Below are 139,217 nucleotides of genomic sequence, written 5' to 3' on the forward strand. Positions count from 1 at the left end.
TCCTGCGGGAAGGAACACCTGACACACTACGCAGGCCCTGGAAAGGAATGCATAAGGTTTTTGCTATGCTTGTGAGATTCTAGCAACGCAACAGCTTAGTAAGTCCAGGCCACGCCCATCAGCTCACATTGTCTGGCAATTACTTTTTTGCCAGTTGTTGCGCGCCATGCGATGAAAATGCTCGGCACTGCACTCTGTTGCTGTCTTTGCTTTGCTGGCGGACTTCACTCATGGCTGGTCATTCGAAATGAGATGAAATCCAGTGCATTTAATGTTACACTTTAACAATCTTTGCTTGGTTGAAATTTGAAAATACTCCAACTGTAGTGGGATGTTTACTGTTTACTGAAGCTTGATTAAAATCACGTGTTTTTAATATATATAATCAACACTTCAATGGGTCCAACATTTTAACGCGCCTAACTCCGCCCATCACCGTTGGCAAGAGAGAGAAAATATTCCTCCACTGGAATGGTTATGAATGATTGATGAGCAATGGAAGTGTGAGCGAAAAGGACTGAGTGTGGTTTCATATGTTTTGTTGCTGTTGTTGTTGTTGTGCCTGTAAGCACGACACAAGTTCAGATCAGCACTGCTATCCGGTTTATCCATTTCGATGCACAGGTTTATCTGTGTGCCGTGTAAGCGCACGAGGCGACGTTTTCCTGATACGTACTCCCACCCTCCCCCGTTCCGTCCAATCCGTTGGGTCGCGTTTCCAGGCACACAGGAAGAACGGCTATAGTGACGACTGTTGCGCGCTGTCACTGTCTTCGAATCGGATGCTGTTCAGTACTGAAGCAGATCTCGTTCTCGTAAGTGCGTTGTGTTGTTTTATCGCGGTGGGTACTTTTGTACTCGGTGCCTGGGGTTCGTTTGCCTTCGTGCTAAGATCTATCTTTTTGCCGTTCACTACGCCCATCCTCCTCACTTCCGGGTCGGTTACCACCCCTTGCGAGGGTACTGAAAGCTCTCGGTGGGCAAATCAAACACAGAAACTAAATCCCATCAGACCAGACCAGACCAGACCGAGATCTGACCGTCGAAACTGCACCTGTGTGTAGAAGCATCTTCGGGAGAGCTTCAAGAGTGAGCTGCTGCTGTTATTGTTATTGTTGTTAGGTCGGACCTAGCCGTCGGCGCGCCAGAGTCGCGTCGTACAGTTTTGATAAGTAATTTAACCCGACGATTTCACACACCGACCGCCGCCAGCTGAGCGGTAATGAATTAAATTTGTTACTTACTCATTTAATTAATATAGTCTAATTAATGAGCGTGAGAAGTGTTTGCTGCTTTTTTCCTACTGCTGCCATTCGTTCCCTTCGGCTTCCTTCGGCCATTTAAGTTTCTCGGTGAAGGTGAATGTGAATTCTTGCAACGGACGCGCACACACATTGATTTCTTTTTGTCGGAAGAAAAGGTGGAGTAGCGTGAAAGTGAATCTCGCCCACGGGTGGTGCCAATTGGAGTCTGTGATCTTGAGTCCGTCGTTTTTGGTCGAAAGTGATGCATAATTAAACAGAGCTTAGGGGAAATGGATATGCGTAATTAAGTGAAGGTGTGTGTGCACGCGCGTGTTTGTGTTGCAGTAGACAGTATTTCCGCTCCAGCAGTGTTCCTAATCCTACCGTGTTTGGTGATGAGTTGCATCCGTACACCACTGAGCCACTGATGACTGCTTTCTGTCGTAGAATGTTGAAAGTGAAACTCTGCCTGATCATGAAAAGCATCAAATTTATTGGATGATTGTTGTGCAACAGTGCGAGTACGGAAGTAGAATAAAAGGAAGAAGTTCCAGACAAGTTAAACTAACGAAATATTGTGCCAAAACGGTACTAAAACTTCAAGCTGTCGACGCTTTCCATAAGAAACTTCTCAGCAAACATGCTGAACAATCTGAGCGCTGCCGGCCTGGGAGGTGAGTGATTTGTTTCTCATAGACATGTTTTTCTTTGTAATGCATAGGGTAACGAAGCCACAATTCGCGTACTTTTTTTTTCGTAGTAAAACATATGAACCGGGCATTGGTTAGCTTCATTTGGGTTTAATTTAGAATCATAGCTGAAAAGAATTGGTGTCGGCTGACCCATATTTGAAAAACTTCATTTTATACCGAAAACTTCGCTGAAAATTTAACAAAAATAACTAAACGTTAGCAAAACAAATTAATGACCACCTTTCATGAAACTTAAAATTTCGATTGTTAAGCTAATTCTCGTCGCTATCGGTAAATAATCGACTTGTTCATTCTGAAAAAAGCTATTAATTCACCAGATTTCTAAACCAATATTTCCATCTGCGCTTAGACAATGAAATTGATTTCACATCAAAGCTTTGTATTTAAATAAGGTCGATGATGTTAATAGAAGGATTTTTTCCTGGAAATAGAGAAGAAATGACTTTATTAGAAATTGAAAAATTTTTGAAGAGTCTAATTTTTTTTTGTAGTTTTCAAAATTTGTCCTCAATCTGCTGCTTTACTCCTAAATCTCTGCGTTTGTTTCAACTTAACTTTCGTACGATTTAGAGAGATTTTTTTTCCTTTTTCGAAAAAGGAATGAGCACCATATACATTTACGCAGGTATAGCAGTGGTGCCGACCCGATCAGAAGAGCATAACTAAAAAAATACAAAATTCTATCAACGCGAGATACGAATAACATATTTCAATATAATTTTATATTTTTCCATACGATTATTATAACAAAATTGAATCTGAATGAGTAATAATAACAAAACCTGAAATGAAACTGATACGTTAGTAACAAATTTTGATATGTGTTTGATACTAGTAGGATCATTTCTGTTATAATTTTTGTTATTTCAACACCTAACGAGAATAAATTTAGAACACAGCCTGTTAGATTTTTCCCATAACAAATTAACAGTTTCTGTTACACTTTGGTTTTTTCTTTCCGATCGGGGAGATTTGGCAATTTATACCTCCAAAGTTTTCCCTGATCTCAGTTTATGGTTAACGATAAATCCGGCAAAAATATAGACGACACTCGTTAATTTAACTTTTTTGATGAGATCCCAGTGGAGTGTTTTGATGAAAGACGAATATTTCGCTGAAATATCGGTAAATTCGAAAATTACCAAGTAAAATCAGCATTTTTTTCGCATTGTGACCACCTTGAGCTTTTACTTCGAGTATGCACTTCGACATTTGTCCATAAAATCATAATTGCACTGTAGTGCATGTATCCCGAGAAATTATTCAATAGATAAAAACAAAAACACCAATAACAAAAATGAGTAACAACCCAAACTTTAGATTAAGACGCGAACTGGATTAAGCAAAAAGTTTAGTCTGGCATTCAAGATTGCGACCCAGGGGGCATTTGACACTTTGCCAGCACCACTGACACTGGTACCAGAAAAATAATCAATTTACCCTAACCTTATGTAAAGTAGGCATAACACGAAGCAAATTTTTGCGTGAAATGACGAATATATTCGCTTGCCGTGTAGCATTCAATCTTCTGCTTCAATAATTTGTCAAATATATTTGCTGTCTTAACCACGTCACATAAAAAACCAAGCCTGAAAAATATTTTGCCCAAAAAAATTCAAAATCGAATATAGCAAATATTTGCCTCGTTCAAAACCTGCCTAAAACTCAGCTTTTTTCCAATAAACTGAAAGTATTATAAACTGCAGTTTCTAATGAAATGTAGCGAGAGCTGGAATCGGTGATTTAGAAGTGTTCTAGAAATCAAACACCAGCGGTGATTCAGCGAATTTAAGCAAAAATTTAGAGAAGGGAATGACACTGTTTAGGTTTAACGGAAAATTGTCAGCGTATCTAAAGCGATTGTTCGATGACATGAAAACCCTGAAATCTTCTCTTCTGTAAATATTTGTGACAAAAATCGATCGTGAATTTCTCATGTGAACTTGAATAAGTTTTTTTCCATGCGAATTAATAATTAAACCTCTACCTTTTATTAATAAACAATATTTGAAATCTCATTTTAATAAGATTTTTTTTCTATTCCCGGTTCCCGAGATTTTTAATTCCCGTTTCCCAGGAAGTCAATTCCCGGGAATATTGCAAACCCTAATATTTACAATACAATTGTTTCAAAATTTGTGGTATTATCGAATAATTTTCTTTGAACAGGGTAAAGGAAGAAAAAATGTCAAGGACGTTCGGAAACCCACTACTTTTTCAATTTTTTGGCCGTTTTGAAGTAGAATACTTCTCTCAGGAAGTTCGGCTTCATAGGGATGCGAAATGAAAATCTAAAACCGAAAAAAGTGAAAAATATGTCCAATTTCAAATGCTAATAAATCGGTTAGTATTCGATGGATTTCCTTCGTTCTTGCAGCAATAGACTGGAAAATCTTCTAAAATTCTTCCCAAAAGAAGATAATTGTAATTTCATTATCCACACTATTGTACTATTGAAAATAGTCAAGCCTTGTCAAAACGAAAAATTCGACCTCTGATTGGTCGTTATATGATTGCTTCCCAAGCACGGTCGACAGAATCATATACCTTGCAATTTATAACATGCTATTTGGCCTAAATAAGAGCCTGTTCCAGCCGAAGCCACTCATAATAGTTCTAGACAGCGACAACAGCAGTCGTCCTTCCTTAGCAGCAGCACTAGCAGTGCAGTGGATACCAGCGATGGCGGAAAGCTATGGCGTAGCAATGGATAGCGCACTAGTTGCAGCGGATTCCAGCAACGATAGCAGCTGGGCCAGCTGATGCAGGGACAGTGGATACCAATGGCAGCGTATAGCGGCCACAACTGTGGCATGGCTATGGATAGCGCACTAGTTGCAGCGGACATAAGTATCGATAGCGGCTGATGCAGTGAGGCACTTTAGTGAAATGCAGTCTCTGTGCGATAGTGGGCACTAGTAAATGCATTTGATGAAAAGTTGACTAATTTTGACAACACGTGAGCCGTCTAGTTTGTAGTGTTATATCAGCATTTCATTGTTTACTTTATCACAAGAAATACTTTATTCGCCCTGGCAGTGATAACGCAAAGATGTGATCAGCATCTCATCCGATACTAAAATGAACAACGAATTGTTCTTTTCAGGATGAAATAAAAACTTGATTGAAAAGTTAATATTTTCTAATGATTTAATTCTCATTTTTAAATTTGTAAAAGTTATAAATTTTACTTCATCTCCGTATCTCAAAACGTACTGAATTATGTTTTCCTTCAGTCATGAGCACGACATCCGAAAAAATTTCATCTCAAAATTTAAAAATTGTCAAGCCCCAACCATGACAAGCAACTTACTATATTATTGAAAATGGTCAATCCTTGTTGAAGCGCAAAATTCGATTGATCTGATTAGTCAACGTTTATTTACTTGAAAAAATGACTGACACGCAAGCAGCCATAATGTTGTCGATTAGAGGACTCGACTTTCCCACAGATTCTCGGACAATTTGCACTTGAGCTTTGTTTTTTGAAAGGGCGTATGGATTTTAGGTTCAGGTGAAAACTTTGGAAAGTAGTTTCTCAACAACTCCGATCTCTCGCCTGCTTTAATAAACCTAAAATGTAGCTGTGAGACAAAAAAATAAACCAATTCGTAAAGTTATCTCAGTATTTAGGAGAGCTGCGTAGCCGCAAGGTTACAAAGTCTGCTTTGTAGAGCGGATGGTCGTGGGTTCGACTCTAAGTAGCACCAGGCTTACTTTTCCAATTACTTTTCCTTCACGATGAATTCTATAATACCTTCCTCTTAACAAAAAGTAAGTCCCTCTTATTAATGAAACTGGCTAGAAGGACGAACAGCGTAACATCTCTTGAAAATTATAACTGGCAATCTATTGCCCAAAGCTCGGTATAGTAGAGTAGGAAGGGTAAAATTATACACACAAACACGAATAAACAATAAGCATGTCACTCTTTAATAGCGGTATTACTAATAACATAAGTGTGGCATACAGCAGGCAAATATCACAAAATAGATCAACGATTCTGGTCGCAGTGAGGAAGTCCATACAGGAATGAAAAATTACAGCACTCATTGTTAGTTGCACTGCTTCAACGATAGCAGTCTTCTGAAAAACATTGATAATACCAGTGAGAATCCACAAAAAAAAAACGGGCAAACAATTTAATCGACCATTTATGATTTGGCTGAAACTTTACATAGACGTTTCTATAGACAAAAGATGCCATTTTGTTCTATTGGTTTAATTTTTTGGAGCACGACTCATTTTTGAGAAGCAATTGAAAAATGCATTAAAGAGTACAAATATTTTAAGGACCAAAACGGTACATTTGATCGGTGTGACGCCTTCGGCAACATTTTAGACAATAATTTTGTCTTTTAAAAAATAATATACACTCTGAAAAAAGGAATTTTTCACTGAAAAAAGTGAGAGATAAATTAAAAATTAATCAACTAAAAAAGTTTATTTTTAAAAATCAATTTTTTTAAATAAAAACTTCAGAAGATTACCTAAACATTGCAGCCCGAAAGAGGAGAATTCAAGAAACAAAACAATGATTTTTCGAGGGGCACTTTTTTTGTAAGGAAAAAATTGTTTTCTACAATTTTGCCGAAGACCTTATGCAAATCATTCAAACTGTTTTGGCTGTAGAAATATTTTTAATTTCCAATAAAGCTTACTATGGGGAATTAAAAATATGTTTACAGTCGAAACGGTTTGTTTGATTGGCACTGTCTCTTTGGCAAAGTTGAAGATAATATTTTTTTCCTTTCATAAGAAATGTACACTGTGAAAAAAAAATCTCAATTTTTTTCCATAAAATCATAACTTTCTTTTTCTGATTTTTCCATTATAGGACTGGTTACATTGTGTAGATAATCTTTTGTAGTTTTTATTAAAAAATATTAGAATTTTAAAAATGAGCTTTTTTAGTTAATCATTTTTTAATTATTTTTTGAACTTTTTTTTTCAGAAATCAAATATTTTTCTCGAAAGTGTATATTTTTCTTGGAAAGACAAAATTATTATCTACAAGTTTTGCCGAGGACGTCACACCGATCAAACGAACCGTTTTGGCCCCATAAATAATTGTAACCATAATACCATCCCAGGATAGCATTTTTCAATAGCTTCACAAAAATGAGTCGTATTCCAAAAAATTAAACCAATAGCACAAAATGGGATCTTTTGCCTATAGAAACGTCTATGCAGTGTTTCAGCCAAATCAAAAATTACAATTTAAAAAAAAATTACAACTGGGACTTTTTTTGTGGAACTGCTCATAACCTACACCAGTTAACACTATTATAAGTGTAAAGATTTGGAGCCGTCTACAGGGTGCTCAAAAAGTTTAAATACAATCTTTCGTCGTTGTGTGGGTGCACACCATGTTCATTCTATGTATTGGTATTGGTGTCAGCTTTACCCACATATATACTCAAGTAACACACAAAACATGTTAGAAAATAATTCTCAATGACAGTAGTCATATAAGCGCATTCGAAAACTTGTGTTGTTATTTTCTTGCTCTGGAGATATTATTCTGTGTATTTCATAGATTAATTCATAGTATTTCATAGATTCATAAATATAAACTGCCTTTGCTTGTCTTTAAGTTGTGTTCATGATGTTATCTAAACAGTACAGAAAACAACTTAAAATAAAACATTTGCGAGAAGTTTTTTTTCATCAGTAATTCAACCACACTTCGAAAACAAGCTCGTTTTTCTGGTTTTGGAGATGTTTTTCAATAACATGATTTCAGCAAACAAAAACTGACATAAACGGCACTTGTCTTCAAGATGCCTTCCAGATGTTTTCCCTATTATAACAACTGTGTAAAAATGTCCAGCCGAGGCGGCCGCGCCAGATCAATATTACACGCCCAATAATAATTTACGTACCTGTAAAGTGCTTTTCCTTCGGTTGGTCTTAGTATTCAGCAGCCAATAACTTGATCATATTGTTATTAAAATTATTTAAACGATTTTATTCAAACTATATGAGTTGGATCGAAATGCGCCATGAAAATGTAAACAAAACGCTTGCAGTGCAACCAATGTCACGCTAATTTTTGTTACTGTATATCTAACAACGTTTTCTAGTTTTGTTATTTTTTATGTCTAGATAACGTTAAAACTATACGAAAACAATTTTAATACTTAAGTGACAGAAACAATTCATTTTGAAAGGTTGAACATTGTTTTTATCAGCAATTTATAATTAATTAAAAGTGTGGCTGACGATCACAATTTTAGATCTAGCTGCACTGCGCGTAACAATACATTTGCGCATGCGCTGGGTCAATGTTGTCATAGCAACACATTTGCGCATGCGCGCTGGTGTGGCGAATTCTGACCCACGAATGCGCGAGTCAACCCATGAAAAAAGAAACGACATTGCGATTTACGGTGTTAGGCTAAATTTAGACTCTTCGCAATTAAATGAATCTATTTTCCATTGATTTACAAACAGAAAACCGTATCCAATGAATGGCGCATGATTTTTCCAGAAGTAAAATGCAATGTTTCACCATGAAATTCGACGCGCACGTAGAACTTTGTATTAAAAGCGTCTAATAGTTGATCTAATATTATTGTTTATATTAGGTGAATATTCGATACGCCATAATCACTATTTTTTTTCCTTTGTAGTTCCTAATATAAAGAAGCGTTTTTTTCTTCACATAACATTTATTTGACACGGCACAAATACAATTTAATGTTTAACGGCGCCAATTATATCTGTTGACTTAAAAACTAAAGCAAATTTTTTATCCTCGCTGCCGACTACGAGCTGAAATTAAGTCTAACTTAAAACTAGCATGGGATTTCCAATCAGTGTTTTGTTGTTCAATGGTCGTCTGATAATCGTCGAATGGCATGTATGGATTCGTTCTGCTGAGCCACGATGTCGTGAGTTGGGACAGAGGCTCGTAGTCCTTGGGTCCTGGTTCTGTTGTGCGGGGTCTGGTTGCTGGTTTTGTGCTTAAGGTTCAAACGTGTTCTTGTCGTTTTGTTGGGTGTAGACGGAGGGGAACGGGACTAGACTGGGGCGTGGATGGATTTCAGGAAAACGTATATAAGGGACATGTAGGATAGGTCACGGCTCGCCAAGACATCACGAACAGGAACAGCCGGCTGTCTACCCTCGGCCTGCAGGGAAGCTATTAATTTAGACCTGGCGTCACGGTGTACAGGGCATGACCAAACCACATGCTCTATGTCGTGATAACCTTCACCACAGGCACAGATACCACTTTCCCCGAGCCCAACACGACGGAGGAGCGCGTCAAATCTATAGTGATTGGACATAAGCCGGGACATCACGCAAATGAAATCCCGACCTACATCCAACCCCTTGAACCACGGGTTCGTCGATACTTTGGGGATTATGGAATGTAACCACCTTCCCAATTCCTCTCTGGTCCAAGCATTTTGCCAACTGATGATCGTATTCTGACGTACAAGTGCGAAAAATTCATTAAAGGCAATTGGTCTTTCATAAATATCACCGTTTGTTGCGCCCACCTTAGCCAAAGAGTCCGCTTTCTCATTACCCGGTATCGAGCAGTGAGAAGGGACCCACGCTAAGGTAATCTGAGTAGATTTTTCGGATAAAGCACTCAGATGTTCCCGTATTTTCCCCAGGAAATACGGAGAGTGCTTAACATCTTTCATCGATCGGAGAGCCTCAATGGAACTGAGACTGTCCGTAAAGATGAAATAATGGTCCGTGGGGTAAAGAAGCGTTGTTCTACAATATTTCTATTTTGAAGTTTTATGCTTGCGTCAACGATGTTTTTATTAGTTAGTAATTACAACATGAAAATAACTTGTTTTCCATGTTTTTTTTACCGCATTGGTACTCGAGATGTATTTTGCAGCTTCAGTCTAGCAAGTTGGCTTGCTTTCATGAAGTTATATACTACTTCATATAGCACCAGTACTTGTTCTAGTAGCCTTCGATTTTTGCGCTTTTCTGGTGATAGAGATGTCATGGAAAAGGTAATGTCAACTGAAATCTATAACCGAAGGTTGTGTTGGAGGAGTTATCTTAACTGTTCTATAACAGTGGGTAGGCTTACCGACGCGCACGGTATCGACTTGCTGATAATTGTTGTTTGATTACCATGCACGATGAAAAAGTATCGCGTAAGACGTTAGCAATACGCTAGAGTATTACAAGCATTATATTCAAAACAAGCATGTTTTTGTGCTTTTTTCTTGAAATTCCACTCATTCATGAAGTTTTAAAACTTCTCGTCCGATAGAGAATCTCTTTTTATATTTAGAAAAATAAAACAATTTTTGTATATCTTCAAATGTATTTTATATGACAATCATATGGTTTCATCGCAAAAACGATTTTCTATGTCAATTCAATCAGAAATGCTGATTTGAGATTTGTCCAAAAAACATTTCGTTCACTTTATTTGGTTGCTGGAAATTAAATTTTTCTTTTTTAATTTTCAAAATCCGGGTAGTTCAACACGAAAGATATGTGACGTAAGCATTTTTTTCCTTATTTACCTCAACAATGGGCAAAGTCATTGTTCGTTTCCATAAAAGAGAAAAAAATCGTGTCATATGCATTTGACTGCAGGAAAGCTTGGATATTTTCTCCTCCTTCTTGCAAAAGTGGCAAATCTCTTCCAATGCTATTGAAACTCAATTATTCATTTTTCCTCATAAACCTAGAGCTTTTCCTCTCAAGTCATACAATAATTACGTCACTTGGATGGGTGGGGTTGTTTGAAATTGTTTTGACAAGGTACTTGAGACTAATTTACATTAAAAACTTATTTTCAAAAAGCACATTGAGAGTATACAAGCAAAGTGTATTAAATATACAAGATGTTTATATAGTTTCACAAAAAATGTCCCAGTTCTAACATATTTTTGAATTGTCATTTTTGATTTGGCTAAAACTTTGCATGGACGTTTCTATGGGCAATAGATGCCAGTTTGTGCTTTTTGTTTATTTTTTTTTGAAACACGGCTCACTTTTGATAAGCTTTAATAGTTAAGCTATATTGGAAAGGTACTGAGGATTACAAATATTTTTTTAGAGCCAAAACGGTTTGTTCGATTGGTGTGACGTCTTAAGCAAAGTTATAGATATTAATTTTTTATTTTCGGAAAACATATACACTCTAAAAATATTTTTTATTTTTAAAGTTAAAAGAAGAAAAACAATTAACCCAATCAGTTTTTAACGGATTATCCTAATTCTGTGGACACACATTTCAAACTTGTCGCATGATGGAGCACATTTGTATTATGTTCTATTAAACAAAAACATTTTTTTGAAAATATTTTAAGTTCATTCAAGCAACAAATTTCGCGAACATTGCATTGCTTGAAAATGCTCCAGTTGTGACTGCTTTGATCGGGCATAACGGATCAAATGTTGAGTACAAAATTATGTAAGTGTTTATACAGCTCTAAAATTCAGTCTGTGAAATAACCAGTTTAGAGGTTTAAAATATATAAAATAGCAATTTAATACTTCAAATTCAGGCTATTCATTTTGAAACCTCTCAGTAATTTGAACGCTAATTCTGCAGTATATGAAATTATTTATTGTGCTAATACTCATTAACTTTCTATAGTATTTCTGACATTCCAAATATCGAGTTTCCAATAATTGTCCCTTTTCGTTCACCTGGGTCTGCGCCGATTATACCGATTCGAATTATTTTCTGCCCTTATTTGGGATGTGATGCCTGTTCTTGCGACGGGGTCGCCATTTTAAATATAGTTGGTGCAACATGAATATAATCATATTTTGCTCTGATCCAAAGTCAGACCCCATGCTTACTCACTCACTGTTATTGTATAGTATATTTAGTAATGTGTAATATTTTCGACAACTTGATTTTTCATAAACAATTTGAACAAAACAATTTTGTTTGCTCTACCACTTGTACTGTGATTTGATGCATATTAAGCTTTAGCTTGAGCTTGAACGACCGCACATTTCTTAGTTGCTACTCCATGATGGATCTGAGCTAGTGAAGTTGAACATAGAACCACCGTAAGATGTGCAATTTGGGATTAATTTACCATATTCAATGTATTCAAAATCTTCTACTTTATATAAGATCGATAACGGCGCCGGACGTCAGTTCAGGAAGGAAGATAGGAAGTGTTACAAGGTCTAATTCTACTGAAATTCAACCTCGTAACCATTCGTTTGTCAAGTCTACTAACTCCTGTAATTTGACGAATATTATGCGTAAAGTCGGATTTTTCTCCAATTTTATGTAAAATTTGTATACTATCTAAAAATCGAAAAATCAGAAATCTCTTTCCGTATTTTTTTTAGGATATTCTATAATGTTCATAAGAGGCATGGTTTACGGTTTTGATGTTTTTCATTATTATTGTGCTGATTTTTTCCTGAAGTAAACTTAATTGTTTTCATTTTTTTGTATTTCTTGGCTAAAAAGGGTACAAGTTATCACTTCTGAAAAATGAATTTTATTTTTTAATGCTCTCTTATGAAGAAGTATTTTGCTGTTTAGAAGAATTCACGAAAAGTAAATAGCTTGTAATAATTGATAATTTTTTTTTGTCAGAACCCCAATAACGTCCTAATTCTAACGGGTGACAACATAAATTTTAGAATTTTTGAAATTGGAATTTGAGGCTCTCTTACTCAACAACAAACACCCTCAGAGGAGTAAAAAGAAGCATACATATGTAAGCTCTCGCGCTCTCCGCTTTATGCAAGTATTTTTTGTTTATTGTTCAAAATTTTGTTTATTGTTCAAAATGGCGTTAAAACAAGAAGCCTTGTGCAAGCGCATTGTACAGCTTTATTGAACTACAAATAAATTTAACAGAACAGTTCACGGTAAACCATTTTAAAAGCGGAATTTTTCCGGTGTCGACTGTGTATAATTTTCTACAAACCTCAACAATAATTCGCCAGGAAAGTAGAGGAAGGCCGGCCAAAAAGGAATTCGTCTTTCTTGTCTAAATAATGGTACACGTCCTGGGGATGTGCACTAGAACGTATGTTTGAAGTAAATTGTAATTCCATTTTTTCACAAACACTATGCCGATGAAAAGTATGTGTTGTGGTCAGATTAAACATCTTCACATAACTGCAATAAACACAATCGTTTCCACTATTTGTATCCAATATACGCAACCCAACACACCTACCTCAGTGTCATCCAATCGAAGATTTCTTTGGAATTCCAAGTTCATTGGTGTACAAAATTAACTGGAGAGCAACGAGCTGCAAACAGTTAATTGATGGCACCAAGGGATGCATTCGAAAAGTCGACGTGAAGGCCGTGCAACGCTTTTGTTTCGGAATCATGAAAAAGCTTCGGCGGAAAGCCGGATACGGACCTTTCTCAAATGTTCATTTTTTTACGTTGAGAATAAATGTATCCTCAAGAAATAAATCGTGCAACTACCTTCTTCTCTACAGCATTAGAAAAAAAATCCAAAATTTTAGTTATCACTCGTTAGATGATTAGAGATACATGGTATTAAAAACGGAAATTCCTTACTGAATCTACAACTGATTTTTGTGAAGCTTCTGATTTCATTTTGCTAGTCCAATTAAGTTTGATCGGACAAAAATTAATTCTACATGTGAGACTGGTTTACTTTTTCAACATGTGATCATCATTCAGACACTCGATTGAACATCTCAACAAAGCAGTAAAACAGTTATTCCTTTTCTATCAAATACACTTTCCCTTTGGTCCAGCTAGATTCCACGCAGCTAATAAATTTCTTGCAGTTAATTATCAAATCAATTTTATTTTTTGAACAAAAATCCACGTATTTTGGATTTGCGCAGTCTGGCAGAATAAATCACCGTGTTATTCACTCTTTTGAAGCCCTATAACCGTATTATTTACATTATTTTTATGAAGAAAAGTCATACACTTGCACAAAGCAGTTGCTAATCAATAAAACTATCCTATAATTGGGTATCTGACTGCTGACTGCTGGAAGATATACTGCATCATTTTATAGGAATTTAAATTAATACAAAATAATAATTACAAATCTCAGTTCTTTGAATTAAAACCTAAATTAATCCACCTAGTGTTGCAGAAACCTTTGTTATACTAACTATTACTTTATACATATTTGGCCAGTCACTTAGAAATCGTAAACCATCTTAAGTCCAATTTCAATTATGAATGAAATAAATTTAAAAGATAGTTTTCAGAGAGTTAACCAAAGACGATCATTGAATTAAAGCTTGACGTGGTTTTTGCAAATAATATAAATGTTATCACTGGAGTACATGAGTCTTATTTTTTCGATCACAAACCAATTTTTAAATGCTGGCTAGAAGTAATTGAATTTTTTTAAGATAATCGAACGTAGGGAAACAGTAATAGATAACAATGATGCTGATTTCATACTAGAACAGCAAACATGTATGTTAGTTTAATGCGGTTCTACTCACTCGCTTTATTTTCCGAAATCGCAGGACCTAGATTTATGAATCAGCATCAAATTTTTTTTACGAATTGAAGCAAACTTCTACAAACCTGCTCTCGTAATATAGTTTAGAATTATACAGGAAAAAATATAGCTAATGATGATAGTTGTCAATTTAATTCTATCTCCAATGCGTTATTTGAAAATTAAGGTTCTCCACGATCTTTGAGAATTTTGAATTTTCAGAGTGTAGGCGAGAACATTATTGTTTTTGAAGGCCTAGGCTGTATGAAAAAATCCGAAACAAAGACTTTTTAAATCTTGCTGCGATAACGGGAAGTGGAATAACATGGAAACTCTGTTTGCACTTAGTCTTAAATTAGAAATCAATATTTATATCTTACATGAGCATATTGTATCATTCATAGAGATAAGTGACTTTTCATCTGCGCACATTTTTTTTTTCTTCATCTATAATCTGCGCACATTAGAAAACGTGTATATCCATGTAGAATTGCTTCAACACTTTTTCGTAATTATGCCGATTGCGTTCACCAACTACTTTAGATTCCTGGTCACAAATTTAATACATAAAATAAGTATTCAACTGAAAAATTTTCCAGCTGTTCAAATCGTAGTATTGCAAACAAAACAGCGATTCATTTGTGTTTTTCTCAACGGGTGGCACTAACACATTTGTACGTAAATAGGTCTATACATCTTTGGTAAAGCTATACATCTTTGGTAAAGCTTTTCAAAATGTAACATGTGCACACGGTGGGATCAGATTTTGTTACAATGCTTGGCTCCCGAAAGCTGTAAATGTTTCTTATTCTTCGTAAATCTTGGTTCAACGTACAATTTAGTATATATTTTATAAGAAGTGAGGACGGGAGCTTCGGAAGAAAAGGAGCTAAGTAAGCATTGCAGTTTCTTCTAAAATCTGGTCCAAATTTCCAAGAAAAAGCTTAAGGGGAATTTATATACACCAGTTAAGACGCACTACGAAGAGTGTAAAGATTATGAAAAGTTGTCCATGATTGTTGATTCCCTTTGAGAAATAAATAGCGATACGAAAAAAGAGGGATAGAGAAGAGGAAAGAGCAGTGAGAGAGAAAAATTATCCAGAAAGTAAAATATCCCATGTCTAAAATATACTTTGGTCAAAACTCTACAGTTCAAGCAACCAATAAAAGATCGCACTCAACATAATTTTCAAAGAGCTCTGGTGCTTCCATTTGAGCATGCGAACATCAAAATCGGAATAAGCGTTCTGTAAAGAGAGTTTTTTTTTGTTATTTTTCTTTTTTGGGTCGATTTTGATATACTACAAATATAAACAACATATTTACACATACATACGTACAGGCACACATACACAAACATACAAAATTGTTCAGTTCGTCGATATGAGTAAATTGGTATACAACACATGGCTCTCCGTGCCATTAATTTTGCCTTAAAAGTTAAATTTCTTATATAAAAAACACTCTTTGATCAATATTTTAAAATCTAAGCCACTAATCAAAAATCCACTCGGTAGCATTCTGGGGGAGCACAGTAGCTTCCGGTTGCGTATAAGATCATTAAAATCGGATATTGAGTTCTGTAAGAAAGGTGCGTTAGTATTTTGCGGCACATACATACAGACAACATACATACACACACACACACACACACACACACACACACACACACACACACACACATACATACACACAAACAGACATTGCTCAGTTCGTCGAGCCGAGTCGAATGGTAAATACGGTCCGGCCCTCCGGGCCTTGGATCTATTTTGCGTTTTTCGACCGATTTTATAACCTTTGTTTAGTATAACAAAGGTAAAAATCGCAAAATTCCTTTATTAGTAGGTTGTCACTCTCCAATATTGTTGAATATTTGTAATGTTTGAATTTCCAATAATTTTTAACGGTTTTGCTCATCCGACTGGTTCTTGCAGGCGGTTTCTGTAGTGAGACAACATTCACATATTTTTAAGCAAATGTTGATTCTGGTTAAAGACCGGTAGCTGAATCAACAAACGCACCCGGTCGGAATGTGGCCCGACGGCTAGCGTTTTCGCGTACGGCTGAACCATCAAATGGCCATTAACATCCGATTGAAACAGTACCGCCAGTCCAGCAGCCAATTGCGCAAGAATGCAAATGAAGACAAACTACGGCCGGCCGGCCGAAAGTGATCATTAGCGAAATCGTCGGTTTTTGGAACCGGTCGACGACACCGAAAAGCGGTGCGTTTTCACGCATTGCGCGAGCTTGTCCAGACGGCACTGATAGACGATCCGGTAGAGGTTCCATAAATCAAGCGCGATTAAGCCAATTTTAAGGGTGCCCTCCGTAGTTTCATGGTCTGTAAAGTTTAGTGTGCCCATGTATCGACAAAACTATTGGCAAATTATCATAAATTGCGAAAGTTTAACGAGTGTCCAGGCAATAACGCTTAACGTGTCATTGTTCTTCCTAATTTATCGATCGAAGCGGTGGCGGGGGTGTAAAGCTTGAACTGCATAGCGCGATGCTGGAATTGGGTATAAAATACATGTATTATTATGGTATAGTGCTAAATAGAGACCCATTCATATCTGCTGGACCTCAGCGAAAAAAAAGCTTTTAAAATCTCCCCCCATGCCCTTCACACACTGTCTCAACGAAACTGAAACGGCAGACGTAAATTTGCATTTATAAAATGATAATTAATGATCTTATAAATGAGCGATAACAATTGAAATTATGATAATTTAATTGAAGTGGTATAATTGAAAGTGATCCTCGACGCCGCTATAATCAGTGGAGGTAAACATTTGCCGGGATGCTAACTGCTGCGTCTGCTGCTGTACAGATTAGAAAACCGGTTCGCGGGAATTGGAACCCGATGATTGGCGGCGGTTCACGTGAATAATCTGCCTGGTTGTTTACGTAAGTTTAGAAATTGAGCTCTGAAAGAGTTGTGTTCTTCAGGAGCTAGTGTATGATGTGGCAGTTGAAAGTTTATCCTAGAAGTGTTAGAGTTTACTTACTAGTCTTAGGTAATATTTAAGTGAATAAGCGAATAATGTCATCATTATTTCATTATTACGGTGTTATATCAATTGTGCATTTTTATGTATCTTATTTCGCTTTATTCCGTTTATTTTATTTAAAATCGTTCACTTTTTTATTTTCATCAGACACTCTTCTATTTAGTATCCTTTTAAGTAATAATTTTGTACCATTCTATCCTAAGTTTATGTATGCTATTTGTTTAGGACAATACTCAAGAGAACATTTTGTGTATTATTAAATACACGTTAATTTACATTTAAATTACTTTAAATATATCTAAGGTAATTTATCGCTTTTTTCGAATATTTTAAATAATCAAAAGCAACAATGTTGCACCATTTTCGTCTTTTCACACTTTTCAACAAAGTATTATGTTTTAAAAACCTCTGCGGTTCAAAGGAAGCAGAAGTTAGGAAACCTGAAACGAACCTTGTGTTTTTTTTATAAGAGGGGATTTGTTAGTAGCTTAGGTATTTATGATAAATATTAGTATGTGTGTCCAATCACAAATGGTGACTTCTCAACACTGTTAGAGATTTGTAATTTTAATTGTTAGGATTTGTTTGCTTCCGCAATTAGGACTTATCATTCGTAGGGATTTAAACCTACTTGTCAGAAAAGGGGAAGTAACCTTACAACTAACTTAATTGCTAACTTATTGGCTATAAAGAGAGCTTATCGTAGCAATTGAGGATTGCAACGATTTTTGTCGAAAATTGGTAATAATTTTATTTGACATAGCATCTAATGATTCAACACCAGTAAGTCTATGTAATTCGAGTGTACCAAACCAAGGAGGACGCTTCAAAATCATTTTCAGAGTTTTATTCTGAATCCTTTGGAGCGTTTTCTTCCTTGTTGAACAGCAACTTGACCAGATCGGTACAGCATAAAGCATTGCTGGTTTAAAAATTTGTTTGTAAATCAAAAGTTTGTTCTTTAAACAAAGTTTAGAATTCCTGTTAATGAGAGGATATAAACATCTCGTATATTTGATGCACTTGGCTTGTATACTCTCAATGTGCTCTTTGAAAATAAGTTTTTTATCATAAATTAGTCCCAAGTACTTAACCTTGTCGGACCAACTTAAAATAACTCCATTCATCTTGATAACGTGATTATTGTTTGGCTTGAGGAAAGAAGCCCTAGGCTTATGCGGAAAAATTATCATTTTAGTTCTAGAAGCATTGGGAGAGCTTTTCCACTTTTGCAAGTAGGAAGAAAAAATATCTAAACTTTTCTGCAATCGACTGCATATGACACGAAGACTTTTTCCTTTCGCGGAAATGCTTGTGTCATCGCAGAACAATGACTTTGTGCATCCTGGAGGCAAATCAGGAAGATCTGAAGTGAATATGTTGTACAGGACTGGACCTAAGACTGAACCTTGAGTCACACCTTCTCTGACAGGAAATCTATCAGATTTTGAATTCTCTTCTGATAGTCAACCTGCAGAGTTCGATCAGTAAGATAATTTTTTAAAATTTTGATTAGGAAAATTGGAAAATTAAAAGTTTGTAATTTCGCAATCAAACCTTTATGCCAAACACTGTCGAATGCTTTTTCTATGTCTAAAAGAGCAGCTCCAGTGGAATAACCTTCAGATTTGTTAGCTCGTATCATATTGGTAACTCTGAGCAATTGATGAGCTGTGGAATGCCCATGGCGAAATCCAAACTGTTCATTTGCAAAAATTGAATTTTCGTTGATATGTGACATCATTCTGTTAAGAATAATTCTCTCAAACAGTTTACTTATTGAAGAAAGCAAACTGATTGGTCGATAACTTGAAACTTCAGTTGGGTTCTTATCCGGTTTTAAAATTGGAGTAATTTTTGCATTTTTCCATAATTTGGGAAAATATGCAATTTTGCAGCAGCAAATGAAAATTTTCACTAAAAATTCCATTGTGCTCTCAGGGAGATGTTTGATTAGTATATCAAAGATTCCATCGTCACCAGGTGCTTTCATATTTTTGAAATTTTTAATAATTGATCTAATCTCATTCAAGTTAGTTTCAATTATTTCTGCAGGTAAAAAATTCTAGGAAGAAATTAAATCAAATTGACGTGTGACTTTATTTTCAATTGGACTCACAAAATTCGAATTTGAGTTATGAACACTCTCAAACTGCTGAGCAAGTCTTTGAGCCTTTTGTTCATTGGATACAAGAAAACGTTCACCATCTTTTAAAACTGGAATAGGCTTTGAAGGTTTCTTAAGAATCTTCGACAGCTTCCAAAAAGGTTTTGAATATGGTTTCAATTTTTCAACTTTAGTCTCAAAATTTTGATTTCTGAGAAGAGTAAATCTATGTTTAATCTCTTTCTGTAAATCTTTATAAATAGTTTTAAAAACAGGGTCACGAGAACGTTGATATTGACGTCTGCGGACATTTTTCAAAAAAATTAGAAGTTGAAGATTTTCGTCAATTATTGGTGCATCAAATTTCATTTGAGCCTTTGGAACAGAATAATTCCTGGCATCAACAATTGCACATTTTAATGCTTCCAAAGCGGAATCAATATTCACTTCGTTTTGCAAATCAAGCTCATTATTGAAATTTCTCTCAATATGAGTTTTGTATCTTTCCCAATTAGCCTTGTTATAATTAAAAACAGAGCTCATAGGGTTTAAAACTGATTCATGTGATAAAGAAAAAGTTATTGGAAGATGGTCAGAATCAAAGTCAGCATGTGTGATCAAATCACTACATACATGACTTTGATCTGTAAGCACCAAATCAATTGTTGAAAGGTTTCTTACAGAAGAAAAGCATGTAGGACTATTCGGAGACAAAATAGAATAGTATCCTGAAGAACAATCATTGAATAAAATTTTGCCATTGGAATTACTTTGAGAATTATTCCATGAACGATGTTTAGCGTTTAAATCGCCAATTATAAAAAATCTCGAACGATTTCTGGTGAGTTTTTGTAAATCACCTTTAAAATAATTTTTGTGCTCGCGTGTGCATTGAAATGGTAAATATGCTGCGGCAATAAATAAAATCCCAAGTTCAGTTTGAACTTCAATTCCCAAAGTTTCAATAACTTTCGTCTCAAGATGGGGAAGAGCACGATGTTTGATTCGGCGATGAATAACAATTGCAACTCCACCGCCGGAACCCTGTATCCTATCATATCTATGAACCACGTAATTGGGATCATATTTTAATTTTATGTTAGGTTACAAAAATGTTTCAGTAACAATTGCAATATGCACATTATTTACTGTTAAAAAATTAAAAAGCTCATTCTCATTGGCCTTCAATGAGCGAGCATTCCAATTTAATATTTTAATTGTTTTATTTAAAATCATTGCTAAATTTTAAATTAGAAACAATTTTAATAGTAAAATTTGTGCCTATTTGAATGGCTTCAAACATTGATTTTGCCTGCAACATTGCGTTCATAAGATCGAACATTGCCTGTTGCAAAAAAGAAAGTTTACCTGCCGTAATAGGCCGCAGGCAGTTGACATTAGAAAAAATATTTTCGGCAGCAATGTTAGCTGGAGTAATAGGTGTACAATTATTTTCTAGCGTGTTTTGCTTACCCATATTAACGGTCATTTTCGAACTACCAACACTAGGCGGTATAATGTTCGAACTACCTGTAACATGTGCATAAGTTAAACGGGTATGCAAAGGAGTAGGTAAACTATGCGTCACTGGTACGCTTGGAGAGCTTTGTTTTGAAGTTTGTTTTGAATTTTGTTTACCTTGCCTTGCCTTAACAATTGCTAAACGGGCTGGGCATTGATAAAAATTCGACATATGGTAGCCGTTACAATTCGCACAGCGAAAATTTTTACTCTCTTTCACAGGACATGTGCCCTTTTTGTGAGAAGAGTCTCCACAAATTAGGCATTTTTGGTCCATGTTACAAAACTTTGAACCATGGCCAAAACGTTGGCAAACACGGCATTGGGTGATATGCTTTTCACCTCCGCCAAACTTTCGATATAATTCCCATTTTACACGCACGTTATATAAAGCATGTGGTTTTTCAAAAAATTTTAAGTTATTAACCTCACTGCGGGTAAAATGAATTAAATAATTCACAAGGGAAATTCCAGGTCGCTGACTGTTTTCGCCTCGTGATTTTTGTTTCATCAGAATTACTTGGGTAGGGGCTATACCAAGTAATTCTGTCAAAGTAATTTTGATCTCATCAACGGTTTGATCGTTGATGAGACCTTTCAATACGACCTTGAACGGCTGGGCGCTCTTCGTATCATATGTAAAAAATTTATACATCTTTTCAGTTAAATACTGAATAAGACGATTCCAATCTTTCAATGTTTGGGCCAGTAAACGGCATTCGCCTCTTCGGCCAATTTGATAAGTAACTTTGACGTCGGAGAGAAACGTAGAAAGTTCTCTTTTTAAAATATTAAATTCAGAGGCAATAGTTACCACAATAGGTGGAACTTTCCCCTTTTTAAAAAAAAAATCACTTTGAATAGTTTTACTTTCGAACATTTCAATTTCGCCGGCTTCTTGCTCAGGCAGAATATCATATAAATTTTCACTGCATAAGCTAGTTTCAGAAAGAGATGCCTCTTTTTTCTCCCCGTAGCGATGCGTGGCTTCTTTTTTCGTCCTGCCATTTCAGGTGATACGAAAAAAGTTCAAGAATAATATCAAATTGCAAGTATTGAGAAAGAAAGAAATAGGTAGTCTTGAGAAAGACTGATGTAAGTTAACTTTCAGGTAATCTTTAAAAGACACACTGACAAAACACAAACTTTGAAGCTATAGGCAGTCAAAGACCAGTCCACAAGCAACCGAAAATACGTCTGATCTGTCGGGCAGCTCAAGACGCACTCTGTGTTGAAGCAAGTTTTTTCACGCCCACAGCTTGAAACTGGATCCGGCTATCGGCATGGCGGTTGCATTATTAATCGCTAATAAATTCGAAATGACGGGGGACATTTTTACGCTCGGTTTTCTGCCGCTTAGTTGTTTTTTCCCTTTGCGGGTCATTGGCTACCTGCGGACGGATGGCGTGATAATACTACGCCTCGGTACGCAGGACTTCGCGTTTCATCGCCGCTCACGGCTCGTACGCTGCTGTGGAAAATTTCAGGGCTATGCTAAAGTTGGCGATTTTTTTATCTCTGTTTGCTTCTCTAACTCGCCGTGTCGGATAACGACCCAACGTGGAACGCTATTTTTCTCACTTTTCGGTTGTTTGCGTCGATGGATGTTGCGAAAAGCTTTAAACAGTCACCATCACTGAGAACACGGCGTTGAAGGGAAAGCGGGCAGAAAGAGACAGCAAGGGATCGAGAGATGAAAAGCAGTTTCCTCCTCATCCGGGAGTGCCTTTCGAAGCGATCGATATTGATAATTTATTCATTTTCGTTATGAAACTTTTGCCAGGAGTAGCAGCCTTTTTTGAGCAGCAGTATCATGTTCATTGACTTGTGAAATTTTCGAGCAAAGATTGATTAAAATTTTTAAGAGGAAAGTTGGATAAAAAATTTAAATCAGTCAATTTTTTCCTATCCAGATTCGTTCTGTTTTACAATTTAAACTAAATCTATACACACCTTCGTCTTTTGTTCCACAAACTAGGTTACAACCGGCAGCCCAAACGCATCGCTGCACTTGTCAGATTCCATCATCCCAAAAACCGCCTCACCCCTTCCTCACTCAATACCAGAAGCAGCAGCAGCCAGCAACCTCTAAAAGAAACTTGTCCTGCATCTGTCCGTCTGCGATGCGGTTAATTCATGAAAAAGATATGAAATCCGTTCATTATTTCCAACGTCTGCCTCGGCCAGTGGAGCAGAGCTGCGTACACTGTTTTTGTATGCATTCCAGGTGTTAATTTTAACACATGTATACGATTTTGGCTACCGTTTGTGGTGCACTTTTCTCTCCGAGACACCAAACAAATGACGTGCAATTAAAAAAAACGAACGAACGATGAATTCTGAAACCCATCGCCAGGTGAGGACAGGTTTGTGACAGCCAACGCGAACCGCTCCGGGACCCACGCAAGAAGCGGTCGTGGGGCCTTTCGCTTCGGGTCGCGGCTGAATCAACGCCGATGACTTACGATGACGGTCTGACAAGTGCTGGAATAAAATGATCATCATAATGAGGTTTTGTTCAGTTTGTTTTTTTTTTTTTTCGTTATTTTTTTTCTCCAGTTTCATGATAATCATTCATGCTTCACTGGGAAGCTGGCAGGCGGGTTAACCTGTGAGTAGGGAGTGGATTTGGTTTTTGTTTTCGAGGCATCGAAAACAGATATCCAGAACACAAGCGCGTCATCGAAACATCACTCAAAGACGATCGATAGCCATAAGTCATGCGTGTATAAACCACACAGCAAGTGAGATGGGTTTTGAGGTTTGTATTTCTCTGCACTCTTGCGTGATTTCGATGAGGTGGATTTATTGAGATTATTATATAGGATTCCAGTATCTCCATCATCATTACTGGAGCTAAATATCTATTTCTGTGGATACAATTTCAACGCTGAATAGGAGTTGAAGATCGTTTGCAGTGGATGTTCTATACTCTAAAAGCGAATCAGTGAGCAATACTTATAAGCGCGGTGGTGAAAATATTTTATCTTAATTGAAGTCTAAATAGTAAACATACCAGGATGAACTAAGATACATAAAAAAATGTCAAAAAATATTGTTATTTGATTTTTGTTCAATTTTTCATTTAATAAGGATGTTCTAGTGAATAGAACGTACAATACTCAAATGAAATTTCTTCTAGGTATTTAATTTGCTAGCCAAAATTAAGAAAAATTAGAACCAATAGCACACCAGCTAAAAGAATCAATAGTACACCAGTCATTAAATGTAACTTTTCTCTTGCTTTTTTTCAAATACATAACACCTCACGTTCCGTGAGTTATTATAAACCATTATCGATAGTAGACTGCAAATCTATTTCAATATATTGTTTTCATCGATCTTAATTCTTGGTTAACGTTGATTAAAGCAACGCAAACCAGATAACTCGTTTCAAAATTTAACGAGCCGCGAGAAATGGTTTTGCCGTGGTCTTTGTAAGTATTAATGATAAATATTAGTAAGTAGTGAGTATGTGTGTCCAATCACAAATGGTGACTTCTCAACACTGTTAAAAATTTGTAATTTTAATTGTTAGGATCTGTTTGTTTTCGCAATTAGGACTTATCGTTCGTAGGGATTTAAACCTACTTGTCAGAAAAGGGGAAGTAAACTTATAACTAACTTAATTGCTAACTTATTGACTATAAAGAGAGCATATCGTAGCAATTGAGGATTGCAACGATTTTTGTCGAAAATTGTTAATAATATTATTTGACATAGCTTCTAATGGTTCAACACCAGTGAGTCTATGTAATTCGAGTGTACCAAACCAAGGAGGACGCTTCAAAATCATTTCCAGCATTTTATTCTGAATCCTTTGGAGCGTTTTTTTTTGTTGAACAGCAACTTGACCAGATCGGTACAGATAACTCGTTGATTTAGATTTATTCTCTGCTGAGTCATTGATTCTTTTTCCATCCTTTTGCGTATAAAAATCAAATGGCTTCATATTTCTACCATTTAAGTATTTTTAAAATCAATTGATCTACTCTTGCGATGCATTTGGGAAGCTCTGGGTGAAAGATATTAATTTTATAATGTTTCTGAATTCTGAATTCTGAAGATCAAAACAGTGTCTTTCTGTTTCATTATAGTGGATAATCATCATTTCAGAATTCCTTCTCAAATCTATTATGATCTTACGCTGAATAAAATAAGGTACAACTTTATATGATTATTTGAGAGAAAAAATAATGTTGGAGACTTTCAAAATGTTTAAAAAAAATTCATAAATTTGTAGATCCTCTCAGGAAAGCCAAGTTCAAAGGTCGAAACGTCGGTCATAAAACATAGTAGCGTTTTGATCCACCGTTAAGACTGCAAGCCGTATTTTCTTATGAACTGTAACTTCAGTTGGTAGCAACCCAGCAAACCAGAAATTATTAACCCTCTAGTGCCCAAGTTAATTTTCAGATAGACTTCGAAAAAATCACTATGAAACTTTGTAAACATTTTTTAAGTATTGATTGAAGCTGTTTAGTGTTTAACTGAAGACCGTCGAAAGGCGGCACTTGGCACTAGAGGGTTATAGGATGTTGATTCTAAGTTATTTTCGTCCTCTGAATTACACAGGTCCACTTCAAAAGCTCAAACCAAAAAAAATGAAAGATTATAGCTATTCAACCATTCCTGTGAATTTTGGTGTCCTAGCCGAGTTTCCTCGTAACCATAACGTTAAAGCGACGAACCCGGCGAACAATTTCTATACGACACTTTCACGTTAGTTGGCGCGTTTTGGTGATGACTAGGGGCACCAAAAATCAAAGGAATGGTTTAACAGCTATAATAATCTTTCACCTTTTTTGGTTCGAGCTTTTGTAATGCACTTTTTTTCATTTTGTCCATCAGTGTAATTCAACCCGTGGAAATAGATCATCGCGAATATGAGTTCTTTGATGTCAAAGAACAAATTAATGTTATATCGATTGTGTATTTCATTTATTTCGATTTGAAATGACCAGGTTTTGTAACAAATGATTGGAATACAAATTTTAAATACAATTTTGAAATATGTCAAAATTTAGTTTTTTGTTTAAAACTTTACCTTTCCTAAAAAAACTGTGTTTCATTCCATTTTGGATTTATTGTCAAAAGCTGCGTTATAACTTCAAGTTTCTTAGAAAAATTTAAAAAATCCGCTTTTTTACATTAATGTTTATTTCAATTTGCACATATATTTCATACATGTTTCTGTATATTTCTTTTCACAAGGCATTATTAATTCCTTACAACTCATTCTCAGATAGCTTTTCTATACAATCAATGCTTTCTGAGCTACAATACTTACGCCAAAATGCATACACCCTTTTCGAAAATTACTCTCAATTCTGTGCGCAAACTCATTTGAACACCGTCCCGGTTCCGGAAAAGTTTATACTAAAGTGTATTTGGCCGTTTGAAACTGTTTTCTAGAAACAAAAAGTTGCCATTTTGAATTCAAAATAAAGTAAAAAGTCGTTCTTAATCTCTAAAATCCTTATATTGAATAATATTAGGCAACTTTAAGCTGTATTCCAAAACCTGGAAGGGACCATCTTGGTTTTCAAAATGTTGTAGGCTGAATTCTGGCCGGTTTGGAAGCTACCCATATTCTATGATATGGGTGCGTGCAAATAATTATTTAATGAACCTCTGTCGGACCATTTTCTTTCAAACAGTTTGATATTTTTCAATGATTTTATTCGAAAATGTCACCTTTTTTCTTGATGACCGTAGTTATTCGCTTGCGAAAATTGTTGCAAGCTCATATCACCATGTCGGTCGCGGTCTAATGAAATCTTCACCTCCGAGGTTTTGGACTATTCGTCTCTTGGCGTATTATTAGGTTGCTTTTCTCTCCCTTTACCGGGCCTTTTCTACTGAAAACCCTGTTGATTTCGACCAGTTTACAAGAAGAATATTATTTCACTAATGATTTTCTCTCCAATCTCGACATTTGAGAAACATATATTTATTTGTTAATTTTTAAAATTTTCCTGACAGCAGCTTGTTGTTGTTTCACCATAATTAAATGAAGCGGTTTGAAAATCAGCTTAGATACATCGCATCCTGTAGAGAGAGAGAGAGAGAGGAAATAAAAGAGAAAGTAAGAGAATGAGAGGTTACAAGTTAGAGGAAGTAAACGAAAGAGAGAGATAAAACAAAAGAGAAATAGGGAATGAGAGAAAACGACAGAGGGATAAGGAACTAGAGATAACAAGAGAAAGATAAGGAACGAGAGAGAAATAACGAGAGAGAAAAATAATGAGAGAAAGAGAAAAATAACGAGAGGGAGAAATAATGAAAAAGAGAAATAACCTGAGCTACCACTAGAGCTAGAGCTAGAGCTAGAGATAGAGATAGAGATAGAGATAGAGATAGAGATAGAGATAGAGATAGAGATAGAGATAGAGATAGAGATAGAGATAGAGATAGAGATAGAGATAGAGATAGAGATAGAGATAGAGATAGAGATAGAGATAGAGATAGAGATAGAGATAGAGATAGAGATAGAGATAGAGATAGAGATAGAGATAGAGATAGAGATAGAGATAGAGATAGAGATAGAGCTAGCGATAGAGATAGAGATAGAGATAGAGATAGAGATAGAGATACAGATAGAGATAGAGATACAGATAGAGATAGAGATAGAGATAGAGATAGAGATAGAGATAGAGATAGAGATAGAGATAGAGATAGAGATAGAGATAGAGATAGAGATAGAGATAGAGATAGAGATAGAGATAGAGATAGAGATAGAGATAGAGATAGAGATAGAGATAGAGATAGAGATAGAGATAGAGATAGAGATAGAGATAGAGATAGAGAGAGAGATAGAGATAGAGATGGAGATAGAGAGAAAAATAGAAAGAGGAATAGAGAGAGAAACAAAAGAAAGAAATCAAGAGAGATTGAGAGAAATAGAACGTATTAGAGAGAGATAGATCAAATATACAGAAAGATACACAGAAACTAAAAGAGAAAGAGGTAGAAAGAAAAATAGACTGAGAAAAAAAGAGATAACGAGAGATTTTTTAATGATTTGGACCACTGCGACCATTGTTTTGATTTTTTATGTTATAACGAGAGATAAAGCGAGCTTGTAAGGGCCATAGAAAAATAGAGAGAGAGAGAGAGAGAGAGAGAGAATTAGGAAAAGATAGATAGAGTGAGAAATAGAGAAATAAATAGAGAAATAGAGAAAGATTCACAAAATATTCACAAAATTGTCTTTTTTCATTACCAAACAATGGTTACTTCTTATCAATACCAATATTTACATTATTACACGCATAAAAAACGTAGAAGATTTTGCAGCCTTTGAGCAACATTTTATTTCTTTTTGTGTCTTATGACCGCACATTAGGCAAAATGTATTCACACAGAGTAGCAAAATAATAATGGCTACGTGTATCATTTTGCGAAGAAACATACAATCAAGAGTCACCAGACATGTGTTAGTAAGACTTCCTCTCCTTTATTTCCACGTATGCATAATCCCTTCCGTAGCGTTCCATTATTAAAGTGTAATTGGTAACACCGCTGCACTGTGGTACGAGAGTTCAAAATCTCAATTTTTTTTCATTTTCTTCTCTGAATATTAGTTTAATTGATATACTATCTTCGAAAGATACTTAGTATATGAAAAACCTCAAAGAATTGCAACAAGGTTTAGTTTGTATCTTCACCGTTTGCCGTTAGTGGCGCTGAAATATCTAACTTTTCAGTCTTACTCATTAGAGGAATAGTCTTAAGCAAAGTTGTAAATAATATTGTTACAAAAAACTTTCCTATAAGCTTTCTACTTATAATTTCTATTCTTTTGTTTAAATTTGGATCATTCGGCTCAATTCAAATGGTAATTAAATTCTTCAATATCTAAAAAAACTGTAGCATTTAGAAGGCAATAATGTTCAGCATATGTTTGTATATCATCGTAACACACCACTTTGTAGAAGACAGAAAAAAAGCTTCTACACAAACCGAGTTATTGCCTCAAATGTTCTCAAGAACGTGTTTATTTTTTCACTTGATTTCCAAATACTGGTTTTATTTACATAGGTGAATCGCTCCTATATTCATCTCAGTACCTATATTCTTCTCATCGCGCCTTTTTGATCAATTTATCGTCGAATTTTACCATATTTTCAACGAAAAACTTTCAACCACTCGACAAAATCGAGAAGCAAATAGATTTACTTCCAAAAATTTGTGGAAATTTGACGGTATATGGAAAAATGAGAGAAATAAGATGAATATAGGTGCATGGAGCGATTACCCTACTATCTTCAAGAGTTATTTAGTATATGAAAAGTCTCAAAGGATGACAACAACTTTTAGTTGTGAACTCTGCCGACGCTGTGAAATCTGACTTTTCAGACTTGCACTTGAGAGAAATGATGTCTTCAGTAAAGGTGTAGATAATATTATCTCAAAAAATTTTGTTCAGGACATTTTTCTTATAACTCTTCTTGTTTTGAAAATATAACGTTTTTTATAACAGAAGTCCCTCAAATACAATTTATTTTTAAATATCTAAAAAGCAGTAGTATTCAGTAGACAACAGTGTTCAGTGTATATTTGTATATCATCTAAACACACAATTTTTCAGAAGACACAAAGAAAATACCTTCTACACAGATCGAGTTATTGGCAGGAAATATAAAAATATATCCCATTTTGAACTGCATATCAGGCAATGAAGATACTGGAACGTCTGTCCCGTTTTAATAAATTTCGTAGAGTGATTATGATGGTTATTCATCCTATGCAGGTTCCGTTTGATAGTTTCTGCCTAGGTGCGATGTGGGGATGTAACAACAATTATATTTTGTCAACTTTTTTGACAATAACTTGGTGTATCTCCAAAACAAGAAGAGTTAGAAGAAAAATGCCTTCGACAAAGTTTTTTTAAGATAATAGCAGCAACAGCATTTCTGAAGACTCTACTTCTCTGAAGTGCAAGATTGAAAAGTTAGATTTTACAGCGTCGCTAGAGAAGAGTTCTGAACTAACACTTGTTATCATTCATTGAGATTTTTCATGTACTCTACCTTCCGTAGATAGTGTGTCAATTAATCCAGTATTTGGAGAGTAAATAAAAAAAGTTTACGATTTTGAGCTCTCGTACCACTATGGACTGTTTTGGTTCTAAACTTGATTCACTGTTTGCTTGGAAATAGTGTAATATTTCGTGACTAGAGTTGGCGGCGATTCGGAAATGGGTTTTATAGAATGGAACTGTGTGTGTTTTGAATATGACTTGCATCCGCTTGCAACAAAGCATTTTATTCTCTACACTGTATGAGTACGACAAAAAAAATACACGTACACCGGATGAAATGTAGATGGAAGAAACAAGTAATATGTGCAAAATATGCGATAGTATGTGTTGGAACTTAACTAAAGATGGAACTTATTACTTTTTGAGTAACAGATTTGTTACCAAAAGGAGAATTTTTTATTATTGCCTTTGAAAAAGCAAATGAAAATTTTGCGTGTGATTGTAACGGCACTTATTAGATAGCTTAGATTTTCTTATTGCTTTTAAAGTTACAGGGAAAAATTTTGCGCGTAGTCATAAAAGGAATTGAGATTTTATTTTTGCAATGAGTAAAATAAATATCTCAAATTTTGAAGATCTGCTTCAGAAATGCCAATGAAAATACGTAAAAAAATATATGTACTAAACGAACACTCACAAAACTTTCCAATTAGTAATTTTCATAGTTTAATAATACATAAACACTATTTTGGTGTAGTGATTGTTTGATGATATACTTATGCAATATGAACGTATAAATATCAAAACTAAAAAATTAACTGACCAAAAATATTGTATAGTTTGTTTAATTTTTTATATACTTTATACTATTAGCACATGAACACTCTTCCTTCTCACAGAACACTATAATAATGCACTCTTATAATTACTACATGAACTGAACCGAATAATAATTTACTCTTCTATTTACTAGATTAACAATTGAACGCAATAAGTCCTCACCAGTAAATCAAAATGTGTATGTATCTATTATGGTGGCGAAAAGTGATCGATTTTCCTGAACCAAGTTTTTTTGGTTACTTTTGGGGCCCCAAACAACCCTAAACTTACCTGAAGTCGATTGGTTTGTTCTCCGCTTGGCGCATTGCATCTCGAATTTGTATGAAAATTTATAGGGGAAAACACACTTTTTTGCATTTACCTATCTAGGGAGCTCAATAATGCTCTAATAATGCATTACATTGTGTTAAAGTATAGTATTTTAGATGCCTAACAACTTTGAAGAAGACTTTGAAGAGCTAGAATGTCCCTAAGAAGAGCTATAGCTGTTCAAAGTTGAGTATGTCGATTTAAATGCAGAAAATCGTGTTTTCTGCCAATATTACCAATGTACCGGCGTCAGTAGGATTCCCATCAGAAGTAACCTGTTGTAACGAGTTTATACACTCAGTTGGACTAAGCAAACAAATTTAGGTCAATATTCTATGCGTAGGTAGAATCTACAACGTGTTTCAAAGATTACTTTTGATGGAACGCCGGTACACTGGCAGTGTTGGCAGATTTGCAACCTAAATTTCGACATATTCAACTTTGAACAGCTCTAGTATTTTTTTGAAACACCCTAGCTCTTCAGTATCTTCGGCTAAGTTGTTAGGCATAAAAAACCTACCATTTGTGGTTATATTCATTTATAACTTCATTTCGATCAATGATTAAAATTAGTTATTTCTTGCTACTGCAGACATGGAAACGTCATATTTTTCCAATTTGACCCCGATTTTTTCGGAAAATGTTATCTTAACCCTTCATAAGACCATGGAAACTGCGCTAGGAACCGAGTTAAAAATACTTTTCGCATAGCAAAAAAACTTGTTCATTTTCATCTAATGAGTGCATGAATTTTCATTTCTGCACTGAATCAACAAACATAAAAACTTTTGAAATTCATAAAACATTTTATGAAGATGAATTATATTCAATCTGGAATCACTTTTGCTGTGAACGCAATAGTTTAAGTATATAGGATTACAACTGTCACTTGGAACTGATATCCACTTTCCACAAGACTCTGTAAATATTAACTACAGATAAAAATCAAGACAGGCAAAAACCATAACAGCACCCTCCTGTTATGATAACTGAATCATCAAAAAAATTACACCTTAAAAGAGAAAAACAAAAACACAACATCGGTCGTTCCTGGTGTTGACGTTTTCGAGGCAGGTGCGAAAAACTTTGCAGCCAAGCTAGCCCCCATCCTCCCTGACACACACACACACATCTCGTTCCATCCGGGTGCAGTAAAAACGACCGTTGAAAGCGGTGATAATGTTTAATTTAATTTTATTAAAACCTATTTCATGCTGCCTCGTTTTTATGCACGCAGATGAACGAATCCGTCGTTGTCGTTCGGTCGTTCTAGCTGCAGCCGTATGTGTGCGGATACGTGTTTGTATGTGTGTACGTGGCTTTGCTAGGAATGGAAATTTGTTCTGACGTACGAAATCCTACCGAGTCCGGAGTTAGACCAGCGCACTTTGTCGTAAAGTGGAGTTTTGTCGCAGACTAAATCCTTTCCGCTGCTGCACCAACACCTGCACGGAACGGAACGGACGTGTCGGTTTGTCAGAGGCACATGGAACAAGTGTCTGTCGGTGTCACGCTTTTGGCAAATTTCAACTGGGAAGAAGCTTGGGTTTACTTTGGGAAGAAATTCAGCGGAAATCGGGGGCACGAAATGCGTTTTCCGGTGCTTTTATCGGAGTATGTTGGAGCTGTTTGTTGATGCGGAACAGGTTTGACATTAAAGTAATGAGAAACGAATGCTCATTGCTTCGGTGTAAGTGTACAGCAGGACAAATCGATGGTTGGGCTTTGCTAGGATGGCTTTAACTAATTAGCGTTGTTGAGCTATTCATCACCGATGGACACTCGAACATAAAAATCAATAAGGTCAATTAGTGTAGTAACAGTCTGGTTTTCCACTTTTTGGTTTTCGTTTGCAGGACCGAAGGAGTGCGACCTATCGAAGGGAGGCCTCACCTCACTGCACGGTGCCAACAGCTTCGGTTCGCCACCAAACTCGGCCGGTTCGGATAGCAACGGTAATCGGTTGCACGTCAACAGCGGTGGATCGACCGGCGGAGGAGGCGGCGGAGGTCTTTGCGAGCCACACAACATCCACCAGGATCAGGTAAATGTAGCTTGGCGTCCTGTCAGCGGCTTGCGCCTGGTCCCCTCCATCCAAGTGAACAATTTCTCTTACTCTTACCCTAGAACACTGACAAAAATGGCAAACAGAAAAGGCATCGGACACGTTTTACACCGGCTCAGCTGAACGAATTGGAACGGTGCTTCTCGAAGACGCACTATCCGGATATTTTCATGCGAGAGGAGATTGCCATGCGGATCGGTTTGACCGAATCGCGCGTACAGGTAAGTGATCTTTGAAGCTCATTTACTATGCACGTATCCTTGTGGCGGGCAGTAACTGTGTCACTCAAGTCAACACCAGATATGGTAGCTCCACTCGAATTTTTCTGCTTGTACTGCCACTCGACGAATATATTATTGTTTGCTTGAGCAGCGATATAAAAATCAGCTGTTCAAGAACACACCTAAATCGGACACCTTCACGATGTTATTTTTATTATTATTACCGCTCTGCCCAACTGCCGACTTCCATCGACCGAAATAATACGCTACTGCCTCGGTTGTAAAACCCCTAATGGAGCGCATGATTTTACATAAAATTCACCCCTAGCGCGCAGGGCGATAAATCACTTTACCCGTCTCGGGGATGCGTTTTTCGGCTCGTTTCGTTCGTAATGTTTACAGATGGTGTATCTAATCTGAAAAGGATAATAATGTTACTAATGCTTTTATATTGTTCGGACGGGCTTTTTGCTGGTTGACTTTTTGATCTGATGGTATCGTTCGTATCGGTGATAGGGCGACAGCTCGTGCGGACTGGGGGGTGATGACGAAAGCGGGTTCAGATCTACCCCTGTGATAGCCGGGCTTTTCCTTTCGCTATCACTGACGGCTCCGACTGCCTGTCAAGGTTGTCGGTTTGCTGCAATCACCGCTCACGCGAAAGTCTCCCGAGAATTGCGTATCGATTGGGTGTTTATGAGCAACACCACAAATCTTTTAAATTAGGTTTGCCCCGCTGATTTTTGTGTTGCTGTATAGTGGAGTTTAATAGTTATTTAATAAAGTTGTATTGTAGTGACTTAAAATGTGCATTTAAATATCTGAAAACCTACAATTAAAATCGATTGACTTCTGACAGCGATGGATATTTTGCTTGTTTTAATTAAGGAACCTCATTAGTTTCGTTGGAATAATTGGTATACAAACTCGCGTACCGGGTTATTTTCCTAAACTTATTTATTGATAATCGAAATACCAACCACATACCCTTTCACCAAGCTGAATTCTACAGTAGAGCGTTTATATGCCAAATGATCTGAAAATACGCACAGATTTAATCGAACATTTTTGATATAAATGAAACAGAAACTACTGGTTGTATAGAAGAACTGTTTAAGAATGAATTTTAGGAAACCAATAATGCTTTACAAAAATGTACTCCGAAAAAACCAAATTTTAATTTACAAAAATGAGTTGATTTTTCAATTTGAAGATTTAGCAAAAATTTATATAATTATAGTTTTTACAAACGCAGTGCTTGATTACTCTCTCAGTTTGCATTAGATTAATTTTTATTTCAAAACAGAATGTTTATTTAATGATCATTTATTTCAATATTTACTTATGAACTACTAAAAACGATTGCGATTTTCAAAAATTTTGTTGGTCTTAAAAAATCTTTTGTTTACAAAAAATAGATAAATGTTCAAACTTCACAATTTCATGAACTGTGCATTTTTTTGTATCGACTGGAACTCTGACCTTTTTGAGGCACCATTTCCCAAAGTCCAATTGAGCTCAATTCTGCTTTTAAACCCTATCGTTGAACGAAGTAGGGGTCATTTTTTCCAATACCTTCCATTATCACCTTAAGGAGTATAATCATAGTTAAAGAGTGAAAAAGATAATTCATATTATTTCAAACCGGGTTCGTTCATTGAGAGCGCAATTCTGTGCTCGCATTTTTTTGCAGCTGAAATTCACCTTTATTTTGGAAAAAGAGTGTGTGCGTGTGTTGCCGTGTAGATGTGCGTGTGTTGCCGTGTAGATGTGCGTGTGTATGAGAGAGAAAAAAATACCGAAAAGGACTAGAGACAAAATAGGACAAATGATTTAGTGTTTACTATTTCAGAAAGTTTTGTTCTAGTAACTCCCAGAAAATACCCCATATTGGAAAATATGTATACGATTCCTCACGATCGTAAATAGTAACTCATGAAAGAGAAATTTCGACTCAGTTTTAAACATTGTCGCAAACGTCAAAAAATGAGTTCTAGTTCTTTATGATTCTGAGTAACTTTTATTCGTTTTGACTTTGTGTATCATCCAAATAACTAATTTTTGAGTAACGTCACGTAAGACGACCCTTCACTCGAATTTGATTTTGATGTGAATTCGTCACGTTTCTGTATGCCATCTATTGACAAATAAAGAGAACTTAGTTGCTCATCGAATATTGATCATCTAAAGAGGTTATATACCTTTTTAGTTTTCAAAAAATCGAAAAAAATTTTATTACATTATCTTGAACTACAATATCTTGAGAACATTTTTGCAAATTTTCATACAGATCTGAGCAATAGGAAGAATGTTATAGCGATTTGCAACACGCCTCGCTACGGCCGCATCAGCTAAACTTGAAACTTTAAACGCGATTATCTCGGAATAGTGTTTTTCGAAAAATGACTTTGCCGTGATCTTGATTGCGGGAAAACTACTGAACCGATTTCCTTCATCTTTTTTTTTAAATTTGTATTATTAAATTCGCCGTTCAAAACGTGCATTTTTTTGAGAAAAACCTTCTCGTTTGTACTGAAAACATAATACTCATTAAAGCGATCGTTCAAGGACCCGGCACACTTCTAAACTAATGAAATAATATTAGTTTTTTGATTTCGGTTGACCCGCTGAGTCTCTATCAGGATCACCGCAAGCCTCTGCAAAAAAATAGCGTTTCGGGGAAACGGCCATTACTCCAGTAATAATTGGTATATCTCAAAATCAAACGTATTATTTTGTTGTTGATAAACTGTACTTTTAGAAAAATATCACTTTGATGCAATAAAAATGGTGCTATGCACTTAACCGTTATTTTCTCGGCAATTTTTACACACGTAAGTACTCGGCAGGGTACCCGGGTACCCACCAAAATGAAATGCTTCTTACTCCTTCAATTCTTGACCGATTTTCGATCTTGAGCCGTCAAAAGATTGGAGAATTTGTTTATTTTTAATATGTGAGGCCGAAAGAACCATTGGTCTTTTTATGGTTTCCGTAAATCCGGATCTTCGGGACCATGTTCAAGGTCGGGAATCTGCTCCGAAATGGCCTTTTCGGACAACTTATCAAATTGACTCTAAATGAATGAAAATCAACTCCTAGAGTGATTCCATGAATTTTGATACCAATGTTGGTCGGTTTTATCGACAGTTGTACTACTTTACCGTCTTACCGGAAAATGCTCCCGAAGATCCGGTTTTACAGGACCCAGGTGTGGTCACTGGTTCATGTCGGTCTTTTGGTTCATGTCAATCTTTTGACAGTCCAAGATCGAAAATCGGTCAAGAAATGAAAAAGCAAGAAGCATTTCATTTTGTGGGTACCCGGGTACCCTGCCGAATACTTATGGGGTAAAAAAACTCGAAGTCTTCCTCTACGACACCCCCCCCCCCCCACCCCTGCTGCTATAAATAGTCTGATGATGGGAAATAATTTATTTCCACTAGTTAGGAGCATTCCATAAGTTTCAACTGGCTGAGTTGAGGTTATCCTTGATTTTCAAAGCAATAAAGTCTGAAAAAGTACCCGGGTACCCTGCCGAGTACATAACGGTTAAAAATAAATTCAAACTTCCCTCATTTTTCTCGACCAAAAAGGTATATAACCCTTTAAATTCCAGTTATAAATTTTTCAGCACGACTAACTCGCTCTATTCCCGTCCCATTTATATTTTAAGCGGGTCCATGCCAAATGATCTGGAAATTCTCAGAAAATTTTCATTTGAATGAAACTTTGCACTCGTATTTAACTCAGCGAACTGAGTATTTTATGCGAGTGGAAGAATTTTTTAGACTCAAGACTAATTTCCTATTTTAATTTAGTCTATACCTTCCACTATGTGTATAACTGAGTGAAAAAATGAAAACTCCAACATTTTTCAAGTTCCGTCATTCTCGGTTTTGCGTTTACGAAGTTGGTCGTTTTCATTACCTTAGAGAAATACTACAAGGTATACAGCCCTAGGGGTTGTATGAAATGGTGACGTAGGACTAAATGTATATATTATATGCTGCGATAAACTGTTCATAGGCAACACTACCGTTTATATTTGATGGTCGTTATTGTATAACTAACGATGCATAAATACATGAAAATTTTACACTAGTAGTAGTTGCGAAAATTCTCATAACTCTTATAATAAAGCATCTATAGTTCTGAAAAGAAACGATTCCACAATCTTCAGTAAGGAATTCGTGCTACAGAACGCTGATGATCGCACCATCGGTAGCATTGAATATTTTGCTTGACCGCGCATGATAAAGTTTGCTCTCCGCTGTGCCCTCCAGTAGCTGTGCCAGCTAAATATTCTGCAGCGTACAATGGTAACTGTTGCTGCCGTATGCAAAATAAAGGTAACATGTTCCGCAGTGTCTGGAAGTTGACTCGTATGCAACTCTCGTTTCTCAATGTCGCGTACCTCTAACAGCTATACTCCACTCGCTATTGTGTGACAAACTAGACTGAAGCTGAATTTTCTACACGCAGTCTTTTGTAGTTCAGCGTAGATTTTTGCCATTAGGGCGTGGTCACGCAGCTTAGAGAAAGAGAAACAAAACAAAACACCTTCGATACTACTTACTGATTTTCATAAGCATCAAAAGAAAGTTTTTGCTTTTCCGATGCGAAAATCACTCTGGTTCTTAGATTATCTAATTTTCGTTACTAATATTTGATTGATAACGGTGTTCGAGCGGACACAAACAAACAATTAAACCGGAAAATCACTCAATTTAGCGGTGAAAATTTTTGAAATGAGGGTTATATCTTGCTGTGATAAACTATTCATAGGCAACACTACCGTTTATCTTTGGTGCGCCCTGGTCGTTGTTGTAAAAATTATTTTTGAGAAATAGATAAACATTTCACACTAGTAGTAGTTGTGAAAATTCTCATAACTCTTATCTTCAAGCATTTATAGTTCTGAAAAGAACCTATTCCATAATCTTCAGCGCGAAATGTGTGCTACAGAACGCTGATGATCGCACCACCACCGGTAGCATTGAATATTTTGCTTGGCCGCAAATAAATTTATTAAATTCGCTCGCCGCTGTGCCCTCAAAATATCTTACAGCGTACGATGGTAACTGTTGCTGCTGTTTGAAAAATAAAGGTAACATGTTCCGCAGTGCCTGGAAGTTGACTCGTATGCAGCTCTCGTTTCTCAATGTCGCGTACCTCTAACAGCTATACTCCACTCGCTATTGTGTGACAAACTAGACTGAAGTTGAATTTTCTACACGCAGTCTTTTGTATCGAGTTCAGCGTAGATTTTTGCAATGAGGGCGTGGCCACACAGTTTCGAGAAAACAACACTTTGTTTATTCCGTCCATGTTATTGTTATCCGTGCTCAGGAAGCAAGCCAGTAGCGAGGGAAACGTATGGGAAAGCTTGACCATAGAACTTTTTACCCTTTTCCACCATTAAGCAGTAAAGCAACAATGTTAAACATTATATCAAACAATTGTTATACATTTTATCTATTCACTGACATATGAATCGTTTGAAATCTGACGCAATATTTGCCAATTTCATTTTCAATTTCACAAAATGTAATCTAGTATAGAAAACAAAGACGTAGTCCTACGTCAAAAAAACCACCAGCATCGTAATTTGGGCACTAGAGGATTAAGAAATGGTGCTGATGCTTCTGTTTCAGAAGCTAGATTGGACATGAACGTGAGCCGCATGTCTGTGCTGCCTTTATTCATGAAAATGAGACCATCCCTTCCACGGGGACAGCTGGATGATTCTGAAACGACCAACCAGGTGGTAGCGATGAAGATGCGAGATGTAAAGGCAACAGGCAAGCACGTGGTTGGTTGAGTGATATTGATTTTAAATCAAATTTATACCTGTCGATGTTTTTTTTTAAATAATAACTATTATAACATATTATTTTGTACTGTTGATGCTAATAACAAATCTTATAAAATACAAGAATCGAATGATGTATAAAGCATAAAAAGACGTAGTTCTATGTTAAAATATACACAATGAAAATATATTTTTTTGTATCAAAAAAAATTCTCATAAACGTTAAAATTTAATTTACAAAAAAAAGTTGATAATTTTCTCTTAGTTTTTTTTCTTAAGAAAACAGGCAGAACGCATCTTGTAACAAAAGATCAGGAAAGATCAGGAAACTAACCATTGACAGAAACGAAAACTGATTTTATGAATTCAACAATTCAAACCTCCAAATTTAACACCAATTAATGTCAAAATAGTCATAGTTAGAATGAGGCCTGTAAACGGTCAACACTCTCATTTGATTTCGCTTTCTTAGTGTGCGTAGCAGTAGGCTTTTATCCGTAAATGTAGCACAACCGTCGCCTCTCACACAAAGAACAGATGGTTAATTGACACCCGCGCATAAAAGAGATGCACACTGTCATTCATTCGGTGATGTTACTTTGGCCTATTTCTGTCTACTTCGTTCTATTTATGTTAGAAATATAACAAGATCAATAATATGAATATTTTCAAAAATCTGCGCACACAATGTGCGTAACTCTCATTTCTAGAAAAAATATCAAAATATGTTTGAGGAAAAAATATGTCGTGCAATAATTTAAGAAAAATGTGACATGTGGAGAGAAAAAAACGAAATAAAACGTTATGTAGGCTCACACCAAACAACTTTTCGTAATATGTTAAAGAGAGACTCTAGAAGTTAATAAGGCGACAATCTTCCATAAATTGTATGAGAGTTTAGGTTTTGTGACTAAAAGCTAGATTTTGTTGAAATCTACGATAAATATAATGATAAATTTAAGATATTAATTTTTTTTATCTTTTATCATATTTAGATTGTCCTATGAAACTGACATTTTATGATCAAGTTTGTAACATTTTATTTTCAAACAAAGTAAAACTCTGCCGAATACTTCATTTGAAATCCAATGGTCCGTTCTACACGTTACAACACTCACACGGAACAGACTGTAACTGCTAATCTCGTTGAAAGACTATACATTTCAAAGGAGTATTGATTTTTTCGGCCGTGTCCGATTATGTACACTTAACATCATCACAACATGTCTCGTAGAGCCTTTTGCCCTAAACGTAGCAGCATACGGAAAAGGATAATGGTTCCTCCAAGACTAAATTCTACCGATGTGGCTGCGGCAAATCAAGTCGTCTGGTGAAAGATTAGCATCGTCTGTCTTACCACTGGCCAGTTCTTGTTCTGTTTTATGTGTGCGGTAGAACGCAACACATGTCATTGCTGATTTATGGGTAAGATTCTAGATGTGTATTTCATGGAAAGTGTCTCACAAGACAGTCATTAGTCTATTGTTGTAAATTAGAGCTGGTCAGTTGAAATGTGAACCGTCTGGTAGTATTCGAATTGGGATAGAATTACGGAACAGTAATCGTACGTCATGTTTATGTAAATACGAACCGTAAATTGTGGCGGGGGATTCAAAGAAGTCATACCATGTAAACTTAATTTGCTAGTCATTAAGGTGTGTGGACAGGTTGCGAGAAGCTCCTGTGTCAACACCTTCGATATTGATATTGATGCGAGCGACAACTGGAAATTTACGGAAATCATAAGAAACCTGAGCAAAAACACAAAAGCAAACAACTGGGGGTAATCCCTAATCGTTGATTCACCCAGTCTAGTCCCAAATCGTTCTCAATTAACTGTCAGCAGTCACAATTAACGGCAACCCGAAATGGCTACTGATCCCAGAAATGGCCACCTACGGCTCGAAAAGCAATCAAATCATCAAACAAATCGTTTCCGACGGGAAGCAGCCAAACATCGTCGCATCACAGCTTCCCGAACAGCAAGTGTCCTCCCTTCAAGTCGAACGTTTTCCCAACGCAGGCAATCAACGGTTGGCAGCCTGGAGAGAACGAAAGTAAGCTCATAAAATCATAACGACATCATAAAAATCGAATCACAAAAATCTTTCCTGGCCCTTTCCGGATGGGCGTTTACTTTTAGGGGAGACTTTATTGGGTGCGTGTGGTTGTGTGTGAGTGCGGGAAAACGGGAGGCCAAGGATGCTATCGATTTAAACGAAAACACTATCCCGTGTAAGGAACAATTACCAAGGAAGTCTGCCGTTAACATGGATAAATTATTAGAAAGGCATGTATTCCTACAGAGAAAATTTTAATGCATGTGGATAAAGTTTTTCCATAATAGACCAATCGTGCACAGCAGGAATTTCCCATTGCAGGAACTATCCGTTTTGTGTATCCCGAAGCATGCTGTACAACTAATTACGGGCACATGATTAGTCGGAAACACAGTAGTTCGATTAAGTCCCTTTCCAAGAACTATCCCGAACAACGTAAAACTTAAATCCGATAATTAGGTAGAATGGAAAAGTTCATCGTTTTCGTGTTGTCCTACCGGTTTCATACCACACAGCTACACACATCCGACGACGGTTGATCCAGTTAAGTGGCGTTAAGGGCCAATGGTTGAATAACCTTGAAATATTGGAGAGATTTTCGGTGTAAGACGTGCCCCAGGAGCCATAACGACGTTTTCTCTTTACATAATATACTCGCACTCGACTTACAACCGGGGGTGTTTATCTTTGTTCGACTATGAATAGCCTTAACTTCCCTCGCTGCAAATACGTGACCAGGATTGCGAAAATCATCATGCACAATCGAGATCCCTCATTGATTGATTTATGTCGCCGGTAATGCCGGATAGCTTAGGAAATTTATCGAGCGATTTGGGCCTGCATCTTGGTTAGCTAAGGTCCTCCCTAGATCGAAATTTTCAGGTTTCAACGGCTGGTGTATAAACTGTTCGAAGTTCATTACAAATAGGAAACACATGACTCTGTTGCTTTAAAAACGTTATAGTCTTTTATTAGCATGTCCCGCTACTGTAGAGTGAAAAAAATCTCATAAATTTTACTGAACCTTTAAATTTATCCTCAGAAACACCGTCCGTGCCAGTCTACAGCACCACTACACTATTAATATTTCACAAGCTGCAATTCGCTGATTGCAAAGTTTAATAGCTGCTTCGTGATACTAGTCACCAAACTCGTTCCTAGATTACCGTTCTTGATCATAAGTTCTAGCTTTACTGGAGAAGAAAGGCAATAAATAACTCTTCCGTTGATTGGTGTATTATTTAAAAAAATTTAATCGTAGAAAAATGTATCTTTCTTCCACTGATGCTGAAAACTGCTAAACCTCATTATAGAGGACTGGGATATAAGTGCTTGTAGTCATTACGAATGTAAAATTCAAACTCAGTTTCTGTTCACACGGTAGTAACTATGGCGTTTTGATAAAGCTAAAACACGCAAAGCCGATTGCAATTCAATTTCCTGCTAAGGATTCGTCAAGTCTATCAACAAATAATAAAATGTAATCTATGCCCTACAAATTAAAAACTGTGATCATGCAACAGGTCCAGCATGAACTACATTCTATTTACTTTTATTAAATTTTGACACGTGTTCCAGTGCAGCACCTTGGAAAGGGCGGCACGCGTCAGCGATTTGTACCCTAACCTAAGTAGCAGAGAAAGTGAAAAAAAGAATTTCATTCGTAAACATCCCACAAATATCTGCCCTGTCGCCTTCACGCTACGGAAAATTTTCCTACTACCGAAAAGGGGTTGGAAAAACACCGACGGTGCCGATGCCTGATAGACTGAATATGAAGTCAAATTGTTTTATACACGAAACAATCGGACAAGATAAGCTGGATTTGATGACTGGAATTACATCCCCATGGTGAAATACCATCGGCGATGTCGTACGGTGAAAGGAAGGGTCAGCATTCGAACGAATTCAACGAGAAGATTTTCGAATGGATGTCTTCAAAAAAAAATAATTTCACACATTCCTCATCACCCAATCCGGCCTTCAGCGTCGAGGTAAGTTATCGGAAATTTCTACCAAATCAACCTAACGATACCCCGACTACCAACCGGATCGAAATTATATCGAATAGCACTGACCGCAGAAATACGTGTGGCCACTATCCGGTTACCAGCGAGCGGTGCATTGATCAGTTCCCCGTAAAAACAAAACTGTAAGCAAAGAGGTTCGCTTTTTCTCTCTTATTCGGCCAACCAGTTTTAACCTCAAACATTTCGTCGATCCTTCTCGCCTCAGCTGCCGAACTCCACACACGTTTCGAGCTGTCAGTTTGTTTCGAGCGCGTCAAATCCGCTCTAAAGTTCAAGAATTTCAGCTGCGTTCCCGGTGCTGTGCGGGATAACGTATCAATGTCCTCGACCTCAGAAATCTCTCATGCAGATCGGATTCGCTTCATGATCACCCGAGAATAGATGCTGTTGGCGCAGACATTTCGGTCCCGACCATCATCGGTCGGCCTTGGCACGGGTCAAACTAGTTGCTTTGGGGCCTCTGGTAAAATAGCTACCAGCCTTCAGTGTGATTTACCGTGTGTTACATTTGTACATCGTTTAGCATTGCTCAAGCTTGTGCTGAAATTTATTCATGCAAACGGATTACAGAAACCGGCCGAGGATTACCAGAGGACTTATTCCCGCATATAAATTGACATTCCGGGGATTTTAGACCTTTGTCCATCGCACGCTAGGCCTGAGCGATGCTTACCATTGCACAAAGCGAGGATTTTACCTTCTGACTGGGCGGATTTATATGCTTCCCACAATGTGCTGCCCGTCGTCGCCTTGTCAGAGTAAAGTAGAATGAAAAGCTGGCGGTGTGAAGTTGGCTGAAATGTATGCTACACTTTGACCTATAGATATTACTTGCTTTACTTTAAGCATACAGACGTGATGACGTGAAATGAGTTATTCTTCAAGTTAACTAGTTAGCGATGTTAGTCAGCAAGTTTGTTCACAATAGATTCTGTAAACTCTCATGAGTAATACAAAAATAGGTAGTAAAAACTCTTCTCCTGGCATTCTTAATAAAAACATTGAATATTTTTAATGACCTAGAATCGAATGATTCTTCGCTTGAACATTACTGGTGATGATAGTATTGAAGAGAAATTTTAACTCTCCTTTCAAATAATCACTCTCAATAATATTTTGGCATTAAAATTTATTAAGGCTGTATTGCTATAATTGGCTTCATCTAGATGAGAAGCAAGCATAAACAATAATATTCAATTAGGTATTATGGTTTAGGAAGAACTCTGAAAAAAATATTGTCCTATTTGACTTTTTGAAGAAATAATAAAATGTGCTTGTGTCACATCAAATATCTAACATGGTATTACAGCATTTGAACTCGAAGAATCTTTCCATTCCTGAACAAGGCAGAGATATACAAGCATCGAGAAATTGCTACAGTGCTTTTTCGATTTTATCAACGGTCGTTTTTATCACTACTCGCCATATTCACGCTCGATTTTCTCAGGCTTTTTTTTAGTTTTTATCCCACTTGAAAAAAATCTCAAACAAGTCCAATGTACTTCCAGTTGTAGGAAGTTTATTTGAAACATTTTTCTTAAGAGGAGCATTTGTTAGTAGCTTAAGTATTTATGATAAATATTAGTAAATAATGAGTATGTGTGTCCAATCACAAATGGTGACTTCTCAACACTGTTAGAAATTTGTAAATTTAATTGTTAGGATTTGTTTGCTTTCGCAATTAGGATTTATCATTCTCCTCTTTGATGCGCCTTTGATGTTGATGCGCCTTAGTAGTGATGGGGCATCCCAACGTCCTGTCAAGAGATGCCCAAGCTGTAGAAATGAGTTGACATCGGTTTTCGTAACTTGGTAGGTAACTGTCGAAGGGCATAATGAAAAAACCTGCGTTGAACATTATTGTAAACTTGATATGCTGCTCAAACATTAAGTTTGTGTCAAGAATTATTCCAAGATCTTTCATGCGTTCAACGCGAGTAACAACCACGCCGGCAACTTTGTGTTCATACTTCACTCTATGCTATCTACGGCAAAATGAAGTCATCGAACGCTTCATTGGATTTGATCAAACATGACTAGAACAACATACCTGACTTCCAGTTTTTTCATACAATTTGACCACGACTCCTTCACAACGGTTAGTGCTACCACTTGTTGACTTAAATGCGCATAAAATTGTGGTAGTTTGCAAAATCGATTTATCGTCATAGTCCGCCAGATAAAAATTAAAACTAGATGGCAGCACTGTGCAAGGATATTGAAAATTAGATGGCAGGACCATACAACGATATTGAAAAAAATTGCCTCACCTTTCGCCACCTTGCCGTCATCATCAAATTACTAGTACAGTCGCCGTTCGATAACTGCATGAGTTTTAACTGCAACGCTTTTTAACTGCAAGACCGATAACTGCAACAACTTTGCAGTTATCGGATCGCAATCCGTCAAACTTGATGTCAAAGTCATATTTGACATTGAAGCGACAGATCTCGCGGGGGGATTCTAAATGCATTCGAAAATGAAAATTGTTGAATCTCTAGAAACATTTCAAAAAGACGCTTTAATTTCTCTAGATTTTTTTTCAATTTCGTTTACTTGTTGTCTCTTCATTCTAGATGGGAGATTATAGATCTTCACTAATAATCAATAAAGCAAAATCACCATGAACCACAGTTCACTTTCCGTAAATATTATAAGATAAAAAAATATCCTTTGGCAATTGTTTGGCTAGCTTTCACTACTCAGCGAGGCAGTGCATAGTAGATCACAAACAATATTTTGTGACCTAGCGTTGAATAGATCAGTTTACGAACTGACAGGTGTCACGGATCCTGCTGACTTTGATGTTGCTTCTACTTGCGTTATGTCAGCGGTTCTGAGCTTTCTGTCAAAATTTCATTTCCATTGAGTTTCAGAAACGTCTCGTAAAATGGTCAATTGTAGTGATGAACTTTAACTTCACCCGAGTCTTCGCCTACATATTGGTTATGTAAAGTAGTTACTAAAACGCAATAAATTATGATGCGGAAATATGAATATCAAGTTGATTAATCGAAAAGCTTGCCTATTTTAGTTTTCTGCTATTTGTTGCCACTATTCCATTAAAAAATACATATCGACATCATTGAAAACAAAAATGGTAGTGACGGACCCCCCTGTAAATTTTGGCATGAGTCAAGTGTTGCAGTTATCGAACGGTATTCGATAACTGCAATGTAAACATTTTGCAGTTATCGAACGGCGACTGTATATAAATTAGTTAGACTTTCGTTCACACGCAGCGACATTCGTGTCCGCTGCATACGGCAAAAGCCAGATATCTTATACTAGTCATCTTTGATTTAATGTCATCGATTTCATTCGCACCTTTGCTCAAAAACTTCAATTTGTTGCCGGAGATCTTTATTTCTGCGGAATATCTTCAAGTGATCAGCGGATAATATCGGTCCACCGAGGGCATGATTGACGTCATTAAAATAGAGAAGAAAGATTAGCGTTCCTAGGTGCCTGCCCTGAGTTACACCTGGAATGCCCGTTAATGGAGCAGAATAACTTTTGGCGATGTTCACGCTGAGCTGACGATTAGTTGAATAAGATTCAAACCACTTTTGAAGCGAATTATCGCAATTCTTTTTTTTTTCAATTTAGCTAGGATAATTTTATGATTAATCTTGTCGAAAGCCGCAGACAAATCAGTAAATATTACGTCTCTTTGATAGTTTTTCCTATATCCTTCGGTGACGAAAGAGGAGAAACATTTGACATTTAAATTGAATTTCTTACTTTCATCTATGAATTACTAGCGATGTCAAAAAAATTTTTTTGAGGCGTGTTTTGAATTTGAAAACGGAAAACATTAGTTTGTTACATGACAAACTTTAGCATAGGGGAAGGGTTGATACAATGTACACCCTAGGCCATTTTCAATTTCCTCCACAGTTTAACACTACAACTATAAGTCGATAGCGCACGTCAACTGAGCCACTAATGGTAGATACAAAAAATAAGAAGAATTACTCAAATGTAGTATTGTTCGTAGTTTTCATGAGCATTTTCGAAAGCAGTTTTTTGGGGATAAAATGGACACTTGTGGGTAAAATTAACATAGGGAGGTGGTAATATGAACACCTTGGGCGTGAACATTAGTTATCCCTTTACATATAGTAAAATGTTGTTTCATAGCACGTGACACACTTATGCATTCACCAACTGTTCAATTTTCACCGTTTGTCGTAGAAATAATAACAATATATGACCTTATCCGCATAAAACTGAGAAATGGCGATAGCTTTTTTTACGGACATTCCGCATTCAACGGTCCGTTTAGCCGCGGTCATCTGTTCATCGGTCCGAGTTTACCTTTGCTTTTTTTCTGATATAAACACGAAGCATCTAGATTTCTTAATGGAAATTAACACAATTTTTCCCCATCGGGCTGTCCATTAAACCCGTACATACATATTATTGAAAACACCTAAATATATCGAGAAAATCATTTGAACAATTACTAACCTTTGATGATTTCTGCTGGTTAGTAGTCTGAGTACAGATATTTACAGAAAAATCGTTATAAAATAATGTTTTACACTATAAAAAACCTTATTTCTTGAAGGCCAAAAATAACATCACCACCACGAATGTACACGTGTTTTTTGTTTTTGTTTATTATTTTGACTGTTTCATGTCGCATACTTTGTCTCAAATAGCTTCTGGTGCCTCTAAGATAAGGTGCCAAAGAAGTTTGTACTATTTTTCAACGTAATAGTCGAGATTTAAACGGTTGTCCATTTCACCACCCCTGTTCATTTTACCCACAATTCCCCTACATTCATTTTCATCAAATTTATTGTAGTACTAGGAGCGCAATGAGTTCTCGCTGTTTTTTTTAATAATTGTGCAACTTCATCCAAATGACTCAAATTATTGCCTATGTTAGTTGCAATTTCATCCCAACTTTCTGGCAGAGCTTACGATAAAGGTGTTCGTCTTATGAGGCTATATCTACGAATCCAGTCATTTCTTGATGTCTTCATATGAGCAGAATTGCTGATCAGTTTCAACGACTCTGACAGTGTGAGGCCGAGGGTTGTCATGTAGTAAAATCACTTTTTTTGTGCCTCTTCTCATGTTAAGACCATTTTTCGCGATTTAATCGTTTTTATTGATGGTATTGTTCGGTTTCAACAGGTTATAATAAATAACATCGATCTGGCTTTACCCAATACACTGCAAAACCTTCGCAGTGTGTATGTATATTATTCGGCCGAGCTGATCACGTAAGAGTATGGCCGGGCAATCCCCATGACAGTCTTTTCTTTGGGTTTATGCAATGAATCCTTTTCGCATCACTCGTTACAATGCGATGATGAGATGAGAATCTCCGTTACTCAGCTCTTCTTTCATATAAATTCTCGGTTAACATTTATCTCTAGGCTTGATTATGTATAATATGAAAATATGTTTACTCACTGAGCCAATGTGATAGTAGTTTAATTTGCAATTATAATGAAAGAATATAACTTTATTTTTTATTCAAATTCAAGTTAACTTGTTTAATAAAATTTTAATTCCGTGCCTTGAAAAAACACAACTTAGTATGAGTCAATAGTCTAATAGCTGTCAAAGTGAAGGAAAGTGATGATAACGAAATCCAATAAGAAATATGATAGTGTGGAAGACAAAAAAGTAGAAGGTTATATCTGACACACATCCGCATAATTGACGTAAGACAACGAGGAGCTATTATTTATTATCAATGAGGAAGAGATTACAAAACTAAAATCACAACGTCCTTAAGTGATACCTGCTTAAGTAATTGGTTTTAATTTTATCACCGCTTTAATATTATTGAGTCTCATTTTAACAGAAAGCGCGAGTTGAAAATCCACGTTTCTGCGTTTCTCTGCTCTCCTTTTTCTAAATAGTCTTAGTCTGACACTTACTTTTTCTTTTCTCATTTGCAATATTAGTGGAGGAGAATACTCTCAATCTTATTTTTGTCCTCTAGAGGACAGTGTGCATTAAGTTGAGCTATAACCACCATAGAAATTTTTTCAAAAGCCCGTGAGCACTTTCGCATTTTGTCTATAAAGGATGTACGTATTACTTAAAGAGAAAAACCACCAACGTTCTAATTATTGAAGAAATTTGTCCTGTAGAGAATACTGGGCCAATACTCGAGCTCTTACTAACAAATATGCAAGCATTCTTCTTAAACATTTATAAAACTATGTGAATTATCAAGAAAAAATTTATCAACTTTTCAATTACTTGTTTGTCTTGATAAGGACAGTTTAGCACAGCAGTTCCACAAAAAATGTCCCAGTTTTGTATTTTTTTTAAAATATTTTTTTATGATTTGGCTGAAACTTTGCATAGACGTTTCTATAGGCAAAAAAAAACATTTTGTGCTATTGGTTTAATTTTTTGGTTCACGACTCATTTTTGAGGAGCTATTGAAAAATGCTATTTTAGGAGGGTACCGTGAGCTGGGATGACTTTGATCACTTTTCTGATTGTATTTAAAAAAATTTCAGAATATACTGGAAACAATATTATTCGATATTTTTAAAATAAGCACTGGCATGCATTGAAAAAGATTCAGTCACTACTTCAAAAGTTTAACAACATTTTTGCTGTTTTTAAATATGCTCTAAAGATTTTTCACCAATCATCATTCCGGGGTGACTTTGATCACATCATTATTTTGATGAATTTGGTGTAACACTTTGCTACTTTCACTAAATTGAACAACTTTAAACAGCTTAAACGGGGCCATTCACATTCTACGTGAACAGTTTATAATGGCGAATGTACAAGATTCATACAAAATTTTTAGAATATATATGAATTGTTATCCACTGAGAGAGAAGGTGGTCTAAAATCATCAAAAACTAGTCCACGAGGAATATGACTATGAAATTGGCCAAATTTTCATGTTACTTCACGTCTTGGGTTTTTGTTAAGAAGAAGTATGTAATACGCTGTGGAGAATATTGGGACTCAACATTGCCTTTGAGGAAAAACTTGCAAAAATAACAATAAAATTTATTGTTATAATATTTGTTCATCCTCAGAACTAATCTGGGAACAAAATAAAAAAACTTTACGTATTGCAACTTGTTGTTTTGAATCTGCTTGAACCGATTGTTCGTATGCAACAAAAATCGCCAAAAATACACTTTATTTTCAATTAATATTTTAGCATGAAAAACACTCTTGAAATAGCAGGAAATGCATGAATAGTAGCATTGCGAACATATATCCACGCATTCAGTGAAGATCACGACAAGTCCCAAGCACTACGAGCGCTTTTTTACCACATTTTCAAAAAAGAGGTACTCTGATCAAAGTCACCCCGGTGATCAAAGTCACCCCAGTTTACGGTACTGATGATTACAAAGATTTTTGGGGTCAAAACCGTTTGCTTGATCTGTGTAACGTCTTCGGCAAAGTTGTAAATAATAATTTTGTCTTTCCCAATAAAATTTACACTCTAAGAAAAAAAAATCTTTTTCTAAAAACAGTTGAAAGAAAAATTAAAAATAATTATCGACAAAGCTCATTTTAGAAAAAAAAAATTTTTTTATACAAAAACTGCAAAAGATTACCAAAACAAATATCAGCAAAAAAAGATATGATATTTTAGAAACACAAATTTCAATTTATTTTACAGGGTACATTTTTTATGGGAGGAAAAAATTATTAGCTTCAACTTCGCCAAAGAGACTATGCCAATGAAACAATCCGTTTTGACTGAAGAAATATTTTCAATTCCACATAGTGAGCTCTATTGGAAAAATAAAAATATGTCTACAGTCAAAACGGTTTGTTTGATTGGCATAATGTCTTCGGCAAAGTTGTAGATAACAATTTTGTCCTTCCAAAAAAGTGATCACACTGAAAAAAAAAATTGGAGAAAAAAAAAATTTTTTTGCAAAAAATTACTTTTTTTTTAAATTTTTCCATGATCGGGCTAGTCGCATTGTCTAGGTAATCTTTTGTTGTTTTTATATAAAATATATGAAATCAAAAAAAAGAGCTTTTTTAGATAAATAATTTTGATTTTTTCTTTTAACTTTTTTCCAGAAAAGAAATAATTTTTTTAGAGTATATATTTTTTTCGGAAAGACAAAATTGTTATCTACAACTTTGCCGAAGACGTAATATATTTGTAATCATCAATACCTTCCCAAAATAGCATTTTTCAATAAATTCTCAAAAAATGAGTCGTGTTCAAAAAAATTAAACCAATAGCACAAAATGGCATCTTTTGCCTAAAGAAACGTCTATGAAAAGTTTCAGCCAAATTAAAAATGGTCGATTAAATTGGTTGCCCGTTTTTTGTGGAATTGCTCAGCAGTCAATGCCAAAAAAAAAACAAAAACCGGAACCACTTTTGTTGTATACAGTCGGATACTATTTTCGGCGATCCCCCGGTTGCCTTTAACTTTTCACGCCACCCAATGAGAACAAGTCCGTGTGCGAGCTGAGCAGTTCAACGATCCACCAACAATGTTTAAATATATTTTTGAAATTGTCATTTTTTATTTTGCTATTTGTTTAGTTTTTTTGGAACACGACTCGTTTTGCTACTTTGGGAATCAAATGCTATTTTGGGAACGTATTGATGACTATAAATATTTTCAGAACCAAAACGGTTTGTGTGATCATCGGCAGAGTTGTAGATAGCAATTTTTTGTTTTCAAAGAAATATACATTCTACAAAAAATAAGTTTTTTTTGAAAAAAATTGAAAGAAAAATTAAAATTAAATTATCTAGAAAAGCACATTTCTTGAAAATCTTAGTTTTTTTCATAAAAAACTACACAAAAAATTCCTAAACAATGGAACTGTTCCGATTATGCAGAAATCAAGAAAAAAAGTTATGATTTAAAATTTTTTTCTTCACATTTTTTAATGAAAGGACAAAGTATCAAGTATCTACAACTTTTCCGAAGATACTACGGTAATGAAACAAACCGTTTTTGCTGTAAAAATATTTACAAATCCTATTGGTAATTAAAAATATTTCTACAGCGAAAACTGTTTGTTTGATTGGTATAGTGTCAGTGAAAATTAAAAATAAAATTTAAAAAAAAAAAATCATAACATTTTTTTACTTGATTCATGATCGGACCAGTTTCATTGCTTGGGTAGTTTTCTGTAATTTTTATAAAAAAAATTTAGATTTTTATTAAATGAGCTCTTTCAGATAAATAATTTTTAATTTTTATTTTTCTCTTTTTCAAAAAAAAAACATTAGTTTTATAGAGTGTAAATTTTATTTTGAAAAGACAAAATTGTTATCTACAACTTGTCCGAAAACATCACACCGAAAATATTTGTAATCATCAATACCTTCCCAAAATAGCATTCTCCAATAGCTTCCCAAAAATGAGTCATATACCAAAAAATTAACCCAATAGCACAAAATCCCAAGCAGCACCTGTAACATATTTTTAAATGATACTAATCAATGTTTGTTGTTTTAAAACTTGTTTAACGCTGCAAGAAACATTTCCAGTTGTACTAATGAAATTTAGAAGAATTGAGTAACATTACGTTATTTGCATGTTGCACTCTCGTTATTCATCACTAGTTACTGCTCAGTAGTGTTTTGCAACCTGGTTTCATCTGCATATTTCAAGATTCTTTTGAATAACGATAATGTCACATGATGTGGCATACGGTTGTTTCACAGATATTTACTCTCAAGGAATGCAACTGAGCAAATACAAAGGCTAGCAGCATCGCTTTATGCCATGTTTTTGCTGAAATTATTACACAACAAATGGCCATCTTGAATGTAACTGCATAATACATGATTATTGTTCGAAATATGGTTTTGTGATGTTGAATTTCGCTCTAATAACAATATACTAACACTAAACATGCGTTTCCGAGCTTCCCCTTGCCCCAACACATTTTTCACAATTTAGCGTTTAATAAACACCACCCTTACCCCAAAACATTTTTCACAATTTGGCGTATATTTTATAACACTTCACAGGAGGCGCGTGAATAAATATGAAGTAAAAATATTTGTTGCACGATAAACTTTTGATCGCAGGTGAAATTACGAAGAATAAGCGCAGAAAAATTTCAATTCATTTGAGGGATGCAGGTTTTCTATAATAATATAAGATATCTGCAACTTCGCGACACAAACGCCGCAGAGCAATGAGAGTGAGTGTGAACGAAGTTTTATTTTGCTACTCCTCTCTTCACAATTATGCATCAGCTGTCAATGCTGCTGGTGGTTTCTAATAAGAATGTTAGTTGCATATAGGCTCCACCTCTTGCGCTTTTGCAATTCTCCACAATTTTTGAGTGCTGCATTGACTGTTGCGTTAACTTCATTGCAACAATGTGTGCTGCTTAGGATGGCAGCCCATACAACCATCTATGCAAAGTTTCAGTCAAATCAAAAATGGTCGATTAAATTGGTTGCCCGTTTTTGTGTGGAACTGCTCAGCTGTTTTGTACTATCCTCTGCTGCTGCTACTTCTGCAGTAAAACGACCAATCTCATGGTAGCGATGAAGATGCGAGATATTAAGGTGATATTTGGTACATTTCTGCGAAAACCTGTGTATAGTATATAAAACCTGTGTATTTTTAGAGGTGTTAATTACAAGCACTTTGATACAAGCTGCCGCTATTAAAAACTCGACGGCGTTACGCCGCCCTAGCAAAAAAAGTCCACACCATCGGCGCCCATGATATGATCGGCGTACAGGTATACCGATTCCTTTTTTGGTTTTGGAATTCGGACCACCAGCGTGGTTGCCGATCATGCATGACTGACGCCTTATTTCAAATTTCACTCACTAATGACTCATTTAGTAGATAATTTGTGAATATGTTGTTTTGCTAATTCCATACTTCCGGTGTTTATTTTTTGCCCCTTCGTAGACAATTCTTGGTGTTTTTAATTTTTATTTTAAATGTGCCATTGTTTGTTGAACTTTGAAGAACAGGTTTTTTTTTAACTGCAGCGATAACAATTTTTGCATAAAATATTCCATCGATGCATTTATAAAGAGTTTGCGGTTGAACAGTTTTAGTATTTGAATTGACTACAGAGTTCTTACGGATTAGATTCGTTCAGAACTGAGAGTTCAGAAATCTCCTGTTTTATGTGTTCAGTCTTCTCATACTGTGTTAATTCCACAATTACCGTATTGACAATTTCACGTTTCGCTAGGACAGGTTTCAGTTTATGAAAGAACGAGATAGCCGTTTCATCATTCGGAAATAATGTTAAAGGCTTTACCACTTCACTATCAAAATACTTCACTATCGGAACAAAACAGTGCAGCTGGACCTGAATCCTACTCGATGAAAATGTTATGTTAAGTTTACAATTTCAATTCTTGCAAAACTGGGAATTAATCGAATTATTTTCTGTTTTCTTCGGGAACAGTACAGCTTGGATGCTCGGCAAGAAAACTTGCATGGCCAATTGTGGCATCGGATACAAGCTTGCTTAATTTTTTATCACTTCGGATTACCTACTACAGATGACGTGTTATTATTATCTCTAGCAGCGTTTTAAACCAAATTTAAACACTTATGCAGCAAGATACTTCATTACAGCCGCCCGATCGACAGGTACTCAAGCACCAACGTTTATAATTTACATTGCGCAGCCGACAATGAAATCGACCTACCGCGAATTACAGCCCAGCACGAGAAGAACTTTGTCTTGTCCTTGAAGAGATTTTTTTCAGGCTGTAAAAATTTAAAAAAAATGTTTGGTGTCTTATAAAAGTTATCCACAAGTATTGTAAAGCTCTTAAAGTTAGAAACTAGCAACAACGGAATTAGGATAGACATAACTGAACATTGGCAGCTTCTAGCCGGCGTTTTGATTTTCAACCTGTTGTTTAGCCCGTATTCATTTATCTAAAAGTCCGTTTGCGCGTAGAGAACTAAATCTTTCGAGCTGGTTCTGTTTGGTTAACCTGAATCATACCGAATTGACACTTCACGAACCCCTCCGCGCATGCTGGGAACGGGAATAACATCAGCGTGTTTAATCGCACTGCACGGAAGCAGCGTTCAAGAAGAATTTTTCAAATCACGAGCATCTGCGACTGTTGTTGAGTCAAACGCGGCATCTGCAAGCAGCAACAACCGTTTTTACGGCAGCCAAACGGCAACCGAGCGCACACTGTTTGATTAGTTCCTCCGGCAGGTACCTCTCTCGGAGCTCATACCTTCTTCTTGGCCATAAAAAAATCTTCACCGACTGCTGGCGGAGACTGACTAGCAGTGGAAACGCGCGGAGGAATCGTGCAGCAAGTGGGAGCCGTCATTAGTACAAAATTTCACACCAGCCTGCCAAAATATTTATTATTCTCAGTTTTATTTACTCATCCATATTTCAGTGCTTCTTGGGACGATTTCGTGCTTTCGGTTTGATGTTTTCTTGTTACGGTTGTGCGGCTCCAGGAAGGTCGCCGCAGCCATGAGTCCTATTCTGGTTCGACTGACGAAACGAACATGTGCTCGAATGATTTGATTCAAAATTAACGCGTTTGAGTAGTCTTCCAAAAACGATTGTAAAATTGTTCTATACAAAAATGAAATAAACACAAGATCGCGTAAGCTTTAAAGGACAAAACAAGATCATCAATAAAATCATCAAATGATTATTTGTTGCATACTTATCCATCAGAAAAAAAACATTGAGTTATCAATTGGAATTCCTCACCGCCGTTCCCGGGGACCAAATTAGGCGTGAAACCGATAAGTAAACTTTCACCACCCCTCTGGTGTAACCTTTTCATTCCAGAAGTCAAGGGGAAGTAAAATCAAAAAGTCATTTCGCCATCCGTCCACCGCTGCCCGAGTTCGCCCTTTACTGGCATGCCGGAAAGATTTTCCCAACATGATAAATAGTGCGGCCAGTAATGTGCTATTAATCCCCAAATAGATTTACCGACAAAAGATTTATTTTCACACTCTCTCACAAGCGGGTGTATGTATGTATACACACGAACACATCCCCGATGATGATTATGGGTCCCCTCAGGACCACCCGCTAGACGACAGTCAGCCGCCAGGATCGTTTTCCCCTCGGGCCGCTCCGGTCGGACAGAGAATTGGCAGAAGACAGAGATTTTTCATCACCCCTCGTGCGTTGGTGGCAGCACGGCGGAAAATTTGCCTGACGCGAACACGTCCGGGTGGTTCTGCACAGCGGGAGCCGGAAAAGCATCCATATTCAACATGTCCGTATGTTGTTGTTATTTCATCAGAGGAAAGCCGCTTTCCCTGCCCGTGCTTTGTTTAGTTTAGCGTGTAAGGTTTGCGGCTGGTTACCCTGGCTAGGCTAAGTTCATTATTTATTAGACACGATTCCGAGCCTCGCTGACAGTTTATTGTTGTGCGGCGGGGACGACGACGACGGGCGGAAATTCCGCGTCATGAACATGTAGACAAATTTTCGCCTCACTCATTTCCTGCCAGAAGCCTGAATTTATACGCGCGGGACCGTGCCTGGAGGAAGTTTGTTCGTTCTAGAAAGAAAGGAAGTGTTTTATCGTTTTAGTTTTTGACGTAGGACTACGTCTTTGTTTTCTATACTAGATTTCACTTTGTGAAAATGAAAATGAAACTGGCAAATGTTGCGTCAGATTTCAAACGGTTATAGCAAGCGAACGACTTAATGCATCTTAGTCATTTATATTTCGGTGGATAGATAAAATGTGTAACAATTTTTTGATATTATGTTCAACATTGTTGCTTTACTGCTTAATGGTGGAAAAAGGTGAAAAGTTCCAAGGTCAAGCTTTCCCATACATTTCCCTTGTTCTTGGCTTGCTTCCCAAGCAAAGATAACAATAACATGGACGAAATAAACTCCACTGCCTACATATTTTGACTCAACAAAGTGTTTTGGTTTGTTTGTCTTTGTCTAAGCTGCGTGGCCACGCATTAATGGTGAAAATCTACGCTGAACTCGATACAAAAGACTGCGTGTGGAAAATTCAGCTTCAGTTTAGTTTGTTCCACAATAGCGAGTGCGGTGCAGCCGTTAAAGCTTTGCGACATTGAGAAACGAGAGCTGCATACGAGTCAACTTCCAGGCACCGCGGAGCATGTTACCTGTATTCTGCACACGGCAGCAATAATAACCATTGTACGCTGCAGGATATTTTGCTGGCGCAGCTGCTGGAGGGCACAGCGGAGAGCAAATTTTATATTTTATCGATGCTACCGGTGGTGGTGTGATTATCAGCATTCTGTAGCATACATTCGGTTCTTTTTAGAACTATAAATGCTTGAAGATAAGAGTTACGAGAATTTTCACAACTACTCCTAGTGTGAAATGTCCATCTATTTCTCAATAATCATTTTTACAATAACGACCAGGGCGCACCAAAGATAAACGGTAGTGTTGCCTATGAATAAATTATCACAACAAGACATAACCCTCATTTCAAGAATTTTCACTGCTAAATTGAGTGATTTTCCTGTTTAATTGTTTGTTTGTGTTCACTCGAACACCGTTATCAGTCAAATGTTAGAAACGAAAATTAGTTAATCTAAAAACCAGAGTGATTTGCGCATCGGGAAAGCAAAACCTTTCTTTTGATGCTTATGAAAATCACTCAGTAGTATTGAAGATGTGTTTTGGTTTGTTCCTCTTTCTCGAAGCTACGTAGCCACGCCTTAATTGCAAAAATCTGCTCTGAACTCGATACAAAAGACTGCGTGTAGAAAATTCAGCTTCAGTTTAGTTTGTTACACATAAGCGAGAGCAGTGCAGCTGTTAAAGGTACGCGACATTGAGAAACGAGAGCTGCATACGAGTCAACTCAAAATATTCATGGTGCGATTATCAGCGTTCTGTAGCATGAATTTTTAACTGAATATTATGGAATCGGTTCTTTTCAGAACTATAGATGCTTGAAGATAAGAGTTATGAGAATTTTCGCAACTACTACTAGTGTAAAATTTTCATGTATTCATGCATCGTTAGTTTTAAAATAACGACTATCAAAAATAAACGGTAGTGTTACCTATGAACAGTTAAGCGCAGCATATAATAATATTTAGTTTAGCATATATTAAAAATTAGTAAAGCGGGCAATGTATGTAGTTTCGCGGGAATGCGAAGACTACATACATTGCCCGCTTTACTGAAACTTAAAATGTAAGTCAATATGACAAAAAATGAAATTAGTTCGTAAAACTATATATATTAAATATTTAGTCCTACGTCACCATTTCATACAACCCCTAGGGCTGTATACCTTGTAGTATTTTTTAATACAGGCAAAATTTTTACTTGTTGCATTAAAAGAAATATCGGAAAATTCTTCCTTTTGAAAGGAAATTATAACTTAAAAAGCAATAACATCCATATCCAGAACCAGATACGTAACCACACAAATTAAGTCATATGTTTTGCACACGATACGAAATTGTGACAACTACTTGCAAATTTTTTATTCGTTACCTCAAAAGTAGTAGCAAAAATTCTCCTTCTGGTAAAAAAATTTGCTTCTTAAAGAGCATTGAGATTCATCTTCAGTGAAGCAACATCACTTTTTGTCGTATATTTCGTGAACATTATTGATTTCTTCAATATCCCTTTCATTCGGTGTACGAGCATTAGGTTGTTCGTCTTACACATACAGAGCAATGGAAAAATTTGCCAAGAACTCTGCCCACAATAAGCAAATGTTGATGATTTTGATGACTTCATATGCTTTTTGCAATTACAGCACAATCTCTGCACCGCTTTAGAGGGCAACGCAAGCATTTTGTTTGTCAATTTTGTTCCTATTTTAACACAATACTGATTTATAATCATGATAGTTCACAAAATTTTGTCAAAATATTCTCTCTTCATTGCGTTTCCAATGTTTCCTGTGCAACAATCAAAATTCGAAATTTTAATTTATAAATTAAAATGTGTTCATCAGACTCGGATTTGAGTGGGGGGGGGGGGGGGGGGGGGCAAAGGGGGCAAATGCCCCGGGCCTTTCGACACGAGGGGCCCTCCTAGTCCTGGGCCAAACGTGAAGACAAAGTGGGGTTCTTTTTTGTTTTTTTGCTTGTCACCTTCGTAAAGCGTTAGGTCTAGTTAGGTTTACCTATGATTATTTTATTAGAGCAAGCCCACCAGTGGCTAAATTGAAGTTTCTAAAGCTAGTTTGGCAACTCCCACCATAACGCGGCAACCGCACCGGGCGTTGCTATGTTGGTTTGGGAAATAGCAATCCCCACCTCGGGTAGTAGCGAGTTATTAAATTTGGCAATGCGATAGCAACGAGCCGAATCGTTGCTATTTGATGAAATGTCAAACTGTTGTTTTTTTTTTGTGCTCGATAGTAAATGTTCGTAATAATATTACGAAGATGATGAGTGTTTTGAATGCGGACTCAATTGGTCGGCCTCGGAAGACGAAGTGTTTTGCCTCGCTTGTAAACACGTCGTAGCCCTAGTAACAAATTTGGTTTTATCAAAGTTTTATAGCGTTCAATCCAGCCAAAACAGCGCTATAAAACTTTGGTAAAACCAGTTTTGTTACTTGGGAGGACGCAAGTGTCGGCATGAACCACTACTCAATTTTATTTCCGATTTAGCTGAAATTTTGCACAGGGTGTTTTTTCGGGCAGGTAAACATTTTGTAAGGTTTTTTATTGAGATGACCATTTTGGTTGGCATTTCGGTCTGCAACCTAAACGATGCGGAAAGCTCAAATCCTCACAAGATTGGCCAAAATTATTCAATAAACCTGGAAGGTTTAAGCAAATCTGCTCGGGAGTATTACCAACTATTTTCCCGTTTCGTTCGGTCGTTGTATAAAAAACCATTTTTCTCCTTTACCGCTGTTTCAATATTCAAAAACAACCTAAGATGCGTTCGAAAGCGGCGTTGGGAATGGTCATCGGTATAGACCGTTGTTAAAACGCTGGATGGCACCTTCCTCCGTATGGCGGTTTTTTTGGGTATTTACTAGGCTGAGAGTCGCCCCGAATCTTTCCAAAAACCATTTTCTTAATCGCGTATAATGAAATTTGTTTTGCGAAATCACTTTCTTCATCACTAATCAATGAAATAATCGAAAACAATTTACGCGTTCTATATTTAAGTTCTATTTGGCGGTAAATTTTCAAATAATAATAGCAAACTGTGGAAACCGAGACAGCAAATACAGATTACAACTAATGACAGTTCGCCAGCCAAGTCATTTAAGCCAACGTTGCGGGACGTGCCCAGTTTTACGGAATTACTTTAAATAAACATATAAGGATGAAAAAATTTATGTACGCACAAGTAAAAAAATCTGCAAAAGAATTATGCTATCGATAGCTTGGGAGAACGGAAACAAAGTTAAAACAAAGTTATGTGAAATGGAGGGAACATTTTGTGAAGTAGAAAGAACGTAGATCATTCCGGAAACGATTGACTGACGGATAAGTTAGTTATTACTAGATCCGCAAAAAATATGCGAAATACATCACAAACAAACATTTTGCCAACGCTGGCTAGTGACGGTCTTCAGAAATTGGCAACTGCCGGTGTGAAAAAGAAATAATGAAATTGGTAATCCCCATTAGCAACGACCGGAGCGAAAATCGGTTGCTATCCAAAATAGCAACGGCCAGCGTTGTGAAAATAGCAACTTAAATGGCAACTCACCGGTGCGCTTGCTCTTAGATCTCATTATGATTTTATTTAGTTTCCTTATTTGTTTCAATTATGAATATATTTGATTTTGACTTATGGTAGCCGAAACTGGACATTTGCCTTTAAAGAGATTTAATCGTAGCGTTTGTTTTCAAATTTAACAACAAAATAACAATTTTTCAACTCACTTTAGAACTTTAATTTTCAAATTGATAATTGAAGCATTTTACTCGTTTTTAGTTTTTTACTTGCTGTTTCAAGCCTTCGGTATTCGCTTTTGCTAGTTTTGAACTTTCTTTTTATTTCTGGTTTTCATTTTTGAATTCGGGATGCTAAATTGCGCATTTTGAAATTTCAAGTTTTTATTTCTATTTCTGATTTAGAATTTTGAATTGCGATTTCAGTTTGTTGCAATCACAGACAGCAAAGTTTTCAAATTATCGAAAGTTTCAGATTCATATTACGGTTTCGTAGCTCTGGTAACTAATTTTATTTTGCGAGCTGCTTGTTACAAATAGAATCATCACTCCAAAGATAATAAATCACTGCCAAAGTCGTTCGCTACTCTAATTCCGAAGTTGGGGTTTTGTAGTTGTAGTTGAAGTCATGGATTTTTATTTGGATAACAATGTTCTGCACGCTTAATTTCAAATAAATATCCAAAATTAAATTCAAAGATCAAGATCAGTATTCTGGATGTTTAATCCAAATGTGATGCGGTGTAGAAATTTTGATATTAAAATTTTGTGTCCACTTCGCATCTCGGGATTTATTTTAATACTTGTTGACCCGTAGTGGCTAGCCACTTTCAAATGCGTGTTGAACTATTAAAAGTTGGTATTTGATCTAAAATGAAATTGTTTTTTTGAAATATCGAGTTGAAGTTCAAGATGTAATTATGACACTATCGACAATTCGATGCAGATGGCCAGCGCTGGTTTAAAACTTAATTAATTATCTAAACTGCGATAAATCCTTCGTTCAGTAGATCGTGGATTGATTGCATACTCGAAAACGAATCTGCATCTCGCTTCTTATACGGATCTACTGCACAGCTGTTTTCTCCAATATCTAAAGACTTTTTCTCCATTATTTGATTATTTTCGAAAAATTGTTTTCTAACGATTTATTTTTTTTTTAAATTTCATAACTTGAATAATAGTTCATTTTCTCAATTGTTTGATGTTATATATGTTATATTCAACCTAAACTTACAAAATAACTAAAAATGAATGTGATTGAAAAAAAAAAACAATTTACAAAAACCATTGCTTATGAAAAATACTGGATTGCTCAAAAAAATATTCACACATGCAAAAGTTTGTCTCTGCAATTTGTTATTAACAATAGCAAAGCTTGGAACAACGAAGTACTGCCCTCTTTTAAACATTGATGGGTAGTTCAAATCCCTCTCTAATTCTCCGATATAACTTCACTCATGATAAATGACGCGCATGAAACATCTGTCATCTGCGTTCCAACACAGAAACCTTTTCTAGTGTTGCGTAAGAACATTACAATCCTCATCTCAGCACAACCACCTTTGTCTACTCCTTTGTTTTCGTCTTCTTCTACATAAACAAACAAATACTATTGGATACAAAATAAAAAAGATGGCTCACTGTAGCGCATTTGCAGGATAGTAGATAAACCAATGATTAATTTTTAAATTTGTTTTGAAACTTTAAGTACAACTTCTTGAAAACATTTTTGTAAATTTTGTTGAAGCTTTGAGTAATAGGGAGAAAGTTGGATAGATTTCAAGTGCGGCTTGTCACGCGCCATAAGCTAAACTTGAAACTCGATATGATGTTTTGCAAAAAATGGCTTTGGCGAGTTACAGCCGGTTTTCTTAAATTTTTTATAAATGTTCGTTATTAACGTCTTCGGTTGTAATTGATATTTTTAATAAACAAACAACTTTTTGCTATCGAATAACTGTACTATTGGAAAATTACAATTTCAATGCATATAAAAATTGCTACACACTTTAAAAAAACCAAACTGCTTATTTTTTCGAGCAAAAAGGTTTATAATCCCCATTATTTTCTTGACTTTATCATAGTCTTTCCTCAACGAACTACAATAGGTACTGCCTTATTCTATCACTTGACAACCTAATTTTGATGGTAATGCCATGACATTACAGAACTTATTGGACATGTAACTATAAAGTAATGTTTATAATCAACTGACAGTGGCTTGACTAACTTTAAATTTCATTTACATGCTTGATATCTTTGATACTATGTCTTTCTTACATCTTAAAGCTGCCTTCCGCCATTTATTACGTTTTTGGCGGTTTTTGTCGATGCACCTGCATCAGGACCTATAGCCATGTGCTAATTTAACACGTGTGCCGAATATTAGTTAAGACGCAATAAGCTTTGATTTCCATACGACTGTCTTCATACCAGGCGAGAGGAGGTGAGTGGAGGACTAAAAGCAAAGGTAACTTGTAGTCAGAACAGGAGTGTTTGCGTTGCTACCCACAAAAAAATAACAAAATTTAGTGTTCCTCAGCTTCAGAGTTTGCTTGGGAAAAAGGCAATTTGAGTAACTTTGGTTTGTCGTGCGCGTGACTGAAAGACAAGCAAACTATATATATTCCGATTTCGAATTGAGAAATTTGAATTGATTTTGGGATTCTGAAATATAGCATTTATTATATCCAATTTAAGGTTTCTGATTGTTAATTTGGATTCTAATTTTGACGCATATATATTAGATTCCAAAACATGAAAATTATACTATTGGCTCTGAATTTTGACGTAAAATTGCGTATTGCTTCACTAGGGTGCCATTTCGAAAAATCGAAAATAGAGTGAAACGACAGAATGAAAGATTTCAAATGCTTAAAACTTTGTTATCATTGAACAGCTTTTAGTCTTTTATATCTCGTTGGATAGAGAACAAATTTCTTTAGTTTAGCAAATTAACTTTTGAAACTTTTTTCATAGTACCTAGATTGATTAGAGTTCAACCAATCGCGTGCCCATGCGTGTACATGCTTAGCCGAAACTAAGAAATGGTCGTACGAATTACCTCTTGGCAGGACGAACCAAGCAGTTCCCTTTGAGCTAGTGTATTTCATAATAGCTTTAGCTTCGGACCCAGCGTACTTGGTCAGCTCTCCTGGTAACAGCAAAAGTACGGGAGGCTAAACTTGGCCGTCCGTGACCCGCTTGTATCCTTGATGCCATCTTAAGGGGTTATATACCTGTTAAGTTCTCAAAAAATCGAAAAAATATATATTGCAGTATCTTAAAGTACAACTTCTTGAAAATTTGTGAAAACAATTTTCATAAAGATTTGTGCCATAAGAAAAAAGTTATCGTGAATTGCAGCGCGCCTTGTCACAGCCGCATAAGATAAACTTGAAACTTTATACGCGTTTATCTCGGGATGGTGTTTCTCAAAAAATGACTTTGCTGTGTTTACGATTGCGGTAAAACTACTGAACCGATTTTCTTCATATTTTTTTTAAAATTTTCGTTATTAATTTCCACGGATGTTGAACGATCGTTGTTTGATAAACGAAGTTCTACTTTGTCGAAAAAAAAAAATTTTTCGGCCCTCGAAACATGTTTTTTCGTAAAAAAAATTCCCGTTTGCCCTGGCAACAAGATACTTATGAAAATGGTCGTTTAGATACTCGACATACCTCTAATTTAATGAAATAAAATAAGTATTTTGATTTCAGTTGATCTGATGGGTCTCTATTGTTAACACCGCAAACCTCTGCAAAAAAGGAGCGTTTCTGGGAAACGGCCATTGTTCCACAAATGAGTGATATTTCTTATGAACAAACGTATTTTTGCCTTTCTCCTAGAAAGGTTTAGCAATCACTGGAAAAACCAAAGGTATAAAAGTGGTCCCAATGGCCGAATGTCATATACCACTCGACCCCTTTCGACGAACTGAGCATTTTCTGTATGTATGTATGTATGTGTGTATGTGTGTATGCGTGTGTGTGTGTGTGTGTGTGTGTGTGTGTGTGTGTGTGTGTGTGTGTCAGAGATGGCTGGACCGATTTTCATAAAATTAATTGCAAACGAAAGGTCTACACGGTGTCAAAAAAGTCCGGTCACACTTTTTTGGGGTCGCCTGTAGCCTACACGTTGCATCTCTCTGGTGCCATCTATATGTCAAATGAAAGGGTTAACTTTGCTGACAAAAGTGGCAGAGTTTCTTTTCTGTGCAGTTTGTTTACATTGAGTTGTGAGCCATGGCAGAGTTAAGAGCAGCTGTTATCGCTGAATATGTGAAAGGGTACAAACCCGGACACATATTCAAACACCTAAAACCGCTCAGAATCAACCGGAAATTCGTGTACCGGACCATAAATCGGTACCTAGAGACCGGAGGCACCGAGGACAAGGCACGATCTGGACGACCATGGTCTGTGAGAACTCCAAAGGCTGAAAAAGATTATACGAGACCGGAATCCCGCCCAATCTGCACGGAAGCTGGCCAGGAACCTTAAAATGAACCGAGAATCAATCCGCCTGCTTCCGCGCAAGGATTTAAAACTTACACCGTACAAAAAACAGAAGGTTCATGGGGTTACCAAAGCTACAAAGGACAAGAGGTACCAACGGTCGCGGGAGTTGCTCGGTTGGCGCGCAGATGACGAGATAATTTTTTTCGGACGAGAAGCTGTTCGTTTTGGAGCAAACAGTCAATCGCCAAAATGATCGAGTTTGGAGTGTGAGCCTCCAGCAAGCTCCTGCGGACAAGCTGATTGTTTCCCGGTTCCAAAATAAGACGTCAGTGATGGTTTGGGGAGACATTTGCAAGAGAGGTAAACTGCCTCTTATTTTTATCGATAAAGGGGTCAAAATCAACGCAGCGTACTACCTGGACACGGTTTTGAATAAAAATGTTCTGCCTCAAGCTGAGCTATTGTTTGAAGACGATTACAACTGCTTCCAGCAAGATGGCGCCTCATCCCACACCGCAAAGGTTGTTCAGGCGTGGTGCGAGGAAAACTTGACAGGTTTCATTTCGAAGAATAAATGGCCTCCGTCGTCTCCGGATCTGAATCCACTGGATCATTCACATGATGTCGAAGCTGAACGACTATAGAATAACAAATTTGGAGCAATTCAAGCGAGTTATCACGAAAATCTGGGACGAGATGCCGATGGAGCACGTGCGCGCCGCTTGCGACGACTTTCCGAGACGTCTGAAGCTGGTTCGATCAGAGAAAGGTGGTGTAATTCCGAGATATCGTCTGTGAAGTATCTTTATGAGTTACTGAATAAAGCTATGGAAGCCAGATTCAGATTTTCTTCTTATTCTTTGAATTATTGAGATTTTCCTGTGTGACCGGACTTTTTTGTCACCCTGTAGTTGCGCCATAGGTTGCTATTGAATTTCATTGTAATCAGATTTTTAGTTTAGAGGTTATGTTTAAAAATGTAAAAATCACGAAACATCAATATCTCAGAAACCACATAACCGATTTCAATAACACTGGTTTCAAATGATCGGGCTGTCTCCAAAACCCTTAACTTTTAAATTTCGTTATGATTGAACACATGGTTCAAAAGTTATCCTGAGGTTGTTTAAACTCACTCATTTTTCTCAGAGATGGCTGAACCAATTTTCACAAAACTAGTGTCAAATGAAAGGTCTAGCTGCCCCATAGGTTGCTATTGAATTTCATTGTAATCGGATAGTAGTTTTGTCCGTTGTTCATAAAAATGTAAAATCACATAATGGAAATAAACATATTGACTTTCTCCTAAGGATCACTGGCTAATTAAAAGGTAGAAAAGTGATCCAAATGGCCGAATGTCATATACTACTCGACTCAGTTCGACGAGTCGAGCATTTTCTGCATGTATGTGCACCTGTTTTTGGCACACACTTTGCTCAGAAATGGTCTGACCGATTCTTTCTATCTTGGTGTCAAATGATGGGCCTATTTCCCGCTTAGGTTGCTATTGAATTTCATTGTAATCAAACTTTTAGTTTTGGCGCTGCGTCAGAATGTGAAAATCGCTATATCTCAGAAGCATACATAGTTTAATTCAAATTAATAAGGCTTTTAAACCATTAAACAATGAATTTCATAATGTTTAAACATGTGGTTTGAAAGTTATAGAAAGAAATGTAACCCGCCGACTGTTTAAAACTATAGCTACGATCAAAATATGTGGCCTCAACATCATTTAAATTTGATATTGTACTATCTCAATGTTCGCGACCTTGCTCGGGATTTGTTTTTTTCTTCATCTATAATTTATTTGACACGGCACAAATACAATTCAATGTTTAACGGCGCCAATTATATCTGGTAGCTTACTTTCTAAAGTATCTTAATAACTAAAAGCAAATTTTTTATCCTCGCTGCCGACTACGAGCTGAAACTAAATCTAACTTAAAGCTAGATTGTTTTGCATTAAAGCACTGGTTTGTTGTTTGATGGTTTTCCATTGCTATAGGTAAGCAGCATATTGAATATGTTCCGCTGCTGGGCCAAGATATTACGGACTGGCATATTGGGTTGTCTCCCTCGGGCCTTGAGAGTATCGTGCGGGTCTGATTGCTGTTTTCGGATCCGGGGTCTTAACGTGTTCTTGTAGTTTGATTGGTTGTAGGCGGAAGGGGATAGGACTAAACTGGGGCGTGGATGCATTTCAGGAGAACGTATACAAGGGACATGTAGAATAGGTCACGTCTCACCAAGACATCACGAACAGGAACAGCCGGCTGTCTACCCTCGGCCTGAAGGGGAACTATTAATTTAGACCTGGCGTCACGGTGTACAGGGCATGACCAAACAACGTGCTCTATGTCGTGATAACCTTCACCACAGGCACAGATACCACTTTCCCGGAGCCCGCGGAGATGCGCGTCAAATCTATAGTGATTGTACATAAGCCGGGATATCACCTTGCTCGGGATTGAAGTGGAAATTAAAAGTCATTTCTATCATTTCACTTTTCTATTTAAGAGGTTATGTATCAAAATGTAAAAATCACGAAACATGAATATTTCAGAAACTTCTCAACCGATTTGAACAAAATTGGTTTCAAATGAACGGGCTATCTAAAAAACCCTTGACTTTGAATTTTATGAAGATTGAACATGTGGTTCAGAAGTTATGGAAAGAAACGTATTCTGGAAACTATTTAATCTCACTCATGTTTCTCTGAGATGGCTGGACCGATTTTCATAGAATTAGTGTCATATGGATGGTCTTATTGCCCCATAAGACCCTATTGCAAACGGATTATTACGTTGCCTGTTATGTTTAAAAATGTGAAATCCAGCTATGAAAAGAAACATATTCCGTAGACTACTTGGACTCACTCACTTTTCTCAGAGATGGTTGAACCGATTTCCACAAAATAAGTATCAAATGAAAGGTCTAGCTGCCTCATAACACCCTATTGAATTTTGTTGTAATCGAACTGTAACTTCGTCTGTAATGTATCGAAATGTGAAAATCACGAAACTTCATTATCTTAGAAACTACACAACCGATTTGAACAATATTGATATCAGATGAACGGGCTAGTTAAGGGTTAACTGATAAATTATGATTGAACACGTGGTTTCAAAGTTTGGCTGCCCCATACGTTACCTTTTCATTTGATTGTAGTCAAACTTAAGCAACCGTTATGTTTTAATTTGTAAAACAACGAAAGTCTATTATCTCAAGTATTACACGACTTTTTTGAACATAACTAGTGTCATACAAACGAGTCATCTAACAAACTTACAAATAACAATCTTCATAACAATTGGATATGCTGTTCAAAAGTTTTGAAAAGAAAAGAAATTCAAAGACTATTCACACTATACCTGCTTGGATATATATGGCCTCAACATGATTTAAATGTGGTATCGTACTATTTGAACGTTCCCGGTATCGCTCGTGATTGAATTGTTCGAAATTAAGAGTCATTTCTTATATTTCGCTATTTCTTAAGCACTAACATTACGGCGAATTTCATATTCTATTTTTCAATTACAACATCAATATTTTAGAATCCAAAGAGTGAATATACCTTTATTGGATTTAAGCATTCATGTAAATCTATTTTTACAAATAATAAGTTTGAATGAGAAAGGCTGAGTCTGTCCGCTAGGTTGATTAATTTAGGTTTTTGTTGTTGATTTACTCTGATTTGCTATGAAAAAAAGGTGGAACACGCTTGAAAAAATTCTAAAACTTTCCTCTTTTTCTTGAGCAAAGGGGTATATAAACCCTTAATGATGAATTTTAAGACGTTTGAACAATTGAAGATAAACTAATACACTTCGCGCATAACGTTCGTCTTATGCGTAAAAGAAAACAACGCTTAAAACAGTCCGTCAGTTTTTTTTCTTTCTTCCATAACATCGTATCCGCGGTTCCGCCTACTTGTGGCGTTACTCCTCTCCTTTGATTAAATATTAAAATCACCTTTTTGAAGACCGTTTTCTATTAGCAAATGTGCGTAATTTTACGTCAGTTACGCGGTCGTGTTCCCGATACAACCTTCTACCATTTATTGTAAAGTTAGTATTTCGATTTTGCAGTTTGAGTTTAGTGTTTTGGAATTGTTTTATCTGATTCAGGTTACCAAATTGAGAAAGATCTCAAGTATTGTTTTGGGATTAGCTTTTCATTCTGTTACTTGAAATTCCCGTTTTGGGAACCAGGTTTGACCTATTTTTCATTTATTCAATAATTTATCAACCCTAAAATTTCTCAAAATAAAACATTTTTTCACATTTTTTACATGGGATAAAGCACGTGCAAAACAAAAAATCATGTATATTTTAATTTAGCATTCGATAGTTTAAATTTCGGGAGTCGGATTTTCATTATCTTTGACAACATTTGGATTCTTTGTAAAATTATTAATTCAATTTTGGATGTAGAACATTGTAATTATGCGCATTTTTCTATCGTCTAAAGGAATTTTTTGATTGATAAATTTTCTTTGGGAATGTTGTAGATTATAATTTTTCCCTTCCAAAAGTAGATAACCTGTCAAAAAATTAAAAGAATTTTTTTTTTAATTATAACTCTTTTAGTTTTTGTTTCATCAATTTCGAACGAGCCTCAATGTTTAGCTAACAATTGAAAAAGAAATCAGTTACCTAAAAATGGATTCTTTTGAGATATTTAGATTATAATCATTTTTAACTACAACTTTACTGAAAACATCATACAAATTTAACAACTTTTCATCATTATTATTATTTATTTTTAAGGAACTTTTAACTAATCGTCATTCGGGTCCGTGTAAGAAAATTACAATACTATCCATATTTACATATCATGTTCTCTCCTATCCTTACAAGCTAAATTTTGTGAAAGATACCAACTTTTTTATAAAATTCAAAACTTGTGAGACTCTGCTGGTGTCGTCAGCTTAAGCTTCTCTAATGTTGGCTGGGACTCCAGTTGCTGCTCTTTCTGCGTCGAGAGATGGACAAAATTGAATAATATGCTCCACTGTAAGCCTTGTATTGCACCACTGGCAGTTTGGTGGTTCTTCTCTTTCTAGCAGATATCCATGTGTCAGCTTGGTGTGTCCGATCCTCAGCCTGCTCAAGACCACATTATCTCTTCTGCAACCCTCGAGTGCAGATTGGTACGGAATTATGGTGTATTTTTGTCCTTAATTTATTGTCGGTAATCCTGTTCCAGTTCTGCTGCCATTTCTCCAAAATTGCTTTTTTGATTTGTTTTCTACATTCCCTGTGTTCTACTTGCTCGCCTGGCTGTAAAGGTTCTTGAAGTGCCTTTTTTGCTTCTTCGTCCGCTTTTTCATTACCAGTGATACCAACGTGTTTAACATCTCTTGACTCATTTAAACAAAATTAGTTTTTTTTACAATTTCAATTTCATTCTGTTTATTTCACCATAATCGGACAACTATCAATGTTCATCTAACCTTCCGTAATTTCTGTAAAAAATAGTAAAATTTAAAAAAAATCTCAGGGTTTATTCTCAGGCATTCTTCCATTCCTTTATTTGTCACTTCCCTTATGCCAAATTTCAGAAAATAAAATCATGCACAGTTGAATGAATATCTCCCCAGACAGCTATAATTACTAATACTTGGCAGGGTAACTAACGAGGCTCAGTTGTGGTGGTGTGGGTTAAAGTATAACAAATCAATCACTGACCTCGGTGAAAAAAGTAACCTCACTTTCTGTTGCATTCTTTAAAGATGCAGAGGTAAACTCGGTCTCTGGCAACAACGATTGTAACACTTCCTTCTTTTTTTTTTTTCATAACCGACCTGTAAGGACGTAGTCGGTTCTGTTATTGATCTGTGCAAAGCAAAAGCTACTGAATTGTTGTAGAGTATTTGTTCAATTATTCATCTCATTGAGCCGATATTCACGAAGAATGCACGGATTAAACACCAAATTTTCACTAAATCATTTAACAAATAAACAATATACGCTAACATGCTCTTATGGAATCGGCCAGCATTGGAAGTTAAGTAAACTTAGCTAGATTTATCCTGCATTTTGTAAAACAAACCAATTTTCACAACGCTTCCATATTCATCTCGAAACTTAAATCACTGCTCCAATATTCATCCCACGACGCCTCCATATTCATCACATTGTTAATCATGAATGAATCACACTTTTATGAATGAACGTAACCGCAAACCATCGTGGTAGGTTACCTAGGTATCAGCTGAAGTTGTTTACGTGCAAAATTGGTAACCTAGGTAACCAGTGTAGTGCTATCGACTTATGTCAATTATGTCGAAATCATTCAACATTTTCTGTATGTTTTTTTCGTATTAACATAAACTGACTTGGTAACTTTTCATTATCTTCAACGCAGTGAAAACAGATGAAAATACATACAGTTGAAATTCAAGATTTGTGAAAATTCATTTACTATACTTAATTTACTTTACACACTTTTATGGCGACAGATCGTTGAGATCTTATGCCGAATCAAGAAAACGTATCCACAAAAATCGGTCCTGGGCTGCTTCTCTCCAGTCTCCTCTTACACCCGCTGCTCTGGCATTCTTGTCGACAGCACACATCCAGCGCGTGCGAGGTCTGCCTCGAAGTCGTCGGCCTCTATCCGGTTCTCTGGTAAATATTATATTTACCTGTCCTTCATCCGCCATCCGTGCTACGTGGCCAACCCACTGTAACTTGCTGTGTTTCATCAGCTTGATAATATCAGCGTGTTTGTATACTTCGTACAGCCCGTGATTCATGCGCCTGCGCCACACCCCATTCTCTAGCTTGCCTCCGAGTATTGATCGCAGAATTCTACGCTCGAAGATCTCGAGCGCTCGTCGTCCGGCCTCCTTCCACGTCCACGATTCATGTCCGTAGAGCGCCACCAGGAGGAGTGAGTCCTATAGCCCTATTCGCCGCCGCAGTTCGTCTCTTCACCTCGCGGCTCACCTCGTTGTCACATGTCACGAGAGTACAAAGTACATAAACAAATTCGTCGACCACTTCGAAAGTATCCCCATTCATCTCCACCGCAGCATCAACACCCGCATTACTACCACGCTCTCTGCCAGCCACCATGTAGGGTAATCGCTCCTATATTCATCTCAGTACCTAAATTCATCTCACGACTCGACGACTAAACTCGGTCTCTGGCGACAATGATTCTAACAATTTCTTCTTTCCTTTCCTAACTGACCGTTTAGACGTAGCTGGCGCCGTTATCGACCTATACAAAGCGGAAGCTACTTGTAGATTGAGAATGGAAAATGGTCTCTAATTAGTCATCTTACGGTAGTTCTTTGTGAAACTTTATTAGCTCAGATCCATCATAGAGGAACAACTACGAAATGTGCTGTCTTTTCAAGCTCAAGCTCAAGAAATTTCACTTATTATTTTTGATTCTAATCATCAAATTGTCAGGCATCCTAAATATTGTTTGGAGGCTCGATTTTTTTGTTAAATTACTTGGAATTTTCATTCCGGGAACCTATTTTCAACTATTTGTTTTAAATAGTATATTCAGGTGAAAACATGTTTCAAGCGATGATAGCTTTCCGATGATATTTGAGAGCATTTCTCTTCAACAGTAGTGGTATTGGCAAAATAAAGACAGCCGACAGAAAAAATGTTTTGCGACTGTAGCGTTGCCGTCTAGTTTCCCATACACGAATGTTTTTCCTATGCAGCTCATCTTATTAACATGTCGACGATCGACACCCGAAGCACTTTAGTTTTGTGATTCTCTGTTGCCAATTCATTCTCAATTTGATTACCCGACTGCTAAGGCGGATTTGCATCACAACACAACAGAACAACAGAAAAAGAATTCTGAAAAAGACTATAAAAACGGCAGAATTTTTGGGATGCCTGATAGTAACACGTTCTTGTTTAAATACTATCTTCCATGATTTTCTGTTTGATCTTACCTTCAATTTTTTCAGCTTCAGAATCATTTCGAAATTAAAATTTCAGTTGTCAATTTTGGACTACGAAATTTTAACAATTAAAATTCAAAGTTTTTTCAAGTGTTCGGAAATTTTAGATCTTAGATTTTTTGGTGCCTCATTTTATATTGCGAACTGATTATTACTGTCTAAACATATTGGAATGTGGATGTGTAATTGCCAATTTTGGGATTAACAATTGAAACTCAGAATTTTTGGTTAGGTTTCGATTTTGATTTGAATTTTGAACATTTAATTAAAATTTCTCAATTATATTTCGATGTTGTTTTTCTGTATTAAAATTATGAATCCCTTAACTTGTAATGTATATTGCGAATTAGGAAGTAATCAGATGGTAAATTTGTGATTCTCAATTTTTTTTAGTTTTAGGTTAAGGATTTCAATTTGATTTTATTAGCGCTAGTGTAAGAGGAAAAATTTCGCTCAAATGGAATTAATATTTTATGCGATATTACATTTTATGCTTCCCAAAAAGTAAGTCCCACAAAAGGAGAACTCTAACATTCGCGTACGTTAATTTTTCGTCGTTCTTCCTTTTTTCGTACTCCAAGTGGCATTCAGCAAATACCTCCAGTATTGCTGCTGGTTTATATATTAGGACTTAGAATTTCAGGTAACTGATCAGAATGCAGGGTTTATGTTTCAGACTTTGAGTTTTGGTTTTTTATGTGTAAACACATTTACAATTTTCATTTTGTAGTTGACATTGCAAGCTTCTGAACTACTAATGTGAGAGAGCCTAAAAAATATTTTGTGGTAGGCTTCTCGCCTAAGATATTGAATATTGATTTTGTTTTTCAAAATTTTGACACAATTAGATACGAAATTTCGCATTTTTTCCAGAATTGTTTTTTTATTACCTCTGACTTCCGGATTTTTTTTTGTCTGTCTTTTTCCGTGTCCCGAACTTTGCAATTGTTGGTTATATTATTTTGGGTTTTATTATATCCTTGTTTCGATTTCATGGAATTAGGTTTGATTTTCGAGATTTTCGAGAGATTTTCATATAAGATTTTGGTGCTAAAGTATTTGAATAATAATTTTGGTATGGCGGATTGCAAACCTCGCATTGCAAGTAGTTTAGGTTTAAACAAATACTGTTCCAAATACTAAAACCATACTGTGTACCAGAAATTATAGTCTTCAAGTTACAAAGGACCAAACTTCCACCCACACACGGTTCTGGTTCTCATCACTATCACCATCCGATGACTTACATTTAAGTGAACATCCAAACTGACCCGTGCCATTATTCCATTCAGTGTTACCTTCGAAATCGATTCCAAACAGTGAATGTGCAAAATGGAATTACTAAAGTATACCTCCGACGGTGGTCCGTCCATCCACCGCTACCAATGTGTATGGATGTATGTGGGTTCCATTCGGCGGATCTCCGTGTGGCTCCCGCAGCGAGCTGGCACGTGTGCTGCCTTTCTGATGAGGGTTGGTTTTTGGGATCGTCATGTCGTATTTTCTAAGCGGAATTGGATTTGTCTGCTGGAAAGTTGGTGGGAAGGGGAAATCCTTCCCAAAGTGTGATATAATGAAAATGTAATATAAGTATTATTAGGGAACAGGATTTATTGTTTATTTATTAATAACATGCAAATTGATAACAGCCGTTCTGAATCAGAGAACAGTCGGTATTGATTATGTGGCGGTTCATTGAGGGAAAATAGAGCGCCACTACCGATTCGGTTATCAATCGATCAACGGAAAATTTGCATACAATACGTGAAATGCGTTCGCCGTCCTTTCTAAACAAAACACCTGCAGCATTCCGTCACTTAGTAGTGAGTTAGATTGATTGTCTGTCGCTCAAACTTTACTGGCAATCGTTCCTATTGACTAAACGCAAGCAGATACTGAACTCGTGCAGATTGCACAGATATGACTGCCTTCCCGATCGGAACCGTAATTGACAATAATTGATTGATGGAAATCAAAATTTCAAATTTACACTTTTTGATTTTGCAAAGCGCTAATGAATTGAGCCCAGAAATGTACGCATCAGTCTGATGATGCCCACTAGCCCTGTAAACAAGACGAAAGAGCACGATTAGGAAAAGCTTTCCAATGTTCTGCTACACCGGGATGATAAACTGTTCACTTCTTCATCCAGCCGGTTCCATCTCTGGCGTGGCAGAACGATATAACCCGAACGCATCGATCATTCGTCGTCAGTGGAGAAAAAATGATTCAAATTGATAATTAACATAAGGATTTCCAAGGAAATCCATTTGTGAAGACACGACTTTCATTTCATTTTCCATTTCTTCTCACTGCGCTGTGGTCCAATCAAAAGCTGTCAGCATTCAAGCCGAACAAGGAACGCATAATCACAAGGAATTTCCAAGGTTTTACCGAATCTCACCAGAACAGCTATTCATTAAATTCACTTCCCAGTGAAATTTCTCCTTCTTTGAACTCTCCCGGGAAGAGAAATCGATGTTCTTACGCACACACACACACACACGCACGCATCGGTAGAAACGCAAGGAAATTCCTCGGCTAAAACATATCGCGTTCAGCTTGAGATGCTTCTGCCTCTGTTAGTCACCTACTGCCACCCATACCGGAAGGTGTTCAAGACAGTTTCCGCCTGCTTGTCGCACATGAATTCATTATCAATTTTCCTCGAACTTTGCTGCTGCTAATCCCCCGAAGAATTAAAGTAGATTAAATGTTCCTCGGCGGTGGCTGGCGTGAGTTCATGCTTTCTCACTTATAGGGGGCGCCAGTCTACAGTATCGTTTTGAATGGTGAAAATTTTGAGGAAATTTAATTTTCAGTGCTCTTGAATGGTTATAGAAATGAGTGATAAAAATAGATTGAATTAAATTTAAAATTGATTTAAAGGATATAGAATGCTACAAGAAGCAAATTTAAGGTTTTATAAGTCTTTTCAAAACACTCTTCTTTGCTTTCGTAGTACAGGCCCCGTTCGATTTTGACAACACGTCCAAATTTTTTATGTTGCCAAAATCGAATCATGCCAAAAACGAACGGTCTTTTTTTCATCATATTTTTTAACTTTTTAGGTGACCTCTGATGACTGAGACTCTAAATATGGCCACCGACGGACTAGTTTTTGGATTCCAAATCGTTATAGGTGTCACTTGATGGGTTTTGGTTCAATAGTCCCGAAGTATCTGGAACACAACCGTAATAGGCCCGCATGTGGCCAATAGTAACCTAGACACTTCATATGACCACCGAAGTAGTTAGAGACATGGTATGGTTCTAATGACTGCTTTGGTCATGGGTATTATATTACCAGTTAACCGATTCCGGCCATCCTCTTCGGCAACATAAAGAATTATAATATCTTTCTTCTGGCAGTTACTGAACTTGAATTTTTTAAAGGAAAAATATGTGAATAAAAAAATCGTTCGTTTTTGGTAGTTGTGCTAAAATCGAACAGTGCCAAAATTGAACAGGGTCTGTTATCGAATGTAGTTATATTTTATCATTTGGTAGTGCGCGAAAGCTTTTTTGAATATGTCGTTTCAGGCAAAGTCGTCCAAAGACAAATGTATGAGGACAGTCGACCTTGAAACTTTATGTCAATTTACATAGTCATTCTAGTTTACACAGCACATAGTAAACGAGAACATAGCTCTACGTCAAAATTACCTTACAGTAACACCGAATCACGAAATAGCCATTTTTCATAAGTTAGCTGCATAAGTTGGTGCGTGAAAATTAAGATTACCAAAAATTTTCACTGGAAATTAAAAAAAAATTCATCAAAAAATGTATCAATGTATCAATTATTTTTTACATATTATTGTTTACATATTATGTATTTGGTCATTTTTTATGTGTAAAGGTTAGTTTTACAAGTAAAAGTTGTGATTCCCATAAATCACTTCCCAAGTAACAAAATAGGTTATGTCTATGTTTTTTAGTCCTGGATACAACCAAAACATAAAACCTTCAATGCCGACCACGCGGCTATAACAACCTATAAACAACAGCTGTATACATGTGTCATGGTTAGTTGGCCCAGGTTTATTGCAATCATCAAAGCTTCATATGCGCTACATCGTAGAACCAGTTTTTTTAAAACAGGCCGATTTGCTTGCCATAGTATGGCCGCGAAATTTTAACTGGGATATATTCTTTAAATTAAGCGTGAAGCAATAAATTTTATCTTGGCTTAATTTCTCAATGGCAATGTTATAGATATTCTGGCAGTGTCGTGAAAACAGAATTGTCTGAGATTTCTATTACCCATATTGATTAATTATTATTCTCATTTAAATCGTTTTCGTGCATGTAAAATAACATGCCGTGAAATATTCATGGTGAAAGCGGTCACGAATTTTATCGCAATTACTGCGCGCCGCCGTTATTCTATAGAAAATGAATATTTAATTCAAATCTAATTCCTCCGAACTAAGGTGATGATTGAATAAATGCCATGATTTGTCTTATTTCGTTGAATGTATGACTTCATCTATCATTCGAATTGCAAAACTACTCTGTGATATCGGTGATACAGTAACATAAAATGCCGATTAAGGATTGAAATTCATAATTTAGCATTTTTTTTTATTTACGGCGACATGTTGTTTCCGGATAAACCCTCGAACGCATTCCAAATCCTCTATCATGACCGATTGCCCTAATTTGATCAGAACATAGCATATATTAAATTAAACAAGCCTATCACGGTATTCAATCTCATATCTTTTCTTACTCTACAAAAACATTTACAAAGCATAATCAAGAACTAATACAAAAAAAAAACGAACAAGTTACATGTTGATTAGTCAGTCAGTATAAAGCTTATCACTAATACAATAGGTAATGTCAATAATCCTGGATGGTTTATTTCGTTAAATTCTCCTCATTGAAGTTCTCGCCCTCTATTCAGAAGTTTTCGTTGAAATGCCGTATTAGAGAAGTTGAAATCGTAGAAGTGGTAGAACTCATAACAGCTGGTAACTTTAAAACGGATCGGCGACCAAAAACCATCTCATATGAGTAGTTTCCGAATCGGGACTTGTCTGAAGACTTGAAAACGACCACAGAGGTCATTTTTAGTTCTAAAATGGCGACTTCCGGTAACTGAAAATGACCCAAAATTGCAGACGTCATTTGAAGATTCGAGATGGTGACTTCCGGTTTTTGGAAAACAGCCAAAATTAACCAAATACCACCTTATATGAGTACTTTTGGAATCTAAATGATGTCCAGAGACCTGAAAATGACCCTAACGACTGTTTTGAATATCAAAATGGCGATTTCCGGTTTCTCGAAAAGGTTTAAAAATGGCCGAACATAACCAAGATGGGTATTTTCGTAATCGGGATGCTTCCCAGAGACCACAGAGTGACACTGGACGAACCGGAAAACATCATCCCGATTCCGGAAGTACTCTTATGAGGTATCAATTGTAATTATACCAATAATATCATCAAATATTCATAAAAATCCTCAGTTCAGAATCATATCTTCGAAATACACGGATTTCCGGGAATGAGAAAATTCTTTCCGGGGCACTAATATTAAAGTGGATAAGTTGCTTAATCTTTTGATACCGAAACTAAAAAAAACGGATGAAAATTGTCAAAGCTACGAGAGTTTCAATTTGCGGGTACCCTGGGACCCCGTCGGGCATGTAAGGGTGTTTTTTTTCTTGTCGAGCACATAACGGTTTACAATATCGGTTTAATCTGGCCTTTCACACAATTCTGATAACGATAAATAAATTATCCCTCTTGCTGATCTGCCTGATCTGTACTAATATTAATAAATTAATAGAGTCAGAGAATCATCCCAAAGTTGCAGAGATCCTAAAAAACAATACTTTATGTAATATATGTTTTAGCAGGTTAAAATTTCGATATATGGTATCTCAATATACCTCATATATCAGCAGTAAAAATTAACATCTTAATCTCGCGTAACTTTTCAAAAGTAACCTAAGTAACGATGGAATATTCTCTCATCTCTCAATCTTTTTCGTTAATTACAGTGTTTTTATAAAGTTTTCAACAATATCTTGCCACACATCGAAAGATTATATTATTGCATAGCTTACAATGCAAAGAGTTACATGAAAAATGTAAAAATTACTAGGTTATTAATCAAAGAGAAAGTAACCAAAGAAAGTCTCTCAATATTACTTAGGTCTTTTGAAAATTTACACGAGATATATTTACAAAAATATTTTTCATTTTGCGCCAACTCGACTTGGGACTTGGCACTACCCTCTTAGAATTCAAAGAAAATTCGTATTTGTGTATGTTTCACTGAACTAAGCAACTGTGCATACTTTACTTTACAAGCTAGATAAAGCTAGATGAACATTTGAAAAGGGCTGAAGTTTCTAATTTTCTTTTTTGCCTTTCTCCTAGAAAGGTATAGCAATCACTTGCAAAACCGAAAGTATAAAAGTGCTCCAAAGGGCCGAATGGCATAGATCACTCGACTCAGCTCAACGAGCTGAGCATTTTCTGTATGTATGTGTGTGTGTGTATGTGTGTGTGTATGTGCAGATTTTTATTCTCACTCACTTATCTCATAGATGGCTGGACCGATTTTCATGAAATTAATTGCAAATAAAAGGTCTCATTGTCCCATAAGACCCTATTAAATTTCATTGTAATCGGATTTTTGGTTTAAAGGTTATGGTTCAAAATGTAAAAATCATGAAACATCATTATCTCAAAAACGACACAACCGATTTGAACAAAATTGATTTCAAACGAACGGGCTACCTGAAAAACCCTTAACTTTTGAATTTCATAATAATTGAACTTGTGGTTCAAAAGTTATAACAAGAAATGAGTTTTGAAGACTACTTAATCTCACTCATGTTTCTCAGAGATGGCTGAACCGATTTTCATAAAATCAGTGTCAAATGGAAGGTCTAGTTGCCCCATAAGACACTATCGACTTGTTTTGCAATCAGACTATTACTTTTCCTGTTATGTTGAAAAATGTGAAATCCAGCTATGAAAAGGAACATATTCCGAAGACTACTTGAACTAACTCACTTTTCTCAGTGATGGCTGACCCGATTTCTACAAAATTAGTGTCAACTAATAAGTCTAGATGCCTCGTAACACCCTATTGAATTTTACTGTAATCGGACTGTAACTTCGTCTGTAATGTACCGAAATGTGAAAATCACGAAACTTCATTATGTCAGAAAGTATACAACCGATTTGATCAATATTAATATCAGATAAGCGGGCCAGTTAAGGGTTAACTGATGGATTAGGATTGAACACGTGGTTTCAAAGTTTGGCTGCCCTATACGTTCCCATTTCATTTGATTATAATTGAACTTAAGCCATCGTTATGTATTAAATTGTTAATAAAACAACGAAAGTCTATTATTTTAAAGATTACATGACTTATTTGAACATAACTAGTGTCATACGAACAAGTCATCTCTCAAACTTACAAATAACAATTTGATATGTGGCTCAAATTTTATGGAAAGAAAAGAAATTCAAAGGCTATTGAAAACTATACCTGCTTTGATTGATATATGTGGTCTCAACATAATTCAAATGTGGTTTTGTACTATTTGAACGTTCCCAATTCATTGATTCCTTGCGATGTGTTTAAAGTCTGCAAATGCACGACGAATCGGCCATAGGATATGATCAAAGTCAAAAGACAAATCGTTTGAAATGAATGGTTTTATCGAAATAACAAAATCTTCGACTTTTGGCTTTTGGCCCCCTTATTCTGAATATATTCATATTGGGTGGTATTCGGTCATTTTCAGCAGATTTTCTGGCATCAATCTGACACCGGAAACACCCATATTGGGAGGTATTTAGTTATTTTGGTTGTTTTCCAGAAACTAACAGTGGTCGTCTTTAAATTCAAAATGGTTTCAAGGGTCAATGTTTGGTTTCTATGCATTATCTCGATTACGGAAATATCCATGTTGAGTATTATTTGGTCATTTTCGACTGTTTCCTATAAGTTGCCATTTAGCGATTCAAAATGGCGCCTGAGGTCAATTGTTAGCTCATTGCATCATTCTGGTTCCAGAGATACTCATATTGGATGGTATTTGGTTATTTTAGGCTGTTTTTCACAAACTGGAAGTCGCCATCTTGGATTTCAAAGTGGTATTAAAAATAATTTCTGGCCTCTGAGCGTCATTCTGGTTGAAGAAACACCCATATTGGGTGTAATTCGATCATTTTCTGCTGTTTCCCAGGAACTGGAAGTCGCCAACCTAGAATCCAAAATGGGGGCTGTAGTCGATTTCAGCAGCTGTGTATCATTTGTTACCACTAAAAACATTCACCTGCCAAATATGGTTCCATTTAGTTGATTAGTTCGCGAGATGTGCAGAAATTTGTGCAGACACATGTGCTTCCATAAGAGGGAGGGGCGTCGAACCATTATGGACATATTTATTTCCCTTTAAAACATCCACATGCCAAATTCGGTTTCATTTGCTTGTTTTGTTCTTGAGTTGTGCAGAAATGTATGTTTCATTTGTATTGGACCCCTCCTTTCGAGAAGAGGGAGGGGTCTCAAACTATCCTGGGAACCTTTATCGGCACCAAAAACCCCTACATACAAATTTTCACGTCGATCGGTTCGGTAGTTTTCGAGCCTATATGGATCAAACAGACTGACAGACCGGACTACATTTTTATATGTATAGATTACAACATCAATATTTTAGAACCTAAAGAGTAAATATACATTTATTGGATTGACGCGTTCATGTAAATATATTTTTACAAGTAAAGTTTGAATGAGAAAGACTGGGTCTGACTGCTAGGTGGATTAATTTAGGTTTTTCCATAAAACTTCATAAGATATTTATCGGATTTGTCATGTCTCACGTATTATCCGTCCAGGCTCAGTTTGCCTAACTGTACTATTTTTATTTCAAATGGGAACTTAGTATATTTTTCTTGCTTTGGTATTCGAAATTTCCTTGTTCACATGAATGAATAACTTTATTAACTTGTTTATTGTTTTTCAACTAAAAATACATTTAAAATATTTCCTACTAGCGAAGAATGCATTTCAAATATTTCCCACTTAAAAAATTCACGTAACACATGTTCAACACCACTTTGCACACTTGCAATTACTGAGAGCTCCGGGATAAATAGCCACTGTTTGATATTCATTGAATTGTCATGTTAATACACAAAAATATGGCGACAACATGGGGGATAACACTGTAACAGCTCCTATATTCATCTCATCACTTTCATTTGATCATTTTATCGTCAAATTTCCCCAAATTTTCAGGGTAGATTTTTTTACCACTCGAGAGAGTATGACTACTTTTTACTTTTACTTAGAAAATATGGTAGCTCTAGCTTTTCTTCAATGTATTTGGCAGCTCCAAACTACTACACTTAATAAGTTTCCACTAATGTTAGTGTTCGTCATGTTGATTTGTACTGGTATTGATAATATTTTTCAGAAGGTTGTTCTCGTTAAAACAGTGCAACCAGCAATCAATACTGATAATTTGGGTACTGGCTAGATTAATGAAGATATTAACTGATCGGTTCACTTTCATGAATCCGGTCATTTAAAAACATCATTGAATCATTAACAACTAAAAAGACATTAAGTTTGTTCAAAACATTTTGCATTTAACTATAACTCTGGTTTTATTCATATGCATATAATTCCACGTTACTGGCACCCGCGTCACTAAATTGTGTAGGGGAACATGAATCGCTAAAGATTATTTTCACTGCAGAGTATTATTAGGGAGGAGCAAGTCGTTCATATAAATCGGTGACTAAAATGAAGCACGGTTTCTCGAGCACCCCAAAATAATCGTTCGCTCGAAACTAAAGTTTACCGGAACATCACGATTCTCGTGTATATGATATATATTCTGAATTCAGTCTATGTCAATGTATTCGCAGTACAACTGTTGCGTTGTGCATTACACACATTTATTGTTCGATTTTAGTGCAAAATTCGTGCGTATCGGGAAGACACATTGATTTTACAAGGCTTGAACTTTTGCGTGTACAAAAATGACAACACAAGAATAAGTTTGTTTTCAACCGACAATGACATTTTTACAGTAATAGATTGGCAAATTATACACGAATCCGCCCAAATGCAAATTTTTTTTTTTGATCATGCGAAATACTGTACTATTGAAAATTGTTAAGCCTTGTTGAAACGGAAATTACGCCCTCCGATTGGTCACTTGCTAGCTTTCCCTAAAAAGATCGACAGAATAGGATATCTAGTTAACCGTAGCGTAGCGGGTGGCGGTAGTAACACCAACAGGTTGCGCCAGTATCAGCTGGCTTATTTGCTTTCGGCTTAAGGGGTTATATACCTTTTTGGTCGAAATAAATGAGGGAAGTTGGAATCTATTTTTAAGTGCTCAGCACCATATTCATTGCATCAAAGAGGTATTTTTCTGAAAGTAGAGTTTATCAACAATTAAAAAATACGTTTGATTTTGAGATATACCAATTATTACTGGAGTAATGGCCGTTTCCCCTAAACGCTATTTTTTTGCAGAGGCTTGCAGTGACCCTGATAGAGACTCAGCGGGTCAACCGAAATCGAAAAACTCATATTATTTCATTAGTTTAGGAGTGTGCCGGGTCCTTGAACGATCGCTATTATGAGTATTTTGTTTTCTGTGCAAACGGGAACGTTTTTCCCAAAAAATACACGTTTGAGCGCTAAAAATTTCATTTAAAAAGTTTTTGCGGCAAAATGTAACTGTATGTTTCAAAAAGCGATCGTTCAAGGACCGGCGAATTTAATAACGAAAATTTAATAAAAAAAGATGAAGGAAATCGGTTCAGTAGCTTTTCCGCAATCAGGATCACGGCAAAGTCATTTTTCGGAAAACACTATTCCGAGATAATCGCGTGTAAAGTTTCAAGTTTAGCTTATGCGGCTATGGCGAGGCGCGCTGCAAATCGCTCTAACTTGCTTCCTATTGCTCAGATGTTTTATGAAAATTTGTGAAAATGTTCTCAAGATGTTGTATTTGATGATAATACAATAAAAAAAATTTCGGTTTTTTGAAAACTAAAAAGGTATTTAACCCCTTAAACAAATAACTTGCCGGTTGGTCGCATATTTCAGCAGCAGCAACAGCATTAAACTTTTCGATTTATCAGTTAAGGGTTTCTGCCTCCTTCCCCGCGATGAAGTTTTGCTGGAAATGTATTATGATTGATAATTTTTCATATGCGAAATTTCCTCATAATTTAACGGAATGTTATTTCAAATATTTATCAGTATCATCAAACAATTTCTCCTGATGATGTATTACTATTAGTAGAAAAATTTGAAAAAATGATTCATTTTCGAGGACAATTCTCCCCTACGATTGCTATCATGCCTTGTTTTCAAGCAGTGATAAGGGGATCAAATATTCGAAAAATACAGCATTTTTTTCACTAGGTACAATGGAACACTTTTTGTGCGAGACATTTGCCTTAAAGTTGGAATTATTGTTGTAATGCGAAGGCCTGTTTTGATTCATGATCGGAACTGCTTACTTCTGAGACTTCACCGCTTCACTTTGCCTGTGCTTGATATAATGATGGAATTCACGCAGGTACAATTAAGGGAAAAGATTAAAAAAAAACTTTTTTTAGAGTGTGCTCATTTTTAAATGTTAAGAATAGTTCAAGGCAATTAAATTGTCCACCTAAAAATACTTCAGTTTAAATGAATCTGAAATAAAATGGCTTGTCCAATTTTGATACAGGTCGGACTCGACTATCCGGAACATCAAAAATAAATTTTCGTTCCGGATAATCGAGTTTTCCGGACAATTGAATCACAGAAAAAATATTCAAATTTGCGATTAAGGAACATAACTTACATATTTCTTTTTTTTACTTTACTTGTTTGATGCAGTGGCGAAACCAGAAATTATTTCTGAGGCGAAAAGGGGTAAAATCTTGCGAAGCAAATGAAAATAAATTAGACAGTAATTATTTTCCCCTAATTCGAACACGTCCCAAATATGCCAAAAGTGACATAAATGGTAACAAAGATGCCAGAAGGGATGGTGAAGGTAAAATTTCGGAATAAAATTGAAAACGAACACCAAAAAATCATAAAATTCCGGATAATCGAGTCAAAAATTCCGGATAATCGAGTCTCCGGTTTATCGAGTCTCCGGATAATCGAGTCCGACCTGTATATATATACATATTTTGTTTCGATCTAGGTTCACCCTGTGTCGATCATGATGCAAATTTTAACATCAGATCAGATAAATTTTATCATCAGATATATTTGAATAAATTCACGTCGTTTTTGCTATAAATTATAGTTTCTGTTAACTAAATAACTAGATTGTGTCGATAAACGTAATTTGTTTAAGATTTTATGCGATGTTAATGGTGAAAATGTAACATGAAAATCTATGTACCCACCATAAAAATAGTTTAAATTGTTACGATCATGATACATTAGTCATTACCTAACTGTCAACTGAGGTTATGATTAATATATTCCCACGGATAACCCAACTGTGATCCAATTTTGATAATTGTCAAGAATTCATTGAACCGTATGAATAATAGAAACGGTCACATTTCGAAATAATAATTCTGCGTGAAAAACATTTTAATCAGGTTAGGAAAGCACCAGGTAAAACCTTAATTTACTCAACTTCAGATATAGACCAAAAACCGTGCGATGTTGATTGCCCCGAAAAATATTTTACATCTAAACATTTTACAACGTGAAGCATGTTAATCGGTGGATCGTGAGATAATAATCAAATAGAACTGCATTGATTGTTTTTTTTAGTAAGCTCAAATCGGCTTTACAGATAAAGTGGCTACCAACCCGTTCCGTTACTGCATCCTTCATCTTGAAATCCTTTAACATAAATTTCCTCTCGAAACGAATTCTTTCTAATTTCACAACCGCGCATGCCTGGCAACAGTCACAATGAACGTACCAAACCGTCATCATTGCTCTTCACGAAAGGAATCTACTGGAAGAAACTTCCGACGGCATTGCAAAAAGTCGTTCAAACATGACTCCAGATTATTTCAATGTGTTTGTAAGGAATAAAGCTTCGCTAGCACTAACACAGCGAGTGGAGTCGTTCCCCAAGCACTGCACACTGGAAATGCTTAGTTACGCTGCCAGTGTGTGTGTGTGTGTGTGTGTGTGTGTGTGTGTGTGTGTGTGTGTGTTTGAGTGCGCGCTCCGATCCACAAGGGGATGGAAAACGGGGAGCTCACAGCACAGGAATTCTCTCTCTTCGCTTGCTACTCCGCTAGAGTTGTCATGGAAATACCACTGAACCGTATCTCGGTCCATTCGAGAAGACCAGCCAAGCCAAGTGGGGTGGGGGCACCAGTGGCTGTGGCATACCCTAGATACCAATTTTCCACAGCACTTGGAGATTTAAAGTGCTTCGTTTCGTGCACAACGAACCTCAACAATGGCTTTAGATTTCACGTTTTGTTTCAAAACTCGTGCTGCTATGGAAATCAGATAGAACAGTCTAAAATTCGCATGTTTGATTGAGGATGAACTAACTCGGTATTTGCCTTTTACAAAGAATTCGTATTTTTTCCAATAGATTGTTGCGGTAATTTTTCTGCAAAAATTCGTTGAATTTGGATACCGACTACTTTAAAAATTTACAGCTCATCCCGCTGTGTATCGCTTCCATGATTTGACGCTATAGTAACCGTGGAAGGAAAAAACTGAGCAAAAGCTAGAAACGGAAATGGAAATAAAAATAAAATAAATCGTTTGCTCATCTCATTCACTTTATAGAGCCAAGGCAAACCATTTTCTGGGCTAGTCCCAGCAGTTGGAAATAGGCGGTGGGCGTGGGGGATGAGCTGATACCAGCAGGGATCCCTAGTGAGCCCCTCACGGCAGCATGATGGTGGCACTGTGAATGACGGCCTTCGGATGCGAGCTGGCGAATACGAACCGTGACTCGTGTCATCAAACGGCGAAGCGGCGCTGTTGGGCGAATGGGAAAGCGAAACAGTAAGTCCGACGGTCGGTGGTCGCGCTTCGACTCCCTGTCTCTCGCTCCCGTAATAATAAAGCTATGAGCATAAATATGTCTATAACGAATAAAAAACGTTCGAATAAAATAAAACCAAAATGGACAAAGTATTCCATTCTCGTTTAGCTGGGATATCGTTATTCGGAGTTTGCAATTGGGTGCAAGTTAAGGTGTTTATCTGTGTGTCAACTGAGTTGCTGTGTTTTATCTTTCAAGCAGATAGTAGTTGCGATAGATAACAGCCGTTTAGTAATTGTAGGGACAAAATTTATTAATTATTTAACCAAACGAATGATGGTAAAAACATTGCTTAAATACAAATGGTCTAAATTTGTGACATTGGAAAAAATAATCAGGATTTTAGTTTACTTTTTAAGGGACACATCGGACTCTAACGAAGGCACTTTGTTTGTTTGGTTTGCACCAAAGAATACATTCCATTCTTAGCATCAACAACTTTGATAAATTTGCCAAAAAAACGTGAAGAAAAACTTTAACTTCTGGTCAAATTGCGTAGACCAATGAAATACGAGTTAGACGCGCTGCTTGGAGAGAACCCCATTGAACGTCTGACTAAAGTCAGTAGATTGCGTTGCAAAGATGCAAGTCGATTAATAAGTTTTTTTTAACAATACTTTTGGCACCAGAAATATTTCATTTTTCAATCTAATATTTCCCATATTAAATTTGGTGTTTAGAACTTTGACTCAATTGATATTTATCAACTCTTTATTATCGATAACCCTACTACCATTTGATCTCATCAATTTGGAAACAAATGTACTAAATAAATATCAAATTTGGGTTGAAAGTTGTCTCCTTATTTTATTCCAAGTTCAAGTTAAGCTTCATGTTTTTTAATTCAGAATGACGAAGCCTCTTCCATCAAAAATTCACTTCAAACTCAAACCGTTCGAGCTCGGCTCCTGCATCATTAATGATTCCATCATACGTCCATCGGGAGTACTTTTACCAACAACAGTCTGTCGACAGAACTATCTCTCGGATCCTTTTTTTTGTGTGACTAAGGCAACGAAAAGGAATGAAATTTTAAAAACTCTTCAAACTAGTGCTTTCCCGGAAGGCAACTCTGCGGGTATGCCATCAGTCAGTGCCGAATCGAAAGGCAAAACTAGCTCCCGGCATGTTGCGTTTTTCCCCGGTCTGCCAAATGTTGCATTTATTCGCTGTGACAGTCAGTTATCAACAGAATCTGTCTTCGTTCTGGCAGCAGCATTCCAACAACCAGTAGTAGCAGCAGATAAGACTGAGCGAAAACTTTATCCTGCAGTAGCACATATTGGCAGACACAGTAGAGAGCAGCTAAAAAAAAGTTGACATTTCGATTCACTCTCCTGACTCATAGATTTTTATTTTTTCATCATTTATATTTCAGTCGGATCTAAAGTAATTTTACTTGTAGCTTCCATCTCCGCTGGGAATTTAATGGTGTACAATATTTTTCACGAGAGCCTGCGTCGAAGGATAGAAACACGAAAACTGGATCGGAAGTCTTGCGGTAGCCAACAGATACATACAGGGACACCAGGGAGCGGGAAAAATGGGAAAGCACTTTTCCTCGTTCGCCCAGTCAACCAACCGCTCTCCGGCTCTTCGAGAAGGGGGAATTGCTATCTGCGGTGGTTTTGGCTTCGGTCAAAGGCACTGTAGCTCGACTGTGTACAGATAGTCTCGCTTTTGAGGTGTATAACTTGGTGTTCGACCTTAAAATACCTTCCGATCGGTCAACGTCTCCAGGGAGACACCGTGGCTTGTTCGGAAAGTTTTGAGGAAAAATCGAGTGAGATGCAGTGGGAATGGAAAGGATTTTTCGCCGGGAAATTGCCCCGTAATGAGGTAGGTAATTAATCACCTCTTTGGCTGAGGCAGCCTTCGCATTCATGGTTCTAAGGATGAAAGTGCTCAATTTTTTGATGGGCACATAAATGATGCTCAAATTAGAACCCACTTCTCATTGAACCGAGATGTCACTGGCCACAAACAAGGTTATTTATTACCGATTTCCGCTGAGATTGTGCTTTGGGCAATATGAACATTTGGTGATAATGTTTGTCTCCTTGGTTTATGTGTATTATTACCGTAGCTGGTTTTATCATTATTGATTGTTTCGTGTTTTTACCGAGACTTATTGAAAGATTTTTCGTAGCCAGAAACAAAAAGAAAAAAGAAACAAAAGAAAACTAATATATAATAACTTCAATATTTTCTGATTCCTGCACAAAAATACCACGTAAAAATCAAATGAACAAAGTTATCAATTTCAGAGCTCACAATTATTTTGTCGTACATATGCTGTTCCTGCACAAAATATTTGTCAACCTTTTGTTTTCACACAGCAAACCAAGAGGTTGCAACAGCTTGTGTACCATAACAAGATAGGATACGTATCATTTGCATGCAAATGCACATCTTGAAAAATGCGGGCTGATAGCATCAAGAATTCACTCATACTTTTACGATAGGGTACGGGAGCATGTTTTATCTCAATTTATTCCAATAAAAGTATATGTTGCTAGTATAGTTTTACAAGCTATGTTTATTTCTTTTATATTGATTAACAATTCCGAATAATAATGAAAAAAAATAGAATTTTTGCATTGCCAATTAAAATACTCGTAAAACTATGGCCTCTCCGGAGAGAAAGACAAGAGGATTGATCTTTTGCATGGTTAGTATTCCACAGCAAACTTATTTATTATTGGGCAGCAAAAGGCCTATAACAAGTAGGTTTTCAGTGCGTCTTAAACTGTCCTACAGATCAGACGTGTTTTCGATAGCTTGTGGACTGGTCTTTGACTGCCTATAGCTTCAAAGTTTGTGTTTTGTCAATGCGTCTTTTAAAGTCTACCTGAAAGTTATTTCTCATCAGTTTTTATAAAGACTATCTACTTTTGAATTTAACATTTGTTTTCAACTTTTTTCGTATCACCTGAAATGACAGGGCGAAAAAAGAAACCGTGCATCACTACGAGGAGAAGAAGAGAGCATTCTCTCTCGGATAATTCGAGTGTCTGCAGCGATAAAAATGGAAGTTATTAGTAATGATACTATACAAAAGGTCAATTCTTTCAAAAAGGAGAAAGTTTCACCTATTGTGGTAACTATTTTTTTTGAATTTAATATTTTCAAAAAGGAACTTTCAACGTTTGTTTCTGACGTTAAAGTTACCTATCAAATTGGCCATAAAGGCAAATGCCGCTTATTAGCCGACTCAATAAAGGGTCGCGATCGTCTTGTTCAGTATTTAACTGACAAGATGTACAATTTTTTTACCTACAACACCAAGAACGTCAAGCCGTTCAAGGTTGTCTTGAAAGGTCTCACCAACGATCAAACCGTTGATGAGATCAAAATTGCTTTAACAGAATTACTTGGCATAGTCCCTACCCAAGTAATTCTTATAAAACAAAAATCACGAGGTGAAAATAGTCAGAGAACTGGAGCTTCCCTTGTGGACTATTTGATTCATTTTAACCGCAGTGATGTTAACAACTTAGAATTTTTTGAAAAAGCACATGCTTTATAAAATGTGCGTGTAAAGTGGGAAAATTTATAGAAAGTTTGGCGGAGGTGAAAAGCATATCACCCAATGCCGTACTTGCCAACGATAACGAAGTCCTGTGAAAGAGAGTAAAAAATTTCGGTGCACCAATTGTAACGGCAACCGTATTTCAATTTTTTACGAATTTCCTGTCCGTTCAACCATTGTTAAGGCAAGGCAGGGTAAACTCAATTTCCCAATCAAAACATAATTCTCCAAGCCACACTGTACCGCCCAATTTTTCTACTCCTTTGTATTTTCGTTTGACGTAAGCACAGGTAACAGGTAGTTCGAGCATTATACCGCCTAATGTTGGTAGATCGAAAATGACCGCTAATATGGAGGGTAAACAAAAACCGGTAGACAAAAAAAATACACTGATTTCCCCAAATAATATTGCTACCGAAAATCATTTTTCTAATGTCAACTGCCTGGGGCGTATTACGGCAGGTAAACTTTCTCGTCTGCAACAAGCAATGTTCGATCTTATGAACGCAATGTTGCAGGCAAAATCCATGTTTGAAGCTATTAAAATTGGAACAAATTTTACACTTAAAATCATTTCTAATTTAAAATTTAGCAATGATTTTGAATAAAACAATTAGAATTTTCAATTGGAATGCTCACTCATTGAAGGCCAATGAGAATGAGCTTTTTAATTTTTTAACAGTAAATAATGTGCACATTGCAATTATCACTAAATCAAACATCGTGCTCTTCCCCTTCTTGAGACGAAAGTTATTGAAACTTGGGAATTGATGTTCAAACTGAACTTGGGATTTTATTTGTTGCCGCAGCATATTTACCATTCCAATGCACACGCGAGCACGAAAATTATTTTAAAGGTGATTTAAAAAAACTCCCTGGTGAGTTTTTACGGTTGTCGTTCAATTTTTTTTTATAATCGGCAATTTTAACGCTAAACATCGATCATGGAATAATTCTCAAAGTAATTTCAAATGGCGAAATTTTATTCAATGATTGTTCCTCAAGAAACTATTCTATTTTGTCTCCGAATAGTCCTAAATGTTTTTCTTCTTAAAGACAACAATCGATTTGGTACTAACAGATCAAAGTCATGTATGTAGTGAATTAATCACACATGCTGATTTTGATTGTTACCATCTTCCAATAACTTTTTCTTTATCACATGAATCAGTTTTAAACCCTATTAGCTCTGCTTTTAATTATAACAAGGCTAATTGGGAAAGATACAAAACTCATATTGAGAGTGATTTCAATAATGAGCTTGATTTGCAAAACGAAGTGAATATTGATTGCGCTTTGGAAGTATTAAAATGTGCAATTGTTGATGCCTGGAATTATTCTGTTCCAAAAGCTCAAGTGAAATTTGATTCACCAATAATTGACGAAAATCTTCAACTTTTAATTCGTTTTAAAATGTCCGCAGACGTCAATATCAACGTTCTCGTGACCCTGTTTTTAAAACTATTTATAACGATTTACAGAAAGAGATTAAACATAGATTAACTCTTCTGAGAAATCAAAATTTTGAGACTAAAGTTGGAAAATTGAAACCATATTCAAAACCCTTTTGGATGCTGTCGAAGATTCTTAAGAAACCTTCAAAGCCTATTCCAGTTTTAAAAGATGGTGAACGTTTTCTTGTATCCAATGAACAAAAGGCTCAAAGACTTGCTCAGTCTTTGAAAATGAAGTCACACTTCAATTGGATTTAATTTCTTCCCAGAATTTTTTACCTACAGAAATAATTGAATCTAACTTGAATGAGATTAAATCAATTATTGAAAATTTCAAAAATATGAAAGCACCTGGTGACGATGGAATCTTTAACATATTGATCAAACATCTTCCTGAGAGCACACTGGAATTTTTAGTAAAATTTTTCAATAGCTGCTTCAAAATTGCATATTTTCCCACATTATGGAAAAATGCAAAAATAACTCCAATTTTAAAGTTGGATAAAAATTCAGCTGAGGTTTCAAGTTATCGACCACTCAGTTTGCTTTCTTCAATAAGTAAACTGTTTGAGAGAATTATTCTTAACAGGATGATGTCACATATCAACGAAAATTCAATTTTTGCAGATGAACAGTTTGGATTTCGCCATGGGCATTCCACAACTCATCAATTGCTCAGAGTTACTAATATGATACGAGCTAACAAATCTGAAGGTTATTCCACTGGAGCTGCTCTTTTTGACATAGAAAAAGCTTTCGACAGTGTTTGGCATAAAGGTTTGATTGCGAAATTGCAAATTTTTGATTTTCCAATTTTCCTAATCAAATTCTTAAAAAATTATCTTACTGATCGAACTCTGCAGGTTTACTATCAGAATTCAAAATCTGATAGATTTCCTGTCAGAGCAGGTGTGCCTCAAGGTTCAGTCTTAGGTCCAGTCCTGTACAACATATTCACTTCAGATCTTCCTGATTTGCCTCCAGGATGCACAAAGTCATTGTTCTGCGATGACACAAGCATTTTCGTAAAAGGAAAAAGTCTTCGTGTCATATGCACTCGATTGCAGAAAAGTTCAGATATATTTTCTTTCTACTTGCAAAAGTGGAAAATCTCTCCCAATGCTTCTAAAACTCAAATGATAATTTTTCCGCATAAGAATAGGGCTTCTTTCCTCAAGCCAAACAATAATCACGTTGTCAAGATGAATGGGGTTATTTTAAGTTGGTCTGACAAGATTGAGTACTTGGGACTAATTTACGATAAAAAACTTATTTTCAAAGAGCACATTGAGAGTATACAAGCCAAGTGCATCAAATATACGCGATGTTTATATCCTCTCATTAACAGGAATTCAAAACTTTGTTTAAAGAACAAACTTTTGATTTACAAACAAATTTTTAGACCAGCAATTCTTTATGCTGTACCGATCTGATCAAGTTGCTGTTCAACGAGGAAGAAAACGCTTCAAAGTATTCAGAATAATATTCTGAAAATGATTTTGAAGCGTCCTCCTTGGTTTGGTACACTCGAATTACATAGTGTTGAAACATTAGAAGCTATGTCAAATAAAATTATTAACAATTTTCGACAAAAATCGTTGCAATCCTCAATTGCAACGATAAGCTCTCTTTATAGCCAATAAGTTAGCAATTAAGTTCGTTGTAAGTTTACTTCCCCTTTTTTGACAAGAAGGTTTAAATCCCTACGAATGATAAGTCCTAATTGCGAAAGCAAACAAATCCTAACAATTAAAATTACAATTTTTTTCCAACAGTGCACAGAGGCCTAAACTCGAAAAATCGTGATCGTTTTAGATTTGACTGTGGAATATTGATTTTATGTACCCAGTGTCTTCAGCAATTCCATATGCCAAAGCCTTTCTTTTGGCGTTTTCGGTTTATTGATCAATCCCCCTAGTAGTTAGATATAAAAACTATTTTTTCTCATTTTCATAATACCAGATTGCTTTCTTTAGCAAAGTTGTAGGAAAATCTATAAGAAAAATAATTGCTGAACACTGTAATTTTCTATCTGTACGTCTGATACGACGAAAAAGAGTTTTACGAGGAACACTCCTCAAAATTCGTTTTTCGTCCATAACTTTTCCTGTAATCGTCGAAACAATTCAAGATGTTCTAAGATTTTGTTTATTCTTCCAAACCTCGGATTTTTGTAGTTTTTATTTGTTGTAAAGATATTTCTAGTTTTTTGCTGAAAATAGCCATATTTTGATGTTCACGTGTTTCCCGTATAATATTGGTCAATACTTCCTGTACTTTTTCCGAGAGCTGTCTTATCGAAACCAAATAGTGGTCAGCAATCTGGGCACCGTGAATTAGTATTTCGTGTACTGACGCAGAAAGATAGTGCCATGGATATAACTCCAATAATTTTCGCGCCATGTCGATGCAATATCTATCGAATTTTTCTGTGTTCAACTTTCTACGCTTCAGTACATTTATATAAAGTCCTGTGAAAAAAAAACCGGATTATAAATGCAAGCAAATAATCTGCAATCTCCGGAGAAATATGGACTCAAAATATGGCTACTTTCAGCAAAAAACTAGAAATATCTTTAGTACAAATGAAAATACCAAACCAATATATTCTACAAAAATACGAGGTTTAGAAGAATGAACAAAATCTTAGAACATCTTGAATAGTTTCGACGATTACAGAAAAAGTTATGGACGTAAAACTAATGTTGAGGAGTGTTCCTCGTAAAACTCTGTTTCGTCATATCAGGCGTACATATAGAAGATTACAGTGTTCAACAATTTTTGTTCTTATAGATTTTCCTACAACTTTGCTGAAGAAAACAATCTGGTATTTTGAAAATTAGAAAAAAAAACAGTTTTTATATCTAACTACTATGGAATTGCTGAAGACACTGGGTACATAAAATCAATATTTCACAGTCAAATCTAAAACGATAACGATTTTTCGAGTTAAGACCACAGTGCAATGGCAAGAAGTTTAATTTTTTGGGAACTCATAACTCATAAATCTGCAAAAATCTTCGGCACATAACAATTTAAATCATCATCTTCAATACCAAAAATCTCCTTCATGTCCCTCATATACTTTTTCTGAAATCCATCCACGCATCCCAATATAATCCCACTCTTTTCCGCCTCCATCCAACATAACGGCAAGAACACGTTTGGACCCCCGAATCATGAATCAGCAACTAGACCACGCACGATACCAGAAACTAGAGATCCGAAGTTTGAGACTGTTCGAAGTTTGAATCAAAACGGTACATCTTAACTGAAAATTTACTAAAAATAGAGCAGCAGCAATACAGATAGAAATAGCATCTCGAAAGCATGAATGTTTAATAATAGTGCTGTTTTAAAATTGTTATTTCGCAAAAACTAAAGCAGTCATAGAATTGATTTCGAAGAACGAGCTGTATATTAACTTTCAAGGTTCAGTCTGAACTACAAAAACAATACTCTAAACTATATTTTTTGTGAGGAAACAACCAAAACCGATTGACAGTTGAATTACTCTAAGTAGATTAACGTTAGAGCATATACGCAGAAGAGTTTGTTTTCATCAAATGAAAAAACATAGAATCAGCCTTTGGAATATATTTCATTAATGAACCTAACAACCTGTTTATATGGGAACAAAATAACAGAATAGAATCAGAAACATATTTTCCCTTATTCTATGAAATAGGTCTACAATATTCGCAGTTCAGTAGATTGTTTTGATTTGTTTGGCCGTTACATAACATTATTTTAGAATAACAAAATTACTAATTAGCCGGTACGGTGTCGTGATGAAACTATTTGTATTGCATCTATAAAACTGACCCTCAAGATCTAAAAATTCACTTGGTTAGCAGATCCCCTTCAAATGAAAATCAAAACGACTATAAATATAGATATTTCGCAAATCTGATTATAACCATTATATGCTTCAAATTTGTCACCGGACTTATCAAACTGGCACAGAATAGTTTGGTTTGTTATTAGAAATAACATTTCAATTGCCCCTGCTATTGTAAACATTTTCCTCTGACGTTTTTTGATTATCCACAAGCCAACTAGAAAATATGATAATCGACACGATGGCGCAGAGCGCCATTCCAATATCGAGTTCAATCTATTTTCAATTTGTTTCGATTGAAAAAATAAATTCAAATCATTCCGGTCGTGGTCTCGCCAGCGATTTTCACAAACAGCCGCCTGTTCTAGAAGTTATCAACGCGCTGTGCTAGCGGATGAGGAAACAACTCGCATTTAGCGATTGTCGTACGGGATGTAATATTTTCCGCTGGGAAAAATTTATTGCGAATTTGCTCATGCGGCACATATTGCATTTTGAATAGTTCTTGACTAGGCGACGTTGTTGTGTTTGATTGTCCAGATTGCATTCAATTACTAGCTGCGGTTTTACCTTTTGAGTTGTTGCTAGTGTTTGTCGAAATTTTAGACTTTCGGGATTGAATTCATTGCTAGTTTTCTGAGACCATTTAATCCAAATTAAAAGTTTGTGTCGAATTCAAATTCCGCTGACAATCAATAATAAAATATTAATATATTTCTAACTACCAACATTTGACTTCTCACTCTAAAAAACGGTCAGCCAACTCAGGCGAAATTGTTTTGATTCCTTGACACCATCAACTGCAAACGTTACGAGGGGTTGCAACATAAAAAAAGCATATCATCATTATTTGATGTGCTTTTTATTATCTTCACACCCTCGTGGCGCAGAATAATATATCTATATCCTTAACCACTGGAAAAAAATGTAACCATACAGGGACAAGGCGTGAAAATCTGAACCGCATTTGACTGCAAACACTATCGGGGCTAGGGTTGAGTGAAACACCCAACAGACAGTGGTAACGTTACTGGTACACTGATTATCTTTTGCTCGTAGTTATTGATACAGACAATAATTCTAAATTTCAATACTTACCGCTTCGCTGTGTTGCAAAACTTATGAATTTTTTACTTCGCATTTTCCTCCGACTCGATTAAAAAGTTGAATTGGTTCTTCTGGCGATGGAGGAAATATTTTTCCAGTTTCTATCCCAGTTGTGGCGAAAGCTTCTGCACTCGTCCTAGCGCAGCATACATGCTGGCAGATATCCTTTTACCCCAGCAGCACCAGGGACAACAGTGCTGCACCGCATAACCTTGCAAGGAAGCTATTCCAGGCCTTTATAAGTGTAGATCATTATTTAAAACAACCACCTTCTGTCCCTCCCTAGTTTGGCTGACGCTTCGCGTGCCGCGCATTTTCTGTGCTCTGTTTTTTCCCGCTCCCTAGCATGCGCGTTTCTTTCCAGAATGACATGGCTTATTTCTTTCTCAAAAGCCTCCTTTCTGGGCAATTTCATACATAATTATCATAACCATAATGGTATAAGATGATATATAATAAATATGCCTTTTCCTGCTGTGGGAACACCAGGACAACATTGGTTCAGAGTACAGCGAGAGTGTGCTGCGGAATGGAGTGTCATCTCTTGGGACGACGATGGTTGATTCTGGTTGCGCTACGGGGTGAGGGTAAACGTATCGAGAGTCATCCGCGAAATTAGGTCGGTTTCCGCAAACACCCATTGCTTTTAACGAGCTTTTGATTTGTTAGGAAATGTTTTTTGGAGAAAAAAATCATCATTATTAAAAATTTTATTTTTATTTATCCTACTTACAGGTTTGGTTTCAGAACCGACGAGCCAAATGGAAGAAGCGGAAGAAGACCACCAACGTTTTCCGGACACCTGGTAAGTATTGGTGTTAGAACAATTTTAGTTTGCGGTTGATGTAAGATGAAAGCGTGAATAGACTTTAAATAGAAAAGTTCAGTTGGAAACTGTGGAATCTTTTGCATTCTCATATCCGCCAACACAAAATGAATTTCGTTTTCCTCCAAGTAACAAGATACAACATTTCATTTGGCTGGTGGGCTACGTTTTATCCGCCTACCTCTGCTGATTGGCAATACAAAATGAGACAACGATTTTTCGCACACACATTATTTTTAAAGTCCTTTGATTGATATTTTCGCAAGCACATGCTCTATTGTGACATAGATCTTTGTTTCCAAATTTACAGTACTGGACGAAACAAAAACATGCGGTTGGCCATGTTTTTCGCATTTTTTTGAGTACCGTTTAGGGTAATCGTTCATTATTCATCTCAACATCTTGGTACACCTATATTTATTTTATTTCTCTCTTTTGTCCAACTTACCGTCAAATTTCTACAAATTTTTGAAAGTAAATCTACTTGCTTTTCGATTTTCTCAAATGGCTGAAAGTTTCACGTTGAAAATATGGTAAAATTTAACAATGAATTGTTCAAAAAGGCGTGATGAGATGAATATAGGTACTGAGATGAATATAGAAGCGGTTACCCTATATAGTAAGTAGGATTATAGCGAAAAGTTCATAGCATTAGAAAGACAGTCTGCGTCAATTTGGCTTCTAGTTACATTGCCCTCCTATTTACTAACTAGCTCGAATTCAGTCTAGTTTTCAAAAATAAATTTTGTATTTGTTATTTACGGATGTGTTAACACCGTAATGACTACACATTAATATTTGGGTCAATCCATACGAAGTGATCACGAAAAAGCACAAAGCCAAGGCATCGAACATCACGGATATGGCGCACATTGGGGGAATTATTCATCTAGGTTCACTTTGAAAAAATCCCAATCTTGGTGTGGAGCTGAGCCTGACAAAGTCATTTTCAATTGACAATTACCAAGCAATCAACCGTCATTATATGATTCAATGCACACAACGAAACAGATTCGGCAAAATCAATTCTGCATCTTAGTCATTTGCACTCGTTCCTTAGCGACGATGCATTGATCTGCCGAACCCGATTTTATTCACTATTGATCATTTGAGGCACCATTCATATGTGTCAATGTAAACAAGTGCAGTGCTGTGCTGTGCAGTTTTCGTTAGGCAAATACAGAGGTTAGTTGCAGGAACCTGAAGACAAAAGTTTGAAAATCTTGCTTTACTTTATTCAGTTTATAAACGAATACAAATACAGCAGAAAAGAAGTTATTATCGGACTCAAACTTTGTGAGGGAGTTATAAAAAGGCGATGAAAACGTAAGTATTTCTGTGTTCGAAAGATCTGTTCACATTTGAAGCTGAGTTGCTCACTCAATATTTTATTATTTTTAATCCAATCCACAGTGTCCGCAGTAAATTCTGAAGTTAGCTGCAGCGGATCTTAACAATGCGTTTTGCACTGGAATTATGTTTTTGCAAGAACCTAGGACCGTCTGGATCTACGAGAAACTAGATCTAGATCTAAATAAGCAAAGACGTCATATACTCGACTATAAGGCGAGGAGTGCAGTGTGTTGCTAGCAAAAAAACTGAAGGATTAATCTCTAGTTTGATGGGCTTTCCTTTTGGAGAACATATGTTGACTGGATGATTTCACGATCTACGCATCCAACGCGTATATCGTAATGTACACAAGTGATGATAAGTTGTAGGCAGTGCGAGTTCTATCGATACCGGGAAACATATTAATAAAACCATTCTTGTAAAAAAATATTAAAAAAACAAAAAATTATATGTTTTTATTACTGTTTATTTGAACAATCAATAATAGAGAAAAAACAAAAGGTTATTTTAACAACAAAAACAGCGTTATATTGTTTTTTTTTTTTGTTCATCTATAATTTATTTGACACGGCACAAATACAATTTAATGTTTAACGGCGCCAATTATATCTGGTAGCTTACTTTCTAAAGTATCTTAATAACTAAAAGCAAATTTTTTATCCTCGCTGCCGACTACGAGCTGAAACTAAATGTAACTTAAAGCTATAATATTTTGCATTAAAAGCACTGGTTTACTGTATGATGGTTTTCATTGCCATAGGTAAGCACATGTTCCGCTGCTGGGCCAAGATATTACGGACTGACATATTGGGTTGTCTCCCTCGGGACCTGAGAGTATCGTGCGGGTCTAGTTGCTGTTTCCGGATCCGGGGTCTTAACGTGTTCTTGTCGTTTGGTTGGATGTAGGCGGAAGGGAATAGGATTAAACTGGGGCGTGGATGAATTTCAGGAAAATGTATATAAGGGACATGTAGGATAGGTCACGGCTCGCCAAGACATCACGAACAGGAACAGCCGGCTGCCTACTTTCGGCCTGCAGGGAAGCTATTAATTTAGACCTGGCGTCACGGTGTACAGGGCATGACCAAACAACGTGCTCTATGTCGTGATAACCTTCACCACAGGCACAGATACCACTTTCCCCGAGCCCAAAACGACGGAGATGCGCGTCAAATCTATAGTGATTGGACATAAGCCGGGACATCACGCAAATGAAATCCCGGCCTACATCCAACCCCTTGAACCACGGGTTCGTCGACACCTTGGGGATTATGGAATGTAACCACCTTCCCAGTTCCCCTCTGGTCCAAGCATTTTGCCAACTGATGATCGTATTCTGACGTACATATGAGAAAAATTCATTAAAGGCAATTGGTCTTTCATAAATTCCACCGTTTGTTGCGCCCACCTTAGCCAAAGAGTCCGCTTTCTCATTGCCCGGTATCGAGCAGTGAGAAGGGACCCACGCTAAGGTAATCTGAGTAGATTTTTCGGATAAAGCACTCAGATTTTCCCGTATTTTCCCCAGGAAATACGGAGAGTGCTTAACATCTTTCATCGATCGGAGAGCCTCAATGGAAATGAGACTATCCGTAAAGATGAAATAATGGTCCGTGGGCATTTTTTCGATGATCCCTAGGGTGTACTGAATTGCAGCTAATTCTGCGACGTAAACAGAAGCAGGATTATCGAGCTTATGGGAGACGGTTAAATTGTTATTGAAGATACCGAAGCCAGTGGACACCTCGATAAGTGATCCGTCAGTGTAGAACATATTGTCGCAGTTGATGTTTCGATATTTATTGGAAAAAATTTTGGGGATCTGCTGCACGCGTAAATGATCCGGGATTCCACGAGTTTCTTCTATCATGGATGTATCGAAAAACACAGTAGAATCAGAAGTGTTTGATAAGTCGACACGATTTGGAATATTCGAAGAAGGGTTAATATTTTGGGACATGTGAATGAAATACAATGTCATAAAACGGGTTTGAGAATCAAGTTCGATTAACCTTTCAAAATTTTCAATCACAGGACAGTTCAAGACCTCACATTTGATTAGAATACGAGAAGACAGGCTCCAAAAGCGGGTTTTCAAAGGTAGAACTCCAGCTAAGATCTCCAAACTCATCGTATGGGTCGATTGCATGCAACCTAAGGCGATACGCAAACAACGATATTGTATTCGCTCCAGTTTGATCAAATGAGTGTTTGCTGCGGAGCGGAAGCAGAAACACCCGTACTCAATAACAGACAGTATCGTTGTTTGGTAAAGCCTTATAAGGTCTCCTGGGTGGGCTCCCCACCATTGTCCGGTTATTGTACGAAGAAAATTCACTCTTTGTTCAAATTTTTCATCAGATACCTCACGTGACAACCCCAGGTGCCTTTAGAGTCGAACCAGACACCAAGATATTTGTGTACCAAAACCTGAGAAATCGTTTTACCCATTAATTGTGTTTGAAGCTGAGCAGGTTCATGCTTCCTAGAAAAAACTACTATCTCAGTCTTCTCCGGAGAGAATTCGATACCTAGCTGTAAAGCCCAAGCAGACAAATTGTCCAAGGTATCTTGCAATGGTCCTTGCAAATCGGCAGCTTTGCCTCCTGTAACAGAGATTACACTGTCGTCTGCAAGTTGTCTTATCGTGCATGAATTTGCCAGACATTCGTCGATGTCATTTACATAAAAGTTGTAAAGAAGGGGGCTTAAACATGAGCCCTGGGGAAGACCCATGTAGCTAATGCGAAAAGTTGCCAAATCGCCGTGCGTAAAATGCATGTGCTTTTCGGATAGCAAATTGTGCAAAATATTGTTCAAAATTGGAGAAAATTCTTGTCGGTGAAGTTTGCCCGAAAGAATGTCAATAGAAACGGAATCAAAAGCCCCCTTAATGTCCAAGAACGCAGACGCCATTTGTTCTTTGCGAGCATACGCCAGCTGAATATCTGTTGAAAGCAACGCAAGACAATCATTCGTCCCTTTGGCACAGCGGAAGCCAAATTGAGTATCTGATAGTAGACCATTTGATTCGACCCAATGGTCTAAACGACGGAGTATCATTTTTTCCATCAATTTCCGGATACAGGATAGCATTGCAATCGGCCTATAAGAGTTGTGATCAGAAGCTGGTTTCCCTGGTTTTTGGATGGCGATCACCTTCACTTGCCTCCAATCCTGCGGTACAATGTTTTGCTCCAGGAACTTATTGAACAAGTTCAACAAGCGCCTCTTGGCATTGCCGGGTAGATTCTTCAACAAGTTGAATTTGATTCTATCTAACCCAGGCGCGTTATTGTTACAGGACAGGAGGGCAACTGAAAATTCTGCCATCGTAAAAGGTGATTCTATCGCGTCGTGGCCCAGAGACGCATCGCGAACAATGTTTTGCTCAGGAACAGAGTCCGGACATACTTTCCTGGCGAAATCAAATATCCACCGACTTGAAGACTCCTCGCTTTCGTTGACCGTTACGCGATTCCGCATTCTTCGGGCTGTGTTCCAAAGAGTGCTCATCGATGTCTCCCTCGACGTCTCGTTCACGAACCGACGCCAATATCCGCGTTTCTTTGCTTTAGCCAGGCTTTTAAGCTTGGTATTAAGCTCTGAATACCGTATATAGTCGTCGGGTATACCTCCCTTCTGGAAGGCCAAAAACGCGTCGGATCTTTGCGTGTAGACATCGGAGCACTCTTTGTCCCACCACAGAGTTGGAGGCCGCTCTTTGATCGTTACGCCGGGATATTTCTTCGTTTGGGCTTGCAACGCGGCGTCGAGGATTAAGCCCGCGAGGAGGTTGTATTCTTCAAGTGGTGGGTGATGTTGAATCGACTCAACCGCTTTTGAAATCATTTCCTCGTATAACTTCCAATCGACATTCCGTGTGAGGTCATACGGAATGTCAATTGGTCGCATGCGAGTTGAACCGTTAGTAATTGAAATAAGAATAGGCAGATGGTCGCTACCGTGAGGATCGAGGATTACCCTCCATGTGCAATCCAACCGTAGCGACGTCGAACATAAGGATAGATCCAAAGCGCTTGGGCGCGCTGGAGGTTTCGGGATACGTGTCATTTCGCCGTTGTTTAAAATAGTCATGTCGAAGTCATCGCAAAGGTTATAGATTAAAGAGGAGCGGTTATCATTGTAAGGGGAACCCCAAGCCACACCATGAGAGTTGAAGTCTCCCAAAATCAAACGTGGCGAGGGAAGAAGTTCTATTAAATCAAAGAGCAGCCGTTGCCCAACCTGTGCTCTGGGAGGAATATATATTGAGGCAATACAAAGCTCTTTACCTTGTATTGTCATTTGACATGCGACAACTTCGATGCCTGGAATCGAGAGGGAGGTTAATACGATACAAAGAATAGCACTTTTTAATCCCTAAAAGTACTCCTCCATATGGGGTGTCTCGATCAAGGCGAATAATATTAAAATCATGGAAGTTGAGATCAATATTTGAAGTAAGCCAAGTTTCACAAAGGGAAAATGCATCGCATTTGTTTTTATTTATCAAAACTTTAAACGAATCAATTTTTGGTAAAATACTTCTACAATTCCACTGTAAGACAGAGATAGAATCCTTCATATACGCAGTTGAATTAGGCATCGAAGGATACAATCGCTGCAAGGAGGGGCCATTGGGCAGTCAACTGCTTCAAAAACGATCTAACTGTTGGGAGAAATGCTGTAAGAAAAATTTTAATTGGATCGGGTACATTGAAAGTTTCAAAAATCCAGTCCACAATGTCAGAAAATTTCACTAATCCAGAGTTTGTTTCATCAACTGGGAGTGCAAAAGGAACAACTGAGGTTTTAGATGTTCCATGGCAGTGCTGGGAACTCCTTCTGGGACTTTAAATTTGCAAGCCGAGGAGGAGTTTGCTTCGGTTTTTCCGCAGCACTGTTTGGTTTGCTTGTAACTTTCATTTCACTTTGGGAAATCTTAGGACCTTTTCGGGGAAGTTTAGGAGAGGAAATATTTTTCCTCTTTCTAGACTCCCCAGGATTGGCGTAAGATGTTCCTGCTGGTGAATCGTCAGAATCGGTTTCATCAGAGGACAACAGATCATAAGGGTTTGATGTAATGGGAGAAGTGGTAACGGTCTTCTTCAGCATCTCAGCGTAAGAACGCTTTGAACGCTTTTTGAGAGACCTCTTTATTTTATCCCTGCGCTGCATGTACACCGCACATGTCGAGAGTTCATGCTGACTCTCCCCACAGTGAATGCATTTTTCAGCATTTTTACTGCAGGAATCATCCGCATGATTCTCCCCACACTTGCCACAACGTGCCTTATTGCAGCAGTAGGCGGCGGTGTGGCCTAACTGCTTACAATTCAGGCAGTTCATGACGCGAGACACATATAATCGCACAGGGAGACGAACCCGGTGGATCGAGACGTGGCTTGGTAGTGCTGACCCGGCGAACGTAACTCGAAACGAGTCTGACGGAGTGTATTCTGTTTTGCCACCGATGATCGATGCTGACCGCAATTGCTTGCAGTCGAGCACCTTTACATCGGGACAGGTTTTGTTCTTAAAGCACCCATTGGCACTTTTCAGTATACACTCGACGGACAGACCAAATCGGTTATGACACCGTCGATCTCCACGTCTCGTGCGGGTATGTAAACGCGATACTCGCGTGTGAAGAGCTCAGAGCAAGCTATATCGTTGGCCTCTTTCAGGTTACTGACCACGACACGGAGCTTGTTAGGCCGGACCTTGGAAATTTCGGTCACGCCCTTGTACTCCTTCGTCAGGTCTTTAGAATCTACATCCATCCCGCTAAGTCTAGCGCACTAGCGCCGACAAGAGCACGTACCTTTTTACTTCTCCCTTCCAGTAAGGTTGGTTGTCCGATCGTTCGAAGTTGCAGCCGTTACAGCCAGCAGCACCAATACAGCAGCACCAAACAGCCACCAGCAGCGAGCCAGGTGTGAGATCACTTCACTCAGCGATACAACTCACTGTCAACTGATGGCTTCTTCTTTTTCCTCTTTTGTGTCTCGTCCACTGCTGTAGCACAATTCAGCCAGCAGCCAAATCGGCTTACGCACCAGCTGGTAGTCACGATGCGAAACAGTTGCACAAAGGCGCGACCTTGAACCCGGATTTATTTCACTCGACCAGGCAAACAATGCCAACACTTGTTCACACGTCTTTTGTTTTATATTCTATCGGAGCGATCACCGATCACACGTCCGATACTGATGCGTGTTCGGCACAGAATGTCAAGCCCGATGATGAATCGATATCAAAGAGTGTTTTGATATGAATGAACGATGCCACCATCCTATTGAACACGGCGTTGTTTTGGACAGCGCATTTCTGGCACTTTTGATCAAATGGGGTGGGTCGTAAAACAATGCAATCGTTTTTCCATCAATGTCGATCAGTGGCAACGCTGCTGTCGCTCCAACTTCGCGAGCCATTTCCAAGTTAGTGCTAAATTGATCTAAGGTTAGAACCAATGGAATATAGCCGCTATTTCTAACTGCGCGTTTGCATTGTTTAATCAATTTAAATTGTAGGCTGCCATCCAAATTGTTATGTGCAAGAAAATACGCGATGGGCTGTATGTACACGCAAAACTTTTCCTTATTACTTTAGAAGCAATAGCGCAAAATTGCCTTTTAGGTAACAAACCTATTGCTTAAAAGGCAATAAAATTCTTCCCCAGTCAAGTAACAACACATACTGTAATATATTTAGCACGTGTTACGGGAGTACGACTATCTAATAATGGTCGTTTCTACCACATGCATGATTTTTTTCTGTCAAAAACTGCTCCCTTTCCATCTCAAGTAAAAAAAATCACACACCGTCGCATATGTTGCACATGTTACAAGTTTCTTCAATCTCCAATTCATCCGGAAAGCGTGTATTAGTTCGCTCGTTGTATGCATACGGAGTAGAGGAAGGATATGACAAGAGCTGCCAAGCAGCATTTTCCCCGTCATAGAGTATGCAAACGTTGATGATTTCAAAGACTTGAAATGCGTCTTTAAATGACATCACGATCTGTAAACAGCGTTAGAGAAAAACAAAAACATTCGCTCTCTTGCAAACTATCCAAAACACATACTCATTGGTTCATGGAAATTCATTTGCACCTGTTTGAAAATACAAAACTCGTGCCCATCCAGAACAATATTCGCAACTTTGGCAACTCTGTTCAGACAGTATAACATATTTTCATTTCAAGTAAACACTGGGGGACGAAACGAAAGTGTTTCTATTAGACATTTGAGATTGACGGATGAGATTCTCATTATGTGTGGATGAAGGGGACAAAAATGAATCTGGTCGTTGCATCAATACAAATGCGGTGAGTGAAGTCTTGCTAACACATGCATTGCGGTGCTTGGCTGTATGTTCTCCTACAGAAACACATACAAGCGTGTGCCCGTCATAATTTTTGTTACTTTTCGGTTATTACTATTTGTGTATAATGCGCAGTCATAAGACACAATAAGTAATAAAAAATTGCCCTCCAGTAATAAAATGTTCCCCGTTTGCGTTGGGTGTATTATAAATGGAAGATATCAATTAATATTCGTATAATATTTTATGTAGAAATACCTGCTTGAAGTTTTTGTAAAGACCAGATATCATGATAACTATAGCCTCCGTGGCTGATTGTGCAGGATTTTTTTTTAATACGTCGAGAAACTCCGTCATTTGGAAAGCCGTAAAACATATCAGCTTTGGCGCAATATGTAAGTTCGGGTTTTATGGACATGCCATCGCAGTATAAAGTTTTGATAAGACACTTTTTATCTTTGTTTCTTTTAGCCTTTTTTTTATCCTGTCTAGAATTTGCAGGTTTATTTCTGGTTTAATGGGAATATTTTTGTTATATTGATGCACGGTGTTTTTGTGGGGCAAGTGAATTTTCCTAGAACGCTGAAGATATCGGTAGGTGTGGGGACCACTCAAATAAGCTCCCGCAGCGAATCGTTTAGTTTCTGAATCGTATCTTCGGGCATGTGGCTTACGGTTAACGTTAATCAACGAATCGAAGATCACAGGATTCAGTTTGACTTGCACTCCAAGCCGCTCGTTTGCAGTTTCTAGTTTTCGTTGTGTTTTAGCCTCGCGTCGCAACAGAAACGCAAGGCGTTTAAACTTCAGTGAGATTTCTAATCGACGTTTACTGGTTTGCTTGTGAATAAACAATTGGCGACGCGAATCATTCAATTTTAGCAATAGCTGTTTTTTGAAAATTTGGTTCACTTTTAATGATTGTTCCAACTAAAGAATGCGTGCTTCGCGTGCATCATTATTTAATTCAAACGATACTTTGGAACTTTGGAACAGGCAAACCCAGAATTTAGTTTGCTAATTGTTGAGCTGATTTGTTGGCCGTTTGGAGACCTTGGGCTGTTCAATTGACTTTCCGGAGTATTATACAGGGGAATCTCCATTGTTCCCCTGTTGCTCCATTCCAAGAAAACCACATCATCCTCGATGAACTGAATATCGAACTCAAAGTCAAAATTTAAATTTGATGAACTATCGGAAACAGCATTTGATGCTTCTCCCAGTGAAGCTTTTGGTAAAACGGTCGGAGAAACTTTGTCATTGATTTGGGTTTTCCTACATTCGAAGAATTCCTTATCCTCCTCGATGTACTGAATATCGGATTCAACATACGAACTCACAGTTTCAATCTGTCGGGAATAGCATCTGGATGCAACCTGTTTAAGCAAATTAGTAAAATTGTACTGAATTTTGACCACTATATTTGTTGTTCATTACCCTCTATGTTTTTGTTTGCATCACGAAAAGATCTTGATGCAAAATGCTCCGAACACACTTTTTTTTTCGCGAATCCCTCTGGACCATGAATTAGAAATGTTTCCGTGGCATGGACTGACTGGCATGCTTCAACCCACTCGGAGCATCTATATAATAAGATTTTTTCCGCCAAAACTTCAACTGGGTAAAAGAAAGCAACAGCAAATCGATATTTACAATGCATTGCTTTTCGGAACACTAAAAAAGGACACGTTGCGTGCTGCACCTGGTCCGTTACCTCGGTAATTAAGACAGGAAGTAATTTCGCACTTCCAACCCATTGCAATAAAAACGCGACGAAAAAAGAACAAAACAAAACAATGTTTTCGTCTCAAATTTGACAGATGTGAGCAACCCACGATTGACCTGAACTAACAGAACGAAGGGTGTTTGTAAAATGACAGTTACAAAAGTTTACACAATAAAGTTACTTTAGCTTGGATGTCTGTTCTCTGTGCTACTACTGATGCTGTCGCTATCGCGCAAAAGCAGCAACAGTTGACCTGACCACTACCGCACAGTGGGGCAAATCGGTCTATTGGTGCGACAAAACCTCATAACTCCTTAATGGTTGTTTCAACAGTGTTCATCTTGTCTTTAGCAATGTTGTTCAGCATAAAAATATCTTTATGAAAAATGTGTTAAAATAGCTTTGATTCTCTTCTTACAGATGGCGCTGACATCTATTTTCTGAATAAATGGTGCTAGCCATTTTGTTTCTTCGAAAAACTTTTTCATATCATCAATTGACATAAAGTTGTCGAAAACAATAAAATTGTAGGATTGACCGTTAACGAGATATAACTATTTTCATTATTCGCAGAACAAAACCCCATAACTCCTCAAATCCAAGTCATAGAATATTGGTGTCCTTGGCAAAGTTGTTCGAATGATTGTGATCGATCTTTAATGTTTGGTCTAGATCAGTTTATACTTATCTAGACCACTTTATTCCGTAAAAAGCGCAACAACTTTTTAAGTTCATGTTATAAAGGTCTCAAGTGTCACGCGAAGTTGATCAACTGTATACGATTTACCATTTTGCACATCATGTTTTGATCTAGAGAACTTTTCTCATCTAGAAAACTTTATTTTAATGGAATATAATTTCTATCTTCTTAAATTCAAAGCAAGGAGGTTTGGCATTTTCAGGAGAATTTTTTGGCAGGATTCCTTGTACATTTATGTACAACATGCATTGCTCTAGATTACTATTTGATTTAGATCGCTCAATTTTGAAAGTGGAATTTTCGATGCTACTCAAGTCTAAGCGATTTAGTGTCCTTGGATCAGTTGTTAGGAACGTTTAATTATTTGGATCGTGGTTTATCGTCATGCCTAAAATGGTTTAAGTCACTCTTTTTCACACGCATAAACATACACATATTCTAAACGTATTAAACGTATCAAACGTACAAAAATGATTAGATTCTAATAGGTGATAGAAACGTTTATTCATCGTCTTCTATTCATTTTCAATGTAAAGCAGTTTCACGACAACTTTTTTTTGTTTCGCGGGAATTAGTTAAATCAAAGTTTGTTCCTAAACTGGACAAATGGGATCAGATGCAACCAAAATACCGTTCAATACATTTTGCATGGTGTCAATTCTGCTGGACTTTTGACTGTGTGCTTCACGAATTTGTAAAAATGTGATGTCGTCATAGAGCGCTGCCGCGAAACGCATAGTTTATACGTAAAAAACATGCTGTACCAAAAATCAAATAACTTTTGAAGCGGCAGCTAAAGTTGGGTTTTTCGAATGGCTGAGACTGAAATCTTTGAATTTGAGAAGAATATAGAGATGATACTCACTGTTAAATAATTTTTTTTAATGTTTGAAATTAGTGAAAAGTTGAGTTTTTTATCTGTGTGAAACGTTGTGCTCAATCGTGGCATGGTAAGATATACTTATCTATCTAAGTTTTTTTTCCTTAATAATAACGCATATTGAAGATATTTCATGCATAATATTATTATTATTTAGGAGAACCTGCATTTTGTAGGGTGGTAAAGATGATCGAAATATTTTTTTTTTGATTTTCTCAAATCCCCAACTTCTCCTACCTCACAATGTACTAAAACATGCGAATTCTTCACAGCCTATGCTTGATTCTTGGTCTGTTGGCATTCCAGTTTGTGCAAAATATCGGTTTTGAATCAAATTACGGAAAAAAATTAGGTTTTTCCCCGCTGCTACTGTCCGCTGCCACTGCTGCTGCTGCTGTTAAGTAAGGACTGTCGCAGGTGCTGTCCAAAATAATTTTGTCGACTGTGCTTGGGAAAGTAAGCATTAGGCGACCAATCAGAGGCCGTATTTTGCGTTTCAACAAGGCCCTAAATTTTCAATAGTACAATAGTTCGAATAATCAAATTACACTTGTGCTTTTGGACGGGTGTATCAAAGATTTCTCAATCGATTGCTGCACGAACGAAGGAAATCCATTGAAAATTAACCGCCTATTAGCATTTGAATTTGGACATTTTTTTCCGTTTTTATATTTTCATTTCACATCCCTATGTAGCTGAACTCCCTGAGAAACGTGGTTCTACGTCAAAATAATATGTTTGTTGGTCGTATTTTTTTGTGATGTGAAAAAATATCGATTCCGTCAACTGGGAACTTTGATCAGCAGGGTGACTTGGATCACTCAACCACTTTTTTTTTTGAATTTGTGAAAAAGATCGCTCGTAGTGCTTGAGATTTGTCATAATCTCCACTGATTGTATTAAGATATGTTTCATCTCTATTTTCCTCTTGAATATTTCTCAGTATTTTTCGGTTCGACGGAATCTGGTGGCAATTGGATAAGTTGATGTCCTTTCTGATCGCCAAATTCAAATTTGTTTTTGCTGATTAAATTGCATGGAATCTGCGAGCGGGAAACTCATATTTTTATAACGAACAAGACGATGAACTCAACGGTACACAAGCAAGAGTGCCTCAAAAAGTGAGTTCTACTGTTCAGTAAGGCACACACAGGTCCGGTTTTAGGACAGAAGGTGATAAGAGAAACCAGAAATAATCCAAAGTTCTGTCAAAGTGATAGCCCTCTCTGAATGGCGAACCTTACTGAAGAGACATGTCAAGAGGGCGGGAAAACATGGCGTCATTTGCTGTCCCTATCTCTCTACTTTCGTAGCGCTCTTATTGAAAAACCCTTAAGAAACAAATAGTATAAACGGAAAATATCAATCAATTGAAGCTCGGCCAAACTAATAAAAGTCAATAGTAAGCTGTAGAAAATTTGCCAATCATACAATTTCGTTCCGAAAAACTGTGCAAAATTTATGCTCGTATATCTTTCGACGTCCATAAGCAAGCATCCTTTGTACTCTCAAGTGCATGTTTCAACTACCAGGGTTTACTTAAACGTCCTGTTAGGGTACTTACAGACATGGAAAGAACGGCAGCCTCCTCCTGGACGTATACTCCGGACAACACTATTGTTAGAATCATACGTTTATGTACGTTCGAATACATAATACACAGTTGGCTTGGTAAATTTGAATGCTTTGCGATTTTCGGAGCGGACCACATCGGGTTCTCGACGTGAGTGTGCAGAACTATTTTGCTTTTTTTTTGTCCTCCATTTAGATTAGAAAGCCTATAGAAAAGAGAGACGCCATGACACTCACTTCCGTTAAGCTCACACCAAAACGGCTGGAAGGCCTTTAAAGTTTCGAAAGTTTTGACGCAAAGTATTGCAATCAAGTTGCGATGAAAAAAGGGACTTACTAGTTTACGTAACAAGTTGTATGCAAGTACAATTAAAAAAAAAGAATTGTTAATGTTTTTCGAATCCCAGCTTTCGAGGTACGATGCTGGCCTAACAAGCCATTCATCGTAGGTTCGAGTCTTGACTCGGCAGAGACTGTTAGTGTTAGTAGGATCGTAGCGCTAGCCCCGCAATTGACCTGTACACTTAACGGTTGGCTGCGAAGTCTGTGTATAGTAAACAGAAGGTGAAGTTCCGAATCGGAATGTGACTTTAACACATATTAAATTTAAACATGTTTGATATACGCTTTACCGCCATACGGTTTCATTCCTGTTACGTGAGATGTGTTTGGGTCCCTAAACATATAATATTGAGAAAGTCACGCAAAATAACATCGCAAAGCTTATTTTGGCGGGGGAACCCGCCGTTTTGGTGTGACAGTTACCATAACGGTGAGTTCTACGTCTTCTCTCTATCCTATAGGCTGCCTGATTTAGATCGACTTTCTTCAAACTTCACGTATTACGATGAAACTTCCAGCACTAAAGGCGAATAGTTTCCATGCAACTAGCTGTCAAAGAATTTTAAATCCGACCACTAGGAGCGGTGCTCTCCAACTGACACCATTGCCATTGCGATGTCCAGCAATGTCCGTAATTAACAAATAGTTTATTCTAATATTCAAATAATTTATTATCATACACAAAGACACTGCTAAAGTGACGGTTTTTTGTAACTCTAAAAAATATCTTGCTAATATAAAACATTAGTGGATATAACTTTTCGAAACATGATATAATTATAACATGTATTTTCTCAAGTCGTTTCACCTGATTCGAAATTCACTGCACTCCAAATAAGTTCGCAACGAATGAACCTAGGAGTGAAATTTAAATAAGACATTTATCACCAATAAAATAGTAAATATGATTTACTATATCAGTCTGGTTAGAAATTACTTCTAAGGAGAAAACTATGTCTAACGGGAAATAAAACATGTAAATATATTTAAAAGAAAATAGAAACAACCTATTCGTTGTTTGAGCTGAAAATGCTCAAAACTGGAAGGGTTTGTAAAAAAACTTTAACCATCAATCAGTCATTCTCAAACGTTCTCTGTCTCGCTTCCTTACAGGTGCCCTCCTACCCTCGCACGGTTTGCCGCCCTTCGGAGCCAATATAACCAACATAGCGATGAGTGAAAGCTTATGCGGAACATCGATGTTCGGCGGCGATCGCTGGGGAGTGGGAGTCAACCCGATGACTGCTGGTAAGTTTTCCTGGGGAAAAAAGTTTAGAAATTTTCCATGTAATAAACAACCTCTTGTAACCTTTAACCCACTAACCACAACTCCGTTTCACTAATTGAACTCAAAATGTTTGTCCTGACTTTTTCTTCCCATCGCCAAACCTATCGCTTGCTAATGACTAACAACAATAACCGGTGACCGCAAAAATGCAGGATTCGGTCAGCTGAATCAAACCTCTTCCCTTTCGTCCTCGCTCAACAGTGGGTTAAACTCGGGAATCAATATCTCCTCCGCCATGGGAGCCGGCGGTTACCACAACTATGGACTGAACGCTTTGGGTAATTTGGCCACTTTTAGGATGGATTTGATTATCGAACGCGCAACACTCAGAGCTGCCATTTCGTCTATTTTAATTCCCAGATATTCCATTCGCAGGTGATACCATGATGTACCAGCACTCGGTAAGTGGCGTTGGTTGCACCGGAAGTTCACCCACCTCCACCCCGCCAAACATTAATGCTTGCTCGTCATCTACGCCACCACTAACCAGTGGACAACAGCAGCAACAGCAGCAGCAACAACAGCAGCAACAGCAACAACAGCAACAGCAAGGTGCTAGTCAGAATGATACCAACGCCAACGGAGATATGGTGAGTTATTTCATATCGCTAAGTTTCCATCGACTAAAGACAAATCTCAATTCCACAGTCGAGCCAACCAGGTGCCAATCAGCACAGCATCTCCAATTGTCAGGGTCTCGGCTCTGGCACTCCGGATGGGGACGATGACGTCTGGCGAGGTCACAGCATAGCCGCCCTGCGGAGACGCGCCTCGGAACTGAACCAGACGATGCCGTCGTATCTGCATGCGCACAATTATGACCACCACAACTCGGTGTATTGACTGGAGCTGTTTAAGTAAAAGGACGGAGGAGTGATTGTATCATACAGCGAATGACAGCACTAATCACATAAACTCACACCTAGAGGAACCGAGAGATGGATGGAAACTGTAACATTAAAATGCATACGTAACAGAGATGTAACGACGCTAAAATTGCCGTACCAGTATTATCTATTACTCAACTTTTAGTTTAATTCGCCCTGATAAGAAAATTTCTTGGGCGTTTAATTGCGCCTGGATTGGGGGCTTTTGTAAAGTAATCCAAGAATACGAGAAAATGTTAACTTAGTGATGAAGTTAACCATAACATTCCTTTCCTCTATTGCCCAGTAAAACAAAAAGAAAAGAAAAAACGATGTATACGATCTGTCAATAACAAGAAGTAGGCTAATAACAAGAAGTAGACTAAGACTTTTTTATTCCGTCTGTCAAGCGCAGACGGTTTCCGGCAAAGCAAAACGGAACTCTGCGAAACCAAGTATACGATTCGAGTGCATTCTCTGCCTACTGAGAGATTGGAAAAGAGCAAGAGTAAAAACTAAACAAAAAAGGGAAACTCTCGATAATAACAAGTTTGTGGTTACAAGTATACTATTCTACTCGTCAGCAAATCTATTTAAGACATACAAAATTCACAGCAAATGATGTTATCCTTGCAAGTAAAACGAAAATAAACGTAAAAAACTGCATTTAAAGCGTAAATTTTGCTGTAAATGCTGATACTTTGAAGTGTAAATAAAAATGAAAAATCAACCAAACTCTGATATAAGGAAAAGAAAGGGACAACAGTGTAATGCGTCTTATGTTTTTCACACAATCATTTTTCGTTATAAAGAAAAAAAGAGAGAATTTTAGTTTGTACAGAGGAAAATAGCTTCGCTGAAGATGCTCAGTTTCAATTCAGTTTTGTAAAAAAAAAGAGGAATTGCAAAAGACATGATAAATATAGTCGATTACGTTAGGTAAGCTAAATAATCGTGTAACAAGCGCAGCGCGATCAACATGTGATCCAGAATAGTGGACTAAAATGCATGATGAGCCCAGTGTATACGGAACGATAAACATTTCCAGTAAGCCAAGAAACTAAGAACCGATGTATGTTAGCAAAATATTACATTATTGATATCGAATAAAAATGGATAAAATACTTATGCTCTGTTGCTCGGAGGCCTTTTCTTCACTTCATTGAGTTTATTGACCAGCTTTCAATTTTGACTTAATTCAGTTCGGTTTTGGACGCCTTACACTAATTTGCTAATTAGCGACTCTAAATTTCTACTGACGAATTAGCGATTTCGTTGAGATTATAGCTATTCAACCATTTCTGTGAATTTTTGTATTCCTGCATTATTCGCCTCCATACGCCATTGTCACATACTCCGCCGAAGATGGTTCTAAGCACACGTCATTCGAAAACGGCTAGTGCTTTCAAGTCCTCCTTGAGCATTATCCATGTCTCGTGCCCGTATGGCGCACTTAGTACGCGGGCGAAGTTTGCTAGATCTAAACGTCTTATGGAGTCCGTAGTAGGCCCGACTTCCAGCAACAATACGTCTGCGGATTTCTATGCTGCAGTTGTTGTCTGACGTTACCAATGATCCGAGGAACACAAATTCGTCAACTACGTTACTGCCTATGTGAGCCCTTTCGCGCTCGGTTTCCCCTGCTACCAGGTACTTGGTCTCAGTCGTATTCACCTTCAATCCACTCTTTTCTGCGTTACGTTCCAGCTTGGTATACTGTTCAGCAACCGCCTAGAACATCCTCCCGACAAGGTCCACGCCAGGTGTTTATTGTAGTGCTGCTACCATCTATCGATCACCACACGTTCATCCGGTAAGATTCCTTCATCTTTATCCCGATACATGTCAGTTTGCGGCACAAAGCCTGCGAGGGGTGCCTTTTTTTTCTTGTACAATCGAGGTACGTGTTTCTTGAGAACGATAAGGCTGCTCCCAGCTCTTCCAGGCGGCGCTTTTTGTTTCGAAAAAGAAGGGTCTGCTGACTTCGTTTCTGTTTGTATCGACTCACGTTAGGACGCACAGTGGAGCAAATCGGTCGGTTGGTGCGACGAAACCTCAGAAAACCTTAACAGGTATTCTCGCAGTGTTCATGCATTATAAATTCAATTTTTTTTTTTCAAAAAATCATAACTTTTTTAGTTCGTATTTTACAATATTCTTATGAGCATTAAGACAATAATAAGCAGTTTCTGTGAGAAAAATTGAGATCTTTAAAAAGTAGATTTTTGTAGATATTTAATTTATAATAATTCTTTCAACTTTTTCTGAAAAAAAAATATTGTTTTCTCACGGTATATATTTTTTTAGAAACGACAAAAATACTATCTACAACTTTGCTGAAGACATAAATCAAACAAACCATTGTGGCTCAAATTAACAAAAATATTTCTTTTAAAATTCTCAACTTTTTTGTTTCTCATTTCACTATCACCAAATTTTGATAGATTGTGACAAACATTTTTGTCTTGAATGTGTGAAAAAATGAGTTTTTCAAAAAGTTACTGTTTGACATATTTAATATTTGTGACAATTTTGGAAATTTGGCCGAGAAAAAAAATCTGCAGTGTGTATATTTTTTTTTAGAACCGCAACCCACAGCAACAGAAACACCAGCATGAGTCTACATGAAGAAGTACAAAGTCTTAGCGAAATCGACATGCTAAATAAATATTTTTGTTTATTTTCCTGGGAATTGCGCATAGGCTTTGCAATTCCGGGAACAGAAAAATTGATTCCCGAGATTCCCGAGTTGCTCGAAAATTTCGTAAAATTCACCGTAGTTTCTTATGCAATAGTGTAATAAAAGTAACTACTCTATCAAAACGCGAAATTTACGTTGTCGAACTCTGAATCAGCACTGAAGTAATCATTACAAGAAACGAATATTTGCTTGAAATGACGGTTAATGTTAGTTTGCCTTTTAATAACGAATTGTTTGCTTTAATTATTTATCAAAAATATTTGCTAGGGTAATCGCTCCATTATTCATCTCAACAGCTTGATGTACCTATATTCATCTTATTTCTCTCATTTGTTCAATTTACCGTCAAATTTCTACAAATTTTTGAAAGTAAATCTATTTGCTACACGATTTTCTCAAGTGGCTGAAAGTTTTACGTTGAAAATATGGTAAAATTTGACGATAAATTGATCAAAAAGGCACGTTGAGATGAATATAGGTACTGAGATGAATATAGGAGCGGTTACCCTATCTTATTCAATAATAATAAAAATTAGGCAAATGTTTGCTTAGCCCAATAATCTTCTTTACTTGTTAGTTCACTACTGAGCGACAAGTTGTTGACTTTTTCTTTGTTTATTGATAAAAATTTTGTTAACCTGTAAATTGATAAAAAATTTGAAATTTGTTAATCAATACGACATAAGTATAAATAATAATAAAAAACTCAAAGTTAGTGTAACTTGGGTCGTGGTCGCGATTTCAACGTAAAATCATTTTTGCATGTTGATTTCGTAGGCATTCAAATACTCCAAAACTGGCTTATTTCAAGTGTATTAAACTGATTATTTAATATTCCATTGCTTCCTTCTAGTTTTCTGTCTTTCGCAGAAAACCGCTGAATGGCGAAAAAACGTTCCAGTTAATCAACCAATTTTTTACACGGAATCCTACTCTTCTAGCTCCAAAAGGGTTTGAAATATTGTTCTGTCAATAAAAATTAAATTCGCTACGCAGTTTTTTCAACGATCCGAACGTGTAATCAAAGATGACTAGAACAAAATACCTCACTCTTGCAGAATTCATCGGACATGATTGTCGCTGCGCGTGAGCAAAAGTCAAACTAATTTATACACTATTAATATGATGTACGCCAAAGTCGCTTTTACGCAGGGGATACGTGCCACGTAAAAAAAACCGCGTAAATTACGGAATCCGCGTAAAAAAACCGCGTGAATTCCGGAATCCGCGTAAAAAAAGGTGGAACATTTTTTTCAGTATCCATGTGGACGACTGTACGGTGCTACCATCCGAAAAATGATAATAAAGTGTACGAATGTTTAGTTCTAAAACATGAGACTTTCCGGAAGAATCAAGAATTATCGGCGCATCATTTAAAATTAAGCGTATCATCAGAACTTCCTGATAACAACTATGAGCACGCTCTACAGCCAAGTATTCAACTCTTTCTGAGGTTAATAAAGCAAAAATTGGGTACCCCGATTAGCGTGACCAAATGCACAATGGTTTTGAAACCTGGATTGCGATATATCAATCTTTAAGTTTTGGTAGAATGGGACCTGAAATCAAATATAACCCCTCAATATAAACCCCCACTCTGGCAGAAAATTTCACACTTTTCCTCGTACTTTGAAGTACAATAAATATGGCAATAGCATAAATTGCAAAAAATGACAATATCATTAACTCTCTAGTGCCCAGTGCTGCCTTTCGACGGTCTTCAGTTATACCTCTAAAAAGCTTTAACCAATACTTAAAAAATGTTTATAAAGCTTCATAGTGATTTTTTGGGAGTACGTCTAAAAATTAACTTGGGTACTAGAGGGTTAATCTGCATGTTATCTTAAGCGTCGAGCTGACCAAACTGCTACACCTTTTTCATATAGAATCTTGAACAGATGGCAGCACTAATCATCGGAAATCGGTCGTGTTCAAAATGTATGAAAAATATGGAAGTTAGGTATCATGTTCTAGTTATCTTTGGTGTAATGCCACAGCAAATATATTCGATGAAATAATGGGTGGAAAGGTTTTGTTGCCATTGAAGCAAACAGAGTTTCGAGCGAATATCTGCTATTGTGTAATAGTATAGCGTATATTGGCCCGAAGAAATATATTGCCTAAAATAGTTCGTACTAAATATACCAACTAAGACTCGTCTAATGCCTGCTGAACACTTAGTTTTCTCTTCAACAAACTGGAAAAGTGGGACACTACAGTTTCTACTGAAATGTAGCAAAAGCTGGAATAGGTGATTTGAAAGCACTCTAAAAATCAAACAACAGCTGTGATTAAGCGGAATTGAGTGAGTTTTTACAGAAGGAAATCACATTATTTGGGCTTAACGGAAAACTGTCAGCGGATCTGAAGCGATTGTTCGACTACATGAAGACCCTTAAACCTCCTGTTTTGCATATATTTGGTACAAAAATCGATCAAAAATGTCTGATGTTAACTTGAATATGTTCCGTTTTATAAATTTGTTTTTCAAGCGACATGCGAATGAAATTATGAACAATTTATTGATTTCAAATCTGATTTTTGCTAAGATTTTTTTTATTCCCGGTTTCCGGGAATTCCCGGGAAATGAGATTTTTCATTCCTGTTTCCTGGGAACATTGCAACCCCTAATTGTTTACCGCTTAGTATGCCCTTAAAGTTTATTTTACGTACTGACAAATGTCACGGATCGTGCTGATATTGATGATGCTTCTACGTGCATTATGTCAGCGGTTCCGTGCTTCCTGTCAAAATTTCATTCATGAACTAAGCTCAGAAACGTCTCGTAAAATGGTCTATGGCTTGTTTCTGCTTGCCTTTCCTAACACTTTTCTTAACAGCATGTTGCATACAATATTTAATGCAAGCAAAGATGACTAGAACAAGATACCTATCTTCCAGTTTTTTCATACATTTTACCCACGGCACAAGAATATTGAGATTAAGATGGCAGGACCATACAAGGATATTGAAAAAAATTGCTTCACCTTTCGCCACCTTGCCATCATCATCAAATTACCAGTGTAAAAATTAGTTCGACTTTTCTTTACGCGCAGCGACAATCGTCAGGTAACTTGTTGGAGTCATCTTCGATGCAAGTCAATTAATCTGGTAGAATCTTGACACGAATATTGCGAATCTTCGCTACAAACAGTGCTTGATTTCCTGATGCAGATTAGTGTAGATAATATTTAGAGAAACATGAAATACATATACCGGCTAAATAATTACGGTTCTTCAACTCGATTCTCTAGTCTTCAACTCGTAGACTCTAGTGATTGTCATGGTAATAGGCATCTTGAAAAGTTCATAGTTAAAATGTTGAAACTAACATAACAACGAGAGAAGAAGTTAAGTTTTTAGTTAAGGCAAAGATAACTAGAGCAAGATACCTGACCTCCAGTTGTTTCAAACATTTTGTCCACGAGACCTTTACAATGTTTAGTCCTGCCATCTGATGACTTAAATGCGCAGAAAACTGGTTATCAGCAAAATCGATTTATCATGCATGATCCGCAAAATAAAGATGAAAACTACACTCTTAAAAAATTGCGCCGAATTTCGGCATTGTTTGTGCCGAGATTTGGACAGCCGAGTGCTCGGCAACCTTCTCGGCTGAATCTCTTCTGCCGAGAATCTCGGAAAACCAATATTTGACAGATGTCATTTTATGCCGAGAATCGCGGTACACAGATGACTGTGCTCTAGGCAAATCCAGCCGAGGAGCGGCAAACCAGTCTAACGACCTTTCTGTTATATAAGCTAAATGTTCGGTACAGTAAAGAGCCGTTTTTTTCAGTGGAATCCAATCGCAGAGAATAGTATCGCTGTGGATTCGGTAATTTTCTTTCAAAAGATAAATTATGAGCACGATGAGTTTTAGTAAGTAAAGAAATTTATTCATATTAAATCTTGAATACATATCTTTATCTTGCTCGCCAGTAGGGCATTGAGCAAAGCATCTAGTCTAAAACTACGTCTAATGCCTATCCTTAAAACAAATACGTTATTGTATTCACACGATTTGAAACTACACTTGTTGAGTTTCAGCCACTTCCCACCAATCTGAACTACATTTTTCCGGCTACCGGATTGTAAACACTTGTAGTTTGCACAAATTTCAGTCGAACTTGTATCAGCTTCCTGTTTGCTCACACGTAACACGCATAAATTTGCATTAAGAAAAATGGCGGCAACTCGTTCATGAGAATGACACCTGTATTGCCGAAACACGGCAACAAGTAAAATTATGCCGAGATACCAGTCATGTTTTTGCTGACCTCGGCATCAACAGTATTTAACGATGAATTCGCCAAAAAATAGAGACGAGATTCGTCAAGCTTAGTTTTTTGGACGAAGTCTCGGCAAAATGATCTGAAGACTTTCGGCAACCAGCATTTTTTTGCTGAAATATCGGTTGAATCCAAAGTTGCCGAGTGAACTCGGATGTGTTTTTACCGAGCTCGAGATCCAGTTTAAATTGTGTAGATGGTAGCATCGTATAAGGATATTGTAAATTAGATGGCCGCACCGAGCAAGTATACTAAAAATTAGATGACAGGACCATATAAGGGTATTGAAATAAATTGCTTTACCTTTCGCTTGCCGTCATCATCAAAATACCAGTATACAAATTAGTTCGAATTTCGTTAACGCGCAGCGACAATCGTGTCCGTTGCATACTGCAAGAGTCAGATATCTTGTTCTAGTCATCTTGGATTCTTCTAAGTTCACACACTTAAAATAAAACACCGAATTCGGTGAAATTTTACAGGAATTTCAACAGCTGAACGTTCGGTGAAATCTTCGGTGTTTCCGAAAATTACCGAACAGTTTGTGAAACCACCAATCGAGTGGTCGGTAATTTTCGCAGCTTTTTGGTAATGTTCCAAACCGAGCAGCCAGTACAATTTACCGAAAGAAACTTTAAAAACGAACAAAAATACCGAACGCACCTGTAAAAAATACCGGTGGCAGAAAAAGTCGGTTATGATTGAGCCTGCCGGTACCGTCTAAAATCAAACTAAATTAACCAGATTACTTACGAAAAATGTTAGCGACTCTTACATCCTGTTTGAGTAATTCACCATTACCACTTTCCAAATTATAAATATCCTATGTTTACACACAACAACAATTAAAACAAATCAGTAGCACCAGTAGAAAATATTCGCGTCTTGCACGGTTGCACGTATGAGAAAAATGGCCACCACATTCACAATTTGGCATTTTTACAGGTTGCTCGGTAAAATGTTATACAGATTTCGGTGAATGTAAAATTAGGCAAATATTCTGGTAAAAATTAACAAAATTATGGTAAAACTTACAAATCTTACAGAACAGTCGTTAATTTGATGCTTTTTGCAGGAATACTGGTATTATCACACTTTTTCGATGGATTATTGTAAAAAAAATTACCGAACGACTTTTTTTGGATTAAGTGTGTAGAATCCTTAAAATAAAATCCGTGCGTTGCATTATACGGCTACAACGGGACTCGTTCAGCAGCCAACCAAAGTTTTTTCATCGTTTGTGGACCACTTTTTATTTTAATCACTAAACAAAATCACTTACTTTAATCACTAAACAAAATCACTTACTACACTACTTTAATCTTTCAAATGTTCACCTCAAATTTCCAAAACCAAGCTATAATTAGCAGAAATATATGAGATGAATTTTTGAAAAACTTAAATTTCATCTGTTTTCACTGCGTTAAAGAAAATCAAAAGTTGCCAAATCAGTTTCTGTTTATACGAAAAAATCGTACTGAAAACGTTGAATTATTTCGACATAATTGACATAAATGAACAATACTGCAGTGGTTATCTAGGTCACCAATTTCGCACGTAAACCAATACAGCGGATATCTAGGTAACCTATTACGACGGTTTGCGGCCTCGTTCATTCATGAAAGTGTGATTCATTCATAATTGATAGTGTGATGAATATGAAGGCGTCGTGAGATGAATAATTGAGATGAATATAAAAGTGTTGTGAAAAATGGTTTGTTTTACAAAATTCAGGATAAATTTAGCTAAGTTTACTAAATTTCCAATATTGGGCGATTCCATAAGAGCATGTAAGCGTATTTTGTTAATTTGTACAATGATTCCTTTGAAATTTGGTGCTTAATCTGTACATTCTTCGTGAATATCAGCTTAATGAGATAAATAATGGAACAGATACCCTATGTACATGAAACTAAAATAGAACAAAAATAAACCATTTCAGACAAATTTTCTAAGCCACGTGGTTTTGTTAATTAGTCATTCTTATTGCAGCAGCTATGATTTGTTTATTTCAACGATTCAAATGACGTCACTAAAATTGCCAAGTGGCTTGTCTATTATAGTCACTGTATATTTTACTAGTCTGGCGGAGTGGACTCGGGAACCAATTTAACCTGTCAAAACTTGAACCAGCCGTATAGAAACTCCAATGATTGGCTCCCGTTTTGACAATTTCAGTTGATTCCCGAATCCACTCCGTCAGACTAGTAAAATATACAGTGACTATTTTTTATGTAAGATTTGGACCACTGCGACCAATGTTTTGATCTTTTGTGGTATACAGTGACTATATATAAGCTAGTCTTGTTTCCGTGAACCGCAACATCACCGTGTATTGAAAGCTCTATAACTCAAGCCTTACTTCACTTTCATGGTGTCTACGTTACATGATGCGGGCGTTGACTTCTAGACCAAATGTTAATAGATGTTAGAAATATTTCCTCCAATGTTGATATTTGTTAAAATCAATATTAGGGTAGATAATATATTTTGGACATGCATATATTTTGGACAGGCTGGGGATATTATCAGCTTTTATTGCGTAATTAAAGCATGTAATCTCCATACCAGTATTCTAAACCAATATCTGAACTGTCGTTTTCAAGGCTGTATGGTAATCTAGACAAAATGTTTCAAAATTACAGAAAAAAATCATAATTTAAAATTTGTTGACTCAAGACTTCCATTTTTCAGTCAAAATCAAGAGGAAAACCGACTGTTCTTCAAGAAGCTATAAATCTGAATAAAACAGAAACACCGTCAAACTAGTTGACTTACCGCACTTCTATTAGGTTAACACACATTTTTGTTTAATTACTACTTTTAGAAAATCATTCAAAACTCTTAAATTTGTCCAAAATGTATTAAAAAAAATAAGAAGAAATATATTTTGGACATCATTTGAAACAAAAAAAAAGAGCGGCAAATTTCACATCGCCAGGCAGGCGCTTTGTTCATTTTGACAGCTTATTGTTTACCGTCTTTATCAGATTGAATTTACCTTGGTGTTATATAATCTCAAAAAGGATTACGCAATGAAAAACTACTCAGATTTTGAGGCTCTGTGAGTATTTTGAACCCTTATATCACTCCCCTCACTACGCCGCTGCATGTTTTTTTTTTTAAATTGAAAATGAATCGTTCAGTAGGTATCACTTAGACACTGGTGGTCAGTATACAAAAAAGGCGTTTGGTGAATAAAAATAATCCAAACGACATTTAGGTACAGAGTTTATATATATATAGGGATGCACTCGTGCGCGGTAGATTACAGTTTAGGAGGCGGGTGTGGTTGGTACTGGTCTTGAAAGTTTCAAATCTTGTCCACGTTGTATATCAATGGTTCCCTACTTTCAAGGGTAAGAAACATTTCACTAAATGCGTTATAATAAAGAAAAAAATATCAGATGTCCAAAATATATGCAAGAATATCTCAGGTGCCCAAAATATATTTTGGACAATGTCCACAATATATTTTGCCTGTCCAAAATATATTTAAAATACCTTTCGAAAATTATGTTCTATTAGAAACATCTCCGGATAATATTGTGGGGTGTCATGCTAATTTGATTAATGATACTTGTGGTATTGTTTGCATGCTTTCAGATACCATTTTTACGTTTGTTTGATAGAAATATTTACAATTTCATCTGAATGACTCCTTGCCTGTCCAAAATACATGATTTACCCTATTGTCTATATTTCTCCTCGAGTTATGTTTTAGTTTCTGAAAATCATTCCAGACGTCGCTTTTGAAGCACAAACCAACTGGACCGGTTAATGGTTCGTGTATCGGCTTTTTGTGCTTGAACTATGTTCCCATGTTCTTGAATGAACGAAAACGAATTAGGGATCATTCAAATAATACATAACGCGCTCAGGGGTGGGGGGTATTCAGCGAAGCGTTATATTGCATGTGGCAAACATGAAAAATTGCGTTACATGGGGGTGGGTGGGTATTGCCGAATTCCGCGTTATGTAATATTTGAATGGTTCCTTACACAGTGGTGATAGCAACCCTGAAGTTGCGATGAACGAAACGTCAACAGTAGCGATACCAGCTGTACTTCATAGACCTTCCTATCTGCGCTAGCATTAGTGGTCGATTTCACTAATACAAGTTTAATTTTGTTTGCAAATAATCAACACGCTGGTAGTAACAAAAAATTTCCTCCTGCCCCGTGCTTTTATTCAAGTTGTAAGCCGATTTTTAGTTTTATTTCATCTGGTTTTCCACTAAAACAAAGTTTGTTAAAACAGGCAGCACTAATGAACTAGGATTCATAAGTGCAATATTTTTCGAAATTGAATATCAGCTGATTTTTTGGTTGAAAACAAATTGATTTTATTAGGATACAGACTAAGCCTGTATTGGTGAGATCTGACGTAGAAAGCTCTATTCAGTTCGTTTACTTTATGCGTATTGTTCACAACTGACTTTGTGAACAGTTTGATGTTTATAGAAAATGCTGCCCTTTACAATGCAGCAGTGAGTTTTATTTTTTATTTCATTAAATATGGATGAATATGTGAAAGATCTGCTGCGAACATGGGAACTAGAAGAGTTAATATCGCGGTTTGAAGGTAAGGTCGTACCTATTCGCCTTTTCAAACTGTTTATGTTTTCAGATATGTTGAAGAATAAATTGACTGTTGGTGATAAAATACATCTGTAGGTAATCAATTCACCACATATGGGTTTTTGTTTCGTCCATCATCATCGAGGCACACAAATGTTAAAACTGCAGTCATTATAAAATCGAATCATGTGATATTTTTAAGAGTTGCATGCTGGACGCATCAATTTTTTGTGAGACGAAGAGCTGAGAAGAAGAACTTATTTTAAAATTCGTTATTTAAAAAGAGTTCTGTTGCTATTCTTCATGGATGTTATATATTTTGAAGTAATCCTGTACAGTAAGCTTCTCTGCAATGCACACGTAAAACAAGGCTACCTGTGCTTTTTGGAATGGCAAAAGGACATGTGGAAAAAAATGGAAGCTTAAGCCAAGACTGATATATTAGATCTACTCGACTATAGTAAAACCCAGCAAAACATATGGTAATGTGAAGGGTCCAGCACTTGGATGGCTCAAAAATGTTCTGCACTGACGGCTCAAAAATAGAAAATCGAGTAGGGGCTGGTATATCAGGCCCTAGAGTAAGTCAATCAATAACAAGCCATAGTCCACGATTTTCCTAGCTGAAATCTTTGTCATTTTGGAATGTACTTCGGCCTGCCTGAAAAAGAAATATCGAAACGCGATTTTTTCTGATAGTCAGTCACCCTTGAAGCTTTGGAATCTGTTGGTTGCACTTCCATGTTAGTTCTGGAAAGTATTGAAATGCTCCAGCAGCTAGCTACACGTAACGAAGTAAACTTTTACTGGGCTCCTGAACACTGTGGGGTTGAGGGAAAAGAAAAAGCGGATGAATTAGCAGATGCAGGATCAGCCATGAAACTAATCGGTCCTACATCCCTCTGTGGGGTTTGCTTTAGTGCACTGAAGATAGAGCTAACAGAATAAGGACAAGGTCAGATGCTGCTGAATCAGGTTATTACACTAGCTTGTTAATCACAGCGATACATCAAGCACAACGCTTCGCTTTAAAAAAAGGATCTGAGCATTTAAACCGGACTGATCACTGGTCACTGTCCGAGCAAATATCGTCCAAAGCTAATAGGAAGGCTTGAAAATGACAACTGTGGCTTTTGTTGCATAGAGAGTGAAGGGACTTACCATTTGTTGTGCGAATGTCCAGCAATATTTACAAAATGGCGCGAATTTCTTGATAAAGGACTTCCAGAACCTCTAGAGCTAACTTCCCAGACAATCTTTTAAAATTTAATCGCTGCCTAATACCGCATTGGGACAGTGCCTTCAATCACAGTGGTGACTATTCAAACACATTGTAGTCGTTTATATAAGAAAAGGTTTGAAGCAGAAGAGTATATACCACAATAGATAAGTACTGCTCGCAATCCAGTTCAAATAATTGCAGAGTTGAAAACGTTCTAAACGAGTCTCCTATTATAGAGAACATAAGAATAGTTATACCGATTTCTTGCTTTTCTCTGGAAGGAAAACTATGCATTTTACAAGAACCAGTTCGCTTTTTATCAGCCGCTATTGCAATTTAAACATTTACAGTTTGGCCATATTTTTCAAACTTATTTCCCTCGGCTTACAATTGACACCAACTTTTTTTCATTTCATACACAGCGGAAGAAGTTAACGAGAAAGCTTTCAATTGTTTAACGGAAGACATTATACGAGAGCTAATTCCTAAGCTAGGCAAACGTGCTATTTTTAACAAGGCGTATGAAAAATACCGTGATCAGCTAATCTTTCGGGTAACGAATACAAAACAATCGGAACTCGAAACGGTAGGTTTGAACCTATTTAGCAATTGGATTTAGGATTACATTAAAGTTTATTATTGCAGACAAATTTAAACTTGGAAAACGCCCATCTAGTCAAACCCGCAGTTGGCATTAGACAAGAAAATCACTTCAAAGGAAACATATGCCCTCAAGAATCGTTACCAACTCTCAGCATCGAAGCCCTAACTGAACCCACGGACAGTGACCGGCAAACTGCGGATGCTTTGCGCAATCTTCTCAGTGATAGTTCCATGAGTGTCACCTTACTAAACAAGGAATTTTTGACACCTGTTTACCGACGATTTCTCAGTGATGAAATCATTACGTTCCTGTACAACAAGTTTGATGGAGATTTAACTGCAGAACTACTTAACAGATGGGCTCGGGCGGTGGAATTGGTCTTCCCCAGCGAAGCAGCGGTGTTTTATTTTCGCCAAACGACGGAAAGTTCCGCTTGGGCGGGAAAGCTGTACGCTTCTTATCAAAAGCTTCATCAACTGCGAGTAGTTGAACCTCCTCTGTAAGCTAGTTCTAATCTTGTGAATATGTATATAGAAAAATGTACAAAAACAAGATGTTTTGTTGATTGGAATGCAAATAATAGTAAGAAATAGAATTGAAAATTTCTCTAACATTTTTATGTACGCGAGTTGTTATTGTTACTCAAAAGACAGAGTAATATATTGGTTTTTACTGCTCCAAAAATAACACCTAGTTTTGTAAAGTGCGTTATTCGATCAAATTGTTTTGTAACTTGAGTAGTACAATTATGAAGTACAATATATAGAAGCATTATACTAATACCGAACAAGAAAGCTCTGAAATTTAATTTTTTGGCTTCTGATTTAACCACACAATGCCTTTAGTCACTGGAAAGCATATTCAGCTTTACTTTTTAGTTACCCTGTGTATGAAAAATTATGTGTGTTCAAGGTAAGACCTGTTGAAACATTTCCTAGATCTAAAAGAAGTTTTTGAAGAATTCCTTGGTCACAGTTATCTTCAAAAACATAAAAACATATTTCGAGAAGTTTCGTGAATGATCCAACGTTTGATCCGAGAGATGTCCTTCTTTATCTTGGAATTCAGTAATCCCAGGAATTCCGTTTCGAAACGCCTAGGATTGCTAATTTTTGCATAATTTATTATACAATGTTGAATTAACTGTTATCTACGTTAAAGTCTTGTGAATTATTGATACCGTTAAGGATGAGTATCACAAGTTTTCAAAACGCTTTGTTTATTTTGCGATTGAAGGCTGCCTAACCAAAACTAATTTAAGCCCGACCTCCGATTTTCTCGCATGCCGATGACATAATTCAAACTGTCTACCGGCCTCCGGATGTCCAGTTACTCCAGCTAGTTAGTTTATTGCTAATATCATGGACGAATTCCTAAAATAAAGATCGCTATATTAGATCCAGATCAGTAGCTTCCTACTTACACTAACTACTTCCTATGATGCTTGTGGATGACGCTAAGGATCCATCGTTCTTCAGTAGCAGCAAATGGATTAGCAGTTCTGATATCTCTTCGTTAAATTATTTGATTTTGGCGTGGCTTTCTGTTATTGGTCATTAAGCAAGTTGCACACTGAGGATGACTTGCTACTCCGAAGATTTTGTTGGCAGTTGTTTTTGCAATTAGTACTGCTGATTTTGATCAATCAATGCTAACTTTTGTTGCTGTAATTTTATTTATTATGTGTATTTTTCAATTCCGTTAGGCCCATGGGTAATTTATTCAGCCATAGCGTTTTAAGGGGTTATATACCTCTTTAGTTTTTAAAAAAACCGAAAAAAAATTTATTGTATTATCTTCAAATACAACATCTTGAAAACATTTTCACAAATTTTCATAAAGATCTGAGCAATAGGAAGAAAGTTAGAGCGATTTGCAGCGCGCCTCGCCACGGCCGCATAAGCTAAACTTGAAACTTTACACGCGATTATCTCGGAATAGTGATTTCCGAAAAATGACTTTGCCGTGATCCTGATTGCGGGAAAACTACTGAACCGATTTCCTTCATCTTTATTTTTAAATTTGTGTTATTAAATTCGCCGGTCCTTGAACGATCGCTTTTCGAAACATACAGTTACATTTTGCCGCAACAAAATTTTTAATGCAATTTTCAGCGCTCAAAACGTGCATTTTTTGAAAAAAATGTTCCCATTTGCACTGAAAACAAAATACTCATAAAAGCGATCGTTCAAGGACCCGGCACACTTCTAAACTAATGAAATAATATGAGTTTTTTGATTTCGGTTGACCCGCTGAGTCTCTATCAGGATCACCGCAAGCCTCTGCAAAAAATAGCGTTTCGGGGAAATGGCCCTTACTCCAGTAATAATTGGTATATCTCAAAATCCAACGTATTTTTTTGTTGTTGATAAACTGTACTTTCAGAAAAATACCGCTTTGATGCAATGAAAATGGTGCTATGCACTTAAAAATAGATTCAAACTTCCCTCATTTTTCTCGACCAACAAGGTGTATAACCCCTTAATAGATATTGCGAAGACAAATTAAAATTTTGAACAGATTAACAACTTCTGTCGAGTTGTATGGCAAACGAGCGTAAGTCAATTTTTATGGAAAAGACACACAATATTTCCATTATCTACGACAAAAAGATTCTCCTGTCTTGCCCAGCACGATATTCTTGCAGAATATTATAAACCAACCATATTCGAGCGCGCTTGTCTGAGTCACTTAGCATAAACTCTCGCCGTAGTATCGGTAACAAGCTGGAGTAAGCAATTTATAATTCCCCCTACCTGCGGAACTGCCTGCCTACCTCGAGACCCCCCTCCATGCCTTACCTGATGAAGCAACGACGCGCTTCGTTTTGCTGGTTACGTACAGTACCTTCCCTACATAGTGGTGCGCTTATTTATCTTATTTCATGAATATTCATCAGTGCATGAATATTCCGAAAAAAATACATAGAATAAATTGAATGCAGTACTCGGTCGAAACAAGATGGATTGAACCGCTACCTGTGTATATCGGATGCTTTCGCCACTACTTGGCTTGGAATACCGTCTCTCCGCAGGTCGCTGTTCGGAAAATCAATAGAGTGGAACCAGCCGCCGTTCAATGCCAAAACGGTTGCCCGATGCGGGGCGAGCTTTTCTCAAGCGGCATATATATTTATGTAGTACCTGCATGTAATAAGAGCTGCACTCGTAATTACATGCTTAAATTCCATTGAAACTAATAATTGTAGTCTTTGCGGACACGTGGAAGGTAATTGTGGATTCCGACAAGTGACATAACTGTGGAACCTTCGTTCGGATGTGTTATTCGAGAATTGTTAACAACAAGATCATAAATTTTGGAATCCTTACCATCCTTGTTTTTGTATTCTCGGACTGAGAAGAGCCACAAAGTCCGATCGAAACAGAACTTGGAGACCAGATTCTAATTTTTTTCAATCTATATGCTGGTAAGGGGCCATCCACAAATGAGCCGTTGAGAGCAAAAGTGGTACATGTGCCATTGAGTAAATTTTTTAGGAGACGCGATAAACGAAAACACTCAAATAGTAAATTATTTTCAACAATTGTTTCCAGCATAACTGCACTAAATCATTGCTGGAAAGGTTTCAAATGACAGTACATAAAAGCGTAACGAGTTTTAGTTGAGAAACTCACGCAAACCTCAATGGAAAAACATGTACCACTTTTGTTCTATGGGAAAAATAATGACAACCAGAAAACGTTGAGAGCAAAAGTGGTACATGTCCAGTGTGAGCATGAAGGATGCATTATAGCTCTCTAATCTTAGGACATAGAACATTCATGTCTTCAGAAGAGTTGTCCAGGTGATAGAGTACTATAGAATGATGACCTGTTTGTTAAGGAATTCTGTCTCTTCGTGGCGCTAGTGTATATGTATTTGGTAACAGCATACGAGTTGATACTGAAATAGGTAAAATGCTTTCTGTTACAAACTAGTCACGGATACACTGGCGCTACGTAGTGAGAAAATTCCAAAGCAGACTGATCTTCATCTGAGAGTACCCCCCACACGGACTGGACAAAGCTTTTCAATAGTAGTACTGCTCATTCGCTTCTCGCTTAAAAATGCGTTGCGGCACCAGCTTTGAAAGCCCATATCTTTTGAACAAAATATAACACCACCGCGAAATTTTCAGGGAAGTTTCGAAATTTCGTCAAAAATACTTGTGATTTTTTTCAGATTTTTCAGTGCCCTAGAACATAGATTTTCAACATATTGTTTTAAATAGCTACTATTGAAATAATATTTTTTTTTTTCGTGAACTACAACTTAGGATGCATCTGCTGTGTGATCAAATTCGATGCAATATTTTTAAAGCTATGTCTATTTAAAAACAATTTTGACCTAAATTTCAAATGACAATAACAACTTGAAAACTTACTCAAATTCAATAAAAATTGGAAAATCAACTTTCCGAGTGAAACTCTTGAAGTTTTGAATACTTGTTTGGAAAAATTAAGCATCGCAATTTTTAGTGACCCGCTTCACGACCATATGCCAAGTTTGGCGACCCATATGCCAAGTTTGGCGGAGATTCCTTCAGGCATTCGTGAATTATGTTGGAAAATACATACAAACATTGTCTTTTATATAAATAGATAGTTACAAAGATAAATATCTCTAAAATTTGTTATTATACCCTCTACAAACAGCATGTCCTCTCGAAGAGGTATAGTAAAGTTTTCATGTGAAGTAAAAAATTGATGAATTTTAGAAAGCTTTTCTTTTTTTCTAATAGAGGAGGAATGTTTGTAATGATTTATTTATGTAGGTACTGATATCTATTCAGAATTAATATTGTGTGACCTGCCACAAATGGTGACATATCAATACTATTATATATATATATATATATATATATATATATATATATATATATATATATATATATATATATATATATATATATATATATATATATATATATATATATATATATATATATATATATATATATATATATATATATATATATATATATATATATATATATATATATATATATATAAATATATAAATATATATATATATATATATATATATATATATATATATATATATATATATATATATATATATATATATATATATATATATATATATATATATATTTGTATGCTTTTTTATATTATTGATTGTTATTAGCTTTCGCAGTTAAGTTAATGTAATTGTAGAAAAATTATTAAACCTACTTGTCAAGGAAAAAAAGTCATGAAACAAAACTTGAATTAACTTAAAACTATCTTACTGACTATAAAGTGAGCTGATCGTTGCAAATGAGGATTGCAACCAGGAAGCTCTAGAAGCTTCAGTCGAATAGCCTTCTGACTTATTAGTTCGAATCATATTTGTTACTCTGAGTAACTGATGAGTAGTGGAATGTCCATGGCGAAAACCAAACTGCTCATTTGCAAAAATAGAGTTCTCATTAATATGTGTTGTCATTCTATTAAGAATTATTCTCTCAGAGGTTTGCTAATAGAGGAAAGTAAACTAATTGGTCGATAACTTGATGCCTCAGCTGGATTCTTTTCGGGTTTTAAAATTAGACTGACTTTGGCATTTTCCCATTTTGTAGGAAAATGTGCTAGTGCAAAGCATCTGTTAAAAATTTTTACCAAGAAATTTAAAGAGTTTTCGGGAAGTCTTTTGATGAGGATATAGAAAATCCCATCATCTCCTGGTGCTTTCATGTTTTTGAATTTTTTGAGAATAGTTCGCACCTCATTCAAGTTTGTTTCCAATACCTCTTCGGAAAGAAATTCTTGGGTGTTGATCTGATCATACTTTTGGTTTACTTCATTTTCAATAGGACTCATTACGTTTAAATTGAAATTTTTGTTCATTCGTAAGAAATATGCGGTCACCGTTTTTGAGGACTGGAATGGGCTTCGAATATATATATATATATATATATATATATATATATATATATATATATATATATATATATATATATATATATATATATATATATATATATATATATATATATATATATATATATATATATATATATATATATATATATATATATATATATATATACGTTACACCACGACCGACCGGCCTAGGCGCACCCGGAGCCGAGACGTCAGCAAAAACCCAGCTGAGGCCCGTAGCAACAAGCGGAGGAACCAAACCAGCAACGAAACCATAAATTGACAATCGATGACGACTGCAGGATTCGATCGAACCACGCGGACAAAGGCTGCATCAGAATTGAACCACCGGAGGAACGACGAGTCAGCGGATTTAGTTTATTTAAGCTTTCTAGATTTAATTTTCAATTCAGTCTTGTGTGTAATTCAGTAGTGATCGGACATTAAAGTGTTAATCGTAGTAATAAAGTTTTTTTTAGTTCCCGCGATAAATCACGGCATAATTGGCGCAGTCTCAAGGCCAAGTGGTTAGACAAAGTGAACAGTGTTAACAGAGTGAATATCTAGTATCACAGTCACCGAGTTCTACAAAGAGGAACAGCCCACGTCTATGGCAGACAACTGTTACACCCAGCAAGAACAACCCCTGAGTGAACATCAAGGACTTGCGGATATCAGAGGACCGATCCCGCCATTTGGAAACCTACCCCATCCATCCGTCACTTCACACCAAGACTCCAGGAGATGAAAGCAGTAATCTCCCTGTAAGTAACCACAATCATTTTTCTAAGATTAACACAAACAAAACCATACTAATTCAGAGGTGCGAGCCCCCACCAGCGGTAAGCGGACACCTGAAATATCACAAAGTGAAAAAACAAAACTAACAACTAACCGTGAAAGTGCAGTGTAAGTGAATACTGACAACAAATCTATACGCAATACAAAGCAAACGAAGTTAATTTATTATAATGGCCGAGCGCGACTTAATGATCTCACCAGATCTCGCAGCCCCAGAACTTTATGAAGAAGAGCCACAACCAGCTCCTCAACCAGCCCCACAACCGGCAATCACAATTGAGGGTTTACTTCAGCACATAAGAAGTTTAACCCAGAACCAAAATGAGTTGATTGAACAACTCAGAAATTTAAAAGAGAAGGCGGATGATCCTTTTATGCAATTCAGGACTCCAGACCCAATCAAAAATCTAACAACATTTAGTGGAAATAAAAAAGAGACCCATGCATGGCTGGAAGACGCGGAAAATACTCTCGAACTTTTTAGAAGATACCGAGATGAACCAGTGTATTGCCAATTAGTCAGGGCAGTGAAAAACAAAATTACGGGCGAAGCCAAAGAGATTTTGATCGCTGCTGGCAATCCGAACAGCTGGCTAGAAATTAAAGAGGTGATTTTGAATTCCTACGGGGATAGACGTGACCTTACGTCACACATCCAATCATTATTTTACATAACACAAGGGAAAAAGACAATTCCTGAGTATTATAATAAAATCAAAACCATCGACACCGCTATCAAATCGACAGCGGCGACGATGGAAGATTATCAGAATGCAACTAAGGCAATAAACAATTTAGTAAACTTGATGACGCTTACTAGATTCATAGATGGCCTCACAGAAGAATTGTCTATGCATGTGAGGAGCTATCGACCAAAAACATTGGAAGAAGCCTACGCTATAACAACGCAATACGCGAATGCCGCGTACAGGCAAAAATTTAACAAACATTCCAGTTCAACCTCTAACAATTCATTCAATTCAAAACCGTTTTCAAATTCCAACAACGGTAATCAGACGAATACAAAACCCAACTACACGAACAACAACAACAACAGCAACAACAAGTACGGTAACACGTTCAACGCGAAACCGAACGGATCAGGGAAATTTAAAACCCCTAGAGGCCCACCGGTGGACGACGACGTTTCAATGAAAACCGCAAAGTCCCGTACGGAGGTGAACAACCACGAAACCAAACCAAAACAAGAAAGCGAATTCAGCAAAAACTACGAGGATGAGTACGACACCTCTAATCAGCTGGAGGAATCAGCTATGAACTCGGAAGACGATGATTACTTCTTCGACGAGGAGTTAAATTTTCACGTGGTAGAAGAGCCACGTCGAAAAAAATAAAAAGCGATAACAATTTTGTACCTTATATAATAATTCAAACCTCGAAAGGTGAGATGAAATTTTTGATCGACACGGGAGCGAACAAAAATTATAATTCACCCGAGCACGTAAACATTGAAAATTGCAGAACTGAGAATGGAATCAGGGTAACAAATATAAGTGGAACACATAAAATAAACAAATCAGCTTCTTTTGATCCATTTCAGATCAAGAAGAAATTGAAATTTTATATTTTTAAATTCCACAAGTTTTTCGATGGATTAATAGGTTACGAGTCATTAAGAGACTTAAATGCTCAAATCGACATTCGTAATAATTCCTTGAAAATCGGACGAAAAACAATAAAAATGCAAAAAAAATTCCCTGAAGAGCAAGCAATTAACATAAATGAACAAGAATTTCAGTACATCGCACTGAAAACCAAAAAGAACGGTGATTTCATAATAGCGAATGAAAAGAAATACAATTCATTCACTATTTTACCTGGTATCTACAGAAGCAGCAATAATAAAGCTTTTGTAGCGATTCAAAATTTCTCAAAATCTTCACAAGAAATAAATTCGAGTGAAATCGAAATGGATGAGGATCCGTTCGATTTAACCGAATTGCCAAAGCAAATAAACATGACAAACTATACCTTTCGTGACGACCACATGAATAGGGAAGAAAAACAAGCCCTCGAAACGGTGATCGATCAATACAGAGATGTTTTATACGTGGAGTCCGACAAACTGTCATTCACACACAAAATAAGACATAAAATTCGAACGGTAGATAGTATCCCAGTCCATACGAAATCATATAAATATCCCTACGTTTATGAAAGCGAAGTACAAAAGCAAGTTAAAAAGATGCTAAACGATGGAATTATAAGAGAATCAATCTCACCATACACCTCACCCGTATGGATAGTCCCGAAAAAGGCAGATGCATCTGGTCACAAGAAATTTCGTTTAGTGATCGACTACAGAAAGCTAAATGAAAAAACTATCAACGACAAGTACCCCATACCCGAGATTACCGACATCTTGGATAAACTGGGAAGGGCTACATATTTCTCAACTATTGATTTAGTTTCTGGCTTCCACCAGATCCAGCTGGCAGAAGAAGACACAGAGAAAACAGCATTTTCTGTGAACGGAGGAAAGTACGAGTTTACTCGCATGCCATTTGGGTTGAAAAACGCCCCGGCAACTTTTCAAAGGGTAATGGACTGTATACTAAGGGATTTAATTGGAGTATGTTGTTTCGTCTATATGGACGATATAATCATATTTTCCAGTTCACTTCAGGAACACAAGAAAAATTTAGCACAAGTTCTAAAAAGACTTAAAGAAGCTAGACTAAAAATTCAGCTAGACAAGTGCGAATTTTTTAAAAAAGAAACGCAGTTTCTAGGTCATACTGTCTCTGAAGATGGAGTAAGACCAAACAGTGACAAAATAGAAATCATAAAAAAATGGCCAATCCCTAAAACAGAAAAAGAAGTTCGTCAATTCTTAGGAACGCTAGGCTATTATAGGAGATTTATAAAAGACTTCGCTAAAATAGTGAAACCGTTGACAGCACTTCTTAGAAAAGACGCGGAGTTTGAGATAACACCTGAAATAAACGCATGCTTCGAAAAGTGTAAACAAATTCTAACGCTAGATCCTGTGTTAATTTACCCCGATTTCAGCAAGGAATTTATTCTTACTACCGATGCAAGCGATTATGCAATAGGGGCAGTACTGTCGCAAGGGCCCGCAGGCAATGACAGACCCATAGCATACGCATCGCGAACTTTAAGTAAAACAGAGGAACGATACTCAACAACGGAAAAGGAATTTTTGGCAATCGTTTGGGCGGTCAAACATTTCAGACCGTATCTATACGGACGGAAATTCAAAATGTTTACAGATCACCAACCACTTACCTTCTCTATGACTAATGCAAATCACCGAATCATAAGAGGTAAACTGGCTTTAGAAGAATTTGACTACGAATTAATCTATAAACCAGGGAAACAAAACGTCGTCGCAGACGCGTTGGCTCGGATAAACCTAAAAAAAACATAATCAATTAAACGCACATTCACAATCATCGATGTAAAGACAACGTGGAACCCTCCGAACGAGAAGAGGAACTTTCAGATGATGAAAGTGACGACATGACAGTACACTCAGCGGATACAAGCGATGATTACTTTATTCCGTGCACTGAGAGACCAATCAACACATTCAGGACCCAAATTATTTTTAAAATCGGAAAAATAGAGATTACGGCATATGAACAGATCTTTCCCAAATTTCACAGGCACATAATAGTCAAACAAAGTTATACGGAAGAAGAAATAGTAGAAATATTAAAGCGGACTCTTAACCCCAGAGGTTCAAGTTGCCTCAAAATTCCAATCTCTTTAGTTCAATTAGTTCAAGAAACTTACCGGAAACATTTTTCAACTAATAGCCCCTACAAAGTTTTTATTTCAGAAACCCTTCTAGAGGACATACGCCTAGATGAACAACAGGATGAAATTGTGAGGGAAACTCATAATCGTGGCCACAGAGGAATCAAAGAAAATAAGAACCAGATAATGCAAAAATATTTCTTCCCACAACTTGATCGAAAGATTAAAATTTTGATAGATTCCTGTGATATCTGCAAAAAAGCCAAATATGACAGGAAGCCACCGAATTTGATAAGAAAAAGCATTTTCGGCAATAACCCTTTCGATCGAGTCCACATTGACATATTCTTTTTAAAAGGTCAAAAGTGGCTCACCATAGTCGATTCGTTTTCCAAATTTGCAAATGCCATACCTTTGGAAACTAGAACAATAGTGGACGTAAAAAATGCTATTACAGAACACATTAGACAATTTGGCAGACCGAAGACTATTGTGAGTGACCAGGAACCTTCTTTCAGGTCTATTGATTTCATCGGATTCCTTAACGACTTAGGAGTCGAGTTACATTTCGCGAGTAGTTCAAATTCAAACGGTATTGTAGAACGGTTTCATTCTACCCTAATCGAAATTTATCGAACAAACAAAATTAAATTCAACGATTTGTCTACAAGAGATCAAATTAATATCGCCGTCGATATTTATAACAACAGTTTTCATACCGCTATAAAAAATTTACCGCGTAATTTGGTATTCAATCATTCGGGCTCGACAAACATGGAAGAAATTTCGGAAAAATTTAAAAGCTTGCAATCAGCGGCTAAAATCGAACTGGATAAAAGGAAAGCTAAATATGAACAACAAAATAAAGATAACGAACAACCTGAACAATACAACCCAGGCGATGCTAAATACATTAAAATTTCCCAACGAATAACTAAAGACGTAAACCCTTACAAAATAACTACCATAAAAGAGAATAACGATCTTACATTTAAAGACATCAATGACGTAAAAATACACAAAAACAGAATAAAAAAATAATCGTTTAAATCAATAACTTAACTCTCGTTACAGATTAACTTACATCATCCTAATACACGGCACAAAATTTAAAGAAATATCATATAATAATGGCATAATTGCCATAAAACTAAAACAAGTTA

General features: G+C 36.7%; 2 protein-coding genes across 5 annotated transcripts; both read left to right on the plus strand.

The window, feature by feature from the left end:
• The first annotated feature begins 782 nt into the window (after positions 1-782).
• On the plus strand, positions 783-115,362 carry LOC129724098 (homeobox protein orthopedia). 4 transcript variants are annotated; one of them, XM_055678721.1, is made up of 8 exons: positions 783-1,918; positions 33,021-33,208; positions 33,292-33,450; positions 98,079-98,148; positions 113,185-113,319; positions 113,512-113,637; positions 113,720-113,949; positions 114,008-115,362. In XM_055678721.1, the coding sequence occupies exons 1-8, from the start codon at positions 1,885-1,887 to the stop codon at positions 114,200-114,202; spliced, it is 1,137 nt and encodes a 378-aa protein (XP_055534696.1). In that variant the 5' UTR covers positions 783-1,884; the 3' UTR covers positions 114,203-115,362. The 4 variants fall into 4 exon arrangements, with proteins under 4 accessions (XP_055534696.1, XP_055534698.1, XP_055534699.1 ...); XM_055678723.1 differs by having other exon boundaries at positions 113,735-113,949; XM_055678724.1 differs by having other exon boundaries at positions 33,316-33,450.
• A 10,073-nt stretch (positions 115,363-125,435) lies between these two features.
• On the plus strand, positions 125,436-128,243 carry LOC129722301 (uncharacterized). The gene is made up of 3 exons (XM_055675647.1): positions 125,436-125,802; positions 127,443-127,606; positions 127,666-128,243. Exons 1-3 carry the CDS (start codon positions 125,736-125,738, stop codon positions 128,125-128,127), a joined length of 693 nt encoding a protein of 230 aa, XP_055531622.1. The 5' UTR covers positions 125,436-125,735; the 3' UTR covers positions 128,128-128,243.
• Positions 128,244-139,217: the final 10,974 nt, after the last annotated feature.

The sequence above is a fragment of the Wyeomyia smithii genome, chromosome 2 (assembly GCF_029784165.1).
Source record: "Wyeomyia smithii strain HCP4-BCI-WySm-NY-G18 chromosome 2, ASM2978416v1, whole genome shotgun sequence".
NCBI classification, from domain to species: domain Eukaryota; kingdom Metazoa; phylum Arthropoda; class Insecta; order Diptera; family Culicidae; genus Wyeomyia; species Wyeomyia smithii.

Excerpts from the sequence above, each read along its gene's own strand:
- LOC129722301 (XM_055675647.1), top strand. The coding sequence starts at position 125,736 with ATGGATGAATATGTGAAAGATCTGCTGCGAACATGGGAACTAGAAGAG. Across the intron at positions 125,803-127,442 it reads GTTAATATCGCGGTTTGAAG|CGGAAGAAGTTAACGAGAAA; the intron begins GTAAGGTCGTAC and ends TTTCATACACAG. Across the intron at positions 127,607-127,665 it reads AACAATCGGAACTCGAAACG|ACAAATTTAAACTTGGAAAA; the intron begins GTAGGTTTGAAC and ends TTATTATTGCAG.
- LOC129724098 (XM_055678721.1), top strand. The coding sequence starts at position 1,885 with ATGCTGAACAATCTGAGCGCTGCCGGCCTGGGAG. Across the intron at positions 98,149-113,184 it reads CAACGTTTTCCGGACACCTG|GTGCCCTCCTACCCTCGCAC; the intron begins GTAAGTATTGGT and ends GCTTCCTTACAG. Across the intron at positions 113,950-114,007 it reads CCAACGCCAACGGAGATATG|TCGAGCCAACCAGGTGCCAA; the intron begins GTGAGTTATTTC and ends TCAATTCCACAG.